The sequence below is a fragment of the Staurois parvus genome, unplaced genomic scaffold (assembly GCF_062004578.1).
Source record: "Staurois parvus isolate SC_StPar_1 unplaced genomic scaffold, SC_StPar_1.0 ptg000017l, whole genome shotgun sequence".
Classification (NCBI taxonomy): Eukaryota; Metazoa; Chordata; class Amphibia; order Anura; family Ranidae; genus Staurois; species Staurois parvus.
In genome coordinates, this window is record NW_028317813.1 from 22,482,966 (window position 1) to 22,622,344 (window position 139,379).

The 139,379-nt window shown below is 42.8% G+C and overlaps 1 protein-coding gene across 1 annotated transcript; it reads left to right on the top strand.

The window, feature by feature from the left end:
• Positions 1 to 327: 327 nt before the first annotated feature.
• Positions 328 to 114,578, top strand: MBD6 (methyl-CpG binding domain protein 6). The gene is made up of 13 exons (XM_089681328.1): positions 328 to 826; positions 45,998 to 46,186; positions 47,255 to 47,391; positions 52,477 to 52,579; positions 61,706 to 61,874; positions 69,209 to 70,906; positions 71,026 to 71,726; positions 76,716 to 76,914; positions 78,940 to 79,118; positions 81,958 to 82,698; positions 91,452 to 91,504; positions 98,887 to 98,962; positions 104,192 to 114,578. Exons 3-13 carry the CDS (start codon positions 47,279 to 47,281, stop codon positions 104,261 to 104,263), a joined length of 4,104 nt encoding a protein of 1,367 aa, XP_089537454.1. The 5' UTR covers positions 328 to 826; positions 45,998 to 46,186; positions 47,255 to 47,278; the 3' UTR covers positions 104,264 to 114,578.
• Positions 114,579 to 139,379: the final 24,801 nt, after the last annotated feature.

Consider the following 139,379-nt stretch of genomic DNA (forward strand, 5'->3'; position numbering starts at 1 on the left):
TGCCTATGTAACCAGCCATCTTGTGAAACGCTGAGCTGCCTGCAAGCAGCCACGACACCAGAGAGCTCGGAAACATTCGCCAAACGGCTAAACCATCCCGAAAAATCGCAAGACCGCCAAACGCCTGTCATTTAATTGCCTCGCACTAACGCCTCGGGCAACCAAAAGCGCTCCAAAACGACGACGTATCTGTTTGCCCACAACCAAGATGGCAGCCGCGCTGTCATCTCGGCTCCCGTAGCGCAGACTTGTGCAATGTGGGCACGGAATCCCCAGGGCTGCCCGACGGCGCATGCGCAACAGGAAACTCCATGATCTGGCTCTGGAACCCAGGGAAGGAAAACAGCCACTGAGAAGAGAGAGGGCAGGGGGAGCTGGGAAATCTACTAGCAAGCACAGGCCTGAGCCAGCTAAGTGCAGAACCTGACCCTTATCTCCTCAGGTAAAGGGACTCCCGGGAGCCAACACAGGTTCCCTGGGCACTCGCTGCTCAAGCGTTGTCCTTATGCATCCAGACACAGAGCAGAAGACAAGAGCAACCCCCCACTGCCTGCCCAGAAGAGCCTAAGGAGGGGCTGCTGCTGCTGAAAGAACAACAACAACATCAACATCCAGCAAAGAAAACAATAACAAGAATGAAAGGGAAGCAATAAAACGGGCAGGCTTTATTGCTCTTTGTCTTTTCATTTATTTACCTCCCTGCCACAAAAGGCCTGCGAGGAAGGGGGCAGCTGCTGCTGCTGGAGGGGAGGACATCCCTGCCCTGGGAAGCCTGGCTTGTCAGCCCTCCACTTCACTTCCCACCAACAAACTTCATCTGCTGGAGGTAAGTCTGCATTCTGCTCTGTCCACATGGCATGGCCTGTGTGTGTGTGTCTGTGTGTGAGAGATAGCAGCTGGTGTCTGTCTGTAACCTAGATGACATGAACATGTCACATCTCCAGGTGTGGAGGGGGAGGGGGGCATAGGAAGTACCCTGCCTGGGTCCTCTGTCATCTCTGTGCTTACTAACCTTTACTAAGGGGGGACCTGGGGGATCAGCAGCTTTAACGTGCCCCCAATGTGTACAGAAGGTAAGAGATCAGTCACCAGCATACTATAGAGTCCAATGTTTTATGGAACAATCCCATCACAGCAGAAGATAGCGACATTTCAGAGCAATGCAGGACCCCTTTATCAGGCATGATGAAGGGGGCCCTGCGTATCTCCGAAATGTCACCATATGATCGTTAAGTAAGACCTTGGACCCTTTTTTATTTATTACAGGGACTTATATAGTGCCAGCAATTTTACACAGCAACTTGCAGAAATATACATTCACATCAGTCCCTGCCCTTGAAGAGCTTACAATCTAATGTCCCTAATGCCAAGTATACACAGTGAGAAAATTGGAGGAAAAATACAGCTTTTCATCCGATAATCTGATTGTTGTTAAAACGTAAGCTCCCAGGAGCAGGGCCTTCCTATACCTCTTGTATTGAACTGTATCATTGCTGTACTGTCTCCCTTTATAATGTAAACTGTTGGCGCTATATCAATCCAGCTTTCAAGAGCCAGTCACAGCAGTTCATGTGAAATTATCCGAAGGGACAAGCAAAACGTTTTCTAGTACGAAAAGAAAACTAACAATTTTTGTTTAATTTGTACAGTATTTGTATGAAAAACATCGAATGACCAAGACCATGCATACTTGAAAAAAAATACATTACATTACATTACTTCCAAAGTTGTATGTTCTTATTTTCTTATTTTTCCTAACGTTAGTAACTGTTTCATTTTCGATATGAGACTAGCGTGCAAAATAAACCCCTGATGACCATTCATCCGATATTTTCATCATGCATACGAGGCTTCATTCACATTCATACATACACATACTAGGACCAATTTAATCAGGAGCCAGTTAACCCACCAGCATGTTTTGTGTAGGAGGAAACGGGAGTACCTGGAGGAAACCCACACAGGCAGAGGGAGAAGATGCAAACTCCATGCAGGTGGTGCCTTTTTATAGGGTTTCCTGGTGTGCTGGTGACAGATCTTGCTTTGAGTCATTCCAGTTTCCAGCCAATAGTTGTTACAGCACCCACTTACTCTTCAGCCACATTCAGGAACGTTTGCATTGGGAATATTATTTTGGACGTTTATGTTCTGTACAGAAGGTATGGAGAACTGTTTGATTTATTTTATGTATTACAAGAGCACCATCAATTTACACACAGTGTTACCTACTGTACATTCACATCAGGAGCTTACAATCTAAAGCTGGGCATACACTATACAATCCGATTGTACAATCTTCTTTAGATCTGCCAAATATGTAGTTCAAGGGCATACCTTTTGTCTGATGGAGATTGTGCAATCTCGTTGTACAGTGTATGCCCAGCTTAAAGCAGTATTGAATCCAAAAGTAAACATTTATTATATTGCAGCTTACCAGTTCTTGGATGTGATGGCTGCATTTAGTTTTCTTTTTTTAGATTTACTTTCCTTTTTCACCTAGTGATCCTTCCAGTAAGTCTGTTGATTTTCAGTAATGCAAGCTGTCCTGCAGATGTAGCAGGTAAACGGTTAAGGCAAACCATTTAACACTCACAGGGGTGCTTACAATGATCAGCTTTTATTTATGCATGTAATACCTTTATCCCAGAAAGCAAAAAAAAAAAAAGGTTGCTGTAATGGCTTATAAAGTGTGAGCTGGAGTGTGTCATCAATTGGTTAGTGTATCTAAATCTGCTAGTATATTTAACACTCCCATTTCCCCAGATTGGCAATTGCCCATGCCCCTTTACAGTTGCGCTGCATATTCTTTTATAACTTTTAATTTGTTGTGTGCTGAATGTTACCTCTTTTCCTCTGGTCAGCACAGGTAGTGTAGATAAAGTGACAACTCTCACACTCTGCCATTCAGTCGGGCGACAGTGTCGTCACCTTTTTAAGTGCACTCCTGCTGCAGGCTTCTGTTCTTGCATTGATGGAAAATGCGGAGTAGTAACCTTCATAAAGATGTGGAATAGATGTGCAGAGTAATGACATCATAATGCAAATGGGAAATAGTAGTGTAGAGAAGTGACATCGTTCACACAGATGGGAAATAGCAGTGCAGGGTAGTGACATCATTCACACAGATGCGCCATAGTAGTGCGGGGTAGTGACATCATTCACACAGATGCGCCATAGCAGTGCAGGGTAATGACATCGTTCACACAGGTGCGCAGTAGCAGTGCGGGGTAGGGACATCGTTCACACAGATGCGCAGTAGTAGTGCGGGGTAGGGACATCATTCACACAGATGCGCAGTAGTAGTGCGGGGTAGGGACATCATTCACACAGATGCGCAGTAGTAGTGCGGGGTAGGGACATCATTCACACAGATGCGCAGTAGTAGTGTAGGGTAGGGACATCGTTCACACAGATGCGCAGTAGCAGTGCGGGGTAGGGACATATATCGCAAAGATTCGCTGCTGCAAAGGCTCACAGCCCTGGAAGTACACAGGATTCTGAGAGCAGGAGGAGTCATGTTACATTGGAGTGAGGATTGAAGGATGTCTAAACTGAAGAACACATTTTTAATGTATTATCCTACCATGTGGTAGCTGAATTAATTTCCTTTTTTTAGGTTAAGAACATTTTGTTCAAGTACAGAAAAATGCCAATTGTTCCTGCCTGAAATCCAGTGTCCTTTGAAAGTTCAGTTCAATGCGCAGAAATTTACAACGTTATTAGCTTTCCCAGCTGTCTTCTGTGAACTATAAAGCAACATCTCTCTGATATGGAAGTGAAGAGGGGGAGGTGTTAGGTCAAAAGAGGGGGGCAACAATACTGCTACTCCATTGAAACAGTACAGTGAGTAAGTGTTGTCACCCTAGGGCAGTGATGGCGAACCCGTGGCACGCGTGCCACAGCCGGCACGCCGAGCCTTATCTGTGGGCACGCCAGGAGAATACCGTATTTTTCGCTCCATAAGACGCACTTTTTTTCCCCCAAAAAAGGGGGGAAAATGTCAGTGCGTCTTATGGAGCGAATATAGAGCGACCGGTCCGGTATTTCCACCGCCGCCGTGTCAGAATACCGGGCCGGCCGCTCAGCTCTGCAGTGGGACCGTACCTGTTCCTCTATCCAGCGGCGCGCTGTCTTCCCGGCTTCTGTAGTGTGCGTGACAGCCGGGTCCCAAGTGCGCATGCGCAAGAAGCAGTGCTCTTTGTGAATGGTAAGGCGGTACCTGGGACACATGACAGATCCCAGAAGCCGCCGGACCAATCACAAAGCGCAGCGCTTCTCGCGCATGCGCACTGGGCATCCGGCTGTCTGACGAGCGCCCACACTACAGAAGCCGGGAAGACAGCGCGCGGCTGGATAAAGGAACAGGTAAGATAAAAAAAAAACTCTGCGGAAGTAAGAGCGGGTACCTGTCAAATTCAGGTACCCGCTCCCCCTCCCTCCCCAAAGGTCAGCAGTCATCTGTACTGTCCGCAGTCTCTGGTCATCCCTGTGCTTTCCGCAGTCTCTGGTCATCCCTGTGCTTTCCGCAGTCTCTGGTCATCCCTGTACTGTCCGCAGTCTCTGGTCATCCCTGTACTGTGTCCGCAGTCTCTGGTCATCCCTGTACTGTGTCCGCAGTCTCTGGTCATCCCTGTACTGTGTCCGCAGTCTCTGGTCATCCCTGTACTGTGTCCGCAGTCTCTGGTCATCCCTGTACTGTGTCCGCAGTCTCTGGTCATCCCTGTACTGTGTCCGCAGTCTCTGGTCATCCCTGTACTGTGTCCGCAGTCTCTGGTCATCCCTGTACTGTGTCCGCAGTCTCTGGTCATCCCTGTACTGTGTCCGCAGTCTCTGGTCATCCCTGTACTGTGTCCGCAGTCTCTGGTCATCCCTGTACTGTGTCCGCAGTCTCTGGTCATCCCTGTACTGTGTCCGCAGTCTCTGGTCATCCCTGTACTGTGTCCGCAGTCTCTGGTCATCCCTGTACTGTGTCCGCAGTCTCTGGTCATCCCTGTACTGTGTCCGCAGTCTCTGGTCATCCCTGTACTGTGTCCGCAGTCTCTGGTCATCCCTGTACTGTGTCCGCAGTCTCTGGTCATCCCTGTACTGTGTCCGCAGTCTCTGGTCATCCCTGTACTGTGTCCGCAGTCTCTGGTCATCCCTGTACTGTGTCCGCAGTCTCTGGTCATCCCTGTACTGTGTCCGCAGTCTCTGGTCATCCCTGTACTGTGTCCGCAGTCTCTGGTCATCCCTGTACTGTGTCCGCAGTCTCTGGTCATCCCTGTACTGTGTCCGCAGTCTCTGGTCATCCCTGTACTGTGTCCGCAGTCTCTGGTCATCCCTGTACTGTGTCCGCAGTCTCTGGTCATCCCTGTACTGTGTCCGCAGTCTCTGGTCATCCCTGTACTGTGTCCGCAGTCTCTGGTCATCCCTGTACTGTGTCCGCAGTCTCTGGTCATCCCTGTACTGTGTCCGCAGTCTCTGGTCATCCCTGTACTGTGTCCGCAGTCTCTGGTCATCCCTGTACTGTGTCCGCAGTCTCTGGTCATCCCTGTACTGTGTCCGCAGTCTCTGGTCATCCCTGTACTGTGTCCGCAGTCTCTGGTCATCCCTGTACTGTGTCCGCAGTCTCTGGTCATCCCTGTACTGTGTCCGCAGTCTCTGGTCATCCCTGTACTGTGTCCGCAGTCTCTGGTCATCCCTGTACTGTGTCCGCAGTCTCTGGTCATCCCTGTACTGTGTCCGCAGTCTCTGGTCATCCCTGTACTGTGTCCGCAGTCTCTGGTCATCCCTGTACTGTGTCCGCAGTCTCTGGTCATCCCTGTACTGTGTCCGCAGTCTCTGGTCATCCCTGTACTGTGTCCGCAGTCTCTGGTCATCCCTGTACTGTGTCCGCAGTCTCTGGTCATCCCTGTACTGTGTCCGCAGTCTCTGGTCATCCCTGTACTGTGTCCGCAGTCTCTGGTCATCCCTGTACTGTGTCCGCAGTCTCTGGTCATCCCTGTACTGTGTCCGCAGTCTCTGGTCATCCCTGTACTGTGTCCGCAGTCTCTGGTCATCCCTGTACTGTGTCCGCAGTCTCTGGTCATCCCTGTACTGTGTCCGCAGTCTCTGGTCATCCCTGTACTGTGTCCGCAGTCTCTGGTCATCCCTGTACTGTGTCCGCAGTCTCTGGTCATCCCTGTACTGTGTCCGCAGTCTCTGGTCATCCCTGTACTGTGTCCGCAGTCTCTGGTCATCCCTGTACTGTGTCCGCAGTCTCTGGTCATCCCTGTACTGTGTCCGCAGTCTCTGGTCATCCCTGTACTGTGTCCGCAGTCTCTGGTCATCCCTGTACTGTGTCCGCAGTCTCTGGTCATCCCTGTACTGTGTCCGCAGTCTCTGGTCATCCCTGTACTGTGTCCGCAGTCTCTGGTCATCCCTGTACTGTGTCCGCAGTCTCTGGTCATCCCTGTACTGTGTCCGCAGTCTCTGGTCATCCCTGTACTGTGTCCGCAGTCTCTGGTCATCCCTGTACTGTGTCCGCAGTCTCTGGTCATCCCTGTACTGTGTCCGCAGTCTCTGGTCATCCCTGTACTGTGTCCGCAGTCTCTGGTCATCCCTGTACTGTGTCCGCAGTCTCTGGTCATCCCTGTACTGTGTCCGCAGTCTCTGGTCATCCCTGTACTGTGTCCGCAGTCTCTGGTCATCCCTGTACTGTGTCCGCAGTCTCTGGTCATCCCTGTACTGTGTCCGCAGTCTCTGGTCATCCCTGTACTGTGTCCGCAGTCTCTGGTCATCCCTGTACTGTGTCCGCAGTCTCTGGTCATCCCTGTACTGTGTCCGCAGTCTCTGGTCATCCCTGTACTGTGTCCGCAGTCTCTGGTCATCCCTGTACTGTGTCCGCAGTCTCTGGTCATCCCTGTACTGTGTCCGCAGTCTCTGGTCATCCCTGTACTGTGTCCGCAGTCTCTGGTCATCCCTGTACTGTGTCCGCAGTCTCTGGTCATCCCTGTACTGTGTCCGCAGTCTCTGGTCATCCCTGTACTGTGTCCGCAGTCTCTGGTCATCCCTGTACTGTGTCCGCAGTCTCTGGTCATCCCTGTACTGTGTCCGCAGTCTCTGGTCATCCCTGTACTGTGTCCGCAGTCTCTGGTCATCCCTGTACTGTGTCCGCAGTCTCTGGTCATCCCTGTACTGTGTCCGCAGTCTCTGGTCATCCCTGTACTGTGTCCGCAGTCTCTGGTCATCCCTGTACTGTGTCCGCAGTCTCTGGTCATCCCTGTACTGTGTCCGCAGTCTCTGGTCATCCCTGTACTGTGTCCGCAGTCTCTGGTCATCCCTGTACTGTGTCCGCAGTCTCTGGTCATCCCTGTACTGTGTCCGCAGTCTCTGGTCATCCCTGTACTGTGTCCGCAGTCTCTGGTCATCCCTGTACTGTGTCCGCAGTCTCTGGTCATCCCTGTACTGTGTCCGCAGTCTCTGGTCATCCCTGTACTGTGTCCGCAGTCTCTGGTCATCCCTGTACTGTGTCCGCAGTCTCTGGTCATCCCTGTACTGTGTCCGCAGTCTCTGGTCATCCCTGTACTGTGTCCGCAGTCTCTGGTCATCCCTGTACTGTGTCCGCAGTCTCTGGTCATCCCTGTACTGTGTCCGCAGTCTCTGGTCATCCCTGTACTGTGTCCGCAGTCTCTGGTCATCCCTGTACTGTGTCCGCAGTCTCTGGTCATCCCTGTACTGTGTCCGCAGTCTCTGGTCATCCCTGTACTGTGTCCGCAGTCTCTGGTCATCCCTGTACTGTGTCCGCAGTCTCTGGTCATCCCTGTACTGTGTCCGCAGTCTCTGGTCATCCCTGTACTGTGTCCGCAGTCTCTGGTCATCCCTGTACTGTGTCCGCAGTCTCTGGTCATCCCTGTACTGTGTCCGCAGTCTCTGGTCATCCCTGTACTGTGTCCGCAGTCTCTGGTCATCCCTGTACTGTGTCCGCAGTCTCTGGTCATCCCTGTACTGTGTCCGCAGTCTCTGGTCATCCCTGTACTGTGTCCGCAGTCTCTGGTCATCCCTGTACTGTGTCCGCAGTCTCTGGTCATCCCTGTACTGTGTCCGCAGTCTCTGGTCATCCCTGTACTGTGTCCGCAGTCTCTGGTCATCCCTGTACTGTGTCCGCAGTCTCTGGTCATCCCTGTACTGTGTCCGCAGTCTCTGGTCATCCCTGTACTGTGTCCGCAGTCTCTGGTCATCCCTGTACTGTGTCCGCAGTCTCTGGTCATCCCTGTACTGTGTCCGCAGTCTCTGGTCATCCCTGTACTGTGTCCGCAGTCTCTGGTCATCCCTGTACTGTGTCCGCAGTCTCTGGTCATCCCTGTACTGTGTCCGCAGTCTCTGGTCATCCCTGTACTGTGTCCGCAGTCTCTGGTCATCCCTGTACTGTGTCCGCAGTCTCTGGTCATCCCTGTACTGTTAATTAGTTTGCACTACTGTACGAGTTGTTTTTTCTAAACCAAAAGCTCGATATTCAGGTTTCATTGCAGTGTTGGCACTTTGAAAGAAATAAGTTGGTTTTGGGTTGCAGTTTGGGCACTCGGGCTCAAAAAGGTTCGCCATCACTGCCCTAGGGCATGAAGTGTGTTCCTGACAGAATCACCTGGTGAAATTAAAGTATAACTAAGGCTTGGTTCACACCTTTGCAAGTTGCTTTTATTCAGTTTTGGACTTGTTTTTTTGATGCGTTTTGCATTATTTATGCTTTTTGTTTTGTTTTTCAGTTTTTTTTGGCCAACTTGTTGGACAGATTATAAAACGTAGAACCCGTCAAAAACTCACTACATGCTTCTTTGCAGTGTCTCCATTGAAGTCTGTTGAACCAAAAACACTGCTTTTTGTTTAACCTCCTCGGCGGTATGATTCTTTCCGATTTTTTTTTTTTTTTTTTTTTTTTTTTTTTTTTTTGTGCTGAAAGCGGTACCATTTTTTTGCATGGAAACATGTAGTTTTTTATTGTAGGCTGTAATTTTTAGGAATAACTCACTGAAATCTGTACGAACAAGAGTCTAGTAAACATTCCGGATATGATAAAACTTGAAACACAAAATCATAAATCATAATTTAATAAACGTACGTCCCGACGTCACAGGGACCGGAACACGGAAGCCGGATGCCAGCATCGGCCGGAGGAGATGGCCGGGGATGCTGCAGGGGACACATCGCGGGAGCGAAGGACAAGGTAAGTGCTGCAGGGACCCCCTGAGCAACGCCGCATGGTAAGCCCGAGTGTAGCTTGGGGTTACCGCTCTTGGTACTCAAATTTTACCCCGAGCTACACTCGGGAATACCGCTAAGGAGGTTAAGAAAGTCCTTGACCCTTTCCAAAAATGCAGCAGCTGAAAAAAGCATAGATGTGAAGATGTCCCATAGGAAACCATGTTAAATGGACTGTAGTGCATTTCTGCAAAAAGCACAAAAAAACCCTCATAGAGGTGAACCAGGTCTAAAGGTAAAACTTTTTTTTTTTTCAATTTTATTTTTGGACAGAGTGCAGAGGAATAAGAACACCTACTAGGTTTTTTTGCTGCCTGTGTCACTGAGAGTTTCGCCCTTTTTGTCCTGTTTACCATTATCATTGAAAGTGAAAGAGTGTCCTACATTTTGGGTTGTTTTGGTTGTAGTTCTACTTTAATGCAGTTACCACATCTAAGGACTGGAAAGCTACATTCTTTTCCATTGGTGTTTTAGGGTTTGGATATCCTTTCCATTAATGTTTCTTGGGACCAATTTTTAAACGTTTGCGCACTTTGGGTTCAGGTTAAGTAAGGTATTTGTGTCATGTTTCTGGTGGTGTGAATGTAGTTGAAAGCCTTGCTCAGAATTCATGGAAATCCAGCAACATTTTCATTGTTGGTATCGACGCATGCAATGAAATCCAGTAGCTCTTATTTGGGAACTTTATACTGTATGCGCTATTGTTGAAATTTATTTTTATTTTTAAAAAATACCGCCATGGGGTGTGGAAATTTAAAAATAAAAAACCTCTTGTCCAAGGGAGGGACTAAATCAGGTTCCCAATCTACTTGTCCTGATTAAAAAAATTTTTTTTTAACCAAAACCATATTTAAATAAGGTGTGAATATTGCGCTGTTTATCTCCTACTCCACTCTCTGCCTGTCTCCAGCACCGCACCAGGGGGCTAGCAGGGAGGGGAGAGACCTTGCAGTTTGACTAGCACTGATTGGGTGCTCGTCAGGAGTTGGAAGTGTCAGGCTCTCTCATCGCTAAGCAGTAGGGCATCTGCTGAGCAAATAAAGCGCCAGCCCCAATGAGAAAAAAAAACTTTATTCCTTCAGGTTGCCCTTGCGCACTGAAGCACTTGGGTGCTCAGTACAAGTGCATGCTTAGTAGCCAAATCAAGCTTCGGTGTCCGCTCTGTTGAAGGATAAGTTCACCTCTATAAAAATAAGCTGCCATTATTTATTTTGCAGGCAAAAAAAAACCCCAAAATGTGCTTTTACTATTTTTTTTTGGAAAGCATTGCACCAGGGGTCAGCAGCTCATAGGTGCCATGCAGGACTCTTACAGTCTCCGTGTCATACATCGTACAGGCAGGCAGTTTACACTGCCAGCAAGAATCAATGAACTACCAGAGCACTCAACAGCGCCATGGTAGTTCATTGAGAACTACAAGCCATCATCTGCAGAGGGTGTCGGTACTTGTAGTGGATTCATTCACAGAACTCTGTGAATGAATGGCGTACCCTGCCTGGCCATGCTATTTTCAAAAAGCAACATCTGGTACAGGGAACTTCTCCCCGTACTGCTGTTACACAAAAGGCTAGGATTGCCAAGTCACTGTAGGAGTGGGAACTTGTTTCACCCTCAAAATGGAACATATAACTTATTCCCAAAGGTGAACACATCCTTTCACACGTTTAAAAAAATAATTTTAGGCCTGAAGATTACATAAAACCCCCAAAACATTATATATTTTCTGAAAGTAAACACCCTAGAGAATAGATTTGTAGTGGTTTAATTTTTTTATGTCACACTGTGTTACCGCAAAGGTCTAGGAAACACAAAGTTTCAGTAAAAAACACACAAGTTAATGTTAGGGGGCACACAAATGCAATAAAAGTCCCCATGTGATTATTTTTTGGTAACGAGTTCTCTTTTATGAGACATCCAGAGTCTAAAAGAATCTTCCTGTCTCCTTTGCTCCACTGGATATAATGCAGACCAGATCACATTGCAATACATTCCTCCCCTGCTAGAATAGCCAAGGAAAGTGACAGGGTGACTCGGAAGTGATGTCATACATAGGACTTCTGGGTCAGGAATAAGATGGGGAGGAGAGTGGATGTGTGCCTCTCCTCCCTCCCCTCCACCCGGTGGCGCCCAGTATGCCAGTCCCAGGCCTGCAGATGGGCAAGCGAAGCCTAGGATACATAGCAGGGACATGTGCTCGGGGTGGGGGGGGGGGGGGGGGGCACTTTACCAGAGTGTGTGGAAGCAGCTGCACAAATGCTTCCATCTGACAAGTAAGCCATGCTGCTCGCCCGCAAAAAGAAAAAAAAACACTATCTGCCCGGGATCCAGGTCTGCATGTCCGTCATGAATTGTACATCCGTGCTGCCATATTGGTGATGAGGAAAGTGGAGGTAAATAAGACATTGCATGTAACAAAATATGTGTTGAACTTTATGAACTGATATTTGATATGTTCCATTATTTTTGGAACAATGTTTTTGACAACCCTTTCATAGTTGTGAACTTGATGTATGTATCTTTCTATGGAAAGGTTTTGCACTACTGCCAATGTTTCATCTTGTTGTAATAGACATTAGAACATCTTGTTAAATTTCTGTGTAAATTCTACCCATCCTTTTGACAGTATGCTGCTGTATGTCAGGATTTCTCAACCAAGGTTTCATGGAACTCTAGGGCTCCTTCAGAAGTTGCCAGGAGAAAGTGAGCAGTGACAGATCTCCCAAGTACAATGACCGCATATGTAAGGAGGCAGTGACCACTGACAATGTAAGAGGTCACTTCTGCACTGAATGCAAATTTAAAGGGGCTTTTCTCCATCGACAGCCAATGTGAGGGGATGCTTTTCCACTGAAAACTAAAAGGACACTACCACTTTCTTCCCGTTGTCAAAGGGCTCATGCACATGGACATGGAAAAACGCAGTTGGAGGAACTCTGACGTGCCTCCACGTGACATACACTATATTGCCAAAAGTATTGGGATGCCTGCCTAATGCCATCCCAGTCTTAGTCTGAAGGGTTCAATATTGAGTTAGCCTACCCTTTGCTGCTATAACAACTTCAACTGTTCTGGGAAGGCTGTCCACAGAGTTTAGGTGTGTGCCTATGGGAATGTTTGACGAGAAGGCCTGGCTCGCAGTCTCTGCTCTAATTCATCCCAAAGGTGTTCTATCTGGTTGAGGTCAGGACAAGTCAAGTTCCTCCACTCAAGCTCACTCATCCATGTCTTTATGGACCTTTCTTTGTGCACTTGTGCACAGTCATGTTGGAACAGGAAGGGGCCATCCCCAAACTGTTCCCACAAAGTTGGGAGCATAAAATTGTCCAAAATGTCTTGGTATGCTGATGCCTTAAGAGTTCCCTTCACTGAAACTAAGGGGCCAAGCCCAACCCCATGCCATAATCCCCCCTCCACCAAACTTTACACTTGGCACAATGCAGCCAGGCAAGTACCATTCTCTTGGCAACCGCCAAACCCAGACATGTTCTCCGGATTGCCAGACAGAGAAGTGTGATTCGTCACTCCAGAGAACACGTCTCCACTGCTCTAGAGGCCAGTGGCTGCATGCTTTACACCACTGCATCCGACGCTTTGCATTGCACTTGGTGATGTAAGGCTTGGATGCAGCTGCTCGGCCATGGAAACCCATTCCACGAAGCTCTCTATGTACTGTTGTGCTAATCTGAAGGCCACATGAAGTTTGGAGGTCCTTAGCCATTGACTCTGCAGACAGTTGGTGACTTCTGTGTGCTTCAGCATGCATTGACCCCACTCTGTCATTTCACATGGCCTACCCCTTCATGGCTGAGTTGCTGTTGTTCCCAGTTGCTTCAACTTTGTTATAATACCACTAACAGTTGACCGTGGAATATTTAGTAGCAAGGAAATTTCACAGATGGACTTATTGCACAGGTGGCAACCTATCATGGTACCAAGCTTGGAGTCACTGAGCTCCTGAGAGAGACTCATTCTTTCACAAATGTTTGTAGAAGCAGTCTGCATGCCTAGGGGCTTGATTTTATACACCTGTGGCCATGGAGGTGATTGGAACACCTGAATCCAGTGATTTGGAGGGGTGTCCCAATACTTTTGGCAATATAATGTATGTTGGTGTGGGCAACAGATTCATGTACCTGTTGTAAACAAGTATATGAATGTAGGACACACACCGCATGCAAAGGCGCACTGAGACCAGAGTGTTCCTATGGACACTCTGTGCTTAGTACAGCTGAGCTCTCACCGCGCCGAGGATTTTTGAAGAAGGGTTAGCGAAGCCTGTTGGGGATTCAGGGGCGCTAGTTCTCTATCTGGTCTGTTCACCTTGTGATTGACAGCAGACAGTAGGCAGATCCATACCCTATACACAGCTTGCTTTTGACTATAGAATCTGCCCCCAGCCTGATGTCAATCATAAGGAGAGAGCAGACCTGATGGATAACTAGTGTCTCACCTTCACCTTTAGGCTCTGCTCATTGGCAGCATCACTGGATGCTAGGAGGCTGTAAGCTGACAAGCCGACAGCATCCTTAACAACCAGTGACAGGAGGGGAGGGGAGGAGGTAGCAGAGGCAAACATGCAGCTTGCTACACACCATAGAGAGACACTCTTCCTGTCTCTGTAAGCCAATTTACAGCTGGTCTTAATTATCTCCAGTTTCGTTATCTATGAACTGCAAATAATTATTTTTAAATTTGGTGTAGTAATAGCATTACTTTGTAAAACTGGCACTATGAGGAACTATCTGAATCTGCTGCACGTGTTGGTAAAGCTACCGTACCGGAATCTGGTGTAGGCCACTTTGAGGGGCCATACAGCCAGAAAAGTGTCATTAGGGCTTTACTGAATTTTCCTCCAGTGTAGTCCAAAGCTGTATAGTTTTCTATAGGCACATAGCTGCATAAAGATCAGTAAACGTATGCTCTATAAAAAAAAGGAAAGGAAAAACTTGTGCCTGAGATCTTGCGTTTTTGTATAACGTCTACGTGCGTACAGCACCACTGACATGTAAATATTAACAATGTGTAGCCTGCACCATTGATTATACACTATTGATATTTAGGTCAGCCCTGAATGAATCATTCATTTCATTACTGTGGGCGGAGCTAGTTTTATTTAATATATTTTTATTTAATGCTTTATAGGCCATTCCTGTTGCAATTAGATGCACTTTGAGAACAAGAATGGTGTAGTCAATTCCAATGTCATTGCGCTGATATTTTGACAGTGTATGAATGCACCCGAGGAGGGGCGAGCCATCCTGGCTCTAGAGTGTTGTGCTTCCTCCGTCATGTTTGCTCTGACATTTGGTGGGAGGAGCCATTTCCTTCTTTGTATAATTTGATTGGCATCAGCATTGTTTTGTCAGTATTATGGGTTGGCATCCGTCATTGCTAGGATGCAGGCAGCAGAAACCACCTACATCCTAGAAATGAGCTGAGCAGTAGTGATGTCCAGTAGAGGTCATTTAAAACCCCAGATCCAAAATGTTGGGACACTGTGAAATCTACATAAAAAACGGAACGCAGTGATTTGCAAAGTACATAAACCCATATTTTATTCACAATAGCAAATAGAAAACATATTAAAAGTTTAAACTGAGAAAATATACAATTTTAAGGAAAACAAGGTAATTTTGAAATGGGCTCTGCTTCTTTGCACGCCCAAATGCCCCCCCCCCCTTCATTGCCACATTTGCCACTTTTGGGGAGGAGGGGATACCTTGTTGTGACAGGTACTCGCTCCCACTTCCGGTTCAGTTCACCCCGCCTCCTTCCCTCTGCAGTCTTATGAAAATTGTACAGCGGGTTCACACTGATGTGGTGCGTTTTGGTGTATTGTGTAAGGGCAGTACATTTATTTGACTAGGCTGCCTTACCAATCAGAAAAGATGTGTGTACTTTTTGCACTTTTTGGTAATGCACTGCAGTGTAACCGTGTATTGTCAACTGTAAATGAAAGCAGAGCAGGAGGTGTTATGTGTTAGTGCTTACTGCCTACACTTGTGCCCTGTCATTTCACAGGTTCAGCATGCTGAAAACCTTGATTGAAGTGCAGTGATACCAAATGACCAGTGTCTTTGCATGCACTATCTACTAATTATCCTTGCAGTTTTATGAATGAAATAAGTTGCTGCTGTAGTTGTCTGTAATTTGCAGCAGATATTTCCATTCATAAAATAGCAGATACAGGAAGTACAAAGCTCATGAACAGGAAGCATTAATCTAAAAATCCTGCTGTGCTTCATGCACACATTTTGAAGAGCCTGTAATTTTCAAATTAACACATTACATTGATCTTCCACATTCCAGGTATGTTGTTTGGAGCTCCATTTCACACTTGGTGGCTGCATTAGTTTTCTTTTTTAGGTTTTTTCCCCCCTCTATTTTCACCTGATTATCTGGCCTGTAACACACCTCCTGTATTAGAGTGCCCCCTCTCTGGATGGAGGAGGACAGGAGGCACCTTGGGACATCAGTATTGTTAGTCTGGGGGGAGTGGAGTGTTAGATTTACTAGCAAACCTAAATATGCTAACAATTTAAAAGCGCACTCCAGACAATACTTAATAAGCAGCTACAGAAAACCATTTTTTTTTGGGGGGGGGGGTTAAAGGTTTTACTTAAATAAAGGTCCATCATTGTAAGCAACCTTGCTAGTGTTAAATGGTTTGTCTCATCTCTGTAACTGATGCATTCTGCTGGCGAGCTTGTTCTTTTGAAAAAAAAAAAGACCTGGCTAGATTACCAGATTAAGATAAAAGAAAGAGCCTAAAAAAAGAGATCTAATGCAGCCACCACATGTAAGAAATGGTAAGCTGCAATATAATGTTTGCTTTTGGGTTTACTATTGCTTTAAGTAATACATTGTGGTACATTAAAGAGTAACGTCAGTTCCCAATATCCTCTTCCTTTGATTGTCTTGTAAATGCAAAGATGTGCCAAAGGCCTCTGCCAGGTCTTCTGCGGAGGCTTCCCTTGTGTGAGCACACAACACTTCTACATGAGACCTTGATGGCACAGATCCTGCAGAAGGCATGTGTCCGCCAGTAAAACTGCCTTTCTGGGATGTGTGACATAGAAATCCCAGGAGACAGCAGACGTTATTCTGGTCTAGGTGAGAAAGAAGGAAATTTTATCCAATTGAGGGAGGGGGAGGAGCCAGGTGAAAAAGTTATTTTATTGGATGAAGGTCTGCCTTAACTTGCACTGTTATACGTGTTAACATGAGTTGTGTTAAGACAGCCCGTTCATTTTTAATTGCCTGGCACTGAAAAATTGTCGCTGGATTCCCCCCCCCAACGTTCCTCACCACAAGACACAGATGGTGTCTGATGCAACACAAGTGCGTTTGAATGCATTTGCAGGGAGCGTTGGGTGCAAATCAAAATGAATTACTGTTTGTTGGGGTAATGAGCAGTAATTGCACTACAATAGGTTTGCCAAGCACCCCTTCAGTTGTATGTGTGAAATAGCCCTTCCTGATATGAGATGATTTAAAGTGGTTCTAAAGGCAGAAGGTTTTTTTTGCCTTTTATGCATTCTATACATGAAGGTATAAAACCTTCTGGGTGCAGCTCCCCCTTATAATTGCCTGATCCCGATCCAGTATGTGCATGAGAGCCATGGTTCTCCCAGAACGCTTTCCTCATTGGCTCACACAGCTGCCGGAGCCATTGGCTCTTGCTGTCAATCACAGTCAGTAAACCAATGAGGAGAGAGTGGGGGCCTGGTCCGAGCAGCGCTCCATGTGTGAACGGACAAAGTCCATTCACAGAACCACTGCTTGGGTGCGAGCCTACTCGAGTGCCCCCATGGCAAGAAGCTTGGGGGCATTCAGCAGGCGGAAGGAGCCAGGACCGCCAGTGGGGACCCAAAAAGAAGAGGAACGGGGCTGCTCTGTGCAAAACCATTGCACAGAGGAGGTAAGTATAACGTGTTTGTTTGTTTTTTTTAAATTTAACCTGTTAGAATCAGTTTAATGAAGTAGGATGAGCAAATGTCTCTCATTTTAGTAGTTGTCATAAAACCGATATTCTGTAGCCCAGAACAGCTCGAGAAAAAGTATGAATTGTCATTGACCAGGCCTTCTTCTGAAAACTTTGTAATCATATTATATTTTGTCTAGACCAAGCAACCATAACATTAGAATCAATGACAGTTAAAGTGAGTAACATTGTTCTTCTTGTTACAATGGCATCTGAAAGTTGGTGGGATATATTGGACAGCAAGTAAACATGTTGTCCATGAAGCTGATGTGTTTTAAAGCAAAAAAATAATAAAATTTATAAAACAGCCGTTTGTTGTGTATGGGGTTTTTTTTTTTTTTTTACCGGATGATTACTGATTGACCACTTGCCCTCCAGAGGGTAAATCCTCCCTTCCTGACCAGGCCATTTTTTTTGCGATACGGCGCTGCGTTACTTTAACAATTGTGTGGTCATGCAACGCTGCAACCAAATGAAATTTATGTCCTTTTTTCCCCCACAAATGGAGCTTTTTTTTTTGGTGGTATTTGATCGTCTCTGCATTTTTTTTTATTTTTTGTGCTTTAAAAAAAAATACTGACAATTTTGAAAACTATATTTTTTACTTTTTCTCTAAAACATATCCTGTAAAAAAAATTAAAAAAAAATTGAAAAATCAAATTTTGTCATAAATTTAGGCCAAAATGTATTCTGCTACATGTCTTTGCTAAAAAAAAACCCAATTTGTGTAAATTAATTGGTTTACGTAAATGTTATAGCATCTACAAATGGCGGTATATATACTGAATTTTTTTTTTTATATATATATTAGTAATGGCAGCAATCAGCGACTTATAGCAGGACTGCGGGACTTTCCGGCGGGCATTCTGACACTGGGGGGCACCTGACTTACTGCCACTGACATCCCCAATGACACTAATACAGTGATCAGTGCTAATAAAAAACACTGACACTGTACTAGTGACACTGGGCAGGAAGGGGTTAACATCTTGGGTGATCAAAGGGTTAACTGTGTGCTGTGTGTTTCACATTATGTGCTTTTACTATGTAAGCATGCTGCTTTGTATTGCTGCTGTGCAGAGTAATACAAAGCAGCATGCTGGTGTTGACAGGTGAGAGATCTGTAGTATCTACTTACAGACCTCTCCCCTCTCAGTGTTCCTTGGCGATCGTTGGGTGCCGGCAGGGAATCTCTGTCCGGGACCCGGTGATCGACAGCTGTAGCCGCCAATGGTGGCGCACGCCCCTTACCCAGAAATTCAAAATAACACGTGTGTGTGTATATGTGTGTGTGTATGTATATGTATGTGTATATATATATATATATATATATATATATATATATATATGTGTGGTTTTGCGCAGCCCTGCCGCCCTGTAGCAGTAGTTCTGCTATAGGACAGTCAGAAAGCGGTTAAACGAAATACGCTTTGTTCTGGTATTGTACGAGAAAAATTCTCTCATTTGTCTGTTCACACACTGTTGCATGAACTGTCAAGATCGGCTCTCGAAAGCTGCATACTAACGATCAGACTATCAGACAATTGCTCTTCATATGGAAAGTTTGTAGTTTTTTTTTCCTTATTGTGTGTATAGGCCTTTAGACTATATACAGAATTTATCTGGTGATCCTGCTGTTTATCTGCATATACCCTGATTTCATGCTCCAGGCAGGCCGAGTTCTTCAGTCAAAGGCTGTTCCCTTAACATGGTCAAATCCTGGAAGCAGCATTTTCGGTGCTTTCCAGTGCATTTTTGATGCTTTTTACCGTGTTCCAGTACAGTTCTGTGCAGGAAAAATGCAACCTGTTCTACTTTTTTTTTTTTTTTTTTTCTGCATCTGGAACACTGTGCACTATGACATTGACAACCATATAACCTACTTTCTGTGCATTTTGGATGCAGAAAAAAAGCACATTGAAATGCATGTAGTTTGAACTGGCCCTGAAAATGAAAGATAGAAGTTGATTGGTTGCTATGCACAGCTCTCAATTCCCTTCAGTGTCCCGTCAGTTTACCTTTAGTTTAGTGTTTTTAGATTTAGGGCCTATTCGCACCTTTGCAGTGGGATGCACTGGGCAGTGTTGCCCAACACAGTCCCAGTGCAACGACAAGCCAAATTGCTGTGTTTCCTATGGTGCCAGTTCAGACCGCTTCATTTTAGTTGTGTGCGCTGAAACACGTACTGCATGCAATACCTTTTTTCAGCGCAGGGGGCTTTGATAGAAACCAGCACATTTCAACATCACTGTGTGAATAGAACGTAATGTGACATTTAAATAAAGTTCTAACAAAAAAGATATTGTACATAACTTCATGAAAACATCACAACATCCTGCCTCAGTACTCCTCTCAAGAGCCCTCATCCCTGATGCAAGCAGTGGACCGGCTTTTAGGAGGAGTTCTGCAATTATTAAAGTACCTTGATTAATGGTGTCGGTTTGCAGGAGTGGACATTTCTAGGCACCCTAGGTAATGCAAAAGAAGTAGTAGTTGCCATGAGCCAACTACCGAAGTAGGTAATAAACACCCAAGCAATGTAGCTTATATGTAAAATCACATATTTTTATTATTCCCTTTGGGAGAAAAAGTAATATCCGTGGATGGTGACATATACAATCACTGAATACACATTAAAAACAACGAAAGACAATCCGGATTGCAACATTGAATATTTCTAGTGGTATTCACTTTGACTGGTTGAGATATACAGCAGCATATTAGCAAAGATAGCCAAAATTCAGCCGTTTATCACAAGGCTTTGTGTTGTACACATATATATATATATATATCCTGCATATACAGTGATAGCAGTGAGACAATAATTTAGCCAAGTATATAGCTAGATAAGCATAATCATGATCATTAGATGCATGAGAACTGCAAAAAAATTGCAAGTTGAAAAAAAGAAGTCTCTCTGCTATCATTGTATATGCAGGATATATATGTGTATAACACAAAGCCTTGTGATAAATGGCAGAATTTTGACTTTTTTTGCGAATATGCTGCTGTATATCTCAACCAGTCACAGTGAATACCACTAGAAATATTCAATGTTGCGATCCGGATTGCTTGTCTTTTGTTGTTTTTAATGTGTATACAGTGATTGTATATGTCACCATCCACAGATATTACCTTTTCTCCCAAAGGGAATAATAAAAATATGTGATTTTACATATAAGCTACATTGCTTGGCTGTTTATTACCTACTTCGGTAGTGGGCTCACGGCAACTACTACTACTTTTGTTATATTTTTTGTTTTACACCCACACCTTTAAATAGGTGCAATCTTTGAGCGTATTAAAATAGGCTACCCCACCTAAAGCATTAAAGTGGTACATCTATATTTCTAAACCCTAGGTAATGCCCCCATGTGAAATCCAATAAATGAAAAAGGTAGGCCAGGGACAGTGAGAAGTAAAGAACTAGATCAGTAGTCACTAAATGGCGGACCGCGGTCCAAGAACAGCCCAAGCAGCGCTCTCTTCTGGACCGTCAGACTGGAATGACAGATCCGCTGCTCAGCAGGGCGGTCGTCGTGGCAACCGATGACATCACGTGTGCGCCCCACCCCTTGCAGCTCCCGTTTCCTGCCTGTATACAAGCGCGCAGCTGATCCTTCAGCAAAAATCCCGGCAAACTCCTGTCTGCCGTCAAGGTAGGGTGTGATCTTACAGGGTCACTCTGATGGGCACATTTAATGTTAAGGTGCATAAAATGTGCCCATCAGAGTGCCCCTGAGCATAGAATGTGCCCATCAGAGTGCCCCTTAGCATAGAATGTGCCCATCAGAGTGCCCCTTAGCATAGAATGTGCCCATCAGAGTGCCCCTTAGCATAGAATGTGCCCATCAGAGTGCCCCTTAGCATAGAATGTGCCCATCAGAGTGCCCCTTAGCATAGAATGTGCCCATTAGAGTGCCCCTTAGCATAAAATGTGCCCATTAGAGTGCCCCTTAGCATAAAATGTGCCCATCAGAGTGCCCCTTAGCATAAAATGTGCCCATCAGTGTGCTCCTTTAATATAAATGTGCCCATCAGAGTGCCCCTTAGCATAGAATGTGCCCATCAGAGTGCCCCCTTAACATAACGTGCCCATCAGAGTGCCCCTTAACATAAAATTTACCCATCAGAGTGCCCCTTAGCATAGAATGTGCCCATCAGAGTGCCCCCTTAACATAACGTGCCCATCAGAGTGCCCCTTAACATAAAATTTACCCATCAGAGTGCCCCTTAACCACTTGCCGTCCACAGATAGCCGAATGACGGCTACACTGCGGCCGGCCAGTTCTGGGAGGGCTTCCACCCAGAACGCGCTCGGCGCGCACCCGGCGATCTCCGTGATCGCTGTGTCCTACGGACACAGCTGATCACGTGATGTGGTAAAAGGCCAATCACAGCGGCCTTTTACCACGTGATCAGCCGTGTCCAATGACACGCTGATCACCCGGAAATGCAATTGCCGGATCGGCACCAATCATCAGGGCACTGATGATCAGTGCCCTGATGATCGGTGCCCAGCAGTGCCACCCACCAGTTCCGCCCACCTGTGACACTCAGCAGTGCGCCCACCTGTGACACTCAGCAGTGCGCCCACCTGTGCCACTCAGCAGTGCCACAAACCTGTGCCCAGCAGTGCCACCTACATGTGCCACCCACCTGTGCTCACCAGTGCCCAGCAGTGCCACCAGTCAGTGCCCAGTTGTGCCAGTCAGTGCCCAGTTGTGCCAGTCAGTGCCCAGCAGTTGCGCCAGTCAATGCCTAGCAGTGCTGCCAGTCAGTGCCCAGCAGTGATGCCAGTCAGTGCCATCTATCAGTGCCCATCAGTGCCACCTATTAGTACCCATCAGTGCTGCCTCATCAACGCACATCAGTGGAGAAAAATTATCTGTTTGAAACATTTTATAATAGAAACAAAGAAACTTTTTTTATTTTTTGCACTTCTTTTGTTTATAGTGCAAAAAGTAAAGTGCCCAGCGGTGATTAAATACCACCAAAAGAAAGCTCTATTTGTGAGAAAAAATGATAAAAATTTCATATGGGTACAATCTTGCATGACTGCGCAATTGTCATTCAAAGTGCAACAGCGCTGAAAGCTGAAAATTGGCCTGGCAAAGAAGGGGGTATAAGTGCCTGGTTGGCAAGTGGTTAATATAAATGGGCCCATCAGAGTTTCCTTTAACATAAAATGTGCTCATCAGCATGCCCCTTATTTTATGTTAAGGGGCACTCTGATGTGTACATTTTATGTTAAGAGGCACTCTGATGGGCCCATTTTATCTTAAGAGGCACTCTGATGGGCCCATTTTATCTTAAGAGGCACTCTGATGGGCCCATTTTATGTTAAGGGGCACTCTGATGAGCACATGTTATGTTAAGGGGGCACTCTGATGGGTACATGTTATGTTAAGGGGGCACTCTGATGGGCACATGTTATAAGGGGGCACAAATGGGCACATACTGTGGAAAAGGGCACTCTGATTGGCACTTGTGATGAAAGGGGCACCCTGATGATGAATATGATGTAAATGGGTACTTTGAGTGTAATGGGGCACTCTGATGGGAATACCTGATGTAAAGTGGCAGTGTGATGGGGATACCTGACGTAAAGGGGCACTCTGATGGGGACAACTGATGTGATGGAAATACATGATGTAAAGTTGCACTCTGATGTCGACACCTAATGTAAGGGGGCACACTGATGGGCACACCCTATTTGGACCTCGGCCAGAAGAAAATTTTAGTGAACGGACCTCTTTGAATTTTAATTCAATACCCCTGAGCTAGAGGATGCAGTACAACTTCCAGCCAAGATGTTTTTGCTGTAATACTCATGTTCTGGCACCGTCATGTGCAGACTCGAGTCTCCAGGGTCCATCACTGCTCCTCTTAAGGTCTGAGTGACACCAATCATCAAGATCTCACATGCTCCATTTGTCTCTGACTTGACAAGTACGATTTAGTGTAACAGCCATGCCATGACATTTAGTAGACACGGATGGTGGACGAAGGAGTCTGCAACTGACAGTTCCTGTGAGCCCTTTATGCCCATATTAAAAAGAACAGCTCAATGTTTACATGATTGTAGCATTAGGCTCCATTCACAATTGCGAATGGGGTCAATAGTAATTAGCTGCGATAGACCCAGTGATAGTCTATGACCAATTTTCTGCAGGTAATCACTGCCTGTGGCTGATAGGAGTGCTGTATAAACTGCATCAACAACATACAATGTAAAGTGCTGTGTTCCAGCAGTGGTACTGGGACTTCCTGTCCTGTTCCCGTAACAAAATCGAGTCCGGCTGAGCACTGCTTAGCCATCCAGAGGAAGCTTTGTATTCTGTGAATAAAAATGTTTTTTGGAAATATCAGGTTCATTTTCCCAAGTGACCAAAAGGGGCATTTGGAAGTTGGCACATGTTTTTAACAGTTTCAGTGTGCTCCTAGTTTTCAGTGGAGTGGAGAAGGGTTTCCATATGTTTTTATACTGGTCTTTACAGTATTATGGTAAATGTCTCCATGCTGTCTTTGGAGAGATTCACTGTAATCATTCAGGAAATCTACCTAGGGATAACAAAGACAGCAATAAAAACCTGATGGGGTTCCAAAACTAGAAAAAAATTATTTGGCTGAAGCTAGTCTTTAATTTTTTTTTTTTAATACATTGTTCTTAATTGTACACTGTAACTGAATCACTTTTTCTGTGTCATTTAATCAGTTGTGCTGCTGCCTCAGGAAATTGGATATTAGCAATTCAAAGCTATAAATGCAGCCTTGTATAACCCTTACCACTTCCATCTTTTCTCTGTTTTTGGTAGTTTCGAAGGAGAATGGATTCCTTTTCTTTTTACCAAGATTATTTTGCATGTAGCGAGTTTCTTCAGTTGCTGCAGGGCTAGAAGGGGCTCATTTTGCTGCATTTTAGAATAGTTGGTTCTTGGCATTGCCACTGAAGTTGTACTTGAACCTCACTGAGGAGAAGCAAGCCTGGACTGTACAGTGTCCTTAGGCAATGAGCTCTGCTGAAGGCGCTCACCTAGGCACCTGTTTGCAATGTATAAATCGGCCGCAGAGTGCTTTACAGGTTCAGGGCTGAGGTGCACACTTAGTGAAAACCTGTTCTGAAAACCCATTTGGGAGTATGCCTGATGGAGGGGTGAAGAATTTGACAGTATTTGCATGTAGCTTTTGCATTGTCTGGACTCCTTCCAGGACTTTTGCGTGTGAGTCTATACATTGCGCCACCTGGTCCACCACTACAGTACATACTTGGGCTTTGCTTTTGTCTATGGAGTTGACACATGGTAACTCCTTCTATCACCTTTTGGATTTGCTATTCTGCAGTGAGCTTTGTCACAGGCTTTCTGTGAAGGGCATATACAATGCTTTTTTTGAGTGATGTATTGTGCTTCTGGGTGGCAGAGAGACACTGGCTGGATTTCCCACCTACACTGAGATGGCAATACATGCTTTTTTGCAATCAGGCATACTTGCTGCTGATTTGGCTTCCCATAGGGTCTGTGATCTACCCACCTTGCTACAGAAGCCTTCCATGGACTGCTCACACAGTTGGTTCATGAGTACTCTCATAGAATGTCTCCTCATTTCGTACTAATACAGATCATGAATGAACGTGGTTCTGCCAGCCTTCCCAGTTCACGTTCCATTAACTTCTCCAGGATGGTTTGTGTCCTGACACTGATTGCCCAGGTCATTGTCCTGTGTCCACACCTGCCTTAAATTCTTGAACACCTTCAGGTGTGGCTTCCTCCTCTGTTTTTGTTAAGTGAGAGTAATTTGCAAACTTGTGTGAATGTTTGGGAAAATTTTGGGCCAGGATAGTTGAGTAAGAACACAGGGGTTGCGCCCACTCTCTCCTCCAGTATCCATCTTTTATTTTCCTGTAGCTTCAAGACTTTGGTACAACCAGCTGAGAAAGTCAAAGAGGATAACTCTATCCCTTTTGGATGAGTGGTGCATAAAGTAGGTTCAGTCTGCTGATATACCTCCTGAGCCTAAGATAACCATTTCAGTCCTTTTTGATGCAGTATCAGGGCATCATTGGGTGTAAAGGTTCCCCCTTGCCCAGCAGAAGGCGGCTAGGCCATAAGCTGGCCATTCAAGGTTCAAAATCAGACCAGGATTCAGTCGGACAATGCCACAACTATCTCAGTGCAGTGCCACAGCTCAAACAGAGGGAGATTGGGTTCTTCTTGTCCTGTTGCAAAATGTGTCCAGCCATGATCACCATAGGTGATCACTGGCTATTTAGGTCAAGAATAACTGTCAATACCTGCGGCAGAAATCAGTAGATTCTTGCTGTTGGGATTTGCAGCATGGCTAAACACCCAGGCAAATTTAACCTTTTTATAGTGGAATTTTAAACCCTAACTAACTCTAGCTACTAACTACTCTCAGCCACATTCTAACCCTAACTCTAATCTATCTAGCCATCATAGTCCTGATTAAGTGGGTTATGCGCTACCTATAGGTGAATGGATGCTGGCTGATCAATGAAACAAGAAGTCCTCCTCTATATAACCCTTCGTACACAGGAAGTATTTCATTTTTATTGCCAATGTCTGTAAGGTTGATGGTTACTGATCTGCTGCAAGTTACGGCAAAGCCTAACTAACTCTAGCTACTAACTACTCTCAGCCACATTGCACTGCCCTTTGGGCTGGTCACAGCTCCCTGAGTGTTTACAAAGCTCCTAGCCCCAGTGCTGGGCTTGCTGAGGATGCAGGGGGGTGTCACTCTCAGGATACTTCAATGATCTTTTACTCAGGGAGCAGTTGGTTCTAAGTTTAACCCTTTAACCCCTGTTTAACCCTTTAACCTGTTTAACCCCTGCTGTCAGGTCTGTACGCTGTATGAACCTGGCAATCCAGTACACAATCCAGTGGCTGCAGCTACCAGGCTTGTGTATAAATCTGACAGGCAGACTCATGCCTGTCAGGTGGAAGCAGTCAGGCGGCTCCGTTGCCACCGATTGCTTCCATAGCCCTTGGCGGTTTGCATTGCAATACATCTAATGGATCACAGAGGAGACATGCAGGATCTAAAAGACTCTGCATGTCTTGATAAAGAACACCTGTCACCAAAAATCATCACAGGGGACTTTGTGTCCCCTATGTGATTAAAAGAAAAGTGTTTTCTTTTTTTTGGGAAAAAAATAGTTACACCCAAGCACATAACATCCTACCCTGAAAAAAAAATTAATTTGAGCTGCGCCCCCCGCCCTATACACATACACATGTACGAACGTTAACACATCTGGGCACCTACACTTGATAATGTTGATTGCGATACACATGTTACATATCATTATGCACGCCGAAGTCAGAGCAACAATTCTAGCACCAGACCTCCTCCGTATCGCTAAACTGATGACCTGTAGGGGCCTTTGAAGGTTTGTCTATAGAATATATAAGGTATATATATGGTAAGATGCAATTTCATAAGTGCACACAAATTTAAGGTTTGGCATGTTGAGTATCTATTTATGCGGCACAACCTCATCTTTTATATTTTACCAAAGATTTGGGTAATTTATTGCTTTTGTTTGCCCTAAAATTCACTTTAGTGTGATATATACTGAAACCTTTGCAGTAATATCGTGTGACATAAAAAATTGGAACTACCACTGTTTTATTCTCTAGGGTGTCTGCTTTCAGAAAATATATAATGTTTGGGGGTTTTGTGTAATCTTCATGCCTAAAATTATTTTTTTAAAACATGGGTGCAAAAAATGCAAAAACAGCTCTGGCAGTGAAATTTTCAAAGTCGAATATAAGAAGCAAAAGGTGTCCTTCGATACTTCTCTGCATGAGGAAATGGTATCTACGTTGAAGCGGTTCCTACATGTGGTTCCACTCCAGGTCTTTTGTAGAGAAACATTCTGTCTCTCTGGACCATGAAGTTCTAAGCTTTGGATTGCTGGAGTGCTTTCTCCCCTGGGTATTGCAGAGTCTGAATTGGTGGTTTGTTTGGTATCTGGAGAGGGGGTAATTTTCCTTTCAGGGATATGGATGCCAGTCTCTCTGATTGGGGGGCTGGTTTAGAGGTGGCTAAAGTTCAGAGGACTTGGTCTCCACAAGAGAAAATACTGCCCATCAATATCTTGGAGCCTCTGGCAGTATGCCTTGCTCTGGATTATTGGACGAACTAGTTGCTCAGGTTTGTGGTCAGGGTTTGGTCCGACGATGCCACAGCAGTGGTGTATATCAACCAAGAAGACACCAGGAGTCTTGCGGCTCAGGAAAAGGTGAACCACGTTCTGTCTGGGGCAGAATACCATGTGCTGTCTCTCTTGGCAGTACATATTCTAGGTATAGAAAACTGGCAGTGTTTTTTTTTTCCCAGTAGTTAATACGGGGAGACTGGTCCTTGCATCTCAAGATGTTATCTGCAATCTGCCAGCATTGGGATACTTTGGATGTGGATCTGCTGGCTTGCAGGTTCTACAGCAAGTTAGACAGGTTGTATCCAGGATGAGAGTCCCACTGACAATAGGGGAAGATGCACTGGTAACACCTTGGAGTCTAGTTCTCCCTAATCTATGCCTTTTTAATTATTGTTGCGTCTTTTGCACAGCATCCGGGAGGAGGTAACACTGGTAGTAGCGGTAGCCCAGGAAGGGCTTGGGACACCGGCATAGTGAGTCTGGCAGAGGGTGCTCCTTATACACTTCTGGTCAGACCAGACCTATTGTCTTGGGTCTCATATTATATAATGCTGTGCAATGGCTTGGATTGAAGGCTTGGTTATTGAAGCCCAGGTCTGGAAGGATTGGGGGGGGGACTTGGGTTCAGTTATCTCCACATCATTGAGCATCTGAAAGTTGGCTTCAAGGAGCTTCCAGGACCTGGAAATGTTATATGCCTGGTGTGAAGCCAGGAAGTTGCACCCATGGAAATATGTGATTGGGAAATTTTTTGTCCTTTCTCCAGTCAGGAGGGGAAATTAAATTTGAACCATTAAGGGTCAAATTTCAGCTCTGTCCATTTTTACCAGAGACCGTTGATTCATAAGTAGTTCAGGTGTAACATAGACGGTCTGTCTGGCCACACTTGTGTCCTTAGGACTTGAACTTTGTTCTGGCTGTCCTTGCAGAAGCCACCTTTTGAACCAATTAAAAAAAAAAAAAAAAAAAAAAATTAGTCTTTCGACTTGCAATGTGGCTTCTTTGGTTACTATCTTTTCATCAAGAAGAGTATCAGAATTGGCAGCCCTTTCATGTAAGGAGCGGTTCTTGGCTTTGTATCATAAGGTGATGTTGCATTCTCATCCATCTTCTTGCCTAGAGTGGTTTCTAGTTTTCACTTGAATCAGGACAATCTTGCCTTTCTTTTTTCCCAGTCTACAGTCGGCAGGAGAAAGATCTCTATATAGGTCGGGAGGTCAGGATTTACTTGGGTTTGGTGGCACAGGTCAGGAAACCTGGTTTGTGCTGCCAGAAGGGCAGGTCATTGAGGTAAGTTATTTCTCATTGGAATCACCAGGTAATCATTTAAGTCTATGGTTTGAAGGATAAGGTCACACTCTTCCGGGTGCGAGTGCACTCTACCGGGAGTGTGGGGGCATCTTGAGCTATCTGCCGTCAGGTGTCATTAGCTCAGGTTTGCAAGGCCGCTACATATTCTTTGGTTCATACATTCACCAGGTTTTACCAGGTGGATGTCAGTGTCGCGGAGGATTCTACCTTTGGCCACAGCATATTAAGAATGGCTGAGTAGGTCCTTTGAGATTGATGATGCTGGTTATTATGGTGTCACCCACCCATTACTTTTGGACATCGCACATAGTCCTGATTATAGCCTGCTTCTTGATATACGATAAAGAATACTAGATTTCTATTTACGTACTTGCCCCTAAAATATTTTTCTTGGAGTAAATCATGTGACATAGAGGTTTCTCTCCTCTTTCTGTAATTTTGTTCAAAAACTGAAGTACGTCCTGTGTTCTCTTTTATAGAAGAGGACTTCCTGTTTGATCTTCCAGTGTCCATTCACCTACAGGTGGCACATAACCCACATAGTCATGTTTATAGCTGGCTCTGCGTCCCGTGATGTACTCCAAGAAATGTATTTTACAGGTAAATATGCAGAAAAATCCAATTTTTGGTAGCATAGTTTTTAATGTGGAATGTACAGTCATGGCCAAAAATATTGGCACCCTGCATTTATGTCAGCCAATGGACTACTTTGCCCAGAAAATTGTTGCAATTACAAATGTTTAGGCATTCTCGTGTTTATTTCTTGGTATGACACAAAAAAGTAGAGAAACAAAAAGCCCAATCTGTCACATTCTATACAAAACTCAAAAATGTACTGGACAAAATTATTGGCACTCCCAATTTAATGTATGGTAGCACACCCCTTGGAAAAAATAACTGAAATCAATCGCTTCCTGTAACCAATAATGAGTTTTACACCTCTCTACTGGAATTTTGGACCACTCTTCTTTCGTCAACTGCTCCAGGAGTTCCTTTTCCCAAATGCTGTTATCAGGGGTGGACTGACAACTCATGGGGCTCCAGGCAATAGGGGATCATGGGGCCCCTGTGTCCTTGCCCAAACTCAAAAAAGCCTATGAAAAAGGTACCAAGGGCATCTCATGGGCCCCCCTACTGATCCTGGACCCTCGGGCAGTGCCCGAGTTTCCAAATGGTCAGTCCGCCCCTGGCTGTTATGAGATCTCTCTACAGGTGCTCTATGGGATTGAGATCTGGACTCATTGCTGGTCAGTTCAGTACTCTCCAGCACTATATCTGAAACCAATTCTGGATGCTTTTTGAAGTGTGCTTTGGGTCACTGTCCTGGTGCAAGACCCATGACATCTGACGGAGACCCAACTTTCTGACACTGGGCCCTACATTGCACCCCAGAATTCTTTGGTAGTCTTCAGATTTCGTAATACCATGCACACGGTCAAGATATCCAGTGCCTGAAGCTGCAAAGCAACCCCAAAACATCAGTGAACCTCTACTCTGTTTGACTGTAGGGACTATTTTATTTAAAGGCTTCATTTCTTTTTCTCAAAACAGTAGAATGATGGGCTTTACCAAAAAGCAGTAATTTTATTTCATCTGTCCACTGCACATTCTCCCAAAATAATTTTTGCTTCCTCAGGTAAGCTTTGGCAAACTCCAATCTGGCTTTTTTATGTTTGTGTCTGCATTGGCGTCCTCCTAAGTCTCCTACCATTGCGTCCCTTTTCATTCAGATGGCGATGTATAGTTTGAGCTGACACAGTTGTACCCTGTGCCTGAAGGTCAGCTTTTATTTGTCTGGAAGTTGATCGAGGTTCTTTAGCCATCATTCGAACAATCCTTCGTTGTAATCTTTGATCAGATTTTCTCTTTCATTAATGTACAGGGAGATTTGCTACAGAGCCATGGACTGTAAACTTCTTGACAATGTTGCGCACAGTGGACCCAAGAGCAATAACCACTTAAGGACCGTCCTATAGCAGATATACGGCTACAGGGTGGCAGCTGTGTGCAGAATCACGTGTGTGTATATATGCGTGATTTTGTATTTCCGGGTAGGGGGCGTGCGCAAGCCCTACCTGCACTGCCATTCGCGGCTGCGGATGTCTTTCACCAGGTCCCTGTCGGTAATTACCCGCCGGCACCCAGTGATTACCGAGTATCTCCGATGGGGAGGAAGATTGTTTTGTTTACAAACAATCTTCCTCCCTGTCAGCTCGAGCACACTGCTTGGGATGGCTGTGCACAGTACAGCCATCTCGATCAGTGTGCTTACAGTGAAGAACATACCCCCCGACCCCTAGTAAAACACTCCCACCACATAGTTAACCCTTTGATCGCCCCTCACATTAACCCTTTCTTGCCCAATGCCATTAGTACAGTGTCAGTGCTTTTTTTTTTCTTCACTGATCACTGTATTGGTGTCATCAAGTTTGTTCCCCCCCCCCCCAGTGTCAGAATGTCTGCTGCAGTCCCACTAAAAGTCTCTGATCTCTGCCATTACTAGTAGAAAAAAAAATCCCATTATCTATACTGCCATTTGTAAACGCTATAACTTTCACGTAAACCAATTTAATTTACACGTATTGGGATTTTTTTTTTTTAGCAAAGACATCGCAGAATACATTTTGGCCTAAATTTATGACAAAAGTTGATTTTTAAAAAATTTTTTACTGAACATGTTTAATAGCAAAAAGTCCAAAATATTGTTTTTTTGCAGAAAAAGTAAAAAACAATTTCATTTGGGTGCAGCATTGCATGACTGCGCAATTTTCAGTTAAAGTAACGCAGCGCCGTAACACAAAAATGACCTGCTCATGAAGGGGGGTAAATCCTCAGGAGGGCAAGTGGTTAAGATTTCTGGAGATGGACTTATCACCTTGAGATTGTCCATAGTTTTCCACATGTTTTGTTCTTAAAGCGGAGTTCCACTCAACCTATCAAAAAATAACAGCCACTTACCTGTCCCTCAGTCCCATGGTGTGTCCCCCGCAGCTCGTTTCACCGGCCGTCCTGTATTCCAGGAGGCTAGAATCTTCAGTGTGGGCACCCGGCTGTGATAGCTTGCGGCTTCACAGACGGGTACCCACTGCGCATGCACGAGTAGCTCTGCGCTTCCTGAATGGTCCTGTAGTCTTCTGGGACCTGTCACGTGTCCCAAAAAACTACAGGGAGGGAGGACACCTTCCACTTGCGATCGGACTGGAAGTGGGAGCGAGTACCTGTCAAATTTGTGGAGCAGTCCTTAAAGTGGAACTTCCCCTTTTAGGTGGAGCTCCGCTTTAAATCCTCACACAATTCTTTGCTGCTCTTTATCATCTTCTGCATGTTCCATGTGGCAGACAGACACACAAATGTAAGGCTGAGTCAATTTTTCACCTTTTTAACTGGTTGCCAGTGACATTTCTATATTGTGAAAACCTGTTAATTGATACAGGTGAGTTTAATTACAAATTAAAGAAGCATCACAAACTTGGAATGCAATTATTTCTTACAATTTTGAGAAGGTGCAAATAATTTTGTCTAGTCAATTTCTGGAGTTTTGCAGAGAGTGTCACTTTTTTGGCTTTTTGTTTCTCCACTTTTGTGTCAAGCCAATACAAACAAAAGAAATGAACATGAGAATGCCTAAACATTTCTAATTGATACAATTTTCTGGTTGAAGTGGTGCATTATCTGACAGAAATGCAGAGATTACCAATATTTTTGGCCATGACTGTATGTTCCTTGCTCAAGAACATTATTTTTTATCATTTTATTGTGGGTAAAGTTCCACTTTAATCACTTCCCTGCTGCCCTATAGCAGAAATACTGCTACAGGGTGGCAGGGGTGCTCAAAATCATGTGTATATACACGTGATTTTGTATTTCCGGGTAGGGGGGGCACATGCGCCCTACCCGCGCCACCATTCGCAGCCCTGGCTGTCAATAATCGGGTCCCAGCTGGTGATTACCGAGGATCCCCGACGGGGAGGAGGGCTGTTTTGTTTACTAGCAGTCCTCCTCCCTGCCAGCTCGGGCACACTGCTCTGGATGATTGTGCACAACACGGCCATCCAGAGCAGTGTGCTTACAGTGAAACACCAACACACCACCCCCCAGTAAAACACTCCCAGCACACAGTTAACCATTTGATCGCCCACCATGTTAGCCCCTTCCTGCTCAGTGCCATTAGTACAGTGTCAGTACTTTTTTTAGCATTGATCAGTGTAGTGGTGTCACTGGGGATGTCAGTGACACCAAGTTAGTTCCCCCCCAGTGTCAAAATGCTCACCGCAGTCCCGCTATAAGTATCTGATCACCGCCATTACTAGTAAAAAAATAAAAAATTCCAGTATATATACCGCTATTTGTAAGTGCTATAACTTTCACGTAAACCAATTAATTTACACACGTATGGGGATTATTTTTTTTTAGCAAAGACATGTCGCAGAATAAATTTTGGACAAAATTTATGACTAAATTTGATTTTTTTTTTTTTTAATTTTTACTGGCCATGTTTAATAGCAAAAAGTCAAAAATATTCTTTTTTTTTTTTCTCAAAATTGTTGGATTTTTTTTTTTTAAATTTGTAAGAAATAAAAAAACGCACAGGCGATCAAATACCACAGAAAGAAAGCTCATTTAGTGGGCTAAAAAGGATGTAAATTTAATTTGGGTGCATCATTGCATGACCGTGCAATTGTCAGTTAAAGTAATGCAACAAATGGCCTGGTCAGGAAGGGAGGTAATTCCTCAGGAAGGCATATTTCCAGCTAATACGTTTGTTTTACCAGGCAGACATTTTATCTCAGCTAATGCAGGCTTTAGTTGTAAGGTTCTGTAGATGGCCCTGTTGGCTCCCTTTAGCCCCCTTTTATCATTCTTTTGGTTCTTGTCAGCATTGTAGCCTTCTTTTGCCGTGTTGCCCAACATTCTAGTGTTTCTGAATTACAGCCCTTAAAGTGTCCTAAACCTACAACAGTAAAATCAGTCTGGATATGCAGTAATGCGTGCTTGTTATACTCACTGTGGAACCTAAGAGGTTAATCCTCTGCATTGTGTAAAAACACTATTTGATCCTGACTTCTCTGATCCTCCCTTCTTCCAGTGTCCCCCTCTTATCCCTGATAAGACATATCTGTGGAGTCACTCTGGTTATGCCCAGTTTGGTGTGTATTGCTAGAGAGGTTTTTGTCTTTTGGTAAAGTGTGTGTGATCAGAACAGGGCCAATCAGCACTGTCCAGACAGAGGTCAGGGGTCCTGCATCCTGCTAGAGCAAAATGAAAACTCCTCCTACAAGCTTTAACCAGTGCTCGGCTGAACACTGATAGAAGTCACAAGACTGCTGTAACTGCTGATGAGAAAAGGTATTCAGCAGTTTATATTTACTAACATATTTGCATTTCCATGTTTTGTGTACCGTGGGAGACCAGATATAATGAATGCAGGGGCCTGGGTTTAGTAACACTTTAATGAACGATTAGAAAAAAGATTTACCAACTTGCTGTCAAATTTATTTATTTCTTTTTTGCACAGATCCCTCCCCTGCGCTCTTATGAGTCGCTTACTGTTGCTTTGCTAAAAAACTGAGACACCATGTTAGTAGGAGGGGTTATACTGCGCAGTCTTTACAGCAGTTGTTTGCCATTGCCCCTGAAGGTAAAAAGCAATTTGCCAGCATTCCTTATTGTGAACCTTTAGCAGGTAAAAAAAAAAAACATTTGGTAAGCAGGCAGGCATGTTAATGCAGGCGAGACATACTATGTTTCTCTTCCACTAAAGTTCCATTACCTGCCTGTATGCCCTGTACACTGAGCTGCACACGCGCAGCTCAATGCAAAAATTTCAGCAATGCCGAGATTAATGTACTCTTGTGCATTTGCAAGAGAGCCGTCATTGCAGCCAGGCCAATGAAAATGGCCAAGAATCAGTACCCGAAAGCCAATCCGGCTGAAGATGATAGCAGCTGACAGGGAGCTCCAAGACACACCACAGCACTGGAAAGAAGGTGAGTATAGTTCTGTTTTAATGTATTCCAAGAAAAGGATTTTATAGTAAGTCAAAAATCCTAGTTTTTCTGTGGTAATCCTAAATTTTCACGTCTTCCTAAGTTACAAAATCTAAATGGTATATATTTATTTTCTACTTGTTGATTTTAAGCTTTCTCACTTTTTATTCCTCTACTATTTCAAGAGATCCTATTAAATAGTCCTGTGTTCAGCAGACAAACTTGATATGACCTGCATATGGCAGATATTGTATTGCTATAGTACAGTGTGTGTGTGTTTGTGTATATACTTGCCGGCCTCTTTATTATGTACACCTGTTCAATTGCAAATTGCTAATCGTCCAATCACATGGCAGCAACTCAAAACATTTAGGCATCTAGACGTGGTGAAGACGACTTGCTGAAACCGAGCATCGGAATGCGGAAGAATGACAACTTAAGTGACTTTGAACGCAGTGTGGTTGTTGTTGCCAGACAGGCTGGTCTGAGTATTTCAAAAACTGCTGATTTAGTGGGGTTTTTCACGCACAACCATCTCTAGGGTTTACAGAGAATGGTGTGAAAAAGAGAAAGTATCCAGTGAGCAGCAGTTGTGTGGATGAAAATGCCTTGTTGATGTCAGAGGTCCAAGGAGCATGGGCAGACTGGTTTGAGATGATAGATTGGCAACAGTAGCTTAACCACTCGTTACAACCAAGGGATGCAGAATACCATCTCTGAATGCACAACATGTCGAACCTTGAAACAGATGGACTACAGCAGCAGAACTATATCAAAAAGAGCAAAATGAGGGGAAGCTGTAGTCCATCTATCTATCCACTTATCTAGTATTGCCGTAATAACCAAGAAAACCTGAAAAAAAATTCCCAACCTGGAGGTAAAGCCCCCTGGGAGGTTACAAGAAGTTACATAAACGGCAAACAAGGCTTACATGAAAAACTATACAAGTTATTGGGATCAAAGAAGCTAAACGTCCAGTTATATCCAATTTTTGTAGACACATAGTTCTCCATACCCATAGTGCACAAGGTACCAAAAAGTACATGAAAAAAATGTAATCTAATCAACATCCGGACAGCAATTTGGATATATGTGTTGCAACATACATTGCAGGCTATCGGCCACATTAGAGTAGCAATTACTATAAGCCAACACTGCAACACATACAGTTAGGTCCATATATATTTGGATACAGGCACAATTTTAGTTTTTTTTTTCAGGCATTTACAAAAACATATTCAAGCTATAGTTATACAGTTGTGTCCAAAATTATTCAACCCCCAATGCTGTAAAGGGGTTTAGGGACTATAGTGTACATTTGGAATTGTATTCAGAATCAAATCCTACAAGGACGTTGTAACTACCCAAATGCAACTAAAATGACATCAATTGTTTATGTAATACAGTAGTAAATGGTTCTTATGTGGTTTCTTCATTGCCACAATTATTCAACCCCTTAAAGACTACCACTCTGAAGAACAGAGGTTCATACAGGTGCTTTCCATCAGGTATTGAAAACACCTGTGGATGTCACCGAGCAGCAATCAAGCATAATAAGCACCAATTAGGCAGCTTTAAAATGACTGTGATACTCAGCTCCTTCTAGACATTTACTGGTGTGGTTACAAACATGGTGAAGGCAAGAGAATGGTCCAGGAAGACAAGAGAAGAGGTGATTTCTCTTCACAGGAAGGGCAATGGCTATAAGAAGATTGCAAAGATGTTAAACATACCAAGAGACACCTTAGGAAGCATCATTCGCAAATTCAAGGCAAAGGGCACTGTTGAAACGCTACCTGGTCGTGGCAGAAAGAAGATGCTGACTTCGACTGCTGTGCGCTACCTGAAGCGTAGAGTGGAGAGAAGTCCCCGTGTGACTGCTGAGGAACTGAGAAAAGATTTGTCAGATGTGGGTACAGAAGTTTCAGCCCAGACAATAAGACGCACACTGCGTAATGAAGGCCTCCGTGCCAGAACTCCCAGGCGTACCCCCTTGCTGTCTCCAAAGAATAAGAAGAGTCGACTGCAGTATGCCAAAAGCCATGTGGACAAACCACAAAAGTTGTGGGATAGTGTTCTGTGGACTGATGAAACAAAATTAGAACTGTTTGGGCCCATGGATCAACGCTATGTTTGGAGGAGGAAGAACAAGGCCTATGATGAAAAGAACACCTTGCCTACTGTGAAGCATGGTGGAGGGTCAATCATGCTTTGGGGCTGTTTTGCTTCTGCAGGTACAGGGAAGCTTCAGCGTGTGCAAGGTACCATGAATTCTCTTCAGTACCAGGAGATATTGGATGGAAACGTGATGCAGTCCGTCACACACCTGAGGCTTGGGAGACGTTGGACCTTTCAACAGGACAATGATCCCAAGCATACCTCCAAGTCCACTAGAGCATGGTTGCAGAGGAAAGGCTGGAACATTTTGGAGTGGCCATCGCAGTCACCAGACTTAAATCCGATTGAGAACCTCTGGTGGGACTTAAAGAAAGCAGTTGCAGTGCGCAAGCCTAAGAATGTGACTGAACTGGAGGCCTTTGCCCATGAAGAATGGGCGAAGATACCCGTAGATCGCTGCAAGACACTTGTGTCAAGCTATGCTTCACGTTTAAAAGCTGTTATAACTGTAAAAGGATGCTGTACTAAGTACTAAGATTGAATGTCACTTGGGGGTTGAATAAAACTGATAATGCTGTGAGCACAGAAAAGACATTTGTGGTTATTTCATTATAACTGTTATGTTATATTTGTCTGACCTACAAGTGCCTCTTTAATGTAAATGTAAGCAAGATGACTGAATGATCAAAAGCAATGTCAAACTGGCCAAAACACTCAATTTCAGTGGGGGTTGAATAATTTTGGACACAACTGTATAATGGATATGGGTTGAAAGTACACACTCTCAGGTTTAATTTCAGGGTATGTGCATCGAAATTGGAGGAAGGGTTTAGGAATTACAGCTCTTAAGAGTAGCCATCCTCCCTTTTTCAAGGGACCAAAAGTAATTGGACAATTGAATCAAAAGCTGTTTCATAGCCAGGTGTGGGCTACTCTTTTATTTCTTCATCAGCTAAGCAGGTAAAAGGTCTGGAGTTGATATTAAGTGTGGCATTTGCATTTGTAATCTTTTGCTGTGAACCTACATCATGCGTTCAAAGGAGCTGTCCATGCAAGTGAAACAGGCAATTGTAAGGCTTCAACGTCATTGCCACCCCATCTCAGAATTCTGCATTGGGTAGCCTTCACTGACAGGATCATCTGGTATCTGTGAAAATTTCCATGGGAACTAAGAAAACGAAGTGCCGATGCACGTATAATTAAATGCTGCAGCACATATTCTTAATGGGAGACCATAGCTCTACTTTCATTGAAAGTTATTTATTTTTGGTCCTTGCACTTTTACCTTACTTGCTATGTCTGTAAGTTTAATCTTTCACAAGTCTTATCTACTTAGTGGGAATTTTAATTGATATATCCCTTTCTATGCTATCACTAGGAAGAGGAAAGATTGGAGAGTCTTGCAAAACTGGTTTAGCACAAACAATAGAGTGAGACAAAATACTACCAACCCTTGGTCAAATAAAGGCAATCTGATCAAATACATCTAGCAGTTATCTCTAATTTCAGGACTCATCTTCAGAATAAGACACTATACAGTTATAAAACTATTTGGTCAGACACCTATGGAGAAGTCACCATATCAAGTATCAAACTGAGTTTCCCAGTATCTCTTTAGTATAAAGTTTTAGTGTCTCATTTTTAATTCTTATGTGACCATTTAGAGGAGGATTTTGTCTCCTTTCTTCAGAAAGAGCTTAGTCTTCTCAATTTCTATAATTTTGGCATTTCCCTCTTTTACCATACTTTTTAGTTCATGTATACTTCCTATCTACTTTTTTTTAATATATCAGTTCTGAACTGATATGATTCTCTGCTGGTGTTTTACTCTTCTTTTTACATTTTGTTTTATTCAGTTTGATGTATTTTTTAAAATGTATTTGTACAATGTCTCCAAATTCTAGTTCAATCCCATACAGTAAGACTTAGTTGTTCTTTTGTACTGTTTAAAAAGTTAACAGCTACAAATAATGTAGCTGCTGACTTTCAATAAAAGGACACTCATCTGTCCAGGGATCCAGCGTTGTCCTCACCGAACCAGTTCTTTGCCAGTCTTTAGGTTCCAAGCAACAGCATGTTTACTGTGGGCAGCTGGCTATGATTCCTTGCGGCTTTGCAGCTAGATGCCCTCTACGTTTGGGTGAGTCGCGCTGTATTTTATGAATGGTCTCGCAGTCTTCTGGGACCTGTGATTCGTCCCAGAATACTGCAGGTGGAGGGTGAGCTTCCAGTTGATTGCCAATGCAATCCAACAGAAAGTGAAAAGGTTTGGTAGCCTGGATTCGCCAATTCTTATACTGGATTAGCACTGGAACTGAGTATCCTAGGTCATTTTGTTTTTCTAAATTCTAAATAACTAAAATGTATCAAATGTGTTCCCAGTCTTTGCACTGGATAGTTATTTGACCTGGGAAAAGGTTTTATAAATATTCTATTTCTATAATAAATAATTATATGGCGTAGTCAAAAGCTTTCTGCATTTTCTGTAATTACATTTTACCTTATGACAGGTTACCCTTATTTCTTGCCCATTTATTACACTTTGCATATTCTTAATTTCTATGGTATACTTCTACCTGTATTCAGCTTAATGACATCAAATTCCTTACATTCTCATCTTTGGTAATCTTCATGGCAATATTTTTAGGTCTACATAAAGTGACCCTGTTGCTTTAGTAAAGCTTACCAGTCCTTAAATTCTGTGGATGCATTAGTTTCCTTTTTTCAGCCAAAGATAATACAGGTGTTGGACAAAAGTATGGAAACACCAAGTAAAAACAAATTGTTACCGAATATGGTATTTAACCTCCTTTGGCATCCAAGGCGGCTTAAATTCTTTTGGAAGTCGACAAATATATACTGTTTCTTGGATGATGGATAATGGAATCTTATACCGCTCTTCATGCAAAAATTGTTCCAGTTCTCGAAGAGAACTGGAGGCCTTTAAGCTTCTAGGCTGGTTTACAATCCTAAAGTCTAACAATATTGGGCAATTACAATAAAATGGTGGAGGTATTTCTTAGTTGCGCATGGAGAGGTAAGCTTGGGAGGCAGAACACTGGAAGAACTCTTCTATGAAACCACTGATAGCTTTAAGTGCTTTTTTAGGACTTGCATAACTGACATGTGTTTGTATGGGCCAGGACCAAGGCTTATGCATGTCAGGGAAGTTCTATTCTTGAGAATGCTCCAATTAAGCTCTGGCTTTTTCCTGTGTGTTTGAACATAGACTAGTGTGGAACAATAAAGGTAGAACTGTCAGTGAGTTTGCTCAGTAAAAAAATGCTACTGTATATGTACAGAATGTTTTTCAGCATGCAGGCTTTCTGTCTGGTAAACTCAAAAATGTTGTTGACCTTTTTCAGAACCTAAAATCAAAGTTAGTGAAAGAATGGAATACATAGCTAAATTTAGTTTAAAAAAATGTTTCTGTATTGATTTGGACATTATTGTATACAATGTCATATCTAATTATAGCCATTTTACCAAATAGTTTGGATTGTTTATTAGGCAATGGATGGTACGAATGTCTTTTGCATGTGCACACCGTCTGGTCACATGCACAGTGCCTGTGTTCAGAGCCGATCAACTGCACGCCTGTCATTTTAGGATGAGCGGCTTTGTCCATGTGGCTGCTGCGTTCCCATAGACTTGCATAGATTGCCTGTATGCAGTGCCTGGCAGCTCAAACTGTCACAGTGCCCATGTGAATAAGGCCTAAAGCTGAACTCCCAAGCTAAATACACATTTGAATAGGTGGCTGATGTCAAAAGGGCTGTACACCCAGGAACTGATGTACCAAGGCGGCATTTTTCAGAGGGGCCCAGGCCAGTGGCATATCATTCATGGGTGCACGATGTTCACTGAACATGAGCCCCAACATGCACTGCATCCATGGAGGATACTATCAGGTGCTACAGCTGCGGAAGGGGTTAAGTGTCTCCTCTGCTGGCCCCATTCCTTTCCGTGCCAGCCCCGCCCCCTTAGCTCAGTCGGAGCCACTTCCCGGTGACCTGCTGTTCCCCTCCCTGGGAGGCTGGGTGGTGATTCTGCTCTGTCCAGTGAGTAGTGTGTCCTGGTGCCCAGGTGTCCTCCCCTGAGCCAGGCCCCCCTCCCCCCACCTCTGACAACTTTCCCTGGGGGTCTCAGCTGCTGCAGAACTTTTTGGAGGGGGGAGGGCAGGTCTGCTGGGTGTTGTAGTGCAGGGCAGTTATTGACCCCAAATACCCACCTCTCCACCCTAAACAATAACCCTGCTCCCTGCTTCTCCACCCTAAACAATAACCTCTCTCTCTCTCTGTCTCTCTCTCTGTCTCTCCACCCTAAACAATAACCCCCTCCTCACCTCCACCCCAAATAATAACCCCGCCTCCCCACCCTAAACAATAAGTCATGCCCCCCCTCTCTGAAAAGGTGGAGCCTAAAGAGAAAAGGGGAGTTTACAGATAAAGGGGTGGATTTTAAACAGGAAGGGGTGGGGCACATTTAGATGGTGGGGGCATATGATTTTAAGACTTGCCTAGGGCAACACAAAACCAAAATACACCACTAAAAAAGAAGTGATTTCTGCACCTGGTAGTCACAGGCACTGGTGTATAGCCATGGCCTACAAGCTTCTGTAAGTCAGTGACATGCACCAGCAGCTGTATGCATGTGAACTGACACTGGAGCAGTTACATGATTACAGGAACAGATGAGTGGCCCTGGACACACAGTTTGGGGTTGATTTACTAAACTGGAGAGGACAAAATCTCTTGCAACTGTGCATGGTAGTCAATCAGCTTCTAACCTCAGATTGTTCAATTTAAAGAATATGTAAATCCAATATTTCATATTCCTGATATGTGCCTGTACCAAAACTTTGTATTGCTTCCTTTGTGTGAAATCCCTGGTGTTCCTGCCAGTCCCTCTGCTTTCCTATTAAAAACTGACCACACTAAGCACGAGAGCACAGCATGGTCAGTTCTCTAGCTATGCTGGGTACAGCTCTGATATAGTTCACAACAGCCCTAATTGCCAATGTGAATGTAGCCTAAGTCTATAATATTTTTGTAATATTTAGGTCTCACACTGAAGTTTGCCCAGGTCCTCTGAACGCTTTTTGCTCCTGGCAGGAAAAAATCAGCTGAAAAAAACATGCCTAAAGCCGCTTTTTACTTGCACAGTTATGCGGATCAAGTTCAAATATAATAAAAAACAAAATGGTGTGGGTTCCCCCCAAAATCCATAAGACCCTTATCCGAGCATGCAGCCAGCCCGGCAGCTCAGAAAAGGCGGGGACGAGCGAGCACCCCCCTCCTGAACCATAACAGGCCACATGCCCTCAACATGGGGGGGGGTGCTTTGGGGCAAGGGGGTTCCCCCCCCAAGGCACCTTGTCCCCATGTTGGGGACACGGGCCTCTTCCCCACAACCCTGGGCTGTGGTTGTGGGGGACTGCGGGCGGGGAGTTTATAATCTGGAAGCCCCCTTTAGCAAGGGGGCCCCCAGATCCCGCCCCCCCTCATGTGAATGAGTACATGGTACAGGGCATCGCGATTGACGTTGGATCTACTTCAGGGGACATTCTTTTATTTTCCTTCTTTTAATAAAGGACTTTCTTTTTTTCACACTACAGGGCCTCTTCCTCACAACTCCGGACTATGGTTGTCGGGGTCTGCTGGCGGGGAGCTTATCAGATTCTGGAAGCCCCCCTTTAGCAAGAGGGACCCCAGATCCCAGCCCCCCCTATGTAAATGAGTTCACAAAAAAAACTGTAGTGTGAAAAAAGAAGTCCTTTATTAAAAGAAGGCAAATAAAAGAATGTCCCCTGAAGTAGATCCAACGTCAATCACGATGCCCGCCACCCGAAAAAAGAAAAAAAAAAAAAAGCTCTGCTCCCGACGCTGGCTTTCCCCTCAAAATCCGTACCAGACCCAAGGGCTTGGTATGAATGGAGGAGGGGACCTCATGCCATTTTTTAAATTATTTTTGACTGTTGGCAATTCTTTCTTTTGCATTCAGCTGTCAGTGGGGAACCCCGCTGACCACTGAAACATTAACGCATGGTTTTCACTAATAAAATACAGCATGACTTAATAAAATAACTATAGCGGTATTTTATTAGCTTTTTTTAGTGAATTCAAACTTTTTAAGATGCTATACGGTATCCTACCGCATACTCGGATGCGGTAAGACACCGCTTAGTGAATTGTACCCAATATCATCTATTGCATCATTTTGTTGCTAGGTAAACTTGCCAAAAGCTTGCAAATCTGTCCAATTTGAGCTACAAAAGTAGCTCGAAAACTTTTGTGAGCTTTAGGCGTTCTACTTCAGGCGACTTGGAGTGGAGATGTGAACCATTTCCATAGAGAAATATTGATTTATTTTTTTTCCCTCTCTGAGCGCTTTGAAGCTTCAAGCTTTGCGCCACAAAATGCTCAGGTGTGAATGCAGCCTAAAGTGAGGGATTCCTGATAGTCACCAATGATACGGGAACTACCGCCCCTTTGGAAGATTTCCCATCTATTACCATTTTGGGGACAACCCAAATTTGGGGTTTTCTTTTACTTTCACGTTTGATGATAACAGTACACATGACAAATGGGATGAATCTTCTTAATGGTGGTGCACACAGCAATAAAAATCTGACAGGTGTTCTGATTCCACTCCACTCTATCCAAACAAAAAAAAAAGTTTTGCCTTTAGTTATACTTTATGCAGAACAAAGAACCACATTTTTACGGTTATTTGTTCTTAAACCCCAAAAACGTATACACTGTATTTCAAATAGCACATCAACCTGTCTTTAAATAATCCTTCTCTGATCCCTTGCACAGCAGGAAGATATCTGAGAGAGTAGCCCAATCACAATCCGTGATCCTCTGCAGTGCTCAGTACTCAGTCTAACACAGGAAACTTGCTGATTTAGGCTTCATACACAGTAGCATTTTTTTTCTGCTCCTAGAAGCCAATAGTGTTATCCTATGTGTCCATGCACACTACTTTAGGTTATACGCATTTTTTGAGCTTCAGTATCTAGGAAACAAAAATGTTTTTAGAGAGTTTTCTAGTAGAAAAAAATGCTAAATGCTACTAAAGAGCTCCTAACAGCTTTTTTTTCTAGCTCCTTTTTTTTTTTCCTCTACACGTACTGTAAAAAGACTAATGAAACTCTAATGCTCCCAAATGCTCTAAAACACAACACCTGTTAGCGGTGTTTTTTTTATCCAGCTTAAAAAAATGTTAGTGTGCATGGAGCCAGAATGAGAGGATGTATTTAGTATGCTGTGTTTTTAGATGTGGTTTTTTTTTTTTTTTTTTTTTGTGTTTACTATCCACTTACAGGCAGGGACAGATCCTTCACCAAGGTGTGGAGCTTTAAGACCCTTTTCATATGGGTGATCCAATCAGGTCTGCCTATCAGTTTTTCAGGTGGATCTGATCAGAAGGTCCATATATTCCTTTGGACAGGTGGGTGTAAATGGACTTGTGTCTGTTTATACCCACCTGCCTGCAGGACTGATCCAGTCCACTAAAAAAGAACAGAAGGGGATCAGTCCTCTTCTGTTTAGGTGGATTGTATTGGGGGGTTAGTCGAGTGTAAACTGACAGTGGAATCCGTTTACTCCTGTCCACCCATAGAGCAGAATGAGCACTGTTAATGTCCACTCTAAAGTAACTGGGTAGACACCTGCTGTGCTCCTAACAGCAGGGGATCTGTGAGTGGATCCCCTGCTGATAGGAACTGAATCCACCCGTGTGAAAGGTGCCTAACTGCAAAGTCTGGAAGGAATGAGAGAATAAACACATTACAAATTCTTTAGCTAGTAAAGCCATTCGTTCAAGTGATACTAGTTAAAGGATGGAACAACCTGCTCTTACCTGGTAGCAAGCAACATGCACTGGCCTTAAGTATAGAAACTTCAATCTTGTGTCCCAAGTATATGTGTTTCCTTCGAAGGCTCAAAAAAAGATAATTGTTATAAACATTCACCTATTAATGGTATATTGGTATAATCTAACCTTCTAAAAGAAATCCAGGCAATAAGTAATTGCATAGCTAGGAAAGTGCTGAAGGAAAACCGCCTCTAATAGGGTGACGGAGATACATTGGCAGTGTGTATGTTTTGTTGGGCCTTCTGATATCTATGATTCAGGCCTTGATCTATCTGTACATAAAGAAGGGTAATGAATTCAGTTGGGTGTTAAAGGGTTAATTCAGACTGACCCCCCTTTCCTTCCAGACTCCTCTGAATATGCCGTTTTCTGTCTTGTGGGAATGACTGCTATTCTTCCTGAGGGTAATAAATATCAATTTACTGGCTGGCAGGCTCTTTGTCCTGGTTATTTCATCTGGTTGGAGGCGAGAGAATGTGGAGGATGATCTTTTCCTTCCCCCATCCACTCCCTGCCCTGTCTGTCTATACAGGCACAGAGCACACTGACACAGACACCTTACAGTCTTATCAGAAACACCACCAACATGGCAGCTGCCGTTGGCCTAGGCTCCCTCGCTGAGTCCAGCCTGTCCTACGGGGGAACCTAATGGAGAACTGTCAGTAATCAGCTTGGCGGGTGTAGGAAGAGGGTTGGCTATCAATTCTACTTCTGCCTGTCAGGCAATAATTCTGACTGATGCCGAGTGTGCCACATGGCCTGTAATAATGCCCATTAACGCACATTTTTTTCATGGACTCTGATAACTATTATTGGTAATAATTTCTGAAGGTTGACAGCACTGGCAGGTTAAATTACATTGTCTGTAATGGCACGTGTGACCAGAACACAGAGAATGGGAAATCCAATCTAATATTTAGGTTATCTACAAAATTTCTAGTTGTACTTTACTGCTGGGTTGCCCAGTGAACCAGTTATGGGAAGAACTCCGTCTATTACACTTATCTGTGAACATCTTGTGCCCCAGGCTTTCACATCAGACATTTTGTCAGCATTCTGGAGAGCACATCAGCCAGTCCTGGATGTATTGCATGAAAGGTTTGCCATTTTCCTGTTGGTTAAAGGACAGTGGACCTATTGTAATAATGTTTGGTGCATCACCTGTGTATACAATTTTAGCCTTCTCGTTAACGACTTTCTGCTTTCCAGTTGTAACTTTGTTAAAGCCTCATTTAAATTTATTTTGTAATCTAATTGGACTAACTCACTTAATTTAATCAGGTAACAATGATACACTATTTTCTTTTTTTGCAGACAAGATGGATCCCTAGCAATCTCTGTAGATAGATCTCTCAGAGCTCCAAAGAAATACACAAGGAGCCAGTGATTACCAATCAACTCTGCCTCTTCCCGCCACGGGAACCTGACACGCTGTGACTGCACCATGTTGGGCCGTGAGGATCGCACACAGACCTAACACCCATACTGTGCCGCGATGAGCAGGTACCTTGAACCCCAGGAACTTCTATTGTTGCAATGACATTTGCAGTCATCAGATACTGAGATGTTGAAAACAGCGCTGACCGTAAGCAAGCCTTTCTACATAACTGGACTACACAGACCAAATTAATTCCAACTTTAGTTATACTGCACAGCTAAAACGATAACAAATAGGACATTGCGTCCTTAAAGGATGTTGTTTCAGTAACAACTGAGTATTTGCAATAACTTCTTTAGCACATGAAAGCGGTCAAAGTAATATTAATAGTTTTCTTTGCTCTCATTCTGTGAAATCTAGCTACCTGGCTGTCATACTGATTCTCTGGCAACAAGCATTTTTGAAGGAGTTCAGCAGTATAATTTCCTAGATTTTTCTCAGGAAAGTGTAGTTGTAAATTATGCCTATTTCTATAGACCTATACTGTACATACTTGCAAATTATAGATGGTTGGACCATCTAGAGGAGGTGATAAAATTCTAGATTTGTTGTTTTCAGGGTCCCCACCCACCTCCCCTGGGATTTAACACAAATTAAAATCCAACGCAAAGAAGGGAATCTTGTCATAAAGATGACAGCAAAATGTTGATATCTGGAAACTCGAGCACACATCCTGCAACTCGATTCCCTGAGAGGCCTTTTAGTGGTTTATAGTGCCTTGAAAAAGTATTCATACCCCTTTAAAAGTTACACATTTTGTCATGTTACAACCAAAAACGTAAATACATTTTATTGGAATTTTATGTGATAGACCAACACAGTGGCACATAATTGTGACGTGGAAGGAAAATGATAAATGGTTTTCAACATTTTTTACAAATATCTGAAAAGTGTGGTGTGCATTTGGTTTTGGTTGTAACATGACAAAATGTGGAAAATTTCAAGGGATATGATTACTTTTTCAAGGCACTGTAACTCTCCAGCACCTTTTAAAAACTAAAATACCAGTTTTCGGTGGACATATCTTTTTGAATCTGTTCTATAGATTACACAATATGGTGTGCTATATTGGAATAGTACAGCTTTACTGTAAAACTACCTAAAGTAATGTTTGTGCCATCCTTTCCTTACAGGTACAAGAAAGAAGAGAGAACAAAATGAATGGTGGCAGTGAAAGTGGAGGAGGAGATAACTATGGAGGGGTCCCAATGGTCCAGGTGCCTATTGGCTGGCAAAGGAGGGTGGAGCCAGGCACTGTGATTTACATAAGGTAAGACTGTATACAGTTGAGCCTAATTATCTATTAAACAGGTATCCAGCAGACAGTTGATTATAAAAGGGTGTTATTTTACAAAAACAAAAACCCTTCCCATTTCATGCTTTCAGCAATGGCACCACACTGTAGCAAAAATGATACAAAAATTTAACAAAGATGGAACTGCAACCATCTCACAGAGATGTCCTGGCCATCCACAAAATTTAAAACCTTGACAGGAGCATCTTCAGATGAGAAGGGTTGAAGAAAAACGCTGTGCAAGTTCACTGCAGTTAGCTAAAGAAGTAGAAAGCCAAAGTGGGGTGATTGTTTCCTCTAACACAATATGGTGTACACTGCAGAGGAATGGCATGCGTGTGTCATCCACAAAGGAAGCCTCTCCTAAAGCCCATGCACAAAAAAGCCCGCCCAGAATTTGCCAGGGCTATTGCTGAAAAAGAAGACGACTACTGGGACTCTACTCTAGTGATGAGACCAAGATAAATGTTTTTGGAACTGATGGCTTCAAAACTGTATGACATTGCAAAGGTGAGGCATACAAAGAAAAATGCATGGTGCCTACAGCGAAACGTGGTGGCAATGTCCTTCTGTGGGGCTGCATGAGTGCTGCTGGTATCGTGGTGCTGCATTTCACTGATGGTATCATGAATTCACAGATGTACTGCTCTATATTGAAAGAGAAGATGCTACCATCATTCCATTCCATTGGTCGTCGTACACTTTTCCAACATGACAATGATTCAAAACACACATCTAAGGCCACTGTTGCATTTCGGAAGAAGAACAGGGTGAAAGTGATTCAGTATCCAAGTATGTCTCCTGATCTGAACCCAATCAAACACTTACGGGGAATTCTGAAGAGACAAGTTCGGCATCATTCTCCATCCAGCATCCGGGCTCTAAAAGAGGTCGTTCTTGAAGAATGGAAAAAGTTTGATGTTGCAATATGTCGCCAACTTATTCATTCCATGCCTAGAAGGCTTGGTGCGGTTCTTACAAATCATGGAGATCATATAAAATACTAGATGTAGTAGTTTTTGTTGTGGGGTGTATTCATTTTTACATCAACTAATTTGAGTAAAACTGAAGATTTTGTAATCTGTTATATTATTAACCACTTGCCCTCCGGAAGATTTATCCCCCTTCGTGACAAGGCCATTCTGTTCGGCACTGCACTATTTCAACTGGTAATTGCGCAGTCGTGCAATGCTGTACCCAAACAAAATTTATGTCCTTTTTTTCACACAAAGCTTTTGGTTGTATTTTATCACCTCTGTGGTTTTTACTTTTTATGCCATAATCAAAGACCGAAAGGGGGGGGGGGGTCCTTTCCCACTGCCTGTAAAATTGATCCAGCAGCTAATTAGCCATTAGGTATGCTTTTACATGAAAGCAGACTGCCAGCTGAAAAAAACGATACCAGGATGTAGTTACAGGCATCTTCCACGTATGACCACTGAAAGTCCAGCAACGTACCAGTACATTGCTGGTTCATGTTGGTTATATATGAAACCGCAGAGAACATGGGCATATGATGAATCAGGTCTTGGACCAATATTACCGCATGTCAATCTTTTTTGTAATGCCCATGTTGAGGGTTAGGCCCAAAAAAGTTTTAAATTCAGAAACCGTGATTTCCATCTGAACTGTCTGGCAAGAGTTGAATTTGGGTGGCGATATATTGTTGTGCATATAAATTGCTCTGGCCCACAATCAATTGGAACAACTCTTCCATGAACAATAGCGGAGGGGCTAAATGCTAGTGCTGGCCGCAAACGGGACGAATCCTGGTAACACTGCGTTTTTGGGGACACTATACAAAGGAGGCGCTAGGATAGTTCTGTTCGCGATCATTATATTCATCCGTACAATACTATACTAGTAAAAGGAGTGATCAGCGACCTATAGTGTGCGGGCAATGTAGTACTTTTACTTAGTGCGGTGTTCTCTCTTCTCTCCCTAGACCGGCGGTGTGCGCAGGTGCATTCACACTCCGAAATAGAAAGCGACATGATTATATCGCTTCGCTCAGAGTCGCTGCTTGCCCAAGCGATCGGCAAGCAGCAGTTAATTCTCAATACAGTATTTTATATTTAACATTTTTCTTATTAAATATTTTTATCAGAATAGTACGATGTTACCACCGTAACATTGTACTACTGTAGGGGGGTGATCAGGGATTCTTTTTTTACACTTAAATGATAAAGCTCATTTCTTCTGCAATGCAAAGCTTGCTGTCATGAAGCTAACTCATTCATGAACTGTCTTGAATGAGTTAGGTTTTTGACAGCTCAAGATAATGATCTGCGATTGGCTGGAGCTGGTCACATGGTACAGGATGCTGTGATTGGCCCCATGTATCCTGTGACAGCTGTGGGCCAATTACAGCTCACTAGGAAGAGAAGCAGAGCTGTTATGAATCAGATTGACTCATAACAGCTCTGCTAACGTGATCGCGCGTGTGTATATATTCATATTGTTAGTATGCATTGCAGTCATTATATAAATGCATATGAAATATAGTAATTTTAGTTGTACAATACAGGACAAAGGTTCTTTTTTCTTTAACCATAGGTTACCTTTAGGTGATTGGACAAAAAAAAGAGAGTTGCAGGGACATCCCCTATATGACCTCTCTTACTCCCAGCTAGATTTTTTTTTTTTTTTAACTACTGTTCTTAAGTGCTTCTTACTTACCTCTTTTCTGTGGAGTATTTTTTTCTTCTTTAAACTATTCTACTATCAATATTTCTGGGTGCACAATAGCCACCATGGTTCCCTCCTCAGCTTTCAGACCAGTTGACTCCTCTGCTGTGCCTAGGACTATTCCTGGACCGCACTCTGCAGGTCTCTTGGCCACACAGCCTTCCTTCTACTTATCTAGGGAAGCATTTTCTGCCACATCATCTGATTTCATGGGCAGAATAGAGACTGTAGATAACAAGTGTCACAAGCAAGCTGCTTCATTTATTCATTCTTCCTTCCTGGGTTGGTCTCTGACTTTGTTTTTGCTGTAGATACACTGCCTGAGGAGCAAGTAAATGAGGAAGATCCCCCCCCCCTCCTGTTGAGGAGTATTTTATCCAAGCTTGAAGGCATTATAAACTTTCCTATTTGCAACTTGTGTTTTTTTCATCTGCATAAGGTGTACGTTGATCATATCGTTTCATGGTCTCATTTGTTGCCCTGTATGCACAGTCTTTGGAAGAGTAAATCTTCACATTCCTGTGTTAGTAGTTTCTGTTGTGTTCAAACATGCAGCATGCTGCATAGCACTGCATAGGTTAATGCATGACCTCTGTCTGTAGTCTGCAGGCTAACCTTTCATGTGAACAACTACCTATTCCAAAATCCCTGTGTCCCTCCATTCTAGTTCTGGGCAGGTGAGAGCACAATAGTAATTAGATTTGACACAGGCACACACAGAATAGTGAGCGACACACAGAGAGCTTATTATACAGCTGGAAGATGTTTTATTACATTAGAACTTGCACATTTGTGATGAGAGAAAATGGCAAAGCATTCGTTGGACATGGTGTGACCCAGAACATGAAGCTGACGGTCTCTAGGAAGAAGCTAGGTTGTTTAATACTTGGACATAGAAGAATCGATCAGCTATGACCATGGAAGTTTGTCAGACCCTTACTGTCTGGACAAAGTGCATGGCCTGAGACCCCTGCTCCATATCAGATCCCTCCATTCACCACCAGCTAAGGCTTTTACTTTTGACCGTATGCTACTGCATGAATGGTCATGGCCTTGGCTTATGCCAAGCATCAGGGAGGCACCAGAGGTTGCGTTGCTCATAGGGAAGTGGACTTGATCATCTCTTGGGCAGAACTACACATTCTAGCCCTGTCCACTCTCCGTATTCCATGCATGGAAAATGAGCAGGAGGACTTCTCAGTTGTCAATGTCTGGATCAGGGGAATGGTCTCTCCTTCTGGAGGTGTTCAAATCCACTTGCCACAGATAAGGAAGGTTAGACATATATCTTCTGTATTCCAGATTCAACAACAAATTGGGCAGGTTATTTGCCAGATCTGAGACTGTCTAGCCTTCATAATGGCTGCTCTGGTAACAGCATGGGATTCATTTCACCTGATCTACACCTTTGCACCTCTCCAATATTTCCCTTGTCTGTTTCTCAGGATGGAGGGCATTCCACTGATAATCATTGCACTGAACTGGCCCAGGACGAAGTAGTATTTGGACATACTCAGATCCCTGGCAGCTTTGTCATGGGCCCTCCCATGTCCTGTACTGTGTGACTAAGAAAATAGGTTTTTTTGCTTACCTGTAAATGCAGTTTCTTGGAGTACAGTACAGAACACGCCTCTCCACTCTGTTCATTATAATATCCCTTTTGGTTTATACAGAATTAAGGAAAGCGGATAATGGGAGGGGTTATGTAGGGGTTGTCCCTGTAGCTTCCTTTTTTGACCCTTCATCTGAAGGTAGCTGCATATAACCCATAGTTAACATTAGTATATTAATAATTATTATACAGGATTTATATAGCACCAACATTTTTGCTCCGTGCTTTACAAATTAATTAAATACTAAAGAGCCCGTGTCCTATAATGTACTTTAAGAAACCGTTTTTAGTACTACTTCTATCATTTTTTCTGTAGTAATAAAAATATTGAATAAATAATTGGCCTGTCTAAATTGGCCCTAGTATATGTATGTATAAATGTAAGTTAGGGACCTTAGATTGTACACTTCTTGAGGGTTAGGGACTGATGTGAATGTACAATATATAAGTATATGTAAAGCACTGCTTAAATTGAAGGAGCTATATAAGTACCTGTAATAAATAAAATTAAAATTAACAGACTTAACTTGCCATTTTGTGCCAAGAATAGTAATGAAAAGTTAATTTTTCCCATTTACCATCTTAGTGCTACTTGATATATAGTTGCATCTTGGAAATTATTAAATCCGGTAGCAAAATGCAATGTTTATAGATATATAGTTTGGGCACTGTATAAGCATATTTACATTTTTAGTTGACCTATAGATGTAATATTACATTTGGCCTTAATTTGTTGATTTAAAAAAATATCTGTCTTTCAGTCCAAGTGGTACAGTTCTTACCTCTATGGATCAGTTGAAGACCTACCTAGTAACGGATGGAACCTGTAAGTGTGGGTTGGAGTGTCCACTTAACATCTACAAGGTGAGTGTTCTCTTATTTTCTCCATTGCTCATTCTAGGCTTTACTGGGAGTAGAATTGTAGTAAGAAAAGACTAATCTCATTTCTTTCTTGTCCATTGAGGGACATAGGAAGGTGTATACTGTCAATTTATTTTTCTGCCTACCGGAGGACTGGTCACTGGCAAACAAAAAAATCCATGCGCCAGTCCAGGATAACTCTCCTTTACATATCATGTGCATTTTTTTGTTAGTGTCCTGAGATGGTGGATGCCTTTTCTTTAGCTATCCTATCCATACAAGTCTTTTTCCTTATCCTAGCTTTGGAGTGCAGTACCCAGACCTCTCTGCTCATTTTAGATGAAAACCACCACTTACCTTAGCTGATCCTAGAAGGAATGTGTGCATGTGAAGGCCTCAGTCAATGCCGCTCTACGGGCCATGCCCCCTAACATGTTTCGCCCCACCCACTGGGGCTTAATCATGTGGGTAGGGAGTATAGACAGAATAACAGAATGTATACATAATTAGCTGTGAAGGGTGAAGCTGGGACATATGTGCATGTGATTGCAATGAGAAATGTGTTTAACAAGTGTGAGAAATAAAGTTAACCACTTGCCGACCACCAACATACCAGTAAGTTGCTGGACTTCAAGCAGTTATCCTGGGATGATGCTTGCAGCTGCAGGCATCACCCCAGTACTGTTTGTTTTTTTTTTGGTTTTTTTGAGCCGACAGTCCGTTGTGAAAGCAATCCTAGCAGCTAACTAGCTGCTGGATTGCTTTTTCAAGCAGTGGGTGGGGATACCTTCCCCAGTAGTTGTCTCCCACAGCTCTCTCGGCTTTCCTGTCCCACCGGAGACTCAAGTGACCATCCAGCATGTCTGCTAGCTTGCTGAACAACCTTACAAAGCCGGGATTGACTTTGATCGGCTCTCCACTATAGTAACCCGGAAGCAAATGACCTGACATCACTTCCTGTTTACCCGGATGTCAACGGTACCATTTTTAAAAAATTAAAAGCATTGAAAAACACCAATCTTGGTGTTTTGAATGTATTTTTAAGGGCAGAGGAGAGATGTGGGGTCTTGTAGACCCCAGATTTTTCCATAAAGAGTATCTGTCACATGCCTATGAAAGTGATTTTTAAAAAAAATGTAAATCAACAGTGTAAAAATAAAAATGAAGTGATAAGTAAGAAAAAATGTAAAGCGCCCCTGTCCCCTCATGCACGCGCGCAAAGGTGAATGTGCACTTCGGTCCATGCAAACAACGTCAGAGGCTTTTAAAGCATCACCTATGGATAGTAAGATTTACATTGTCACCATTGCACAAGCATGCGTAGTTAGAAGCGTGACATGTTTGGTATTAGTTTATTCAACATATTTTTCCAAAAAATTGGGTTATGTATTTTATTCTGTAGGGCCTCTGCTTTAAAAAAAAATATAATGTTTGGGGGTACCAACTCATTTTCTAGCAAACAATACTGATTTTTACATATAAACAAAAGTGTCAGAAAGAAGCCTGGAGGTCAAATGAATGACAAAAAGAAGTGAAGATAAAAATTGAGAGAAGTGAGAAATGTTTTATAAAAAATATCTTAAAGTGAATTCTGAGAGTGTGAAGGGATGTGCATGAGTGAAATGTGTGAAAAAATTAAAAAGTGAGAAGAAAATTAAAAAAAAGGAAAGATTAACCTATTATTCTATATATGAAACCTCAAAATGAAGCTCTATTAACCCATTCACTGGGTATCATGCAGAATAACAGAGGCATAAGGAAATATAAGCAAAAAATATGAGCAATAGCAAAAATGCACACAATAAGTGCTATATTATAGAAAAGACAGATTTGCTTTTTATATTTCTTCCTGTGTTTCTGTTTTTTGTGTCCAAGATATTAGGTAAAGGAGGGGATTGTGCAATGATTAGCCGTCTGTGCTGTGTTGAAAATGTTTTTATTTTTTTACTAGTAAGCTAAAAAAGCAATACGAAGACTATGGTCACTAGTAGGAAGATTTTAATGGTGCAGAATTATGGATAGTAATTAATGAAGAAAATAAGCACAAACAACTACATTTAAAATACTAGTGAGCGCATGGCTAAAGAAGGCTTAAATATATAGAATACTGAATAGGGGTGGATTAATGCTCCTATATAGTTGAATAAAAAGTGTATTCATGCAAGTACAATGTTCAAATTATCATACAGATGAGACTTAATGTATTACAGACCTCTCTGCATATTGCGGAACTAGCCTGGAAGTGACTTTTGGGCACTGGCTTCCATGTCGGTGCTTTCCAAACTCCAGTAACAGAGTAGCAATGGAGTTCTTCCAGGTCTAAATATGTTGCCATTGCCTCTGTGCTTGCCCTGTTTTTGAAGACTCATGACCCATGTGGAACTCCACTCTTCTGTCTATTCTTGCTGCCCATCTACAGTGGCCTTGGTCATGGCCTCATTTGCTACAAGCTTGCTTGCCTTTGTGAGAACGTGAGGCCATGGCCTCTACCCTGAGCTGTTTGAATCACCACCACACAGTAGCAGCATGTTTGCAGCTAGACACAGAAGGGATGTTCCCACTGAAGTGGGTGACCTCAGCTAACATTCGAATTTTGGGAATTTTTCATTTTGTACCATCCAAAGATGTTGACTCATAAACTGGAATCCTTCTACCCTGCAGATTAAGGATCTACTTCACTAAAGTCTCCCTTAGCTCTGTCAGGTGAGGCCTAGTCCACTCTTGTCGGGCCTCTACTGCATTCACAAGTGCTTGTAGTCAAATTATTCAAATTACTTGCGGGTATTGACTGCAGAGGCTTATAGCTCACTCCTGCCCCTTCATTGCAAAGTCCATTTCTGATCTCACTATGGTCTAAAAAGAAATTGGGCCGCTGGTCGCAGTAACCTTCTTTGATTCATATTCAGGGTTGCTACCATCTCTGATAATATTGCCTTTCAGCAATTACAATCTCCTTCCATTACCTCAGACACACAAGAGACTGTTTTCCTATTGATGCAGTATATACTAACCTGCATCTGGAGGATCAGCCTGCTGTCTCAGTGCGGACTGAAGGGTCCTGCTCCCCACCTGATCGGGTGTTGGATATGACCCGCCCAAGCCAGGAATCCACAGTTGACTGTTTTCTGAAAGAAAATGTGGAGCAGATGTCTGGAGTCCTAGCTTGTTTGAAGTATCCAAACTTGTATCCTGTATGGGTCTGTTGTCAGTGCAGATATGTAGATCTTTCTGGTTAAGGTGCTGAGTAGCTTATGCAATATCCAAGAAGTTCCCGGCTTACTTTTTTTTATCAGATATTTTTTGTATTGATCACACATTTACTTTTTATAATACAAACAAGCCCATCAAAAGGGCACAGAACAAAACTATTGAAAACTATTGAACAGTAGCAACAGCATGTACTGTTAGCACAACATGGTCTACTCATTTACAAAGGTAAAATATCCATCTTATGCACTGTAGGATCACCATGTAAAGTTTCATTATCGCATACCCAGAATACAAGTATAAAATATGCATTTTGTTCTGAACCATGAATTAGTAAGCCATCAACTTTGCATCATAAAGAGCCTTAACAACCTTCCATGCTTTGTCAATGTCATCGCCAGTCTATAAATGTTAAAAATGAGAAGCTGGAGTTCCTAACTTACATGAACATTGAGGGACATCATCTCTCTGAAGATACCTTTTGACATCATCATCTCAACCCTGTAAGCCTGGTTCTCAGACAGCCTGCAAGGGTGGAAGCAAAGAATCTACCAATCCCTCAGAGAAGTCTTCAGCATGAAGATGCACCCTTAATTTTCTAAGCAAGAGGTGCTAATCTTGCAGGTCTTTGGGTAGTTTGCCATTCCAGCATTCAGGTGCAGAGAGTGGAGTTTTAAGATTATAGGCTAATCCCTTGTTCAATTGTTCACCCTTTGCCCCATGTACACCCCTCTGATTAACAAACCTTTCTCTGCCCCTTTGGGGTTTCTTCATCCCAATGGTACTTTCCCTCCCACTTCTGTCAGCTGAATTCAGGGGATCTGTGCCATTATGGCCTCTTCCCTGTCCCTTGGGGCATTTATCTTCCCTTGCGGCATGTAGGTCTATTATTGGCACCTGGTATGCATCAATGCATTAATTTCTCTAATTTTCTTGAGACCCTCTTGCCTGCTCTGTCAACTGCGCTCTTAATACTCAGTGTTTTGCCTGCACATCTGGTACTGGGTATTTTATTTATTATTTCACGTACTTATATAGCGCCGTCAATTTATGCAGCGCTTTACATATATATTGTACATTCACATCAGTCCCTAACCCTCAAGGGCCGTACAATCTAAGGTCCCTAACTTACATTCATACATACACATACTAGGGACAATTTAGACAGGATGCAATTAACCTACCAGCATGTCTTTGGAGTGTGGGAGGAAACCGGAGTACCCAGAGGAAACCCACACAGGCACAGGGAGAACATGCAAACTCCAGGCAGGAGGTGCCGTGGCTGGGATTTGAACCAACGACCCTAGTACTGCCAGGCGGAATTGCTAACCATTTAGCCACTGTACTACCTATATTAGCTCTAGTAGTTGGGTATTAGCTCTAGTAGTTATAAGCAGGGCCCTCTTGTATTTTATCTGTACTGTCTCCCTTTTTATATTGTAAAGCGATGCGAGTTCTGTTGACGTTATATAAATCCTGTATTATAATAATAGTAGCTGCCCTAATATCTTATCATGGCATCCTTAATGTAGGACACTCAGATGACTTCCTGTGAAGGGAACAGCTGCCAGGAGCCCTTGCAGACGGCATTCCCAAAATAGGCTACTTATCTACAAGATCCAGCCAGGTCTGGTTTTGTCATGTATTGCCACTGGATACTGTCTATCACCTGTAGACAGTGTTAGCCAGCATGAACCTACTCAAAAGGGTCAAAAGTATGTTTTCCTCCTCTCCCTTGCCATTAGCTGTTGATTGACCCCTCTCTTATACTTTAAAAGAATGTCAGGTAATGAGGGATAATCCTCTCTAAGGCACTTTCCCTTCTGAGCAGCCTTGCACACACCGGCTACTTTATTAGGTACACCTGTTCAATTTCTTGTTAACACAAATTGCATTTAGGCATCTAGACATGGTGAAGATGACTTGCTGAAGTTCAAAACGAGCATCAGAATGGGGAAGAAAAGAGATTTAAGTGATTTTGAACATGGCATGGTTGTTGGAGCCAGATAGGCTCGTCTGTGTATTTCAAAAACTGCTGTTCTAAAGGAACAGTAACTCAAATAACCACTTGTTACAACCAAGATATGCAGAATACCATCTCTGAACGCAGAACATGCCGAACCTTGAAGCAGATGGGGTACAGAAGCAGCACAGCAGCAGAAGATCTCAAGTGCCACTTCTGTCAGCTGAAAACAGGAAACGGAGGCTACAATTCACACCAGCTCACCAAAATTTTACAATAGAAGATTGGAAAAATGTTGCTTGTTGTGATAAGTCACCATTTCAGCTGCGACATTCAGATTAAAAACACATCAATTCAGATCAATTCACATTAAAAACAGGGTTTTGTTGCACACATTTGCAAATACAGTGTATGTGAAAGCTGTAGTACCTCGGCAAGACTTCTCTGTATTCTGCGGTCCTAACTTTTTAGCTTTGAGTCTCCATATTGGAGCACATATAGCAATGTACAAATTAAGGGTAGGCTTGTCTGGAGGAGCCCGCTCCTCTTTAAAGGCATAGGGACACATTGGACACCCTGATAAATTAAAGTGGTTGTAAAGGTAAAAGGTTTTTTACTGTAATGCATTATCTGCATTAAGTTAAAAAAAAAAAAAACCCTAAACTTTTAATAGTAGCTACCCTCTGCCAGCGGGGTGGGGGAGAAGTCAGGAGAACCAGCAGGGGACCCCAGAAGAGGATTGGGACTGCTCTGTGCAAAATCATTGCACAGAGCATGTAAGTATGACATGTTTATTATTTTAATTAAAAAAATTCAGGCAGGCCATAGATGGAGTAAATTTCTTTCCCGCAACCAGGGAAGCACAGGGCGCTGTAATGGGGGTTTGACCCATGAGACAACTTAAAGATTCTAAAAAGGAAATGCGAAGGAAGACTTATGTGAAAGGTTTTTCCATCCTGTTCCAAAAGAATACTTAAGGCCAAATTCTGGTCACTGTAGGAAAGGCTGAATACAAGGTCCACAGTAATCTCTAGGGTTGAAAAACCTGTGTTCAAACCAGGTGAAATAGGATTTCCAGGTACGGTAGTATATTTTTCATGAAGTGAAATTTTTGGCTCCGAGTAGGGTTGGAATGACAGAGTCACTGTTCTTCAAGACTTGTGTTTTAATAGCAATGACAAACAGAAAATTTTCTAGCACACCTACTAGCTAACCTGCATATAAAAACTAAAAACAAATTGACCCCCTCTAATAAGTCATGTTAAAAACAGAAGGTTTTGTTGCAGACATTTGCAAATATACGTGAAAGATGAAGTGCCCCGCCAAGGCTCCTCTGTATACTGCAGTCCTAACTCTATAGTTTTGAGAGATTCCAAGTTGGAGCACATATAGCAGTGGATAAATTAAGGGCAGGTTTGCCTGGAGGGAGCCCACTCCTCTTTAAAGGCACAGGGAGACACTGGATGCTCAGCAAGAGCACAATGGCAGCTGGAGGCATCCAATTTGCCCTGCACTAAAATCCAGCAGACAAGCTGTACAGATAAGTGGCAATCACTCCAATCTAGCACTAGCCTTTGCGGTAAGGTGCACATGGGAGGGCTTTGCATATCAAAAACAGAAAATTTCGCAGCACACTTACCAGCTAACATTTGCAATTATATGTGAAAGCCTAGACTCCTTTTGTATACTGTGTATACTGTGGTCCTAACTGTATAGTTTTGGGATTATCCAATTTGGAGCACATATAGCAAAGGATAAATTAAGGGCTGGTTTGCCTGGAGGGAGCCCACTCTTCTTTAAAGGATAAGTTTACCTTTTGGACAAAAATAATATATTCACATTGTTTTGCAGGTAAAAAAATGTGCATTCATTATTTTTGTCCAAAGGATCCTGGAAAACCTTGCACCAATGATCAGTAGATTGCTGATGCCATGCAGGTCTCCTGCAGACCTGTCAGAATATCTGCTTGCCATACGGGATGTACGGTCAGGCAGATATTCTGACAGGAAGCTTCAATGAACTACTACAGTGTTTCACAGCACCGTGGTAGTTCATTAAAACTACAAGCCGACAGCCTCTGAGGCTGCTGGGACTTGTAGGCACTCATTCACAGAACTCTAGTGACGTTGCCATGTGGGTGAAACCCCGCACAGCCGCGCTGTTTTCAAATCTGTCAGTACCGGGAGAGGTCTGTCAGAGGGAGGGGGGGCGGGCGACCTAACGGGTGGAACATGTTCCAAAGGTGAACATATCCTTTAATGCAAATGCTCCTGTTCCATTAATTTTTTTTTTTATGTACCACCTACTATTTACTTAAAGGAAGCCAGTAGTAAGAGAAATATGGAGACTGCCAGACCTCTTCTGAAAATTCTTGTTGCTTGTCTGTTTCAATAATTTAAAGTGGATCTACACTGCATCTGAGCACCACAACCAAAAATGCTAATTTTTATTATTCAAAGCAAACTCATACATCCATCTATGTCTCCATGTTTTGTTTTTTTCAAATCACTTTGAAAAACACCCCCTTGCATTTCTGGTTGCAGCCATCTTGATTAAGGGCAGATGATTCATGTATCATTTACTTCCTGGAATCCATCTGCCCTTAGCCCAGGCATGCAGGCAGGACGGTGTGCTTAGCTGAAAAAAAAAAACCCTCCTGAAGACTCTTGGTATGTGTGATATAATTTGCCTAGGCATGGAGACCAGGGAGTAACTAAATAAATGTACAAAACAATTTGCTAGCAGCACAAGGATTTAAAATAGTCAATGTTGATTGAGAGAATGAAATTCCGCTTTAAGGCTAGGCTCACACTGATGCAGTGTGAATTTGATATGATTTTCAGTGCGTTCAAGTGCAGTTGCAGTGCGGCTTGATGTGATTCTAACTTGATTTTGGATACAGCTGTAATTTGTGCTGGGGAAGAAATCCTGTTTGACAAAAGGACAGATAAGTGATTTGAAAGTTTTTTTCTATTGGTCTATGGACCACAGAATCACACTGCATTGCACAAAACAATCAAAAGACCCTTTCTCAAAACCTGATCACAGCTGCGCTGCATTAATGTGAACGGGTTTCCTAGGAATCAGTGTTATTTCCCTTATCATGCGATTCAGTGCAATCCGATTCACATATGAAATCACATCAGCGTGAACAGGGCTAAGGCTGGCCATACATTATACAATTATCTTCCAATTTTCTGCCCAATTTCGTTTAGATTTACCTTCAACTGTGTAGTGCAAGGGCCTGCCTAAATGGATACAACTGAAAGTGTTGTTTAGGTTTGTCCTCCTATTATATGGTTTTTGGTAAATCTAAACCAAAAATCTCCAGATAATCGTATAATGTATGGCCAGCCTAAGTCACTGATCTCATGCAAGCATAAAGCAAGTAAAGTCAGAGTGCATTTGAATTTCTATTTCCACATGGAGGGACTGTTCACACCACAAAAGCGCACTCCAGATGTGTTTGTGCTTTACAGTTCACACCACACTCTGTTTCAGTGCATTTTTTATGAATTTTGCTGTGTTACAGTACAGTTCTGTGCAGTAAAAAGCAGCATCTTCTACTTTATTTTTTCTGCACCGGAGCACACTGGAACTTACTGCACTTGTGTGAACTAGGGCCATTGGAATACACGGAAAACACTGTGCGTGCATTTTGATGCAGAAAAAAAATATTGGACTGCATCTGGTGTGAATCAGCCATTTGGACTTGTGACCCCACAAGTAAAAGGGGCTGTTCATCAGCGTGATAGCCAGAGAATCAGCATTTTCAGAAGTAGAGGTCAGCACTAGCAGCTTATATACTTTTATCAACTGAAAAATTAATATCAGACATTACCTTAGTATTTGCATTGTTATCCTTTCCTTTCTGCTTTCAGTTACATAAAAGTAATATTTTGTTAATTAGTCATTGCATTAGTTAGGCTGAAGAAACTCTTTCACTTTATTGTCTGCAGGTTTTTAACTTTGATCCTAGAGCAGTGGTGAAGAGGCGCAGCGCAGAAGACGTAAAGGCTGAGGAGGACATGACCAAACTCTGCAACCATCGTAGGAAAATTGTGGCCCTTGCTACCTTATACAAGAGCATTGAAAGTACTCCCCTTGCACTACAAAATCAAGCTGCTGGTGTGTATTTCTTATGTTTCAATTAACTTTTTTTGCTTATATTCAAAACCTGAGATGACTTGTAACCCGTTCACACTTTCAGATCTGTCCTAGCCATTATCTGCTTAATGCAGGAGAACTCTTCCAAAATGCACTGTAGCTCTAACTCAACTACTATTTATAAAAGCTGATTCCAGCAACCAGAAACAATGTCAACCACAGTGGCTTTTAATCAGCCATTAGTAAAACATTAGAATAAATGATGTACAGGAATTTATGGGAGGGTTGGATCAAGCCACTTCTGAGCAGAAACAAATTCTATTAAAAAAAAAAAAAGAAGTAAATTTCCTTTGAGTAGAAACGCTTGAGGTGATTGTAGCCGTATTAGTGCATTTGCGACAGAAACAATTGAGTACTGTCCGGAATAATTTTTTATTTGCACTAACATACAAATTTGAGGACAAGCTTTTGAGAAGTGTCCCCTTCGTCAAGGTCCAAGCAGTACTACTCACAAAGTTTTAGCAGAATGTTGAGTCATGCTTGAGGTGATAGTCATAAAACTGTTGGCTAATGAGTGAGGAATTCCAAGTCCAAATTAAGGCCGTTATCTCTTGTGTCAAATAGAATTATCATTCTTAGTTCAAAAGTTTTTCTTTCCTGAATGGATTTGAAATTTCCTTTAAGAACTAAAATATTGAGGTCTCCCATTGTGTGGTCTGGTTGTGCAAAATGATGTCCCACAGGTGTGCAAAAGTCATCTTCTTTATGTTCCTTGATGGTATGTCTGTGAAAATTCATCCTTGTTTGTAACTTCTGCCCTGTTTCACCAACATAAGATCCTTTGCTGCATTTTCTGCACTGGATAAGGTACACAACATTACTGGAGGTGCAGCTGTATGATTCGGAGATATTGAAGATCCCTTTTGAGTGTCTGACACTTTTTGATGGGTTGATTTGGTTGAAGAAGGGGACACTCCCCAAAAGCTTGTCCTCAAAATTGTATGTTAGTGCAAATAAAAAATGTATCACGGACAGTACTCAATTGTTTCTTTGAGTAGAAATAAATTGCAGTTTAAAAGAAAAATGAAATATGTGCGAAAAGAAGTGTATATAAAGTTTCCTTCTTTTCACAAATCCTATCGGCCATTCTAAATAATATAGATACTTATTATCTACAGTATATGCTTTATTAATGCAAAAATGTGATTCAGGGCATATTGGCTGAGGATACTTCCTGCTTAAGGGACAACATTCTGTCCCTTTCTCCCAATTGTACTTCTGTGTTTTCTAATTGTAACTCTGGCTTCAGATGGTCCACTGTTATCATTAAGCACTTGCCTACCGGGAACTCATACCCCCTTCCTGCCCAGGCCAATTTTCAGCTTTCAGTGCTGTCGCACTTTGAATGACAATTGTGTGGTCATGCAACATTGTACCCATATGAAATTTTTATCATTTTTTTTCACACAAATAGAGCTTTCATATGGTGGTATTTAATCACCACTGGGTGTTTTTTATTTTTTGCGCTATAAACAGAAAGAGCAAAAAATGTAAAAAAAAAAAAAAAAATTTTTTGCTTTATTTCTATTATAAAATTTTGCAAACAGGTAATTTTTCTCCTTCACTGATGTGCGTTGATGAGTCTGCACTGATAGGCAGCACTGATGGGCACTGATGAGGTGCAACGAATAGGCAGCACTGATGGGTGGCACTTCTGGGCCGCACTGATGGGTGGCACTGCTGGGCACAGGTGGGTGGCACTGCTGGGCGGAGCTGCAGAGCACAGGTGGGCGACACGGATGGGCACAGGTGGGCACTGATCATCGGTGTCCTGATGATCAGTGCCGATCATTAGCGTGTGGAAAGTGTAGCCGATAACTGGCAACTGTATTTACCCGGTGATCTGCTGTGTCATCACTGTATCACGTGTTCAGCTGTGTCCATAGGCCACAGCGATCACCAGCGCCGCTGGGGGCGCGCAGGGGGCGTGTTCTGGGTGGACGTCCTCCCAGAAATAGACAACTGTGCTGTAGCCATCTTTTGGCTATAGCACAGTAGGGAAGAGGTTAAAAAACTTGCCCTGAGAAATGCCTTGCTCGCTGGAGAACATGCATTTGACAGAAAAATTCTGCATTTCCATTCTGCAGATCTCCTGGCAGCCACTTTGCTGCATAGGAAGAAAAAAAAAAGCTTAAAACCTGTATTTTATTAAAAATAAAAACCTGTAGTTCCAGTAGTTTGATATAGAGTGATCTAGAAATCTAAATGTCAGTCATTTAGGGTTTACATCTACTTCAACTGCTTTAGCTGTTATGCATCATTATTCCTTAAAATGATCCCATAATAACACATAAAGTTTAAAACTATAATTTCAGACCCAGCTTTTTTTTTTTTTTTAAATTCTTTAGTTTAAATACAACAGTTTTCAAGCTAAGGCAGGCCATAGACGAGCTGTTTATCGGCCGAATTTACGACCCTGTTGCCGATGCTGCCACCAATGTCGTTTTTCGTGGATTTTCCAGCATGATCGATAAAAATAAATGTGAAGATCCACGAACATTCGGCCGATAAACGACCCGTCTATGGACTGCATTAGAAAGCATCACAAAATGGCTAAAGCTGTACAAGTATGTCACAAGAGAAAACCATAAAACAATCACTCAGATGTCAGATATCTTGGTATACACAAGCATGGATTGTAGCCAACATGGAAAGAAAACACCTCAGGGGACACTGCTTTATCTTTTTTCAGAAATCTGAAAGAGAAGACAGAAGAAAAGGTGGAAAAAAGGGAGACAGAGAAGAAGGGGGGGGGGGGGGGGTTGGGTTGATGGTGGTGGAAGGGGGGGGGGGGGGTAAGAAGGGGAGGGTCGGGGAGAGGAGGGTTGTATGATGGCAAGGAGAGCTTAAGGGGAATGAGAAAAGGATGGTGTCGATTGACTGTCTGGCAGCAGAGCTAAAGGTAGTCGGTCTTTTCAGAACCAGCTTTTAAGCTAATTTTTAAATCCCAGACTTCCCTATTTGAAGCCAAAGACTACCAGTCACATGCATACACTACCTGTGCTGGGGGTCAGGCGCCAAAACTATTCAGTAAAATTTGTGTCATTACTTGCTATCCAAATATTTGTGTTGGATATTTTTAAACTCTGATGGAGACCTTTGGCTACATAAGAGGTTTACTTACCGGTATCCCTATAAATGCCCAGAAACACTAGCTAGTTACATTTTGGAGTAAACTTCCGAAAAGTATCATTTCGTGATATGTGTTTGCCTCAGACAGGTTTTGCATTCCCAATCAAGTCTTAGGAATGCAAAATCCGCGTGAAGCAGATTAATTGCTAGTCAGAAAGAGGTCACCTGCATGTCAAATGTACCTGTCGGTAAATTCTGAATGACCTCAGAACCATCTTAATCTGATGTCATACTGATGCTGTTGACGCAACCCAAAGCCTGTTGATGCAGGCCCTAAAAACACAGCTCCTGAGCTCCCTCATATAGCGTAAAGCGTTACTAAACCCAGGACCCTGCATTCACTATATCTGGTCTCCCACAGTACACAGAACATGGAAATGCAATTATTTTAGTAAATATAAACTGCTTGGTAAACCTAAACTGCATCAGCAGTTAGAGCAGTCTTGTAACTTCTATCAGTGTCCAGGCGAGCACATGTTAAAACTTGTAGGGGGAGATTTCATTTTGCTCTGGGAGGATGCAGAACCCCTAACCTCTGTCTGCACAGTGCTGATTAACCCTGTGCTGATCACATGCACTCTGTCAAGGAAAAAAAAAAAAAACCTCTCTAGCGATACACACCGAACTGAGCATGTGCAGAGTGTCTCAACACAATATGTCTTATCAGGAGATAAGAGGGGGGCACTGGAAGATGGAGAGGATCAGAGAAGTCAGGATCAAATTGTGTTCTTACACAATGCAGAGGATTAACTTCTTAGGTTCCACAGTGAATAAAACAAACCTGCTTTACTGCATATACAGATTTTACTGTTGTGGGTTTGGTAATACTTTAAAGCCTGGACAAAGATCACATTGTCTTTCATTGTTGCAGAGATAAGAGTATCAGCAGAGCACAACCAAGGAGCTCAATTTGTATGTGTAATCTCATCTCAATCTCTGCATAGAATTTGTGTTTTCTTCCTTTGTTTGCACTGATTACCTCCCCTCACTCCTCAGTCAGAAAACATGATGATTAACGTTGACTAACTGCGAGTCTTTGGGGAGCAAGCAATTGATGGAAATGGATTTTTGCACTCTATGAAGCACTGTGCAATGTCAATCCTATACATACAGTAAATGTACAAAGTTAGGTTGTATGAACACATACATAGTACATATATAATTTCACACTATATACAATTTTGGGGCACCTATACTATTATTATCCTTTAGGCTTTGTACCTACTGTACAGACTATATATATATATATATATATATATATATATAAATGTATTTAGGTTATATACATGACACTAATCTATTTCACATGTACATATAAAAACATTAAAGCAGATATAAACAATGATCTACTAACTGCTAAAACCAATGGCCACTACTCCGTACTCTTACTACTTGACCTCTCTGCGGCTTTTGATACTGTTGACCATCCCCTCCTTCTCAAAAAGCTCCACTCTCTTGGCATCCGAGACTCCGCTCTCTCCTGGTTCTCCTGCTACCTATCACAGCGCTCCTTCAGCACTACCTATAACTCTGGCTCCTCCTCTCCACTCCCTCTTTCTATAGGGGTCCCTCAAGGTTCTGTCATTGGACCCCTACTCTTCTCCATCTACACCTCCTCCCTTGGTCACTTGATAAACTCCCATGGCTTTAAGCACCATCTCTATGCTGATGACACACAAATCTATCTTTCTACCCCTCACCTCACCCCTTCTTCTTCTCTTCATTACTAACCTACTAAGCGACATATCGGCATATCCACTTCCTCAAACTCAATCTTTCAAAAACTGAGTTCCTAGTATTCCCACCAGCCCGTGTCCCCTCCCCTGACGTCTCCATCAAGATCAATAATACAACCATCAGTTCCTTTCCTCATGCCAGGGTGCTCGGTGTTATCCTAGACTCCCATCTCTCCTTTCAGCCCCAAATCCAATCACTGTCCAAATCTTGTAGACTTCACCACCGCAACATCTCCAAGATACGCCCGTTCCTAACCTCGGAAACTACTAAGCAACTTATTCACTCCCTGGTTATCTCTCGCCTTGACTATTGTAACTCATTGGCCTACCTCATCGCAGGCTATCGCCTCTTCAGTCTATCATGAATGCTTCTGCCAGACTTATCCACCTTACTAACTGTTCTGTATCTGCCACCCCTCTCTGCCAATCCCTCCACTGGCTTCCCATCAGATAAAATTCAAAACATTAACAATAACATATAAAGCCATTTATAACTCTGCCTCAAATTACATCACCAATCTTGTCTCCAAATATCACTCAAACCATACTCTCTGCTTGCACGACCTCCTGCTCTCTAGCTCCCTTATCTCCTCCTCCCATGTTGGTCTCCAGGACGTCTTCAGAGCTTCCCCCATCCTCTAGAACTCTCTACCCCAATTTATCAGACTATCGCCTACTCTGCTCACTTTTAGGTGATCTCAGAAAACCTATCTCTTCAGGGAAGCCTGTCCTACCCTCAGCTAATAATGGAATCTTCTACTCCCCCTACCAGTCCATCCCCCACAGATACTACCTTTTGTACCACCAGCCTCTTCCTCGTAGATTGTAAGCTCCATGGAGCAGGGCCCTCCTATGCCTCTTGTATTGAACTGTATTGTTGCTGTATTGTCTCCCTTTATATTGTAAAGCGCTGAGCAAACTATTGGTGCTATATAAATCCTGTATAATGATAATAATAATCTGATTTCATTGTTAAAATGTTAGCGACACAGATATTTCTCTGCCTTTTCCTTGTAGTATCCTGTTCAGAGCTCATCCTGAGAGGCTCGTCAAGTATGAGGCAGATTATTCTTAAAGAGAATTATGGCTGCAACCTTCAGGTTGTAGATCTAATTCACTCTCAAATCTCTACCTGGCTTAGTATTATAACCAGCAGCAAATGCTTTGCCAAGTGATTATTTTGTTTCCTGAAATACATTGCAGTATCTGGAATGTTACATGAAACAAATGAAAGAAGTTGTGCTTTACACATGGTTAAACTGTAATGACCACATTTTGTTTCCAGTTTTATTTTTTTTATAATTGACTTAGTGTTACTAAATCCACAACAGTAAAATCAGTCTGCATATGCAGTAAAGCATGTTTGTTATACTCACTGTGGAACCTAAGGGGTTAATCCTGTGCATCATGTAGAAAGGCTGTTTGATCCTGTCTTCTCTGACCCTCCCCTCTTTCCGCAGTCCCCAATCCATGTGCTGATAGTACAAAGCCCTAGGAGACACTCTGCACATGCTCAATTTGGTGTGTATTGCTAGGGATAATATTTTATTTTTTTTTGGGAGGGTGCATGTGAATGGCACAGGACCAATCGGCAGAGAAGAATAAAAGCTCCTACAAGATTAACCAGTGCTCAGCCAGACACTGATAGAAGTCACAAGACTGCTATAATACTGCTGATGAGAAAGGGTACTTAGCAGTTTATATTTACTGAAATAATTGCTTTTTCATGTTCTGTGTACTGTGGGAGACCAGATATAGTGAATGCAAGGTCCTGGGTTTAGTAACACTTTCAGGCTCCATGCACGTATTTTCATGCACACTACTTTAGGCTATTAGCATTTTTTTGAGCATCAGTGTTTAGGAGCAGAAAAAAAATTGTGTTTGTAGAGTTTTTTTTGTTTTTTTTTTTTTGGAGTGTTTTTCCAGCAGAAAAACAAACGCTAAATGCTCTTAACAGCTTTTTTTTTTTTTCTACCCTCTACATGTACTGTAAAAACACTAATAAAAAGCTAATCCTTCTGAACACTACAAAAGCACTACTAAAACACTACTAAAAAAACGCTATTACCAGTGTTTTCTTGAACTAAAAAAAAAAAAAAATTCTAGTGTGCGTGGAGCCTAAGATGTTGGCTGGAGCACAATAACCTCCAAAATACATTTGGCTTTATTTACTAAATCTGTTTCACTTAGAATCTTGTGCACTTCTGCATGGAAAACCAATCAGCTTTCAGGTTTTATTGCTAAAGCTTAATTGAACAAGCTGAGGTTAGAAATTGATTGGCTACCATGCACAGGTGCACGAGATTCTGAGTGAACCAGCTTTAGTAAATCTCCCCCATTTTATTGACAACCTAGCATATTTTATATTCTCAGTCCTCTGTGTGTGTCAGTGAACATATTTGTTTATTTTATGTTTATCTTCAACAGGATGTGGCCCAAGTCAAAACTTTCATGCAGCATCCACCAGCCCAAAGATGGGACAACACCCATGTTCTCTTGATCCTGACATCTTCACCAAACTAATGATGGAGAAGGCCCATAGCATGCCTGCTCACCATTCTGAAAATCCCCTGGATCACAAATCGGATACTTTAACTCCTAATCCTGGAGAAAGGTACTCTGGCTTACGATCCAGCCAGCGGCCTGTTGTACCTAGGCAGCATGGGGCATCTCTTGGTGAGTCCTATGCCTTAAGAAACTGTCCACCTGTGCCATCAAATGGTAACTATGAGTTGTTTTCAAGGACTCCACAAGCCATATCTAATGAGCTGTGTTCCAGTTCTTTTACGCAAGTAAAGTCTTCCCAACACCGGCCTTCCTATCCCTCATGTAGTCAAGAACTTTCAGGCCTCTCTCCAAAACCAATAGCTCTTAATGCTTGTAGCTTTGTGCCAGGTGGCACATTTTCAAGGACGCTGGATGAGTCTCCTCAGGTCTCCCGACGACCGTTTGCCTTTCTTGAGAAAGATCCACTTGGCATCTTGGATTCCAACAGCTGTAGACCACCTAGTCCAAAGCACCATGTATTAAACTCTCCTCCTTTAATTCAGTCTCAGGTTCCCTTATTGAACCCACACCCTACTCCTGAGCACAACCCAAGCAACACAACCTCCCTTGTACTGCCTCCTCCTGCATTTTCACCTTTCCCTCGTAGTGGAGTGCTGACTTCTCCTTCTACAACTAGGTCTTCAATATCCTCTATCTCTTCCCCAGCTGGCAGTGTGGAGCCATCCCCTCAACGTTCCCGACACTCCTCTGCCTCCTCTGAGCACTTTCCTGCCCCCACAAGGTCAAGTTCCAGATCTCCCAGGCCCATTAGCCCTCCCAAGCGCTCTGTGCCCCACAGTCCAAAAGCAATACTTGAAGGCCTCCCTCCTTTTGGGCAGGCCCAACTGGGATCTTCTTCAAATGCCAGCCATGCCTTAACCCACCAAAGCAATAAATCAGCACCACCGGTGTCTTTGGGAGCAGCGCAAGGCTTACTGGGCTTTCCCCTCGGGTGCATATTGGGCCAGCAAAGCAATGCTTCCTTTCCAGCCAGCAGCCTCCTTACAGCAGCTGCTAAGGCCCAAATGGCAAATCAAACCAAACCTGAAGCCGCAGCCCCCAGCACTTTACCCAGCCGATTGCTGAATCCCAATACGTTGCTTTCTACATCTGTCACACAGGAAGGCCGGTCTCTTCCCAGCAGGACTCATTCCCAGAGAAGGGATGTAATGGTGAAGCGAAAAAGACAAAAGAATTCTCCAGGCCCTGATACCAGTCCACAGGATACTAGTAAGGTTCTCCAAACCCCTAGTAGTCCTAGTGGACACACTCGATTAAATTCTTGTGTATCAAAGTTAGCAGGAATTGGGGGACAGTTTGATGAAGACATGGGAAAATCCAAAGTTCTTAATACACAGTCAGTTTCTGGTCAAACTCCCTCTTCCCTTCAATTGCCTCGTATGTCTGTAGAGGAGCCCCCAAGCCAAAGCAAAAATCCAAGCATGTCTCCAGCTTCTCAAGATATCAGCAACCATCTTCTTGGCCTTGTAGGGCAACTAGTCCAGACTGCTACAGAACAGAACTCAGGGACTCCTTTACCACTGAAGTTACCCTCAACACCCACTGGGACAAATCCATGTAAGTATTTTACATTTTTATTTGAATTAATTACAAACAAACATTGAATATTTTAAGTATCTGAAACAAGTAATGCGTATTGTTTATACATGCATATTCTAATTTGCTTCTCATTTTAGCTTCATCTTCTGGCCGACCCAACCAGTCTCCAGTACCAAAATCTTCTCCAGCCCCGAGCCTGGCACAAAGTGGTATCACAGAAGGCAACAGTGAGCTGTCCTGTTCTCTGCCCTCTGCTGGGGACAGCTTCTCCTTCTTGGGCCAGGAACATGTCTTGCCATTCTCTGCCACACCTGCGCTTTTAAACCTAGCCATGCTGGGCTCATTGCCACTCTCCTTCAGCTTGAACCAGCAACAACAGCTGCTTAACCAAGGCTTAGTTAATTTACTTTCCTCCTCTTTATTGGGAAGTGCTGATCTTGGCCTATTAGGACTCCAGAATCCTCCTTTGACGTTACCCTCTGTGGGTGATCCAGAAACCAGTGCTTTGCAAGCTTTGCTGATGGCATCTCTTCTACATAATCCTCTTTTACCACTGGGAGCACTTGGACTACCACAGCTTGATATTCCACCTCAGAATCAACAGCAGAATAGCCTTCTGTCCTCTCTCGCACCTTTGCTGGATGCTCTGCCCTCTTCACATACTGACACAACTGAGAAACCTGAGACACCCCTGACCTTGCCTGAGACTTTTCCTGAAAACTCACTCCAACCACTGCTCTTCCCTCCTGTTTCTGCCTCTCCAGCCCTCATGGCCCTGAATTCCGCACTACTGGCTGCCAGTTTAGGGGCTGTTGACTCCTCTGCCTGCCCAGGACAGGTAACTAATCTTGTTTTTAGAATTGCTGCATACGTTGTTGTGAATATTCAAAAATGTCTGACCTTATTGCATTCTTATAGAATGAAAACTTGCTATCTGTAAAATCAATATTTTGTTTGAAGTACACATTTTTGTAGTTACGGATACAGCAGGGAAATGTTAGAATACCTTGTCATGTTTTTATACTGTCTGTATCCCCACTAGGGAGATTCTTTCTAGGGTGTTTTTTGTCTTGGCAAATGTGGTCATTGAGATAGGAAGTGATAGGAAAGTTTTTGGGAAGGTCCCCTTGTTTCCTGGCCCCAAATGTCCTGATGTGATTCTCCTCTTTTTTGACTGCAGTATTCACAATGTGCATGTACCGGTTTTCTTTTTTTTTCTTTTTTTCTTTTTTACACTATCTTCTGGCTGCTCCAAGCACCTTATAGCAGTGGCGGACCTTAGGGGCAGTTAAATAGGCTTTGGTACCAAAAGCAGGGGGCTTCTCCATCCCCACATGCTTGGGAACAAAGGGAGGGCGCTGCAGGTGCAGTGTGGGTCATTGAAGTCACAGAAAGGGGGAGTCAGCTGTCAACCGCCAGATTGGCTTCCTATATAGCAGAATTGGCTGTTTTTCTGTGGCAGTGTGCTTTTCAGAGCATCTCAGATCAGGTAAGTACTACTGTACACTGCTGTTATAGGGAGGTGAAAAAGGCCGGACATAGTGGATTACTGTGCCTCCTACTTTATTCTGGGAGTACCAGAACAGGTGTCTTGTACAGCACCCATTCCTCTCAGCTGATGGGGATTGCTCATTAACATTAGGCCTTCTATATTCTTGACAGTATGTCAGTGATTTGGTGTAGGGGAATCGGGTGGTGAGGGTAAGCTAGACACAGCTGCTCTTGTATTATAGTCCCTGAGGGTCATTTAGTTCTGTGTGGCTCTAATTCCATTTACTTGCCAGTAATTCTGTGGCACCTTCCTCCAGTTTCCTTGTGTGCTCTTACTAGGTTACAGCACCAGCTTCCTGGAATCTTTTCTGGATTGGATCATTGTGGTCACAAACAGAAATGTTCTCTCTCCCATCCTCCCAAGGAAGAGCCTTCCAGGGACCCACCGGTGGAAAAGATAGAAGGGGAAGTGACTTTTCTGGAAGAAGGAGACACAGATTTCCTCTTCAGAGGAATCTGCTCCAACGAATCCTAGGGTTTGGTCTTATCTCAGACCTAAAAGACCAACTTTAAATTGTCAGTTCCTTAGTCCTCTGTTCCTAGGGTTATGGGATTGGGATCATGGTGCCCAGCCTCAGCATCCCCAATCTTTCCCTGTACATCTTCATTTAATGGATATGTTATACATGTACTCGGCTCGCCCTGAAAAGTTATTTGTTCCTCCAAAATGATTTGCTTAATAATACCCCCATGGAAACCACGTTCACTAAGAAATAGAGTATGCCTATTGTGGATCTGGTGGTTTACTGTTTGAATAAGACCCTCATGGTTCCAATGGACGATGTCTCCTGTATTCAAGGGTTGCAACCTGAACTGCCTAGCACACTTGCATGTGCAGCAGGCAAATGGGATGCTGATATTTTTCAGGGTGCTACTGAAGATTTTTCACTACCAGAATTTAATATAGTCAGTTCTTTACCTTCTCTGAAAGGTTATTTATCCCTCCTGGCACTTTTGCTGCCTGTTACCGTTTGACAGAGATCTTTCAAAAGAAATGGTCTGTTTCCTCTAAGGATCCAGCCATTCTTGCATTAAATAATCAATATAATATTTCTATTGTAGTCATTCCCTCCTTTAGGGATTCAGTCAATAGGCGTTTGAAAACATTTTTTTGTAGTTATCCTTTGCACTGGCAGGTCCAGAGCTGAAGCCACCTTTTGACACCTTATCTGTTGCCCAGACTATGGCAGACTGTGCTGGATAACTCCATAGTTAACTGTCTCCGGATATAGAAAATCCAGCAGGGAATGATATGAGCCGTTGTCTGGTTTTTACTGCTATCCAGACTCAGATGTTTTACGTTATTTACCATCTTTCTAACAACTGTTTCACCAAAGTGAGCAAAGAAAATCTGCCGTAGAGACAGTGTACTGAACTTTTACTTTGACTGCAGATTTTTGTTTTTTGCTTGATACTGGCACTTTATTATTTCAGCACATGCACAGTGAAATTGTTTTTGTGGGGTAAAAGGGACCTATTTTCAATTAGTTGCAGAGAATTTCAAGCATGCAACCAATAGCTTGCACATTTTTCACGCAACTAACTGGCTTGTTAGCTCTTCAACTTGTTGCTCTACAAAATCTTTCAATGGAGACACCTATTCTTGTGCTAACACATTGACTTTGGAGTGATTTACTCTTATTTTTAGTTGTGTCTCCAGATTAGCAATTCAGGGAAATCTCCAGTGGGACACAGATCAGAAAAAGAACCAAATGAGAGTTTAACCTTATTCTTCTCTATCTGAAACAAAATAAAAAGTGGTTTTAAGTTCACTTCAAGGAACGTTATTTACGGTCTTTGTTGTTCTCTGCAGCTGTAGATTTCTTATGCTAAGCAGTTCAATTTATTTGCTTTCCAAAATGTGGTCATTTTGTGGGTGTTTTTATTGTCCTGCTGCTCCAGAGCCCTCAAAAGTGTGATAGGTAGTCAGGAAATTAGATGCGTAATTTATGCTCCTTCAAAGGCGCTTCTTGGATTATGGGCCCCTCTATGTGGCTAGGCTGTGAAAAAATCTCACGTGGTAACCCCTTATTTGGGAGGAGTAGCAGAATGTGTTTAGGGGTGTAATTGCAAGTATGCCTATGCAGTGTGTGAGAAATAAGTTGTTAAAATTACAATTTTGTGTTAAAAAATTCAAATTTTATTATTTTTTTTAATTTTCCCAAGAATTGTTGGGAAAAAAATATAAATTAAAAAAATTCACCATGCCTTTTACTAAATCCTTTTGAAATGTCTATTTTCAAATAGGGGTCATTTGGGGCTTATTTTTACTGTCCTGGCATTTTAGGGCCTCCGGAAATTAGGCTGATTAGTACATCCGGATTGATCGATTTTCATATACTGTATATGTACCGTAGCTTGCAGACAGGGCCGGTGCTAGAGTATCTTGCGCCCTAGGCAAGACCAGCTAATTGCTTGCCCCCCCCCCCCCAATAAAATTTTTTTAAAAATAGTAGAAAATATTAAATAAACAAAACCTGAAACTGCTAAATTTCTTCTAATTTGCAAAACTAAGTGCCATAACATGCCACCAGCACCAATATTAAAGACAAAATCAGTGTCACGAACGGACTGTGTCTGTGGCTGGCAGTGACAGGGTGACAGTTGCAGTAAGTGGAGGATGATGGATGCACACTCTGACAGATTCCAGACTGGAATTCCCCAGGCAATGGAGGGATATAAAACTCTGTGACCGCAGGCAGCCCAGCCCACGCACACCGAGAGAACACCTGAACTGAACAATCCCACACAGTGACAGATCCGACACAACACACCACTACCAACACTGACACAGATCAACAGGCACTAGAACAGCTGGCTTTGGGTTCGTGATAATGTTATCACTCACTAAAACATTGCACACAGACACGAGACATGAGAGTCAGACATTACCTTTGTCCACTGATGAATGAGAAGAGAAGGGCTGGAACTCCACAGTGATCAGCAACTGCCAGCCGGTTTGCAGTAAGGGACTGAGTCTGAGAGGAACATTGGATGGAGCTGCAGCTCAGCTGATACACTAGACCCAGACACTGGGCATCTTTCTCTGTCCTCCTCTGTGCTCTCCTCCTCTCTGCCGCTACTCCCCTCAGCTGGAGGATCATTCATGACATGGTGGCGTCCCACACAGGGTGCTGGCCTGTGCTGCACCCAGGTGCCTCTAGGTGGCAGTGTGCCCTAGGCAGCCACCTAGTTTGCCTAGTGGAAGCACTGACCCTGCTTGTAGACTCTATAACTTTCACTAAATAATATACAGTGATTTTGGGTTATTTTTTACCAAAGAAATGTAGCAGATTGAAATCTGATATAAATCTTTGAAGAACAATTAGTTGCAAAATTTTATAAAAAGAACAAAAATGCGTTTTTTTCTTTTTCCCCCCCAAAATTGTCAGCCTTTTTTCTTTTTATAGCAGAAAGTAAAAAACCCAGTGGTGAGTAAATACCACCAAAAAGCTCTATTTGTCTCAAAAAAAATGATACAAATTTCATATGGGTACCGTGTTACATGACTGAGTAATTGTCATTCAAATTGTGAGAGCACTGAAGGCTGAAAAATGGCCTGGGCAGGAAGGGGGTGAAAGTGTCCAGCATTGAGGTGGTTAAACAAGAATAAGACCGAACTCTGGTTTAAATATTTTTACTGGGAGAGCATTAGTCAGACCAGGGGTGCCCAACCTGTTTCTCACAGGCCACATGTGGCCCTCAGAGCCCTCTGATATGGCCCTCGACCTCAAACCAGGGAAGCGCAGGCCTGGGGTCGCCAACCCATTGACCGTGATCTGACATTGCTGACCCGCCATCTCAGAGCGTTAGAGTGCATCGAACTGGCGCCAGCAGTGGAGGAAGCAGGCAGCCGTGGTGAGAGCCAATGCTTCCTCTGTAGCTCTGGCTCCTGTCCCAGGTAGGGTGATACCAAGTGCACTTTGCTTGGGACCTCTCTAGCGGCCTGGAGAGCGATGCCAGCAGAAGCTGGAATAGGAAAATAAAAAGGTCAGTGTATTAAAACAACACACTCTGCTTTTGCTATGGGCATATTTGCACCTATGAAAGGGTTTACAACTACTAAACTGCTTTAACACTGATCTCTGGGTTCAGTACAGTGCACCTGTGGCTTTCTTGCGGGTTAGTGTCACTGAACCATAAACTACTATTATATCCTGTGGATTTGGTGCGCTTTGGTGCACCACATCCATAAGATATAATGGAAGTCTGTGGCAAGGAATGCACCCATGAGTTGGACTGATTGTGTGTTGGTAACCCTTATTTTTATTTACAGAGTTGCATCAATACCTCCTGCTCTGGATCAGCCTCTGTTACTACAACCACTAGTTCATCTGCCTTATCAGAGGGGAAGATCCCTCCATCCGAGCCACACAGCCCTTTCCAGCTCCATCCAACACAAACAGCGGTATCTGGAAGATTTAACACGCTAATGCCCCCTCTGCTTAACCCTCTGCTCACTGCTGGGTTATTGGGTAAGCCTACTTGATGACCACATGCCCAGAAAGAGAAGTTATCTGCATGGTGCTTTATTTTGTTCATATAATGGGTTGTTTCAGCCTTATGTACAATAATTATTGTATGTGCTAGTGATAATGGGTAAAAACAACTATTGTCTTTTTAAAGTAGGTTCAGCACAGCATTTAAAATGCATGTTACCCTAAATATTGTTATTAATGTTGTTCTGTGTGTGCGGTCACTTATGTGTATTTTATAAATCATAGTCCCCTTCGTTTTCATGTTTTTCTTTCAACTGAAGTACCTGGTTTATCCTGCCAGTCACCTTTCTTCCTTGTGCTAAACTGAACGCACAAAGCACAGGAGCTGATCTATGATAGCTTGGTCATCCTTTGGCTGGCTATTCAGAGTTACAGGACACTCTGCAGGCACACAGCATTCCTGTATTTGGTAGTTTTACACAGTATGTCTCCTGACCAGTCAGTCTGCTTCTGACACACACCCCCTACCAATCACAGCCCGCATCTTGCCTCAGGCTGAACAAACTATGGAAAACAGGATGCATGGTTACAAAATCAGTAATGGTACCTGCATAGAATTAACTGTATTAGAGAGTGTCTATAACTAACTACTGTTGTATGTTCACAACTACTTTTAACAGACATTTGTGGTGACCGCAATTGGGAAAGACAAAAAGTTATTGTCCATCTCCAGCCAAATTTTTGTTTTTGCTAGGTGGGAAAGTTAGAGACTCTGTCCCATTTTTTCTGTGGCTAAACAAGAAGTTTAGGGTGTGAACCTCATAGTGAGGTGAACATTTTTACTGCTGTCAGCAGAGCAGATGTCCTCTTTGGGGAATGTATCATCATTCCCTGTTCTACTCAAATTGGGGAAAAAATGTCTGGAGTTCTACTAACCTCTAGTTGTTACCGGATTCCTAGGTCTAAAATGATTTTATAATGTGCTATCCCCATTATAAAAAGAGATCAGCTACTTGTGCAGGTTTCACCTCCATTAATTCTTCTTCTCATATATTACTCTTTGTCCTATCTCTTACTTTCTTTATAATCATCTTAATTTCAGAATTCCTGCTTACTGTAAAATATCACTACTAGTGCTACAGTGGGATTGTTTCTGCTCCTGTAGCATTTTCGATTACATAAAATACATGTAAAACAGGCGTGTAGGAACCTATTTGTATACAGTATGTGATACCAAGTGTGTAGTGCTGGAAACAGCAGCAGTGGAAGCACTTCTGCTGTCACAAGGGACCTTTGGTGGTTTTAAATCTCCAGCATCTGTAAGAATCTGAAATGTGGCTGATTAATTATGATTTTGTGCTAAAGCACAAAAGCATGGTCAGTGTGAAGAATATAAACTATGATTTTGTTTAATCTGTATATGACATATGCAGCATAGTCAAAGTAGATATAGACCATAAATGGGTAGCTTTTAGTTTGCTAAAAGCCTTGTGTATTTCACACAATTTGACATTTTTTTCTCATAAAACAGTTTTCACTTTTTTGCATTTCAGTGCTGCTTTTTTTTTTTTTTAGCTCTTTCAGTCACAGGAGAGCTCAGAGCCCTGATTAAAGGGAAGGGGTACACCCTCCTCCTCACAGTACATAGGAAGCAATGCACATCTGAGGCTCTCAATGACAAGCTGTGTGCTGGAGTTCCCCTCACCTGTGAACAACTATCTCTTGGAGCTGGGAAAACCTGTCGGAAATTACTCCTGGAGACACCAGAGAGAAATCACACTCTGTTTTTGAATAGAGGCAATCACACAGTATAGAAGGATGTGTTTTGTTCATATTTCATGTCTGAGATTTAGCACTACTCTGAGGGCTCAGCTACATGGGCAGTTTTGATGTCTTGGTACTGAGTGATTTAACCATATAATTGGCACCACAGTAAAAATCAAGTAAGCAAAGTATAGTAAGCACATGCATCTTTATTCACCATGGATTTGTGTTTGCGCATTACTAGACCTGAATTTATGGAGAATTAAGTAATAATGATCTACTGCTGTAACTTTACAGGTGATCTGGCAGCGCTGAACTCAAATCCTGGTGCCCAGCTGGGAAGTCTTCAGTCTCTTTTGGGAGCTCAGGCTCTGCTGCAAAACCAGCAGACATTTTTACCATCTCTTCCTGGAGGTCTTGGAATGCAGCTCTTCCAGGGACAGTCACTTCTACAAGGGCAGCGGAGCAATGCTCAGGTAATTTCCTCACTCAAACCTTCTTGAATGTGAAGTGCTGTTTCAGTTACTTTTATTGTCTGTATAAGATGTGGTCTGTTTGGTTCAAGACTCCAATGACTAATTGATTACACTGGCATTTGCCAAAACTGAGGAATTTTACATACAGCTAATTAAACTAAATGGAAAATACAAGGCTTCTTTCTTCTGAAATGTTTCTGCAATGGTTACATTTATATCCAGTAGTTAAAAAAAGTTAAATAACTTTTTTTATTTAACCCTTTCAAGCTCAGGGGTAATCAAGATCTTATAGACCAGACCAAAATGTGAAGTTATGATATTCAGTGGTTTACTCACCAGTAGTGGGCTGCTACTTTTAGATGATTAGACATTGGCAAAGCTTTGCTGGATACACCCCTTGGATGAACCCCTATCACCCTACCCCACTCTGTGAGACTTTGTTTTTTTGCTAATGTCTTTAGTTGATGGACCTATTCTCCCCTATAGAGGAGTTTTTCTGTGTTTGGCTAGTTTCCTTGTTCAATCAACTTCTAACTAACTATTCATGGCCTTATACTATAACAACAAGAACAGTGCAATCCAGATCGGGGGATCCTTGGTAATGCCTTGGGAATCATACCCCATGCCATGGGGGCGGCCTAACATGCTGCTTTGGGCACTGGATCCTGCTTGAGCACTTACCTTGGTACTGAATGCAGCTTATGTGGTTATTCATAGGCTGCTATACAGGTCCAGGGCAGTGGTCCTTTCCTATGGTTCCCAGACCCTAAAGACCCCACTGGGGGTATGACCACTGTGGAGTGCAAAGCCTGGACCCTAATAGCCACCAACGACATGATAAAGTCTTATCGGACCAATTGTGTAGCTTGATACCTGATATGAGATTCAGTATCTCCCTCACCTGCAGCTCACTTAACTAGCTGTCCCCTGAAAAGTGCAAAACTATCAGGAAACCAGGAATGTGTTGGTTTATTCACTTATGGAATGTTTAAACTTTCAAACTTGGTGGTATAAATTCCCCTGTCTGTCTGATGATGCACTTGACAAGTTAACAAAGGAGGTTACAGGACGAAAAACCCTTCTGTCACAATAGAAAGGTTTCAAAACCCCCATTCTTGGTGGCTTCTGCCTCCTCCTAAGCTCGCCCTAAGATCCTCCTAAGATCGCCGGGAAATCTGTCAACATATACCTGGAAGTGACGTCACATAATTTCTGGGTTTGGACAAGAAGGGGAAGGGAGCAGATGTGTCCGCTCTCCTCCCTGCCCTATACCCGCCCGCACCCACTGGCTGCTCCTGGGCCTGTACATGGGCAAGCGGAGCCCGGGAGACGTAGTGGGTGGGGCCAGGATAGGGGAGGATGGCAACATAGTGGGCTGTGAGGAAGCAATCGGGTGGCAGCGCTGCCGCCCCAATACTTCCACCTGACAGATGAGCCCTGCTGCTTGCCTGCAGCAGGGCTCAAGGTAAAAAAAAAAACAAAACTACCTGCCCGGTACTACATGTTTCGGGCGATATGAATTGAACATCCCTGTGATAACAAAGTTCAGTAAGCTTCAGAATTGCCTCAAGCTTATTGAAAGCCTGCTGTTACCTTGTTTAAGGTGATAGTCAGCACTGTAATTAAGATCTGTGTTTTTAACATTGCCAAACTGAAATTAGGGAAATCTTTAAAGAAGAGTTTTTTAAAGGCTTCAACAAAGCTGCTTAAAGCTTGATGATAGCTTCACAAAAACATTCTTTGCACACTGTTACTATACAACCTTTAGCCCACTGACATCCTGTAGCCACAGACTATGTGGAGCAGTTCATCCTCAAAGAACACAAGAGAAGCACAGAAGTCCTTCCAGTCAGGTCTCCGCACCCTGCTCTTGTCCTCTTCCTGTGAACCTGTGCTGTGTTTACATTAGCAGTTACAAAGCTGGAAGCAAAATACTTTCTGCTGTAAACATGTAAGATGAATTGCTTCACGGTGCCTATATGTGCAGAGGTCTGTGACTACTGCTTTTATTGCTTGCTTTACTGCTTGTTAAGAATGTTTGTGTTTGAATGTCCCTGGACTAGCCATAATTCTGTTCCACACATTTTAGTCAATCAGAAAAATTTCATAAAATTGTTCCTAATTAATATCTGTAGTGTTAACCCCAATTGTTACTCAGGCTTGAAATTCTAACAGTTAAATCCTGAGCATTTGTCGAGCACGGGGTAAACACAAAAGAGGCTGGGGATGCTTTCAGGATGGTGAGCAATGAGAAGTCTGAAATTATCAATTTGCTGATCCTCCCACTGTTTGTGAACCTAGAAGTACTCTGCTCTGAAAACTGGGTTTGAAGCTGTCAGATTCTTGAAGCTGGCGGACAGAAATGTAAACAAATAGGGTACCATCAGTACTCTATTTGGAAGCTTTGCAGGGGAGACAAATGTGTCCATAAACAGGACCTGTCACAAAAGATATACTATTACACAGGTGGCTTTTCAGCACCCATGTGATGGTAATGAAGTAAAGTAAAACACTAAATAAAAGCGAAAAACATTTTTTTTTAACGATTCTCTTTTCTCCCTTTAACTCATACACAACCCAGGTTGTTCATATGTAAACCGAGATCAGGCAACACATATCCCAAAATCATCGTGCACAGTGTTAACGCATGTGCTTTAAAGATTTATAAAACATCACTATGGAGAATTTTATTTATTGTAATTTTATGCCTATGAGAAGAATATAATCAATATATGGAAAACTTGACAGGGCATCCACCTTATTAGTGCTTCCTGGCCTTATTTTTTATTTCTTTCTTACTTCGTTTTTCTTTTCAGTTTTTCTTTTTTTTATCTTGCAGACTCACTCAACGTCAGAGAAAGAAGTCAACACTTTGTCTCATCCAGAGTCCTGCATTACACCCACATCTCAACCCTCCTCTATCTCTCAACAGCCGTCTGACTCCAATTTCCCCTCCCAGAGAGCTGATGTGACTAACAGGTCTCAGACTTTGTCACTGCTCTCAATGCGACCTGGTTCCTTTGTCTCCAACACCTCAAGTGCCTTTGAAACTGGACTCCTCCCCAAAGGCTCCCCATTTCAGGGACCAGTCCGGACTGACCTTCCTCCAGACACACCTTCTGATCCCCCAAGAACAGATGCATTATCCCAGTCATTGGATCCTTCCTCCTCTGAGACAGAACCAGAAGCATCTCCACTGAAAAGGTGCAGGATGCTTACTGATGCTGTCATTTCTTCTGAGATCCCTAATGGAGCTTCCCCAAACCTCCCATGGATGGGTTCTCCTCACCCACCCAATATGTTAAACCTTCCTGAAAGAGAACTTTCCAAGGGTAATGAGCGAGGCTATAGGTTTAATGGTCGCTCCCGAGGAGAGAGGTCTTATGGTCGTCGGCCACGTGGTGATAGGCTCTCCAGTTCACGGCACTCATATTGGAGATACAATGGAGAAGAAACCACACAGAATGATGGAGAAGAAGCAGGTCACAGCCAGGATCCGACCCAGCCTGTGCTAGGAATCTCTCCATTTTCTCACCATTGGCAGGAAGAGGGAGGACAGCCCGGGGAGCAGGAGGTGGATGTATGTATTGTGTGAATACTTATGTTTAAACTGCAGATGTATATGTTTGTCTACACAATTGTTCACAATGTGTTGTACTGGCAGTTTTGATTACAACACTTGGAAGTCCAAAAACGATATACTTTCAGAACCCGCATGCATCGCTTGAAATATGCTTTTATGGGGTAGTGGAAACAGAAGCTGGTCTCAGGTCACAGCAGTGGATCACACTGGAACTTGCAAGTGGTGCACTGGAGGGAATAGTCTGAAATTTCTACATACCCCTGTCACCTCCCTCCTGTTTTCCTAATCATTTCTTGTACTTCAAAATATAATTCCAGTCTTGAAATGGCGTCAATCTTATACATACTGTATATGCATATATGGAGTTAACTGCAGAACCATAGATAGATAAGTAACATAAGTATTGAACACGTCACAATTTTTCTCAGTAAATATATTTCTAAAGATGCTATTGACATGACATTTTCACCACCCATGCAATCCATACATTCAAAGAAACAAAAACAAATAGGTTTCGAAATGATGTTATGCTTAATAAAATGGAATGACACAGGGAAAAAGTATTGAACACATGAAGAAAGGGAAGTGCAAAAAGGCATGGAAAGCCAAGACATCAGCTGAAATCTTATCAGTATTTAGAAAGCAATCCTGCCCTTTGTCAGTGCAAATTAATATAATGTGGTTTAGTCTCAACTGATGACCTATAAAAAGGTGTCTGATTACTAAGGTATCATACAAGGAACATCTCATGATGGATAAAAGCAAAGCGTTCTCCCAAGACCTTCACAACCTTATTGTTGCAAAACAAAACATACTGATGGCATTGGTTACAGAAGGATTTCTAAACTTCTGAATGTTCCAGTGGGCACTGTTGGAGCCATAATCCAGAAGTGGAAAGAACATAATTTTACCATAAACTGGACACGACCAGGTGCTCTTCACCAGATTTCTGACAGAGGAGTGAAAAGAATTATCAGAAGAGTTGTCCAAGGGCCACTTGTGGAAAGCTTCAGAAAGACCTTGATTTAGCAAGAAAACAATAAGTAATGCACTGAACCGCCATGACCTGAATGCATGCTCACCATGTAAGACTCCATTGCTGAAGAAAAAGCATTTAAAGTTTGCTGTACAACATTTAGACAAGCCTGTAAAATACTGGGAGAATATAGTATAGTCAGATGAGACCAAAATTTAACTCTTTGGATGCCATAATACACACCATGTTTGGAGGTCAAATGGCACTGCACATCACCCCAAAAACAGAATACCAACAGTGAAGTTTGGGGTTGGGAACATCATGGTGTGGGGCTGTTTTTCAGCATACAGTACTGACAAACTTCATGTAATTGTAGGAAGGGTGAAAGGAAAAATGTACCAAGACATTCTTGATAAACATCTGCTGTCATCTACCAGGATGATGAAGATGAAACAAGGGTGGACATTTCAGCCAATGATCCCAAACACAAAGCCACAGAAACTCTCAGTTGGTTTCAAAGAAAGAAAATAAAGCTGCTAGAATGGCTCAGCCAGTCACCTGACTTGAATCCAATAGAAAATATATGGAAAGAACTAAAGATCAGAGTTCATAGAAGAGGCCCACGGAACCTTGAAGATCTGAAGGCTGTTAGTGTGGAAGAAAGGGCCAAAATCTCACCTGAGCAATGCATGCAACCTGCTTCTCCATACAGGAGTGGTCTTGAAGCGGTCATTACCAACAAATATTTTTGTACGAAGTATTTAAATAAATTTCAGTTAGCATGTTCAGTACTTTTTTCTGTCATTCCATTTTATTACACATAACTTCATTTCTGAATTTATTTGTTTTAGTTTCTTTGCATGTATGGATTGCATGGGTTATTACTGACATGTAGTGAAAATTTCATGTCCATTGGACCTTTAGAAATATATTTACTGAGAAAATTGGTGAAGTGTTCAATACTTATTTTACCATGTGTGTGGTGTGTGTGTGTGTATATGTGTGTGTGTGTGTATATATATATATATATATATGTATATATGTGTATATATATATATATATATATATATATATATATATATATATATATATATATATATATAAAATGTGCAAATGTTTTAGGCAGGTGTGAAGAAATGCTGTAAAGAGAGAATGCTTTAAAAAATATATATTTTAATTATCAATTTACATAATGCAAAGTGAACAGACAGAAGAAGAATCTAACTCAAATCAATATGTGATATGACTACACCTTATCTTCAAACCAGCATCAATTCTTACACTTGCACACTTTGTACACTTGCACATAGAGATTTTGTAGAATTAGAGTCAGCTGTATGATAAACCAATTATACCAAGCAGTGCTAAATATCAATTTCATATGTAGGTTGAAATACATTAATTGACTGAAAAACAGAAACAGCTATGTAGAAGGCATAAAACTGGGTGATGTATAGCCAAACCTTGCTACTAAGGTGAGGTTGTGGAAGACTGCATCAGCAAGGTTTCTCCCAGGCAAAGGTTTCAAAGAAGCCTGGGGTTTCAAGATGTGGTGTTCAAGCTCTTTTGAAGAAGTGCAAAGAAAAGGGCAACATTGAGGACTGTAGAAGCAGTGGTTGGCAAAGGAAAATTAATGCAGCAGATGAAAGACGCATCATGCTTACTTTTTGATATTAGAAGTTATCCAGCAGTGCCATCAGCACACAACTGGCCAAAAGTGGTCTTCATGGAAGAATTGTGGCCAAAAAGCCATACCTCTGACATGGAAACAGGGCTAAGCGACTCAACCATGCATGGGAACTGTGGTGCAGAAAAATGTCAGCAGATGAAATATTCAGCAAACAAACTGCCTCCTGCTAAAGCCAAAGGGCTGGAGTGCAGTACAATGAGTGTCTCAGGCAACAGTGAAGCACGGTGGAGGTTCCTTGCACATTTGAGGCTGTTTTTCTAAAAATGGAGTTGGAGATTTGGTCAGGATCAATGGTGTCCTCAATGCTGAGAAATACAGGCAGATATCCAAATATCATGCCTTATCTGCTTTCTTAACATACAATTCCTCCCTTCATGCTGCCAAACAAGCCTACTTTGTCACTCTTATTAATACCTTGTCATCCAGTCCTCGTCATCTCTTCTCTACTTTTAACTTTCTCCACCTCCACCCAGTACCTCACTCACTGCTCACGAGATTGCAAATCATTTCAAAAACAAGATTGACGCAATTCGTAGGGGCATCTCCACTGCACAGACATCCATCCCACTTAGCATACCTTATGCTAAACCTCCCTCAACACTTTCCTCTTTTGACCTTGCTACTACCGAAGAGGTCACTAAGGTTTTCTCAGAAGCCCGTCTCACTACCTGCCCCCTGGATCCTGTCCCCTCACAACTACTACGGTCACCCTCTTCTTCCATCCTATGCTCCCTCACTCACATCTTCAATCTTTCCCTCTCTACTGGTGCTTTCCCCTCTCCTCTAAAGCATGCACACATCACTCCCATTCTTAAAAAGCCCTCCTGGACCCCACCAACCTGAACAACGTAAGACACATCTCACAGCTGCCATTTAGCTCTAAATTCCTAGAACGCTTAGTCTACAATCGCCTGAACTCCCACCTCACCGACAACAACCTTCTTGACCCTCTACAGTCTGGCTTTCGCTCACTACACTCGACTCAAACTGCCATACTAAAACTCACTAATGATCTACTAACAGCTAAAACCAATGGCCACTACTCCATACTCTTACTACTTGACCTCTTTGCGGCTTTTGATACGGTTAACCATCCCCTCCTCCTCAAAAAACTCCACTGTCTTGGCCTCAGAGACTCTGCTCTCTCCTGGTTCTCCTCCTACCTATCGCAGCGCTCCTTCAGCGTTACCTATAACGCTGCCTCCTCCTCTTCACTCCCTCTTTCTGTAGGGGTCCCTCAAGGTTCTGTCCTTGGACCCCTTCTCTTCTCCATCTACACCTCCTCCCTTGGTCACTTGATAAACTCCCATGGCTTTAAGTACCATCTCTATGCTGATGACACACAAATCTATCTTTCTACCCCTCACCTCACCTCTTCAGTCTCCTCTCGCATTACTAACGTACTGACATATCGGCATGGATGTCACTCCACTTCCTCAAACTCAATCTTTCCAAAACTGAGCTCTTAGTATTCCCCCCAGCCCATGCCCCCTCCCCTGTCTTCTCCATCAAGATCAATAACACAATCATCAGTCCCTCTCCTCATGCCAGGGTACTAGGTGTAATCCTAGACTCCCATCTGTCCTTTCAGTCAAAAATCCATTCACTGTCCAAATCTTGTAGACTTCACCTCTGCAACATCGCCAAGATACGCCCGTTCCTAACCTTGGAAACCACTAAGCAACTTATTCACTCCCTTGTTATATCTCGCCTTAACTATTGTAACTCCCTCCTCATTGGCCTACCTAATCGCAGGCTATCCCCTCTTCAGTCTATCATGAATGCTGCTGCCAGACTCATCCACCTTACTAACCGTTCTGTATCTGCCAATCCCTCCACTGGCTTCCCATTGCCCAACAGATAAAATTCAAACATTAACAATAACGTATAAAGCCATTTATAACTCTGCCCCAAATTACCCGAGGGCCCAGGGTCAGTAGGGGGCCCCATGAGATGCCCCTAGTACCTTTCATAATCTTTTTTGGGTGTGGTTTGAGTGTGGGTGAGGACAAAGGGCCTCATGATCCCCTATTGCCCGGGGGCCCCATAAGTTCTCAGTCTGCCCCTGCTCCTAACCCTCTTGTATTGAACTGTATTGTTGCTGTACTGTCTCCCGTTATATTGTAAAGCGCTGAGCAAACTGTTGGCGCTATATAAATCCTGTATAATAATACCATCAGGGAGGCATGTGATTGGGCCCAAATTTATTCCTCAGCAGGACAATGACCACAAACAAACAGCCAATGTAATTAAGAACTATCTTCAGCATAAAGAATAGGGAGTTTTGGAAGTGATGGTTTGGCTCCCACAGAGCCCTGATCTCCTCATCATTGAGTCTGTCTGGGATTACATGTAGAGACAGAAGGATTTGAGGCAGCCTACATCCACAGAAAATGTGTGGTTAGTTCTCCAAGATAAGTTTGGAACAACCTTCCTGCCAAGTTCCTTCAAAAACTGTATGCAAGTGTACCTAGAAGAAATGATGCTCTTTTGAAGACAAAAGGTGAGCGTACCAAATATTGATTTGATTTGGATTTCTCTTCTGGTTATTTAATTTCTATTTTGTTAATTGATAAAAAAAATTAACAATTAAAACTTCTATTTCTGAAAGCATTATCGCTTCTGCAATGCCCTATAGCAGAAATACTGCTACAGGGCAGCACGGGTGCACAAACTCACGTGTACAGTGAGGAACAGAAGTATTTGAACACCCTGCGATTTTGCAAGTTCTCCCACTTAGAAATCATGAAGGGGTCTGAAATTCACATTGTAGGTGCATTCCCACTCTGAGAGACAGAATTAAAAAAAAAATTCAGGAAATCACATTGTATGATTTTTAAAGAATTTATTTGTCTTGCACTGCTGAACATAAGTATTTGAACACCTAAGAAACAGCAAGAATTCTGGCTCTCAAAGACCTGTTACTGTGCCTTTTAAAAAGTCCACCTCTACTCCACTCATTAATCTAACTTAGTAGCACCTGTCTGAGCTCTTTAAAGACACCTGTCCACCCCACAGTTAATCAGACGCCAACTACTACCATGGGCAAGTCCAGAGAGCTGTCAAAAGACACCAGAGACAAAATTGTGGACCTCCACAAGGCTGGAAAGGGCTACAGGGCAATTGTCAAGCAGCTTGGTGAAAATAGATCAACTGTTGGAGCAATTGTTAGAAAATGGAAGAGGCTAAAGACGACTGTCAGTCTCCCTCGGACTGGGGCTCCATGCAAGATCTCACCTCGTGGGGTATCACTGATGATAAGAAAGGTGAGGAAGCAGCCCAGAACTACAAGGGAGGAGCTGGTCAATGACATGAAGAGAGCTGGGACCACAGTTTTAAAGGTCACTGTCGGTAGAACACTACGCCGTCATGGTTTCAAATCATGCATTGCATGGAAGGTTCCCCTGCTCAAGTCATCACATGTCCAGGCCCGTCTGAAGTTTGCCAATGACCATCTGGATGATCCAGAGGAGGCATGGGAGAAAGTCATGTGGTCAGATGAGACCAAAGTAGAACTTTTTGGTCTAAACTTCACTCGTCGTGTTTGGAGGAAAAAGTAGGATGAGTTGCATCCCTAGAACACCATCCCTACTGTGAAGCATGGGGGTGGTAACATCATGCTTTGGGGGTGCTTTTCTGCGAAGGGGACAGGACGATTGCACTGTATTAAGGAGAGGATAAATGGGGCCATTTATTGTGAGATTTTGAGCAACAACCTCCTTCCCTCAGTCAGAGCATTGAAGATGGGTCGTGGCTGGGTCTTTCAACATGACAGCGACCCGAAGGACACAGCCAGGATAACCAAGGAGTGGCTCCGTAAGAAGCATATCAAGGTTCTGGAGTGGCCTAGCCAGTCTCCAGACCTAAATCCAATAGAACATCTTTGGAGGGAGCTGAAACTCTGTGTTGCTCAGCGACAGCCCCGAAACCTGACAGATCTAGAGGAGATCTGTGTGGAGTAGTGGGCCAAAGTCCCTGTTGCAGTGTGTGCAAACCTGGTCAAGAACTACAGGAAACGTTTGACCTCTGTAATTGCAAACAAAGGCTTCTGTACCAAATATTAACACTGATTTTCTCAGGTGTTCAAATACTTAAGTTCAGCAGTGCAAGACATTAAATTCTTTAAAAATCATACAATGTGATTTCCTGAATTCTTTTTTTTATATTTAAATTCTGTCTCTCAGAGTGGGAATGCACCTACAATGTGAATTTCAGACCCCTCCATGATTTCTAAGTGGGAGAACTTGCAAAATCGCAGGGTGTTCAAATACTTCTGTTCCTCACTGTATATATATGTGATTTTGCAGTTCCGGGTAAGGGGAACGCGTGCCCTACTCGCGCTGCCATTTGCGTACTCCACAGTCAATCACCGGGTTCCGGCCGTTGATTCCCTGTTGACACCCGGCATCTCTGAGGATATCCGACGGGGGAGAGATCTGTCGGTAAAAAATACAGATCTCTCCCGTCATCTCCTGCACACTGCTTTGTGTGGCTCTGCATAGCAGAGCCACACAAAGTAGTGTGCTTACAGTGAAACACACAGCACACACAGTAAAACAGCACACATTTAACACTTTGATTGCCCCACATGTTAACCTCTTCCTGCCCAATGTCATTAGTAGTGTCAGTGCTTTTTATTAGCACTGATCACTGTATTGGTGTCACTAGGGATGTCAGTGACACCAAGTCAGTTTCTCCCAATGTCAGAATGCCCTCTGCAGTCCTGCTATAAGTCGATGATCGCTGCTATTACTAGTAAAAAAAAAAAAAAATCCCGGTATATATACCGCCATTTGTAAACGCTATAACTTTCACGTAAACCAATTAATTTTTACATGTATTGGGATTTTTTTTTTTTTTTTAGCAAAGACATGTCACAGAATACATTTTGGATTAAATTTATGACGAAATTTGATTTTTTTTAAAAAATTTTACTGGACATGTTTAATAACAAAAAGTCAATAAAGTCAAAAGTTTAATAACAAATAAATTATGATGTAAAAAGTTAATCTATCATAAAGTCTATATAAACCGTAACAATAAACTTCTCCTATTTGTGCCTTTTTGAGCTGTTAAAAAGAACATTGATATTGTTTTGTTATATCTGTTCGATAGGTAATCAAAAATACTGTTGATCCAGCCGAATCCTGATAACTTCCTGTTCTGTCTTCCTTGGCTGACTGTTACCAGTTAGCATTGTACCCCACTCTTTCTGTGGATTACAGAATATCTCCCTTTCCCCATATCATGGGGAAGAAGAGGGGTGTTTTGTAGTCCTAAAACACTTATGTTTTGGGTTGACAGTGCTACTGGTCAACAGGTACATTATGACAACTGAGCAAACTAGAATAGAAAAGGTTACTGGCAGGATCATCAAAAGACAATAAAGGGAAAAAAGACTTGCATAGATTTAATAGTAATCATAGTGGTAGTCACATCTCCAAGCAAATCACAAAATACATCTGTTTACTGTTCTAACTGTATATGGATTTCTACCATTGACCATTTTTGTGATACATTCACTTCTGCAAGTTTAACATTACTGCTTCCTAGGTGTGTTCAGTGGACAGAAATAATGATGCTGATTCACTGTCCACTGAGAGGCCTGGAGGTGGAGATGTGACACAGAAAACTAAATTGCTGAAAAACCTATGTTTTCTCTGGACTACTCTAGAACAGAAGCTAACACTTTACATATTTTTAGCACTGTATTTCAGTGTATATTACTTTTTTTTTTTTTTGAAGAGGCTGTCTTCTCCTTTTAAATATGTCAGTTTCCTGACAACCTTTAGTTTAAGTACTCAAAGATGCTCACCTGGAACCAGCATGCAAATACAGTAAAAAGAGCGTGAAGTAAGTACTGTCAGCTTTTGTACTTGCTTTGAAACTGTATCTTGGAACTTACTTTGGATTAGTATGATATCCCAGGAACTGGTATATGCAAGGGAAAACAGGAATGACAGCATTTATACTTGGTTTCTACAGGGTTCCTGTCATATTTCATATATGTGATATCACAGACTAGAAGGCTCAGTTGATGGTTTTTCTATTGTCATGCAAATTCATCTGTTCTGTGATCACCAGGTGCCACCCCAGCTGCTGAAACGCTCCCGCCGAGGCAGAAGACGAGGCCAAAAGTAAGTTAAATGTTAGCAATATTTAAGATAAACGCTCATAAAGGAAAGTGATGGTGTATTTTCAGCAAATACCCTCTTTTTTTTTTTCCTTAAATTTAAATTAAAAAATACAAATACAAAAAAACACATTTTTGTATTTATGGAGAATGACATTTTAAACATTACAACTATATATAAAATATACATATTTTAGATTTTTTTATCACTACATATGGGATTGTGGTTAGCATCCATGCTGGTCATCTTCTGAGATTGATGGGCCACCTTGAGAAATAGATGAAATGAAGCACAATCTTTGCTCTTAACTACTAGTCAAGGCTGTATATGTTAAGAGCAAAAATTACTGATCCATGTCTGCACACATACAGTTTTGTTCAAAATAATAGCAGTCCAACATCACTAACCAAATCAATCACTGTTTTTGGTATAAATTATATTTCTGCATGACAAATAATTTACTAGTAAGTGTAGTGGAGTAATAGGAAACCATCAGACCCAACAGTCATGATATGCATGCTGCTGATTCTGTGTCATTGAATTATTCATTGAAAGGGGCATGTTCAAAATAATAGCAGTGTGGAGTTCAATTACTGAGGTCATTCAGTCTGTGAAAAAACAGGTTTCAAAGAGGTAGCCTTATTTTAAGGACGAAGGCAGCAAATGTACATGCTGGGTATAGTGCATTACTCTCTGAAAATCTGATTAAAATGGGTTGTTCCAAACATTGTTCAGAAGAACAGTGTACTTCGATTAAAACGTTGATTGGAGAGGGGAAAACATAAAGAAGTGCAGAAAATGATAGGCTGCTCAGCTAAATGACCTCCTATGCTTTAAAATAGCAACCAAAACCAGAAAGACGTGAAAGAAAATGGAAAACTACCATTCAAATGGATGGAAGAAGAGCCAAAATGGCAAAGACTCAGCCATTGATCAGCTCCAGAGTGATCAAAGAAGGTCTAAAGTTACCTGTGAGCACTGTAACAATTAGTAGATGCCTATGTGAATCCAAGCTAATGGCAAGAAGCCCCCGCAAAGTCCCATTGTTGAAAAAAACCACATGTGCTGAAGAGTTTACAATTTGCCAAAGAACATTACAAATATATATAAAATATACATATTTTAGATTTTTTTATCACCACATATGGGATTGTGGCCTAAAGAGAAATGGTACAACATTTGTGAACTGATAAAAGCAAGATTGATCTTTTTGGGTCTAGAGGCTGCAGTTTGTCAGACGACCCCCAAACACTGAATTCAAGCCACAGTACACTGTGAAGACAGTGAAGCATGGTGGTGCAAGCATCATGATATGGACAAATTTCTCATACTATGGTGTTGGGCCTATTTATCGCATACCAGGGATCATGGATTAGTTTGGTGTAAGGCAATATAATCTTGTAAAGTATATCAATGTATTCAAAGAGGAAATGCCCTTAACCACTTGCCTGACACTGTACTAATGGCACTAAACAGGAAGGGGTTAACATGACGGGCAATCAAAGGGTTAACTGTGTGCTGTTTTACTAAGTGCTGTGTCCATGTGCTTCAATATAAGAACACTGCTTTGCATGGCTGTTCTGTGCACAGTCATCCAAAGCAGTGTGCAAGAGCTGACAGGGAGAACTGTTTTGTTTATAAACAGTTCTCCTCCCTGTCAGAGATGCTCGGCAGTCACTGGGCGGTGGCGAGTAATCACTGGCCGGGACCTGGTGATAGACAGCCGCGGCCGCGAATGGCGGTGTGGGTAATGGGGGCATGCCCCCCCTACCCGGGAATGCAAAATCACGTATATATACTGCCCTGTATCAGTTTTTCTGCTATAGGGCGGTTGGGAAGCAGTTAAAATGGGTGTTTGAACAAGACAACAATCCCAAACACACCAGTAAGATTATCGTTCTGGAGTGGCCAGCCCAATCCTCAGACCTTAATCCAATAGAAAACTTGTGAGGTGACATCAAAAATGCTGTTTCTGAGGTAAAACCAAGAAATGCAAAGGAACTGTGGAATGTAGCGCAATCGTGTTAGGCTGCAATACCTATTCACAGGTGCCAGAAGTTGGTCGACTCCATGCAACAGATGTGAAGCAGTTTTTAGAGACCGTGGTTATAGAACTAAATCTTAGGTCAGTGATTCATAGGAAAGGTCAACTCCATGCAACACAGATGTGAAACAGTTCTCAGAAACAGTGATTATACAATTAAATCTTAGTTCAGTGATTCATAGGAACACTAAATATTCAAGCATTTTTCAGTTTGTACAGTAAATGTTTGAGTTTGTAAAGAAAAATGCAGACATTTTTCTTCATGTTTTGATTTGGAATAGACTGTGTGAGTGTTCCCAAACCATTTGCGTGTATGGAAATAATAGCTATTATCAGGATTTTTAGCTTTACTCACTTTTTTAAACACACTGCTATTATATTGAACACAGCTGTATGTAGATCATACATTTAAACAGACTGATATAGCTAATTGATCTAATTATTCAGTCTATCCCTGTGTCCTATACTGCATGCAGAGAAAGCTTTTTGAAAACATTATACAATGATTACTTTATTTGCATTCATCTTCAAACATTTATAGCGAAACTCCAGCTTCTTTGGGTAGTGTGTGGAAGAATTTGACTTCTGTCCAATTTTTATTGCAGTTTGTGTTTTTGTTCAGTAGAGTTTCCTAATAGAGACGCATCAATAAAAAAAAAATTGCCCAGACCTTTCTCAGTCTCTCAAAAAAAAAATATCCTGATTATACAGTGCAGACACAGGCTTTTTAATATCATTATGACTGGGTTATATGCAGCTAATTTCAGTTGGACAGTGGTAAAAAAGGCTGAAGGGACATCTGCTTGTATAACCCCTCCCAATCCCAGCTAGCCTCAGTTTTTTGCTAGTTTTAGATGATTGACCTCTTCTCTACTGAGAGCGAAGCTTGCCTTCTTACATTGAGGGTTTTTTCTCTTTCACACTCTGTATGATTTTTTTCAAAGATGATCTCTTCCAAGAAAATTCTTCCATCACTCACCTGCACCGTAGCCACTTGTTTTTTGTTTTTTTTTTGTAACTTTCGGATTGGTAGATACCTCACCAGAGCCTTGGGGGGAACCAGACCCCGCCTGTTGGAAGATGCAGGACCAGCTTGTAATGTTTTACTTTGTTCTGGATCTTGCTATGGGTGCTCCCCTTGCATGTAGTGCAGCATGTGGAATGTGCTCTACAGGTCCAGAGCTGTTATTCTTGCTACTGAATTTGGTGAATACAGAGCAGAAGCCCTTTAAACATTCTCCGTGAGTGCCCATTTTATTCACCTTTTGTGTTGCTCTGAGATGGCTGTCTGCCCTCATGTTTGCACAGTCAGGCATGGCTAGGGCTAATTTATTTGGTGCCTGCTTTCCCTGTCCTGCTAGAGGGCACCTAATGGTGCCATATCATAGCATTTTGCTCTCTCTTCTGTGATAATGTAAAGCACCTGCGCAGCCTGAAGTGCATTCTACGTATTTGCTGCCTTACATAGAAGAAGGCTGCTTCATGTGCACACCCTGCCTCTTCCTTTTTGTATTCAGGACACCGACCAAGCAACATCTCCTGGTTTTCATCACTGCGGGCACACAAATTGCAGTTTATTCTTGCAGATTTTGTGTTACAGTGGCTTACAGATGCTTGCATTTCACCCCTCCCTTGCTGTCGAAGTCACGAGAGGGGGCATTTAGTCACACACAGTGGACCATGAGCAGGAAAATTAGGAGTCAGAAGGTTATAGGCCCTCCTTAATGCTATCTTTGCCCTGGCATGTGCAGCTTCTAAGGCAGAGGGTCATTGCCCCTGTATCACCAGGAGAACGCTTTCAGGGGTTCTACTCTAACCTCTTTATGGTTCCAACACTGAATAGAGGCATTTAGCCCATTCTGGATCTGAAGACTTCAAACTTACAAGTTTAGAAGTTTTGTCTAGAAAATGCCTGATTAGCCATTGTTGCCCTCTGGGGATTTTCTGGCCTCAATAAACATCCCATATGATTGTCTGGACATTCCCATATATCTGCTTGATAATTACGATCTGCTTTTTGCAGGGGTGATCAGTATTACCAGTTTGTTGCTCTTCCTTTTGTCCTCTGCAAAACTCCCAGGTCTTCACCAAGGTGCTTGCCATGGTTTTGGCTCTGCTTTGTTCTCAGGAGATCCAGGTTGGTGGGGTACATGGACAATCTCCTTTTAAAGAATCGGTGCTCTCTTTCACTCTCAGCCAACATCCACTGGATGGCACAGGTTCTGCAGAACTTTAATTTGATCCTCATCCTACAGAAGCTGCCGCTGGAACCATCTCTCAGATTGCTGTACCTGGGTCTGAAAGCTGGACATGAATTTCCTCAGAACCTTTCTGCCTTGAGACAAACTTCTGTCTTTTAATTCTCATGCCAGGACCCTGATTAAGCCCTCGTTTTGTGCTTTCATGAGGGTGTAATGGTAGTTTTCTTTGAGGTAGTGCAAGTTGCCCAGTTTCACTCCAGACTGTTCCAACTCTACGTTCTTGCAGCATGGAACAAACTGACTCAGTCCTTGAACTGCACAATATATCTGAACCTCAAGGCTAGACTCTCTCTAGCGTGGTGGACTTTCAGTCTGGCAATAGAATTCTGTAAGCACAGTTGTGGATGTTTGTCGGCCTGGGGAGCAGTCCTGAACATCTTCTTGGTGCCACAGACTTGGTTGTCAGAGGAGGTTTGCCTTCCAATTCACATTCTAGAGCTTGGGGAGATTGTTATCCATTCAAAGCTTGACTCCTCTATTTGTGAAGGCACCCAACAAGAATACAGTTTGAGACTGTCATGGCCTATATCAGCCATTAAGGAGGCACCAGAAATTGCACCGCTCTAAAGGAAGCAGAGTTGATTCTTCTTGGACACAACGTCACATTCTGGCTCTGTCCACTTTCCGTATCCCAGTTGTGGAAAATTGTCAGTTTGACTTTCCCAGCCATCAGCTTCTGAATCAAATGAAATGGGCTTTCCATCCGGAGGCCTTTCAAGCCCTTTGTCAAAAGCAGGGAATGCCAGATGTGGACCTCCTGACATCTGGGTTCAGTTGCAAAGTGCACAGATTTGTTGCCTGGTCCAGGGACCTCTGGCCCTTCACAGTGGATGCTTTGGTGATTGACTACCATTCCACCAGGAAGGCCTGCTTTGCTTGATGGGAGTCCAGCAACTTTCATTCTAGAAAGTAATCTATGGGACCCCCTTGGGATCTCAGTCTAATTCCCCTGCCTCTTCAGAAGTCGCTCTTTGAACCTATCAGTAATATTCCCTAGACTAACTAACTGTAAGGTGGCTTACTTGTGCCTATCACCTCTGATTGTCCCTGTGTTAATAGCCTTATTCTGTAACAAGTCTTTCTTAGTGCTGCATTAAGGACAAGGATGTCTTGAAGCCTGAGGCCTCCTTTCTTTCAAAGGTGGTCTCTGCTTTCCACTTTAATCAGGTTATTGTCCTTCCTTCTGCATGTCCTGCAACAAAGCATCTCAAAATTTCCCTGCACTGCCTGAATGTAGTGTGTGCTGTGAGAGTTTACCTCTGGTAAACTGATTGCTTCTTCGTGCTTTCGTAAGGGTCTTACTACCTGTCTCTCCAGGTGGATTAGATAAGTTATCATCAAAGCCTATAGTTTGAAAAATAGGGTTTCTCATTTCCCTATTAAAGCACACTTTACCAGATCTGTTAGCGCTTCTTGAGCATTTCAGCATCAGGCATTTGTACCTTAGATTTTGCTAGGCTTTCCTCAGGCTTTTGGTTCGCACATTTGTTAAGTTCAACCAAGTATAAGATGCCTCAAGCTGCTCTCAGTGTATGTCCAGACTTCTTGACTTGTTTGTTATGTGAGCCTGTTGGCTTTGTTGCTTTTTTTCTCACCCTTCAGTTGGACATCTTTTGGAAGTCCCAGTCGTAGTTATTTAAAGATGCCTGTCCCCTGTACTGTAAGATCAGAAAAATTGTATTTTTGACTTACCAGTGAGATCTGTTTCCTGGAGTACAGTACAGGACACACAACCCTCCCCTCTGTTATTATGAGTTTCCTATTAATGGCTACAAAATTGAGGCTAGCTGGGAATGTGAATGGATTGTATACTGCAGCCTTTTTCTTGGCCAGTGTCCAATCATGTCATAGTAACTGCATATAACCCAGTCAAAATGATTTAAAGAAGCCTGTGTCCTGTACTGCACTTTTGTAAACAGATTTTACCAGTAAGACAAAATTCCTGTTATTCTTCTTACACATGTTCCCTCACGTAGACATATTACATAAAAATACAAATTTCTTCTTTATTGTTATGCGCACACTGTTAGACTAGGTTCACACTATTGCAGTTTTCCTGCGGCTGCACATGTGCGGGCACAGCAACACCATTTGAATGGTGATCCCTGCACCTTTTCCAAAATTGATGCTGCAGGGAAACCGCATCATGATATGTGGTTCTCCACATGGGAAAACACGCTATGTTTTCCAGCGAGTGCAAGGTGGGCGCTATTCAGAATTAATGCCATCCCTGCAAGTCTGCTAATAGCAGCACATTTTTTTAAGCAGGTGTGGGAAAGCAGGCAATTACACACAGTCCCATATCTGCTTTTACCTAAAATATTTATCTCTTTGTTTTCAGCTGCATGTTTAAGCAACTCCAGTGAACTTAAGGCCCCTTTCAGACGGGGCAGACCTGTCAGCGGATCCATTTGCTCAGCGTGAGATCTCTCCACTGTTCCTCGCTAAGAAAGTGGATGACAGGTCTGTGTCCACTCTGCTGCTGTAGAACAGACACAGCCCACTATTTTCTATGGGATGGTTGGATGGAAACAGACCGCCTGTCCATTTCCACCCGACTGTCATCCAATCCGCTGGACAGAATGGATCCCCATCTGTCTGTTTTTAGCGTACAGGATCAGATGCTGGTGGGTGTCAGCGGACCTGCTGCTCCAGGAAAAACTGACAGGCAGACCCGATCGGACCGTCAGTGTGAAAGAGGCCTTACAATTAAAATAAAAAAAAAAAAGTCTAGAGCACACAACTAAATGATATGTCATTTTATTAAAGTGGCAACAGTTTCTGCACTGACTATTGCACACCCTTCACATCAACTAATAGCAATTTCCCAGAAACAGGGAGGGTTTACTTGCAAATTAAAATGTATTATTGTAATTTACAGTTTGTTGTCCAAAATGTATGAATGCAGGAGGCTGAGGCAGGCTTTATTATTGATAAGGACAAATTGATGGAATATTTGTTTCCCAGCAACACATCAAACAGTATATTTTGCTTGGGCATGATGCCTGGAGCTCTCCTTTAAGGGCATTGACATCTATAAATTGTAGTGGTTCATGTATTGATACCTGTTATGATTATAGTTCACAGAGGATGAATTCTCGCCTAGAAGATGTCCCTGCAAAGTGGTCAAGTGTGGATCCCGCTAATGGATTAAATGTAAGTGTTTCTCCTAGTTTTCCATCAAAGAAGTCGGCAATTCGCAACTATCAGAGCCCAGTATGTCCTTTTTTTTTTTTACACTGGTTTCAAACTTTACCATACATATGTTTATAACAGCTCTATTAGGAATCCCATCTACCACGAGGTGTTGCATCATTATGTAATTTTGTGTAACAAACTATTAGAAATCAACAAAATGATAAAGAGCTGCGTGTTTCTGAAATGCACTGCAGTCATGGGTTGTGCTAGCAGTGCCATTAATTGTTAATAGCACCCCAAGCGCAGGTAGCAGACGCATATTTTTCCTGCACGTTTTGTCACGCAGCAAAATATGTGCTACAATTATGCCAAAACACGCACTGAAAAAACGTGCTACAATCTACAACCAAAAAGGCATTTGTCGCATGTAAGGCAGCCCATTCAATGCTTGAAAATTTTGAAAAGATGCATTATTCAAGTGTGAATGGGGCCTTAGGACAAAATGTTCCATTGTTTCTCTCATAGGTTTACTTGAATTTGCCAAGGCCAGATCCTGTAAGCATAGTAAAGCCATGATCGTGAGTTTCAGAAACAAGACAAAAGGCATTTTTCTTTTCAGGTCAGGGGATTTGAGACTGGCAAGCAAATAAACTGTAGGCCAGCTCAAGGTAACCCCTCCTACTGCCAGCATGAGTCAGTTTTTTGCGAGTGCCCTGGAAGGTTTCTTTTCTTCAGCTCTGCTTTTAAAGACTGACCTATTTTTGCTAGCATTTTCTTCAGTTATTTTTCAAGACTCTTCTCTACTTTGATGCTAGAACTTTTTCTCTTTGATTATAGCTCTCTGGTGAGGTCATCTCCAAGCTGGCCTTTGGAGTATTGTGTCTAGGCTGTGCTGGGCATTAGGGGGATAGCCTGGAAATAACCTTTGGTCACTGGGTTTAGCTTGGGGTGCTTTCCAGTTCTGTTCTGCTAAAAGATAACTTCTAAGGATTTTTCTAGATACAGCTTCTGGCAATGCCCTAGCACTTGCCCTCTTTCTGAAGACTCACTTAAAGAGCAGGCCAGTCATGCTGCGCACTAAGAGCTACTTCATTTGCATAGGTTGCTAAGCACCTTATTTCTTGCTCTCAGTGTTTTTTGATACAGAAGGGGTTATTGCTGTGGGTCATTGGATTGAGTGTCATCCCAATAAAGTATATTTACGTTTTTGGTTGTAACATAACAAAATGTGTAAAATTTCAAGGGGTAAGAATACTTTTTCAAGACACTGTATATCCAGGTCGCTATTACCACAGCTCCTCTGTATATTTAATTAATGTATTCTTTTGCTATTGAACTGTACTTTGTGTCACATTTTAACCAATTGCCATCCTGAGGATTTACCCCCCTTAATGACCAGGCCTCTTTTTGCTATTCGGCACTGCACTATTTCAACTGATAATTGCGCGGTCATGCAATGCTGTACCCAAATGAAATTTAGTCCTTTTTCACACAAATAGAGCTTTTTTTCTGTGGTATTTGATCACCTGTGCACTTTTTATTTTTGCGCTATAAACAAAAAAAGACCGACAGTTTTGAAAAAAAAACAATATTTTGGACTTTTTGCCATTAAACATGTCCAGTAAAAAAGTTTAAAAATCAAATTTCTGCATAAATGTAGGCCAAAATGTATTCTGCGACATGTCCTTGCTAAAAAAACAAATCTCAATACGTGTAAATTAATTGGTTTACATGAAAGTTATAATGGTTACAAATAGTGGTATAGATACTGGAATCTTTTTTTTATATATACTAATAATGGCGGCGATCAGCAACTTATTGCGGGACTGCTAGGGGGGAACTGACTTGGTGTCACTGACAACCCCAGTGACACCAATACAGTGATCAGTCCTAAAAAAAAAAGAAAAAAAGCACTGACTCTGTACTAATGGCACTGGGCAGAAATGGGTTAACATGAGGGACAATCAAAGGGTTAACTGTGTGATGACACTGGTCTGGATTGCTCTGCTCAGCCATCTAGAGCAGTGTGCCCAAACTGACAGGGAGGAGGGCTGTTGGTAAACAATGCAGCCCTCCTTCCTGTCGGTGACCCAGTGATAGACACGATCGGCGGCGCGAGTAGGGTGCGTGCTCGGCTCATGCACGTACCCCCTACCAGGAAATGCAGAATCACGTGATCCTGCGCACAGGGGCCTCCCTGTTGCAGTAAATGTACTGTGAGCGGTCCTTAAGCAGTTAATAAACATTTTACTGGCAAAAGAATTGGTAAATGGCAATAAAATAAATGTTTGCTTTTGGGGTTAATAACACTTTAAGGACTTCTGTGTCCCTCGGTGGAGGGGAAAGAAGATAGGAATTCTTTCTCTTCCAATAAGAGACACAGGAAGTCATACTGTGAAGTTATTTTGCTGCTTACAGGAGAATTGGACACTGGCAAATAAAAAAAAAAATCTGTAGGCCACCCTAGTTACCCTCTTGCTTCCAGCAGGCCTCTGTTTTTTTGCCAATGTGCTAGGAGGATGAACATTTTTCAGCTCTGCTAGAAAGTCAGACTTTACATTTTGCCAGCATTTCTTTCAGCAATTCTTCAGTTTTACTTCAGTCAAGATTCTCTCTCCATCACTGCTCGAGCTGAAATCTACATGGCAGCTATCCAGAGTGGCCTTTTCTCTGTCTAGCTTTAGAGCACTCTGGCTAGACCCCACTGAATTGGAAATTGTTAGGCTAGCCTGTAAGTGACCTTTCACTTCACGTAAGGAACCTTCAAGACCCCTGTTCAAATGAACCGTAGAGTACTTTCCAGGTCCAGAGCCATTGGCCTTGCCTCATGCTTGCCCTGTTTTGGAAGACTCCGTGTTTGTAGGCAACTAAGACAGTGCATCAGGAGCTACATCATCATATGAAATGCTGAGTCTTTCAGAATTCTCACTCTTCAACAGTTTCTACTGCAGAAGGGGTTAATGCAAAGGAACTGAGCACTAACTTCATTCACAGTGTGAGAAGTGTCTTACACACTGGGTGCTCTCCACTGGGAAGCATCTCCCTACTTGCTGCACATGCATTGCAAAGACCAACTTGAACTCTGCTTCCATTACCATTGCCTATCTACTGCGCCTTTCGTCACCTTCAGCTGTTTCAGTTTCTTCTGAGTGTCTGAGGTTTGCCTCATACCGAGAGCTTAGTTGCATAACCTCCACCCAGCCGCAGTCTTCTGCTATTGAATCAATTTTTTAAGAGACCGTTTCAGCTCTTAATGATGCCATAGGTACTACCTTGCATTAAAAGGATAAGCCTGTTCTCACTAGACTTGGGTCTTTCAGAGGTGCAAATACTTTCCCATTACATCGCTTTTCAAAATATTCTTCTATGGGAATTGAAAGCACTTTTTGGACACCCTGAGTATTTGTTCCCATCTGGGAAGGATTTTTCTAAACCGTGATCTACATCCAGAATGAATCTGCCAGTCACCTACTTTATCTGGGAAGCCACAAAGTAGGGGGTCCTAACATTCAAGGATTGTACAGATCAAAATTTGGAATCCCCCTTTAAAACCCAGTTTTTGCGGCAAGGCCTCAATCTTCACCCTATTCTAGCTGTGACATTAATCTGTAAAACTCAGGCAGAATTAGCTAATTAAAAATTAAAGAGAATAGGGAGGCACACACCAATTGCTGGCACAATCACCATGTGTAAAAAAAACAGCTTCAGCTTGTCTCCTCCCAAGCCATGCCACACTGACTCTTTTTACCCTCCCATGGGTTTGGTCATAGATACCTCAGTGACTAAGTATGTGGAAGGGTGAAACGCACCAAGAAGAGTCACTTGGAATGAGATGAGCTATAGTTGCTTTTCTACACATGGTGATTGGATTGGAAACTAATATGCGGCTCCCTATTCTGTTTGCTACTTGGTTCGGCAGGCTGGACAAGCCCTGTTGAATGTTGGCACCCAACAGCATTGCAGCCACCCGGTTGTTGCATGTTTGATCTTTGAGTGCCCCTCTTCATTTTTTTCTTATGGTCTCAGAATGAGTTAATTTCCTCAAAGTGATTTCTCCACTGCACCAGTGGATTCCTTCCTAGTTGAGCGGATGTCTAGGTTTTACGCTTTGTCTTTGATGGTGTGCCGGAAGCCTCTCAATATATGGATTGCTTGGTTTAGCCAGAGCACTCCGGCTAAATCGCTGGGATGCAGACACTGCATCCAAGGAGCGCCTAACCCTCTTGATCTTAGGACAATGCCTCTTTGGACCTGCCTTTAACATTATCAATGGTAATATCATCATTTAGACAAGCCTTGGAAATACTGGGAGAATATAGTCTGGTCAGATTGGACCAAAATTGTACTCTTTGGATGCCATAATACACACCATGTTTGGAGGTCAAATGTAAAAGTTTGGAGCTGAAAGCATAGTTACATAGATAGTCTGTTTGAAAAAAGACAAAAGTCCATCCAGTTCAACCTTTAAAAAAAAAAAAAAAAAATCATGGTGTGGGACTGTTTTTCAGCATACAATACTGGCAAATTTCATATCATTGAAAGAAGGCAGAATGGAAAAATGTACAAAGACATTCTTGATAAAAGTCTGCTGTCATCTACCAGGATGATGAAGATGAAACGAGGGTGGACATTTCAGCAAGACAATGTCCCAAACAAAAAGCCAAAGAAACTCAGTTGGTTTCAAAGAAAGAAAATAAAGCTGCTAGAATGGCCCAGTCGATCACCTGACTTGATTCTATTAGAAAATCTTTGGAAAGAACTAAAGATCAGAGTTCATAGAATATGCCCACGGAGCCTTCAAGATTTGAAGACTATTTGTGAGGAAGAATCGGCCAAAATTGCACCTGAGCAATGCATGCAACTAGTTTCTCCATACAGGAGATGTCTTGAAGCTGTCATTACCAACAAAGGATTTTGTACGAAGTATTAAATACATTTCAGTTAGCATGTTCAATACGTTTCCCTGTAATTCCAGTTTATTACACATAACAATAATTTCTGAACTCATTTGTCTTGGTTTCTTTGTGTGTATGGATTGCATGGATTGTTATCAACATGTCGTGAAAATTTCATGTCAATAGCATCCTTAGCAATATATTTACTGAGGAAAAATAGTGACGGGTTCAATGCCTATTTTACCCGCTGTATATTTACAAGGTTTGCAGCATGAACCGCAAATTCTGAATTATGACCCACTTGTATCTGACTTGTTAGAAAGACTGAGCGTTGTTTTTTGTTGTTTCACAGGCTGAGCGTCCCATTGTCCGGCAAAACAGGCCTGGTCGTCCTGCTAAGAACAGAAGACGGAGGATGATTTAGCATGTTTTAGCCATTTTTATTACAATACCATAATCGGCAGACCTGTATCTGCTGTTTTTCACCTCAAAGGCACTTCCCATATCCTCAGACAACCTTACATTTTAGACTGCATACAGCTAGCTAGAGATAAAATGTATATTTGTTATTTCCTATAAAAGAAACAAACCATCATGTTCACCCTGTCTTACACACTGCACTGGTTTGAAACCATCTCCCCTTGTCTGTTCTGCATCCTGGCTTTAACTCTGTACCCCTCAGGTGTGGTAAGGGAGTTATGGATCTCTGAGAATCTACTAAGGTATATATATCAAGAATGGCAAGAAAAGTCTGAAATGTATTTATCCACCGACATATGTACTTTCTGTACATATATACTTTCTTATATGTATATATGTACATATATACATATCACTGCTGATTAAGAGGTTGTCATGGTCATCTCATGCTAACTTGTATATAAAAAGTTGCCTCATGGACTTCAAAGTGCAAAATAGCCTCTGAAGAATCAGTATAACCAGTAGCTTGGCAATATACAGACTGCAGCTCCCAGCATGCTTAATCTCTGTTTACTAAAGAAGCATACTGGGCTCTGCAGCAGGCTGACTGGCTACTTTCACCTTTTCCTTATCACTAGATTGAGCCATACAGTGTTCTGCTGGGCTCTCAAAAGCACAAACTGCACGTTTTACTTGCTCTTTGCCATCCATGACACTATTTTAATTTATTTTCTGCTGTATGTAAGTTCTCCCTGCTTTTTCTGCAACCTGTTACAAATGGATGTCAGTTGTACTGCTCTCCTGTCCACTTGTTGTTTTTTTTGTCTCTGGCTTGTTCAGCTGCTATGCAGTGGCCACATCACAACATTTAACCAGCCCTTTTAAATAGATGCTCATGTGTAGAGTTTTAGTGATAGTACACAACACTTTTATTTAATTATCCTTAATCAAATTGTGAATTCTTTAGTAAGAACTGTTTTATTATCCTAATATTTTATGGCCAAAATAATTCTGCAGGGTATCAACATTTTGTTGATTGTAATATAAAATTGATATTATAATGTGTATTCAGGCAAATTAGCTTTTGATTTTTTGCCCTCCCTTACATAATGCTTTTAATATCGTCATATAATTACCTAGTACCTAAATATGTGAAGATAATATGGCCAGTGTGCCCTCTCTTTTTACTATTTTGGGTCATTTGCCCAACGTGACAAAGTTTTGGATAGAGTGGAAAGGGATTAGAACACCTGTCAGTTTTTATTGCTGTCTGTGCCCCCATTAAGGAGATTCACCCTCTCTATGTGTCCTGTTTACCATTATCATTGAAAATGAAAGTAAATTGACCTCTTCACCCCAACAGGTACGCAAATACATCTGGGCCTTGACGCCGAGCGGATGCATATTGGCGTACCAATTGTAAATGAACGTGCTGAGAGTGCGCACCCTTCGTGCTCCCAGCACATGTGTCGGCGTTCCATGGAAAGGTCCCAATCTCTCCTTGCAATTGGGACCTTTTCGATCATGTGACTGCCGTAATCACGTCGGTCACATAACCCCACCCCCCCCGCCTCCTGTCGGCAGAAACCCCTTAAAGGGCTGGAAGGTGCCGGCATGAAGGGGTGAAAATAACAAATTTTGGGTTGTCACCAGAAAAGTAATAGAGGGGAAATCTTCCAATGGGGACACTAGTACTGGTGTCCTGGGTGTCCCCAAGAAATTACCATAATTTGCAGGGATTTTCTCTCACTTCCTGTCTGACTATGGGACTGGAAGTGAAGGGTAATCTCCGCAACAGATGGCGAAAACAAAATCTTGGCAGGGGTTATAACCCTCCCTTACTCTATCCAACCTGAAAAAAAAAGTTTTCACTATAGTTCTACTTTAAGAGTAATAAGCTTTGATGATCTTTAAAGTGTTTCTCTTTGCAGCTTTGGATTGCTCTTGCTTCCAGTTAAGTCATTTATTAAAGAAGTGCAAGCTGTGCCATGACAGATGTTTCTGCAGTGCTGGGTGTACAGGGAGGAAATTGTCAAAAACAGAACATCTAAAGTCCGGATTTAATTTTGTTCAGACTCTTATCATAGCAAGTCAACACATTTCAGAGGTTCAGAGTGTCCCTTTCATCAGGGCTGTTGAACAAAGTGTGTATTGATCTGAATAAAATGAAATCTGGATTTTATACACTCTGCTTTTGTGCTTTCCTCCTTGCATACCCAGTCCCTACTCAAGCAAAGAACCGATCTTGTGCCACCACTCTTGGGAAAGCCGCCCAATTACAGTATACCTTTTATACTGCTCATGCCCTAGTTCACACCAATTTGTTTTGTCACGCGATTTGACAATTCACACCCCATTTGTGGCAATGGAACCATTCAAATGGTTGTGCCCCAAGTCGCAGTAATTTAATAAGGTTCCTGCACTACTTTTCTGTGATTTTTATCGTGGCTTGCGTTGACTTCTGTTGAATGAAGTCTCAAGCCACAATAACACTGAACATCCAAATTGTACTCATCTGCGGTTTTGAATTTGCGTTGAAGTAGCCTGATTTCAAAGCCACACTGGTGTGAACCAGGGCTAAGACGTGATCGAAAACAGCTTCACTTTTCTGACATTTAGCTCTCCACACCTTACTTCCTGAGATGTTTCCACAGTCATTTGAAGTATAATGCTTTTCTGGTTTCTTCTGCATTATTAGCAATGAGGGGGGAGCTGGTAATGGTTTGTATTATTCAGTTGTACTTGTTCCGTAATGTTGAACATGTTTTACCACAAATCCAAGTAGCTTCCTCAGCTCTAATGAGTGTCTGGAACATACCCCAGAATTTTTACCTACATGAATAACTTGGAAATCTACTTTAATGAGTGCTGAAACATCCTCAGAACAAGTTCAGTTGAATCTGATTACCAGCTACTAGCTATACCATGGCCTGGATAAATGAGAACCTTCACAGAAAAGGAAAGGAAAGGAATCTCATCAATAGTGATGATTGTCAGGGGATGACTTGCAGTTGTTCCAAGAAACAACCTGATGGAAAGCAAGAACAATTTGTAGCTGAATGGAAAAACACAATAAATTTTAATCACAATTATTTCATGCTACCATTGTAAAAAGCACTTTGTACTCTGCATATGTCCATAAAGGACTGCAGAGATTGAATTGCCAGTGGCTTGTTACTTCACTGTAAGAAATACTCCTGTATATTAAAAAGAGTAATAGAGTAACAAGCACCAGTGATCTTCCCAGGCAAACAAAATGGTTGAACCCTGCTACTTTATTTTATTTTATTTCTTTTTTAATTATCAGATGACTGAAAAGAAAAATGTTTGAGATATGATTATTAATTATTTTTATAGATACAAATTATTTTCAACTATACTGTAGGCAATGTATATTGCCATGCATATTGTAATTTACATTGGGTGGCCATTTGGTGGTCCAAACTGAAAAAGAAATATAAGGATTAATAATTGGTTTCAGTAATCAATTTTATTTTTGCAAGTTCTGTAAAATATGTGCAGTATATTGCACATGTCTCCATAATGAACATTGCCATTGATATCTATATACCTGCGTCTATCACAAATGTATAATCTTGGTTGGTGAATTATACCGATAAAGGGTCACAAAATCTAAACACTATCTACCATATATAAGAAGCCATAAAACATTTATAGAAGAGGATTCAAACATTTGCTTAATAGGATAAGTGTAGCAGAGTGAATGCTATTAGTGCTTGTACAGAGGAGCAGTGAGTTGTACGTTGCATGTCCAAACCAATATTCTGCACTTCCTTAGGTGCTAGAAAGGGCTTTGCCATGCAAGTGATACATTTCATTTATTGCTGTGTATATGTGGAGCTCACATTCACACACTCTGCAAGTAAATGCACAGGGACGTGGACCTCCTTAACACTGCCTTTTAGATGCAGCCACAGAATTCCAGTGGAAAGAATCAGTGAACTCTTGCAGCTGGAATAACTGGGGCATTTGAATAGCAGTGGCCTCTCAGCCCAGATAAATTAATTATAGGCTGACCGTAGCTGCCGCTGTTAACATGTAGCCGTACACAAAGCACTTGCCTACAGTTAGGGATAGCATGGATGCAATCAGCTGCTCTTCGCATGCCCCAGTCATTCTAGCCACAAGAATCCACTGATTCTTGCTGCTGAAATACAGTGACTGCATCTTAATGGACGTGTCAAGGAGGCCTAATCTTTGTGCACACAAGCATCAGTTTGTATAGGAGAAGTGTGTACAGCAAACCTTTGGAAACTTTTCAGGAATACTCTTTGCTATAGCTTTGTTGAAGCTTTAAAAAGAATCTTCAGTTTCACTATGGAGATATTAAACATAGACCCTAATGGAAGTAGGGACTGTCACTTTAAACATGCAACAAGCTTTCAGAAGTGCGAAGACCTGATAGAAGTTTTTTTTTTTTAAATGGCTGTACTCACAGTAAGATCCACATTTAACTTTCCCATTTGGGGCTGAATAGAGCTGCAAATGCTTTGAGAAAGCTACTAAAAGCCTAATGGATGTTTTGGAAACGTTTGCTGCACATACTGCTTTTATACAAGGCCAAAATGTTCAGTTCAAATGGCATTACTGCACAGGGTGTCACCTGAAAGTTGCTCTCCCCATCTCCCACAAAAAAAACATTTTGTGATTTTAGGTTATCTGTAAACTGGACCAGTATCTTGTATTTTAGGTTACTGACTCTTAAAACGTAAATATCTAGTGGCCTCTTGCCTTTTAAGCTGACCACACACTTTTTACAATCTACTAAGCTAAGGCTTAATTGCACAAGAATCTCAGTGTATGGAGCCATACAAGACCTTGACAAGTGTAGAAGGTAGAAGCAACAGTGATGAAATGGACAGAGTTTGGTTTCATTAGAACTAAGCCAAATGTATGTGATTGTTCAATTCTGTGTTCGTCTCTTTGGTTAGCACTGAAATTGTACAATCATATCATTGTGTGTGAAGTAATCTGGCGTTGTTTACATGTAGCCACCCTATGTTTACTATGAGAACATTGGAAAATTGGATTGTAGCGAAAAAAGGTTTTATTGTGTATGGCCTCCTTTACCCATTTGACTTGTAGAGTGTGCTAATCTTTCACAGCAAAGTTTATACTGTATATATTAATGTGCAATTTCTTCATTTTGTAAACTGCATTGGAAAAATAGAAGGGAAACTATGGCTACTATGGGCAGCACATTCAGTTGCTCCATGTTTTTATGCATGAACTCACTGGGGTTGATTTACTCAAACTGGAGAGCACAAAATCTGGTGCAGCTGCACATAGACACCAATCACCTTTTAACTTCAGCTTGTCCAAATAAGCTTTGGGAACACAAAAAAAAAAAAAAAAAAAAACAACCTGGAAGCTGATTGGTTTCTATACAAGAGCTGCACCAGATTTTGCATTCTGCAGTTTTAGTAAGTCGGCCTCACTGAGTACAAGTATCTACGAAGTCATTTGTAGACAGAGTTGGAGACTGCAGCAGTTAGTGTAACATGCTGTTGACTTTAAGGATAAGACGCAAAGGACACATTTCAGTTCCCATCGTTCTCTGCACTGTTGCACATACTGTACATTTTGTTGAATCCGTAAACAAACCTCAAATCTTCATAAAGCCAGTACACTGTATCCCGGGTCAGATCTACAAAAGAAGTACTGTATAAAGCATTTCTGTCTTTACAGATTCCAGTTTCCAAACTGCATTTTAGCAGAGGGTTGGGCCACCTAAAGGTTCACATTTTTCAGGTCACAAAATAAAAAAAAAATCTATAATGTAGTGAAAGTGGTCTGGTAGGTTCTGTACAGCTGGATAATGCAATGGAAATGTTCCTGACACCAAGGGCCAGAAGAGCAGGAAAAGTGATTAGGATGAGGTATTTGTTGAGGCTGCTTTGTCCTGTCCTTGTTTACCCTAAAGTCTCCACTGAGAAGGCATCCTAACCCCCCTACAAATATGGCGCTTAATCTGATGGACCAGGAACCTGAACATCCGCACTATGCATTTGCCAAAAAAAAAATCTTTCAGTACTCCATCCCTGACATAAAGCAGCATTAATATCCACAGATCTGCATACAGAAGTTACAATATGTTTAGTGATGTTTGTCATCACACATCAGCTTGCATTCTTTCCACTCTAAACTGTTGGAAGATGGGATTTGGCTGATTACTATTGTTAACTGCATTCCACACTCAGGCCATGCAAGTGTAACAACAGATTTCACAATTTGCTATCTGTAAATAAGAAAGCTGAGAAAGCATACAGGAGAAAACATGCAACGGTGCATATTCACAAAGACTGCAGAATAAGTGCGCTTGTAGTGCAGGGAAGGGATAGAAACCAGTTTTGTTGTCCATTCTCTCATTGTTAAGGTTTCCCCCTCTTCACCAGTAAAGAGAGTGGAGTTTCTCCCCAGTGGGAGCACATACAGAAGTATAAGCAATCCTTTAATATCTCTATCCAAAATGAAACCAAAAAAAAAAAGGTTTAACTGGCTTTTAATAAGGTTGCCGAACTGCCTCTTTAAAAGGACAAGTCCACCCAGAAGGTATAGTGCAGCTGTGGAAGGGTGCAAAAGTGCAGCCAACGACTTGTGCATCTTTAGGCCTATTAGGGAGAAAAGTGTAGATTTTATGTGCAATCTGTTCAATTGTGCTGTCACAAAACAGTGAACTGATGTTTACATGAAAGAAGTCATTGGTAAAATTCACATATTGATACGATGTGAAAATTGCTTTATTGGTCAAAAATAGTGCAGGCTGTGCACCTAGTTGTAGTTAGTCACATTCAGCTTGATTTGTCCTGTAATGTTGAAGACATTTCACTACTTTGGCTGTAACTAACTAACAGAGGTATGCCATGACCTGGAGAAATGAGGACCTTCACTGACATGTATGTTGTGCTACTTTCCTATTGCCACTGTTCATCTGACTGAAGCAAGTTCTTGAATTAAATGGCTGAAAGCTGCAATCAGTCCCTGTGGACATTTTTTGTACTCCGGTTTTATAGAAAAACTAAGCATCTAAACTGTCATGGGAACATAGCCCTGGAGCAGTGTCCGAAAGACAAAAACCCTTTATGTGACTGGGGCTCTCCAGAGTTGGCCATTCGCAGCAAGATGCTGGCTGGCCAATTTCACAAGTTTCTCAACAACTTGTCGTGTTTGGGATATTCTACAAGGAGTAAAACATACGTTTAGGAAACAATTTTACTGTCAGTTCTGTGACCAGGTATTTAAAATAACTAACTATGCTTTTGTGTGTCTGGCTTAACTGGCCAATTTATTTGTCACTTAAAATTATTGTAGAAAAGAAAAGCAACTCAAGATATGACAGTTCAGACAGGATATGTTATGTTCCATTAGAATGCAGCAATCTAGCTTTGTTCTCTATACACATCCCTTTCCATGTTGGTGAATATGACCCTGTGTCTTTGGCCTATTGAAAATGTTGTTTTCATTTTCTTTTTAAAGGGATAAAAGAGCCATATCTTTGTAAAAATATATTATGCCCTATTTAATGGGGAACTATGTAACGTGGCACAAAATACACAATAACACTAGGTTCTGGTAGTTATTTTTCTAGTTCTTCTTAGAAACTCACAAGCTGGATTCTGAGTGGCTGCCATTGGCAACATCTCTAACTGTAAGAGCCCAACTGTTCTAACCCAGCACAGCATACATATTTGTTTATAAGCTTTATTTTTTTTAATCCTAGCTTAGTTTGCTATAATATCTTGTTTTATAGTTGACATCACTGCAAGTACATGATTCAAAGCATGACCACTCTGACACTGATAGGGTCATATACTGGGTACACAGTTAATAACCGCTATTTGTCACATTGAAAAGGCATAAGGCAAGGAATATGGGGGCTGCCAGAGCTGAAGTTTTTCAAGGCTATCATTCATATACTTCATGATTTACTTAGGAGCTGCTGATTTGGTGTAGTCAGGTTTATATTTGGTGTTTGGACACTATACACATGCTTTTTCCAGGTCAGCAATTCAGTAGTAAAATAAACCTCTGGCTGACAGCCTTGTACTATTCATCTGTAAACCAAGTCGCCAATGGCAGCCCCCATAATTAAGGTCTGTTTTGAGGCATTATGTTGTGTGTTTAGACATATTTTACACACATTATGATATTTTCAGTCAGGTTGATGCAGCAAACAAGACTCTCTAATGTACCTCAGTGCGATAAGCGATTGTCTAGGGGGCTTTGGAAAACTATGGCCTTTTTGTGTCCAGAAATTTAGCAGTTGAATGCATGACAACATGTCTAGTGTAAAGAAATCAATCATTTATACATATAGTAAGGCTAGGACACACCCCTACAATTAAAGGTGTACTATCAGTCCACCCTAAAGCTGGCCATAGATTATGCGATTTTCTTTCCTGCAACTACAGGTCCCTCCAACTGAGCTATTGAGTTCTCCTGGTGGGGGGGGGCATCCCTGCAGGGAGAAAACAATAGTTATTGCGAGCGGATATAGCTGCTGGCAATAATGGCATGAAAAATCTGACAGGCTTTTTGTACCTAGGTCTTACAACAATCGATTGGGTACAATCAGCCTGCCCATAGATGATTCGAATCTCAGCCGGTCCTTGCTGAACCAGCTGGGATTTAAACCATCTATGGCCAGCTTTAGAGTAATCATTTTAGAGTGGATCCAATATACACCCAAAAAGTGTGTAGTCCACATGGACCCTGTTAGAGAAATATCCCTAAATTTTCTAACCACAATTGCCTACTGCAGCTTAATTTTACAAAGCAATATAGTCATATCTGATTTTTTTTTTTTTTTTGACCTTTTGGTTTCCATGATTGCTCCGCAGGATGAGATGTGTGGTGGTTGCTATTCAGAATGAATATCACCCCTGCATCTGGTAAGAGAAACACAATGTGGTTGCGGGAACAAGTGCAATTCCTGCACCCGCAACCAACCCATAGCCATGGGTCTAGTGTGAACCCGGGGTAATACAACCACAAAACCTGTTGCTTGGTGTATCACATAAGTCAAATTTAGGATAAGAATTCAGAAGCAAGTTCTTTGGTAGTTGATTTTCTCTGCTGGGGTCCCAAAAAGATTCAGGATACCAGTTCCCTCCGTTTGGTGAAGGTTGGCCAGTGGAATGCTGATTCTTACTTGAATATGTGAACTGTTACATACCATAAGCTTTGTAACTCTGCTCTGGTTTGTGATTCAGGGACACATCAGCAGTTCCCTTTAGTCCTTTAGTATGCAGGGAATCCACAGCTCAGCCGAAAAATACCAATCATCCATGTAACCTTATAAATGCAGTGTGATCTCTAAGATCCCCCTTGTACACCACAGAAATACCTTTTTGATTTTGGTAGTTCTTTTCACACTTAGCATTATTTGTAGTGCAAATAGACACCTTCATACATGTAAGCATGCATGATTAAACACGCCTAACAACGCCTTAATATTCCCATCACTGCTTATCTATAGGTCTAAATGGGCCCTCACACACTACTGCCATAATGCATAGCCAGACATGGCACCCATTTCCTGTAGAAGTGTTCCAGATTTTCATTTCTCCTGTCTTATTGCAGAGCAACTAGCATTGTCAGACACCTCAGTTGTCCAATCCACAGGCAATTTGGATGGAAAATCTCAGGAAATGAGGAAGGAAGCTTTTAGATATGTATGTCATAGCAGGAGTTTGTGCATAACAAGACTCACTGAACAGAATTGGAAATCCTTTTGGCAGGTAAAACCATACTTGTGTGTTTTAGTTATTTAGCAGTTTACTAGGAATTATGCTTTACTACTTTACAGACGCTGTACACATCTCAACATTTATCTTCTATTTCACGTATTTGCACCTAGTGCAAAAGTAAAGTCGGACTAGTTCACCTGACACCTATTATCACCTATGTCTATATCCCAGATGTAGCTTTGCTACCCAATTACTGCACACTACAACTAGCTCTATACAGACCTGTCATTGAGGGGGACAAGTGACTGTAAATTCTCCTTCCTATCTGATGGAAGCAAAGCACTTCACAAGGAATGCGTTTAGACCTCTTCAGCAGGGACGGAGTTATTGTGTACACTCAATTATGCAAATGTATAACTCTGTTATTTGTGTTTGTAAATATTGTATAGTCCGTTTGTCTTGTTTACTTCTAAGGCAAAAAAAAAAAATATGACAACAAAAAAAGACCGTTTTTGTATCAATTTATGCCTTTTCATGTAAAATATTTTCCCGTTTTAAGTTTTTAATATTTTTTTGTACAAAATAAAGGAAAACAAGGCAAAACTTTTACATTTGTGAATTTTAGCTTTTTATATGGAGGTTGACTTTAATTTAACAGATGAAAATATTTTGAAACATTTTTAGATTTTATGTTTTCTGATCATTGAGGGGTTGTTTTATTTTGTATCAAGTATTAAAATGAAAAGTGTGGTAATATGTTTAAACAAAAAAGTGTCTGTGTTTTATTTTTTATTGAATTTGCTGTGCTTTTTGTCAGGATGAATGATACGTTTATTGTTAAAAGTATTATTAAACCCTCCATGGGAAAAGAAACGAGGAAAAAAAATGTAGTGGCATTACAAGATTTATGTTTCTTGTCCCATTTTTGTTTGCAGTTTTTTTTTTTTTTTTTTTATAGCATGATGAGCCTAGAAAATGTTTGGTGTTCAGTTTCCACCAAGGGTGGCTCCTTTTGGTTTCTCAGGGGATCCCTGGAGGCCACCTATAGGCTTCCTAACATGCTCGCTCCCATTTAGGGGCTTCATATGCTGCTCTCAGGGAATCCTGATCAGGTGTTCTATTGAATGAACATGCACAGTATGAGTGGCACAGGGAGTCGGGGAAGCACAGCACAGATATCTTTCAAAAAGAGGTATGTTTGCAGCAAAGCACAGGAACATAGTTTGCTTTACAGCAAGTTAAGCTGAGCTAGATAATAAAAAGGATTTTCCATTTTGGGTTTAATACTACTTTAACTGAATTAACCTTCACAAAAAGCACTGGCAAAATAGTATTTACTACTCTTACATACCTGAAGGAAGGCAAGCTTACCCCAAAAGTTGAATGCTTTCTTGTAGTGATCAATCACAACTTTAGGCTTCATGCACACTGGTGTCAATAATACAGCATTCGGGTCCACAACGCGGACATTTGTCAACAGCTCTGAATGTTTTCAATGGTCTTTTGTGTATAACTTTCAGAAGATTTTACAAGCTATGTGCTTACCAAATCAAGAAAAACTGGCATTCACAGTCTTTTAGTGTTGGTATTATGGAGTTGAACATAGCTGAAATGATGTACACATCTAAACCTGCTTGAAAACCGGAACATTTTAAAAGTGGAAAATGTGATCTGGGAAGAACAAAACAGACATTTTGACTTGCCAGTAAATTCCACAGTACAGGATGCAAAAGGCATATTATTCAAACATCCCGAGCTGTAGGCCTCAGATGGCTGGACATTGATGAGCTTTTGAGGATATGCCCCCCTGGGGCACCTTCCCTATGACCCTACCCCACACAGGGTGTCCAGTGTTTTGTAGCAAGTAATGGAGAGTTTAGGGAGAGTGTCCTGTATGCTAAAATATGGAATTTACAAGTAAGTCAGAATTCCTGTGATCTTAATCATACAGTACAGGACACAGGCATACATTTCATACACCATGGAAGATCACCAAGTGATGAATTTAAAGCTGGGCAACAACTAGGCAAACTGAGCTGTGCCAATGGGCCCAAAAACAAAGGTAAAAGACCCAGATTCAGAGTGCCACTGCAAGTGGCTTGCCCACTGTTGAAGTGGTGATCCACCAGAACAAGGAATTTCTTGTTTGGGGAGAAAGGAACATGGGTAGAGCCAGGAAAAGAGCCTACTTTTTCCCATACCAACAGGACATTTAGCTGAAGAGTTCTTGAATGGAATTGGGCAATAGGCAGGGGTGTATTTACAACAAGGCATCTTTCGGGGGCAGCACCACCCCCCCACAGAAGGAAGGGATAGAATAAGGGACACAAGCAGCATGGGGACCAGGCGGGATCTGAGGGAGGCTGCTGGCTGCTTGATGGTGTATGCAGAGCCTGACTCTTGTTCTGTTCCCGGGGATGTCTGGAGCTGTGAAGGTGAGTGTCCTCTCTCACGGGGGGGGGGGGGGGAGAGGCTGGAGTGTTGTTGGTCAATGTCAGGCTCTCTTTGTGGGAGATGGGGGTGTTGGTCGGTGCCAGGGTCTCTCTGTGGGGGGGAGCTGATTTTTGTGTTGCCTAGGGCAGCACAAAACCTAAATACACCACTGGCAATAGGTATTGCCTTGACGAAGGCTACCATTACGCCCAGAACTCTCATGACAAATCTTATAGTGGGATTTCTTTTGGATCTCGGTAATATATTTGTTAAGGTAGTGTGTTTGTCACTTCCATTTCCCATATCCCTGTATATTGCGATGGCTAAGATGCCCATCTAAACATTTTTTTTTTTTTTAAATCACATTCCCTGCAGACACCACCAACTGTGGAAGGGAGTTACACATCCTCACCCTCTAAAAGTAAAGAAAAGGGTTTAGGGTTAAACCATTTCCCATCCAACTTCATTGAATGGCCTCACTTTCTTAAAAGACCCAACTCTAAATAATTTACTCCTTATTTTAGAATCGCCATTTAGATGTTTGTATATTGCGATCATATCTACAAAGCGTCATTTTTCCAGGATGAATAAGTTTAATGTTTGCAATCATTCCTTATAACTGAGGACCTCCAGCACCCTTATCAGCTGTTGTCCTTCTCTGGACTCTCTCCAGCACCAGCACATTCATTTTTGAGGACTGATGACTAGAATTGTTCAGAATGCTTAAGATGTAGCTGAACCAGAGTTTTGTTAAGTAGAATTATAGATTTATCTGGAGTAAATACCCCTTTCCATCCTCAATTCCCCCAAAGGTTCTCCCCCAAGCAGATGATTTGCATTCCTTTTTTTAGCGCCCAAGTTTATTATTTTACATTTATCTACATTAAACTTTGTGCCACATTGTAGCCCACCTTTTATTTTATCAAGGTCTTCCTGTAAAGTTGTTATAGCCACAAATGTTCTACCTCCTCCCTTGCCCCATTAGTAATGTCATCCCTCATTGTCACTAGCAAATCACTCTCGACATACAGGCACATTTACATACCGGCACAGGATCAAAGCTTGCGCACGCAGGTGTGTGTGGGGGGGGCAAGTTATTTTAATTTTTTTTAATTATTTTTTTTACACTGTCCCTTTCATTTTTTTAAAATCTTTTTTAATGCTATCACAGGGAATGCAAATATCCCCTATTTTTTTTTTAAATCTTTTTTTATTTCAAACATGAAAAACATACAGACAACAGATGCCCACGCAGGGGCAGGGTCAAAGCCCAACAAAATGTACAGAGAACAAGAACAGTTCAAAACAACCTTAGGGAGAGAAACAAAAATAAGGGGGGAAAAAAGGGGGACCACACATAATAGTCAAGGCCTAATCATGTATAGGTAATATAACAGGACTATAACATAAGGAAGGGAACCCAGCCCACAACAGCAGAGATAAAGCACCTGGATGATTATCGCTCAATCAGTTCCCCACCTCTGCTGCCACAGTGGCGGTGGAGACATTATCCAGTCAGCATGACCAAAGTTTACAAAATTTGTGGGGGCATCCTCTATTAAAATAGGTAGTCTGATAAAGGGGTAAATTAGAATTCACAAGATTTTTCCTGTAGGTCACGGCAGCGGGAGACCGGTTTTTCCAATGCAGAGTATACGAGCATAAAACAACAGGACTATTAATAAGGTGCGCTGAGCTATAGCAGGAGCCAGGGATTCTATCAGCCCCAATAAACAGAATTTCGGGTCAAGGGGAACACTAATATGTACTACTTCTTCAATTGTACTTAATACCTCCTGCCAGAAAGACATTATTAACAGGACAGGTCCAACAAAATATGAAAAAATTCCCCGTCTACATGAGAACACCGCCAGCATACTGGAGAAAAGGGGTTCATTCTATGTAACCGATAAGGGGTAAAGTAAGCCTGGTGTAAAATTTTAAATTGAATTAGTTTATCTCTGGCAGAAACTAGGGGAGATAAGGGATAAGGAATATTCGTCCTCCACCTCAAACGTAAAGATACCAATTTGGGGCTGGCCGCCACATGAAGATATCTGTATAGTACCGAAAGGGTTTTTTTCATGCATGTTACACAAAGGAACTCAGAATAGGAAAGGGAAAACAGTCGAACAGGGAACTGACCTGTAAGGACATGGGAGACCTGAAGGTATCTGAAGTAGGAGTGCAGGAGCAAATTTAATTTAGCTTGAAGAGTTGGAAAAGAGAGGAGCTCACCACGACCCATGATGTGTTCCAAGGTTTTAAAATGGTACTTAGCCCATGATTGGGGGTCTGGAAGGGAGGCGCAATGAGGAAGAGAAGGATTTAACCACAGCAGGGTATACGGGGAGCAAGTACCAGAGGGGATAGATTCCAATCTAAGCCCTGCCTCCCAGGCCCGAAGGGTGGTACACATAGATGGGGTGAGACCATGTGGTGATCTGGGGCCCCTAAACACTAGAAATTGTAGAGCTTCCAAGGATTGTAGAATCACTGCCTCCAAAACAATAGAAGTGTTGGAGAGGTCCAGCTGCAGCCACCAATGTACAGTGACCAGTTGAGCAGCAAGAAAATACCAAAAACAGTCTGGCATAGCCAAACCTCCCCTGTCTGTAGGTCTAGTAAGGGTAGAAAATTTAAATCTGGGAGGCTTGGGACCCCATAGAAAGTAAGAAAATAAGCGATTCAGTTTTGCAAAAAAATTACTTGGGAAGTCACTGAGGGGAATTGTGAAACAAGTAAACTTGGGGAGAATTTTCATCTTTAACAAATTAATGCGACCAATCAAGGAAAGGGGTAAATTGCTTTACGCCTTCAATGTTAAACGGACCTCAGACAGAACGGGGTGGAGATACAATTCCACATACTCCATAACTGACCCAGAGACCACCACCCCCAAATAAGTAAATTTTTCAACCCACTGCAAGGGAGAATCAGGAAGGGTGGAAACCAGAGCACCGGCATCCACCAGGAAGAGCAAGGATTTATGTCAGCTAACTTTCAGGGAAGAGAATGAGTTTGTGAGAGACAATGCTCCCTGAAGAGAAGGTACAGCATCATTGAGAAAGAGTAACAAATCATCTGCGTAAATGGCCACCCACTCCTCCAACCATGCCACCCGGAGACCAACAAGATCAGGGGAGACCTGAAGGACCTCTGCTATAGGCTCCATCACCACAGCAAAGATGGCAGGGAAGAGGGGGCACCCCTGTCCAGTACCACATTGCAACCCAAAGGCAGCTGAAAGAAGTCCGCCCAACCGAATTCTAGCCAAGGGTCTCAAGTAAAGAGTTTGCAACCATTCAATAAAATGCAAGGGAAAACCCATCCAACTAAACACTTCTCACAGATAGGCCGTTCCATTGTATCGAAGGCCTTCTCTATATCCAACATACCCACAGAGCCCCCATTTAGGTGAGTCGTATGAATATTAGCGAACAGACGTCGAATGTTAATATCTGTGGATCTACCTGGCATAAAACTAGTCTGGTCCGAATCAGTCACTGACGTGATCACCTTATTCAGCCTAATGGAAAAAAGCTTAATAAGGATTTTAAAATCACTATTAAGAAGCGCAATGAGCCTATAAGAAACACAAAGTTTGGGGTTCTTACACGATTTGTGAATCAACACAATATGAGCCTCAGATATAGAGTGGGGCAAGGAGCCAACTTGCAGGCAGTCCTTATATTGGGACGTCAGGATCGGGCTAAAATCTCCACATGGGTCTTGTAAAAATCTATTAGAATGCCATCAGGTCCTGGAGTTTTACCATTAGGGAAGGAGCCTATAGCAGCGGAGACCTCCTTCGCTGTAATATCCGAGACCAACAAAGCATGCTCAGAGTCGGAGAGCCAGCCAAGGGCTAATGGGTCCAACAGGGCGGCCAAGCCCAAAAGATGAGGATCTGACTTGGTGGAGGAGGAATAAAGAGAGGTATAAAAAGATTCAAATTCGTGCAAAATACCCTCCTGGGAAGACCCCCCCCCCCCCCCCACCTGCAGTGTAAAGTTTTGGAATTACACTGAGAGGCCTATCATGCTGCGACATCATCACCAATAACCTACTATTTTTATCCCCAAATTCAAAAGATTCCTGTCTGTGGGCCTAGACATCCAACCTAGTAATTTCGGACAAGTGTAAATGCAATTCTTGGTAAACGGAGGAGATGAAGTTGTAATTATCTACAGTGGGGGCAGATGAGTAATTGGAAAGGCTTCTGTTGCCTTATCTTGCAGCTGAGACATAAGGATGGAGTTTTTCCTGTACATCACCTAGAAGGGAAGGATTAGCAAATGCTGAATCGATACGTGAGGCAGTCTTGTAAGATGAGGAAAAACAGGAATAAGCCCTATCTTGAGGATGGAGCCAACGCCATACCTCGAACATGTTAGCGACCTGAGCCCAGATGGCCAGATTGGAGTTAAAGGACGCTGGGAGAACCGGCCTATCCAAGGACTGTGAGAGAATAGCGTTGAAATCCCCCATAAATAAAATTTTTTGCAGGGCAGTGAAGGGCCAGCTTCTCCAGCAAAAGGTAAAGAGGGGCCATCTGACTGGGTGGTGGTAGATACGTATTAACAATAATATATTTTTGGTTCCAGAATGACACAACTAACATAACATACCATCCATTGGGATCAATAGTAACCTCATCAACCACACATGGAATTGATTTGCTTATAAGTATAGTAACCCCATGAGAGTAGGTGGAGTAGGTGGCGTGGAACGCCCTGTGAACCCACAGCCTCTTCAGAGCTAGGATTTTGCTGCCCATAAGATGAGTCTCTTGTAACAGGACTATGTGAGGATTATGTATTTTAAGATATTGAAATAGGAGTGAGTACTTGGAATTCAGCCCCCTAACATTCCAAGAGAGGATGGAGAAACAATTTTTAGGAGCAGGCGCCATGATAATGGAAACACTTTGGCCGCAGCCGCCAAAAAATCAGGAAATGGAGCATAAGGCTTCCCATGAGCAGCAAAATATGATCAGGCCATTGCATAAAAAGGTCCAGATAAACAGAAAAGCAGTGAAATACATCCAACTTACAAATAATCCCCCCAACCACAAACAAACAACATTAAAACCCTGCCTATGCACCATAAAAAAGAAAACCAACAAAAACAGAAGTCTGGTACCTCAACCTTGCAGCTCATTTTTGTTCAAGTGTTATCATATTGTACAACACTGTCTTCTACCAGAGCAGCCTGTTTTTTTCTTGTGGTTATCTATGGGTTTCCCTTTGTATCCCGAACAATTCTTCTGGCAGTTGTGGCTGCAATCTTTCTTGGTCTACCTGTACTTGGCTTGGTATCAAGAGGTCCCTGAATTTTCTACTTCTTAGTGGAAGTGATAACTGGCATATTCAAGGCTTTGGACATCTTTTTATGTCCTTTTCCATCTTTATAAAGTTCCATTATCTTGTTACGCAGGACTTTTGACAGTTCTTTTCTGATCCCCATGGCTCAGTATCTAGCCTAGTCAGTGCTTCCACGTAAGAGCTAAGAAACTCATTGACTATTTATACACTGACACTAATTGCAATTTAAAAAGCCACAGATGTGGGACATTACTCTATAATTGGCATTTTAACCCGTATGTGTCACCTTGTGTGTCTGTACCAAGGCCAAACACTCTAGGGCAGTGATGGCGAACCTTTTTGAGCCCGAGTGCCCAAAACTGCAACACAAAACCAACTTTTTTATTTCAATGTGCCAACACTGCAATTAACCACTTGCCTACCGGGCACTTCTACCCCCTTCCTGCCCAGACCAATTTTCAGCTTTCAGTGCTGTTGCACTTGACAATGACAATTGTGCGGTCATGCAACACTCATTTTTTCACACAAATAGAGCTTTTTTGGTGGTATTTAATCACCACTGGGTGTTTTATTTTTTGCACTATAAATGAAAAAGAGCAAAAAATTAAAAACATAAAAGGTTTTCTTTGCTTCTATTATAAAATTTTGCAAACAGGTAATATTTCTTCTTTGATGTGTGTTGGTGAGGCTGCACTAATAGGCAGCACTGATGGGCATTGATGAGGTGGCACAGATAGGTAGCACTGATGAGGCGGCACTGGTGGGCATTGATGAGAAGGCACTGATGATGCACTGATATGCAGCAATGATGGGCACTGATAAGTGGCACTGACTGATAGCACCAACTAGAGGCACTGACAGACGGCACTGATCGGCGGCACTGCTGGGCATCATTGACGGGTGGCACTGAAGGCCAGCACTGATGGGCGACACTGCTGGGCACTGACAGGTGGCACTGCTGGGCAGTACTGACAGGCGACACTGCTGGGCACTGATGGGTGACACTTCTGGGCACTGATGGATGGCACTGCAAGCAGTTAATCTCACCTCTGGCAGTGTCAGTGTGGCTTCCAACCCAGCAGCTCATTCCCATCCACGCTGAACACATCGCCCCTGGCCCCGGAGCAGTGTGGGAGCCTCTTCCTCTCTTCCACGCCCATCCCCGGCTACATCACCCCTGGTGCCAGATCCGCATAGGAGCCGTTTCCTCTCGTTCACACCCACCCTGGCACCAGAGACATGTGGGAGATGTAGTTTTATGGGGGGTCCAGTGTGGACGAGATCTGGATGGCCGGTCAGTGTGCGTGGTCCGTGTGCGCTCATCTTCCTCTTCTTCCTGGCGTGCCCACTAAGATGACTGTGCGTGCCAGCTCTGGCACGCGTGCCATAGGTTCGCCATCACTGCTCTAGGGTATGTAAACTTTTGATCATGGCCATTTGGGTGATTTCTGTTACCATTATGATTTAAAAAGGAGCCAAAAAACTATTTGATAATAAATGGCTTCATATTATCATCATCCTTCAAGCATTTTTGGCATGATCAGTCATATTTTCAATATCAATGCCAAAATTTCACAATTTCTGCCAGGATATGCAAACTTTTGAGCACAACTGTATGCGAGATTCCGCCTTTGAGTTCCTGGCGCGGTGCCTTTCCTTATCATGTTGGATAAAACCGTCATCAGTGGAGAGAGAGTGTATTTTAGAGGTTAAGGCTTCCTTGCAGGAGGTAATCACCGCCAGGAGGTCTGAAGGAGATGGGCCGGGGTCCCACATGCCCTCCCGGATGTCTGTGTGCCAGCTGACACCGCTGTAAGGGCTGGCCTCGTGTCCAAGATGGCCATCGGAGGAGAGGAGGTCCAGGGAACCACCGGAGGCCGGCCCAACCTATGCTTGCCAGGGAACATGTGGAGGAGGAGAACGGGGTGCCCAGCCGACTCACTACTACCAGGGGGAAGATCCAGGAGCAGACAGCAGAGAAACTGTTGTCACAGGATCAATAGCAGGATGAATGAGGAGCGGAGCTCAGCCACCACATGTCTGACTCTCTTCACATGCGGCCACGCCCCCCAAATATCCCCTATTACTTCAATGGTCATTGTAATATATATTCTTTTTTGAGAAATCTGGGGTTTATCAGACTCTAGATATCTCCTCTGCCCTTACATTATCTAATCTCACCAAAATTGGTATGATCAGATGCTTTCCCAATTTACAAATGGTGCTGTTTATATCCTGCGAAACTGAAGTGATGAAATGCTCGTAGCTTCCGATTTCTTAGACTATAGAGATGATAAGCACCATTATAGTCTCCAATTAGCTCTATGGTCAGCTGGCAGAAACTTCAGCTGCATTCCCAGGTTCACCCGATGGCAAGGGACTGCCCGAGAAGGCTGTGGAAGGCAGCGGGGAGGGGCATCATCTCCCACTGCTTGTAAAAGCAATCCTGCAGCTAATTAGCCACTATGATTGCTTTTACATGAAAGCCGATCGCTGGCTGAAAAAAAACAATACCAGGATGATGCCTGCAGCTATAGGCATCATCCTGGTATAACCATTCAAAGTCCAGTGATGTACCAGTACGTCGCTGGTCCTTGTTGGGTATATAGGCTATGTTCTTTTTTTTTTTATGTAGCCTATGGGCTGAATGAAAAAAAGAGAAGAAATCTCTGCCAGAAAAATTCCGTGGTATACCCACCATTAGAATATCTCACCCTGCATCCACCCACTTCTAATGGTGGGCACACATTAGGTCGCACGGTGCCACATGCGCCAATTCCAAGATTGTACAAATGTTTAAATGGTGGCAATCTTGAATAAAATTTGTCCACGTATAAGTGGAACCCCATATGGAAAAAAGGATGACACCAAGTCCCAAACTAACTTTCCACTGCTCCCCATGTAGTCTGAGCATCGGGGGGGGGCTCCACATGACTATCTTTTCCCTCGTAAAACCTATATGTATAGCCTGTTGCCCTCTCACAGGTCTTATATATCTTGACCCCATATCTGGCATGCCTGCTGGAGAGAAATTGTTTGAATGCAAGGCAGCTAGAAAAATTAATGAGGGACTCATCAAAGCAGATGTTTTGCTGGGGAGTATAGACATCTGCAAATTTTTGGTTAAGGTGATTTACGAGGGGACGAATTTTGTGGAGCCAGCCAAATTCAGGGTCACCTCAAGGACGACAGAGTGTATTGTTGTTGAAATGCATAAAACACATTATACTCTCATATTTATGCCTGGCCATGGCAGCAGAGAACACGGGCATATGATGAATCAAGTCTGCGGACCAATACAACCGCAATTCATTTTACAGCAATTCATTTTTTTTAGTAATGCCCATGTTAAGGGTTAGGCCCACAAAATTATTTAAATTCGGAAATCGTGATGGGTTTCCATGCAAATGGTCTGCCAAATGGTCTGGCAAGGTTTGAATTTGGGTTGGCGGCAATAAATTGTTGTGCATATAAATTGTTTTGATCCACAATCAATGCATACAGATCTTCCATGAAAAACCACTCCAAAAAATCAAGGGGAGTAGTTAAATTTGCTGTTTCCACCTGAATTCCGAGTTGGGCAGTGAATGGGGGAAGTACGGCTGCTGCAGAATTTGAGGGCTACCAATCGGGATTTTTTTCAAGCGAATCTGGAAGGAGCTCTATGGGCCTGTGTGCGAATTCTTGGTGGCTGCGGGACACTACTTGTGCTCACCAGCGCACCGGCTTGTACTGAACTTATGGGACTTGCCACATCACCAAGTGATACTGCAGTGCTGGTATATGAAAGACCAGGATGTACTAGGCTGTTGGTGCTCGCCAGTTCACCGAAAGGTAGAGCAGCACTAGTAATGGCACTCTGCTGCATATGAGAGTCATAAAATTTACCAGCAAGTGCTAACAGAAATCAGGCCTGATCCTGCAAACACTGCGGTTTTGTGCAATGTATCAATTGACAGTGACCTACTGACACTGCACTTGCTGGGGGAGAAGGGGGGGGGGGTAAGTGTAGGTGCTAAAACGCAGGTGCTGGCAGCTGCCGGGGCTGATCCTGCTAATGCTTGTTTTTGGGGACATTATACTAATGTGAATGCTGGTATAATGCTAATCTGATCAAAGATATTGATCCGTTCAGATACTATACTAGCAATGGAGGTTTATTGTGTATGAGCGTGTTCCTGGCAATCAAGGGGTTAAATGTGATTACTGGTGTACTGACTGACAATCTGACACTATCTGGGAGGGGCGTGAAAACCACGGGAGCGCGAATTACGTATATATACGTGCTTTTATGCACCCGTGCCACCCTGTAGTAGTATTTCTGCTATAGGGCGGTCAAGAAGCAGTTAAAGAAGCAGTTTACGTTACGGAGCTGCATTATTTTAACTGACAATTGTGTGGTCATGCAACACTGCACCCAAATTAAATTTACTTCCTTTTTTCCCATAAATTGAGCTTTCTTTCTGTGTTATTTGATTGCCTGTGCGTTTTTAATTTTTTGCGCTATAAAAAAAAAACAATATTTTGTACTTTTTGCTATTAAACATGTCCAGTAAAAAAATGTAAAAATCAAATTTCGTCATAAATTTAGGCCAAAATGTATTCTGCTCCATGTCTTTGCTAAAAAAAAAAATCCCAATATGTGTAAATTAATTGGTTTATGTGAAAATTATAGTGTTTACAAATTGTTTTTTTTATACTAATAATGGCAGTTATCAGTGACTTATAGCGGGACTGCGGTGGGCATTCTGACACTGGGGGGGAACTGACTTGGTGTCACTGACACCAATACAGTGATCAATATTAAAGAAAAAAAGCACTGACACTGTACTAATGGCACTGGGCAGGAATTAGTTAACATGAGGGGCAATGAAAGGGTTAACTGTGTGATGGGAGTTGTAACAGCGTATACCCAGAGATGGACGTGGTTCAACCATTTTGGTTTCAACCTCCATCTTGGGAAAGGGGTTAACTGTCCAGACAAATATATTTCTCCCTTATTCTCCCCCCCCCGCCCCCGTGAGAGGCACAGTGACATATGGCAGTATATGTGTGTGTTAGAAGTGTCACAGGCCAGATCCCAGCAGGGAGCCACGAGGTGCCTCACTGTCCCAAGAAGCTGTACCATTTCACACCTCGGAAGAGATAAGGCAAGCTTTCTCCAAAGTTGAGAGAGATTCCAACCTCATAAAACTTAACTCAGCTTAGGTGACAGAATCAGCTAACCTTGGTTAAAACCATTTTTCCCCTATGTCTTGGAATATGAGAGACTTACATAAAAACTGAACATATCGTCAGATGGACGATGAGCAGGCGAACAATTTGATGGGTCACTCGCCTAGTCTCAGACACACAGGAAAGCAGAAAAATAGATCTCATGAACCGTTTAGTGTACACTTTCATAATTCATATCTAAGCAATCCTCAGACTTGTCTGCATAATAATCTACCCGTGGGTGGAGTGTCACTTGTGCAGATAAAAAGTTATAGGCCAAATATGAGTTATGGGAGATTTTTGCTCTAGTTGAGGTATCCACCCATCTCTCCACGCCCTAAGCGGAGATTGGTCCTTGACTGCAGAGCCACCCCCCTGTTGGGGACTACAAATTGGGCTGTCAGGCCTAAGAGTAAAAAGTTGAAGAATTCTCCCATTGACCATCGTAACATAGGGAGATCAAAGCACTCTTCTGCTCTGAAACTTGGATCTGCTAACCCAGGACTTTGGCAAGTACTTTAACCCTTTCACCTCTCTCTGATATCTCTTTGCTGTGCTATAGTAAATATTTTTATTGCACCCGTTTGACCTTTTAGTAATAAATCTTTCTTTCTGAAAGAGTTGAATTGCTTCTATAGCTCTGTATTGCAATTTACAAATCCCTGCCTCTAAAGAGAACGCTACTGTGTTTGTTTAAACCTCTGTATAACTGGCCTGCGGACCGTTTTATACAGATGATTATCTCAATCATTATAGTGTTATAGCTGATAACACCGAGTTTCCTCTTTCTCTGTACAAAAAGGAGGTGGTGGCAGTGTGAAGGGTTAATTGCGTAATTAACCTGACCAAGTAACAATCGCCCAGGCTGCTGGTATATTGATTGTGGTCCGTTAGCTGGAAAATCGTTGTGCAGGGTGCAACTGGGTGTGGCATTGTTACGCACGTCACATCGCGGTTTTAGATCGGCTAGTCCATCGGTCACGAGTTTGGGTGAGAAGGTCTGGGGTCTGACGCGGCGATCGTGACAGGAGTGTTTTATTAGGGGGCGGGGAGGGGTGTTCATCACTGTAAGCGCACTGCTCTGGATGGCTGTGCTCAGCCATCCTGAGCAGTGTGCCCAAATTGACAGGGAGGACGACTGTTGATAAACAAAGCAGCCCTCCTCCCTGTCGGTGATTGCCGCTAATCACCGGGCACTGGAAGGTATTCACCGGCTGGGACCCGGTGATTGACACCCACGGCCGCGAATGGCGGTGCGGGTAGGGCACGCGGATGCCCCCTACCCAGAAATGCAAAATGCTGTTTATATACGTGATTTTGTGCACATTACCGCCCTGTAGCAGTATATCTGCTATAGGACGGTCCTTAAGTGGTTAACCAAACTTCTAGCATTTGCAAACATGCCTTTTAATTTTGTACGGGTACATATTATTTTCTCTTTGTTTGTTCTGAGGCTGCAATAGGTGCCAGCCTACATGAATTAGCCTTAGGCACTCTAATTGCACTACAAATACAAACGATAGACGCCATTTTGCCACCATGTGCAGCTGAGCACAACTTCCAGCCACTATGTGCCCTATTTTATTCTTTATACTCCTGACGAAGCTCTGTTTTTTGGAGCGAAACACATAGTTTCCTGTTTTTTTTTCTTTGGGAGCACTTTTTTAATGCACATGGTATTCACTCCTCTCTCCCCCCCACCTTTTTTTTGGAGAGGTCTGTACTGCATTTTACAGTGCATCATTTGCCTTCGTCAAGATAGTGAGGTATTTTTTTCTGGATATGGTGATGTATGTGGCTTATCCATGAGAGGCTGACATTTAAGCCCGTGGATGAGTGTACCCATACTGTACTGTACTGTAGCAAGATAGATTATACTAATTAGATTTGTCCCTGGGGTAACTCTATTTCCTTAACAGAGATTATATATTCAAGCTGATAGGTTTATGATCAAACTACAGTGCCTCTTTGTATGCCATCACTTCATCTAAAACGGTATGGTATTTGATTTGGTCTGGTGTTAGTAATCACTTGGATGTAAGGTAAATTGCAATGGTATCTAGTCATATTGTTGTGTACAGTACCTTCATCCAGTATAGATTTGTTATTTGCCAAAGATAATGATTTACAATTAGGGCTTAGTTCAATAGTTGATTGATATTGCGTGCGTTTGTGACTTTTGACCTCTAACCTAGGTCAGATAGGTACACTTATGACTGGTTTTCTTGAAAAGGAGATTGATTTTGATTCACTCTCACTGGAAGCCAGTGAGGTATTCTTTAATGAGATACCTTACTACATGCAAAGAAACAAATATACATGAGGCATTCAGACGAATGGCCAGAATGGCTGGTTTTCTTGACAAGGAGATTGATTTTGATTCACTCTCCCTGGAAGCCAATGTATACATAAGGCATTCTGATGAATGGCCAGAATCTATAAGAAACACACAAGATATGCTATATAATGATATGAACTGTAATTTTGGTCCTTAATTAGTGGGGCATTCACAGTGTTTGAGAGCATCAGCAGTGTCTATTGTGTTGTGGACTGATGTGCTGCTGTGGTGTTGTGTTTTTTGTCCACAAGATGGCGTCTGTTGATATACTGAGCAGGTGCAGTTTCTTTGTCCACAAAATGTTGAGGAACTGAGCATGTGCGGGGGCCATTTCGATGGCTATCTCTATATATAGAAGTGAAACAAATGATAGATGCCATATTGCCACCATATGCAGCTCTGCACAACTTCCAGCCACTATGTGACCTATTTTATTCTTTATACTCCTCACGAAGCTCTGTTTTTTGGAGCGAAACATGTAGAGTTCCCTTTTTTTTTTCTTTGGGAGCACTTTTTTAATGCACATGGTATTCACTCCTCTCCCCCCTCCCTTTTTTTTGGAGAGGTCTGTACTGCATTTTACAGTGCATCATTTGCATTCCTCAAGACAGTGAAGTATTTTTTTTCTGGATATGGTGATGTATGGGGCTTATCCATGAGAGGCTGACATTTAAGCCTGCGGATGAGTGTTCCCGTATTACATATCTGTAGCAAGATAGATTATACTATCTAATTAGTTTTGTCCATGGGGTAACCCCATTTCCTTAACAGAGATTATATATTCAAGCTGATAGGCTTATGATCAAACTACAGTGCCTCTTTGTATGCCGTCACTTCATCTAAAACAGTATGGTATTTGATTTGGTCTGGTGTTATTAACCATTTGGATGTAAGGTATATTGCAATGGTATTTAGTCATATTGATGTGTGCAGTACATTCCACTCCAAGAGGCATTAATTACAGCTGAGCATACTTTTTAAACAAAGGTTATATATTTTACATTCATCAATTGGCCAGATGGTTTATAGTGAAATGCACCCTCGTCCAGTATAGATTCACTACAAATACTGACCCCACAATAGCCCCCTCTGACCCTTGCTCACTGCCAGCTCTAGCTTCTTCTGACTCCCCCCCCCCCCCAAATTAGTTTAAAAGTTCCTCCAACCTTTTGGCCATTTTCTTCCCCAACAGAGCTGCACCCTCCCTATTTAGGTGGCAAGTCCCTGCTATAGAGCTGGTAACTGACCCGGAAAGCCAGCCCACTTCTCTATCAGCCTCAAAACCCTCCTTCCTGCACCAGTTCCTCAGCCACTTGTTAAATCCCCTAGGCTCCTTCTGCCTCATTCATGTGGGCCAAGGTACAAGCAGTATTTCTGAGAAATCTGCCTTGAAAGTCCTTTCTTTATTATAGTACTTAAGTCCCTGAATTCATTTTTGGTACACTGCATCTTCCTTTAACTTTGTCATTGGTACCAAAATGTACCATGACAGCTGGTTTGTCCCCAGCCCCACCCAATCTGTCCATTAAATCAGCAATGTGCCAAACCCAAGTGCCCAGTAAAAAGCATACTGTTTGGTGAGCACAGTCTTTGTGACAGATTGCCCTGTCTGTCCTAATAATTGCATCCCCCTACCACCATATCGGTCTTGTCTTTTCTGTAATCTTGATCTCATCCTTACTGGAGGAGTTGTTCCCTTAGCAGCTAGGGTAGTCACTCCTTGACTAATATCCCTGACATCAAGCAACAGAGTATTTATTGGGATGTCAGCTCAGGAATAGTCTAACACTCTTTCCTCTACCCTGTCTGTCACCCATCTACCCTCCTCTACAGTGGCCCCTGCCAGAACCTGATGGGTAAATTCCATACTCCTTTTCAGGTTGAGAATGCTTTGCAGTGCTGCCAACTGCTTCCTTAGATACAGGATCTCAGTTTCCAAAAAGACAACCTGCTTACATTTTGCATAGCAGTATTCACACTCAAACAGATGCTCAAGGAATATATATACACTACTCAAAAAAATTAAAGGAATGATTTTTAATCCTGGGATATTGATCTGGGCAGTTAAGTAGCAGAGGGGGCTGTTAATCAGTTTCAGCTGCTTTGGTGCTAATGAAATTAACAACAGGTTCACTAGATGGGAAACATTGAGATGACCTCCAAAACAGGAATGGTTTTACAGGTGGAGGTCACTGACATTTATTCCCTACTCGTCTTTTCTGTTTTTCACTAGTTTTGCATTTGGCTAGGGTCAGTGTCACTACTGGTAGCTGAGGGGATATCTGGACCCCACAAAGGTTGCACAGGCAGTCCAACTCCTCCAGGATGGTACATACCATTGCCAGAAGGTTTGCGGTGACTCCCAGCACAGCCTCAAAAGCATGGAGGAGATTCCAGGAGACAGACAGTTACTCTAGGAGAGCTGGACAGGGCCATAGAAGGTCCTTAACCCATCAGCAGGACCAGTAGCTGCTCCTATGTGCAAGGAAGAAAAGGATGAGCACTGCCTGAGCCCTACAAAATGACCTTCAGCAGGACACTGGTGTGAATAACTCTGACCAATCAGAAACAAACTTCATAAGGGTGGCCTGAGGGCCCAACATCCTCTAATGGGCCCCGTGCTCACTCCCCGGCCTCATGGTGCTCGATTGGCATTTGCCATTGAACACCAGAATTGGCAGGTCCGCCACTGGCACCATGTGCTTTTCACAGACGAGAGCAGGTTCACCCTGAGCACATGTGACAGACATGAAAGAGTCGGCTACCTGTAACATCGTTCAGCATGGCTGTTTTGGTGGTGGGTCAGCGATGCTCTAGGAAGGCATATCCATGGAGGGACACACAGACCACTACAGGCTAGACAATGGCACCCCGAACACCATTATGTATTGGGATGAAATCCTTGAACTCATTGTCAGACCCTATGCTGGTGCAGTGGCTCCTGGGTTCCTCCTAGTACGTGACAATGCCTGGCCTCATCTGGCGAGAATATGCAAGTTCATGGAGTATGAAGGAATTGATACCAATGAATGGCCCCCATGTTCACCTGACCTAAATCCAATAGAACACCTCCAGGCTATCATGTTTCAGTCCATCCAACATCTCCAGGTTGCATCTCAGACTGTCCAGATGCTCAATAATGCCCTGGTCCAGATCTGGGAGGAAATACCTCAAGACAACATCTGTCGTCTCATTAGGAGCATGCCTCAACATTGTCAGGCATGCATACAAGCACATGGGGGCCATACAAACTGCTGAGTACCATTTTGAGTTGCTGCAATTAAATTTTAGCAAAATGGACTAGCCTGCTGCATAATTTTTTCACTTTGATTCTCAGGGTGTCTTTCAATTCAGTCCTCTGTAGGTTGACAATTTTCATTTCCATCAAACGATGGAGCATCCTTACATTCCTAACACATTGCCTAGTCCATATCAGTACAGATATCCAGCATGAGATTTTTTCCCCCATTGAGATCTGATGTGTTTTCAAAGTGTTCCTTTAAATTTTTATGAGCAGTGTATATGGCACAAGATGTACACTGAGGCACATCACCATTCCCATTGCAGCTGGTACCCACCAACCTAATGGGAGGATTAGAATTTAGATACTTTATATAATTTATTTTTATATTTCAATGGTTTGTATAAAATTTTTTTAAACAGTATAGAACAAAGGCAACAAAACATGCCCACGCAGGGGGCTATCAATTGCACAGATTAAAAAAATGCAAAAAAAACCCCAGTGCTCTAACGCCAACAGGGCAAAAGCTACACCCACGCAGGGGCTATCAATGGCACATAAGTTACAAAACATTAATGTAACTGACTATAACAACTAAAGGCAGCTGTCCAGTCACACCAAAAACAGAGAGAGAAGGGAAGGAGGAAGAAGAAAAAAGAAAAAAAAAAAAAGCAAAGAGCAAGGGTCCAAGAGAGCCAATACCGAATGCCATTACATCCCCAGACTAGCTGGGGGGAGCGTGGGAAAGGCATATTGCAACCACGGCTCCCATATTTTCAAAAATTTACGCTGGGAGTCATTGCAGATACTCGACATCTGTTCATTGAGCATCATAGTGGTCATACGATCCCGCACCCCCTGAAGAGGGACAAACTGACTCTTCCAGGCCTGAGCAATTGTTCTAGTGGCCAATAAAAACAAATAGGAAGCCAACTTCTGCTGGTGAGCCAAGAGGCCCGGTATGGGGCAATGAAGCAAGGCATCCCGGCATATGGAGATGGAATAAGGTGTAAAGGAGGCCAAACACACGAGACCAAAAATGAAACAGTCTCGGTCATGACCACCAGTTATGCAATACATCTCCACGATGGCCACAACCCCAAAAACATTGATCACTACAGGCAGAGTTAGCCTGGGCCAACCGAGCCGGAACCCAATACCAACAAAACAATACCTTATAGGATGCCTCCAGTGTGGTCGTATTAAATGAGCATTTAGCTATAAGCGACCAGGCCCTATTCCAGTCCTCCGGATCCACAGCCACTCCCAGATTGCGCTCCCACTGAACAACATATGAAAGAAGTATGCGACGAGGGTCTGTTCAGAGCTGCATAAAGAAGGGATATAAGGCCCGGGGCACCCGGACGCTGCTGGCAAAGCTGTTCCAAGGCAGATTTCTGGTACGGGAAAGCAGAAGTGCCCCACACCGAGAGCAGCCAGTGCCGCAATTGAAGGTATCAAAAGAATTCCGCCGGGGGGAAATCCCGGGATTCCCGAAGAGAATTCCAGGTGGGGAAGGACCGAAAAATCAAAACGTGTTGCACCTGCGAAAAACCATTAGTCACCCACCAAGAAAACACCCTTGGGTGATCTAAACCCTGTGGGAAAAGAGGGTTGTTAATAATTGGGAACAAAGGCAGAAAAGGTGACATCAGGCCACTGGAGTAACGTACAGAGTCCCAGACTTGTAAGCCATGAAGCAACATCGGACTCAGTGCCATAGGGCGCAGGGCAGGGGGAAGCCATAGAAGCGTCGACGTTGCGATAGGGGCACAATTAGGTAGTTCCAACAGGACCCAGAGGGGAACATCAGAAGAGGCGTGCAACATAGACAGCGAGGCAATCTGGCTCGCCTGATAATACTTAGTTACATTAGGCACCCCAAGACCACCCTGGAGTCTATGAGCAAAGAGTGTATTTCTGGATACTCTGGGGTGCTTATCGGCCCAGATAAAAACACATAAACTTCATCTGAAGCAACCGAAGAAAATGAGGAGCACTGGGAGTGTGCGAAAATATTATAACAATTTCGGCAAGATGGTAATTTTCACCAAACTAACCCGTCCTATCCAAGACAGGTGCGGAAATTGCCAAGAATGCATAAGAGAGGATAGAGAGCTAAGCAATGGATAATAATTTGCAGCAAACAAGGAGTCATAGGTGAGGGTCAAGCGAATGCCTAAGTATTCAAGAGAAGAGGAAGCCCATTTGCAAGGGAAGTGGGATTGTAGGCGCAAAACCAAATCTGAAGCCAAAGTAATATTGAGAGCGACAGTCTTATCCAAGTTAATATGGAGACCCGAAATCAAGGAGAAGCGCTCAAGAACCTGTTGCAAATTAGGAAGCGTCGTCAGGGGGTTAGTAGAAGTCAGGAGTGCATCGTCCGCAAAAAGGTTCAGCTTGAACTCCTGTCCCGCGTAAGGAACCCCCGATGCATTGCAATCGGTCCGGAACGCTAAAGCCAGCGGCTCAAGCGCCAGGACAAAGAGCGCCAAGGACAAGACAACCCTGTCTCGTCCCTCGCCCAATAGGAAAGGGATCTGAAAAATACCCAGCGTATTTAACGGAGGCCGAAGGAGAAGAGTACAAGGCTTGAATCCAAGAAAGAATAGAATCCCGAAAACCCCAACGAGACAGCACAAACTGCAGATATTCCCAGGATAAAGAATCAAAGGCTTTATATACGTCTAAAGACAGTAAGAATCCCGGGATTTTCAGCTGTTGCAGAAAATGTATAGGATGGAGCACCTTACGAATGTTATCACCCGCCTGCCTCCCAGGGACCAACCCTACCTGGTCCCTGTGGACCAGGCTACGCAAATATTTATTGATGCAAAAACTAAGGATCTTGCCCAATATCTTCAGGTCTTCATTAAGAAGAGAAATGGGCCAGAAGGCTTGCGGTTCCTGTACATCATCGGTCTTAGGAATCATGGCGATATGCGCTCTAAGCGTGTCTGGAGAGGGCAATGAGCCCTGTCGTAACTCATTAAAATAGTCAGCCAAAAAGGGCGCCAACAGTGCTGAGAATTTCTTATAATAGAGACCAGAGAAGCCGTCAGGACCTGGGGCCGCGGTGGACCGTAAAGATTTGATAGCTTGGAGCACTTCCGGTACGGTGACACCGGCGTTGAGGGCCACCTGTGCTGCCTCGCATAACCCAGAAAGTCAGAGATCTTGAAAGAATGCCTCTGCTTGAGCCATGGGGAAGGGATCTGGTTTAGCGTAGAGGCGCGAAAGGAAGTCTGAAAAACAGGAAACAATCTGCTGGGGATTAGAAGTACAGCCACCTGTAGGAAGTCGCAGTCGGATCGGTTTATGGGGTTTCCCCACAGAATTGAGTTTCCTGGCCAGCATTGGGCCCGGCTTATTAGCACAGGAATAAAATTTGTGTTTGGTCCAACGCAGGGCCTGTTCCGCCTCCGAAGAGGCAAGTAGGCGTCCGTGTGCGTTTATGGGCTGCGGATGGAGATTACTTCCAACGCGCATTGCAGAGGCCAGGAGAGAATAAAGCTCCAAAGGTCGGCGCTCCCACTCCCGCTTCCAGACCGCCACCAGCTGTATAAAATGACCCCGCACCATGGCCTTATGCGCCTCCCATAGGGGCACAACCGAAGGGACCGATCCTGAGTTTTCCGTGAAGTATGTCCATAAGAAAAATTCTATTTGTTGGCAGGTAGTCTGAGTGGTCAATAAGGAGTCATTGATGTGCCAATGAAAAGGGTGCCGTTCTGACCCAGAGAGGGCCAGGAGTACCAAGGGATCATGGTCTGACCAGGGTGAGGAGGGAATAGTTATCCGCCGGACCAAGGGAAGCTGCTGGTGCAAAGATGTGAAAAGAATTTATGCTGAAAACGATTAGGCGCGTAGTAAGAGACAAAAGTAACCTCCTGGTCCCAGAGGGTGCCTTGCAGAAGCAAATACCTGCCTGTGGGGTCCGCTATATTCCTAGCACAGACAAAAGGGAGATTGCGTTTGAAAGCTATCAGTACACCACGACGCTTCTCAGGAGCCGAGGCCGTGTAAAAGGTGGGTTAGTGAGGTGAAAGATAACATGGAGCGGAGGAATGAGAAAACCTGGTCTCTTGTAAACATACCATGTCAATTTGTTGCGATTTGAGGTGATGAAAAACTTTAGCCTGCTTCTGAGGCAAATTGAAGCCTTGAACATTTTGTGAATGTATTTTCAAAAGGGGCGAGGCCATGGCAGCATCAGCATAGCACGCTCAACAAAAAAAAGCATAAAGCAGCCAACAATTTCTACTCCCACTGGCGATCGGACCGTGGCGTCCCGGAACCCTGCATAAAAAAAAAAAAAAAAAAAAAAAAAAAAAGGAAAGAAAAAGAAGAAAATGACACGTATAAAAACACGTATATAAAGTATATACAACAGTGCAATTGTGTCACGCCAATGGTGACGTGCATCCTACACTCGAAGGATACCAGTTAGGGGTGGCTCTACCACCGGACACATGGCTGCAAATGAAAACATCAAAAACATAAGCCCTCAGGGGGCAAAAAGGCAATGAACATAATAGAACGGGGTACCAAATAGGGACACTATGAGACCCAGGAGCGAGAACCTCCGTGATGACCTCCCCATAGAAACCCGGAGAACCATGGGGGCCAATAGGCCTCCCACCCAATCGGGCCTATCAGGTCAACCTGCCACCCCGGAGCCCGAGGCAACCATCACCCTATGCCACCAAACGGAGACCCGAATAACATCACCCGGACCCCAAATAGGCTGCAACAGACTTGCAGCTGGGGTCCTGGAAGCCTCCGGCGGCCGGCCCAAAATCGAGGCCGCAGCTTCAGCCCGCCGGGTGCTGGAGGCGCGGGCGGCCGGTGTTTTTTTGCCCATTGGGGTACCTGGAGGACGAGGGGCCAGCGAACAAGCAGGGGGACTCCCCCCTGAGAGTCAGAAATCAGCCGATGTGTCCGGTGGCCGAGGGAGAAATTCGAAAGGCAGCCATCCTGGCTGCTGCTCACGAGCGCCCCCAATTATTTTTTATCCCATTCCCACCATCACCTCCCATCCTATTAAAAGGATCTAAATGCTGGGAAATGGGCATTCAGATCAGGTCATTGCTCCTGGTGAAGTATGCATCGGGAGCTTTTCAGTACCCGCTTATTACTGTGCTGGGAAAGCACTCTCAGCACATTAAAGGGTTTACCTAGGGATGCATATATGCAGCTGCTAGCCACCGGGAAATGGTTAATCTTCCTTTTTAAAAAAACTGGGACATTACTGCAAAGTAATGTCATAATTTGCTAGTATGCACTGCATACTAAATACATTATGGCACACTTACCAATGAAAACAAATCCCTCCAGCGGCACCCTGTCACTGCTGACAGGGAATCCATCTTCACCCGGTCTTCCTTCCAGGTTCATGAGCTCCAGCCATTTGAATGGCAGAGCCACGATGACATCACTCCTGCAGCCCAGCTCTTTCAATGGATGGCATTGCCTTCCATTGAGAGCACGGTGCACTTGCACTGGTGACATCACTATCTCCTAAACGGTGCAAGTTTAGGAGATACTAACTGTACCTACAGGTAAGCCTTAGTATAGATACAAAACAATGAGGGTTTACTCCCACTTTAATTTTATTCTAAGCAAAAGTAGTTTTTTTTTTCCATAAGGGTCTCCTGCTGACTGACCACACAGCATCCTCTCTTCTTGCTCCCTCTCTCACAAGGCCCCCGATGTCCTCTCCTGTTTTTGCTCACTGATCGCATGGCTTCTATTGTCTTCTCTTCCTTTTCCCGCTCACTGATCACACAGCCAGTGGTTTCCTTGCCTCCTGCTTTTGTTCACTAAGCACATGGCCTCCGGCATCCTTACCCTCCTGCTCCCATATGCTGATCATACAGCCCCTGGCGTCAAGGCTTTGGCTGACACAGGCAATGAGCTTTTCAATATTAGCAAGCATGTAAAGCTCCCTCTTCAATACAGTGGGGAGGGGGTATGAAAAGAAATCTTCTGCAGCTTCTACCAACACTGCCTCAATGTCTTCTTGATTCCTTTCTGATTCAGTGTACCTTACAAGAGCTCTAGGCTTGAAAGTGTGAGACTAGTGGTGTGATGTATCATTTGGTCATCCACATGTGACTAACTTTGTGCTAAAATTCAGTCACTCAAAGGTCAAGGCTTAATGAAATACATTCCAAACATACCCAGTTTACAACACACAAGCTTGCTTTTTTTTTTTTTTTTTTTTCTTAAGCTCAAAAAACACTGGAAAAAAACCTCAGCATAAAAAACACTGATAATAGCATTCTTTTTTGGGAGTGGTTTAGGAGTGTTAGCGTTTTATTAGCATTTTTACAGTACATGTGGGGGGGTGGCTGCAAAAAAAAAAAAAAAAGAAAAAAAAAGCTGTAGGAGTGTTTTGCTTTTTTTTTTCCTGCTGGGGAAAAAAAGCTCCCAAAAACCTACAAAAACATTTTTTTTTCCTGCTCCCAAAACGCTGAACTTTGAAAAAACGCTACTAGCCAAAAATAGCGTGCATGGACACATAGGAAAATACTATTTAGCTTCTAGGAGCAGAAAAAAAAAAATGCTGATAACCGCTTCTAGGAGCTTAAAAATACGCTACTGTGCATGGGGCCTCACAGTCAGAGGTACAGGGATGACCCTGTCTTAGCCGTTCAGAACACTAGACTGTGTGTAAAGTCCATGCTTTGCCCATCATAGTAAGCATACCCCAAGGGGATCTTCAGGGAATGGATTCCATAGCAATGTTCCAAAGCCCTTGACCTGTATAGCATCCTGCAGTTAACTCCGTGCATTGCAGTAAGGTCCAAGGTGAGCGACCCACACAGAATCAGGGTTTTTCTGAAGTTGCACTG

Excerpts from the sequence above, each read along its gene's own strand:
- MBD6 (XM_089681328.1), top strand. The coding sequence starts at position 47,279 with ATGAATGGTGGCAGTGAAAGTGGAGGAGGAGATAACTATGGAGGGGTC. Across the intron at positions 70,907-71,025 it reads ACCCACTGGGACAAATCCAT|CTTCATCTTCTGGCCGACCC; the intron begins GTAAGTATTTTA and ends TTCTCATTTTAG. Across the intron at positions 76,915-78,939 it reads GCTCACTGCTGGGTTATTGG|GTGATCTGGCAGCGCTGAAC; the intron begins GTAAGCCTACTT and ends GTAACTTTACAG.